Source organism: Cydia strobilella, chromosome 12, assembly GCF_947568885.1.
Source record: "Cydia strobilella chromosome 12, ilCydStro3.1, whole genome shotgun sequence".
NCBI lineage: Eukaryota > Metazoa > Arthropoda > Insecta > Lepidoptera > Tortricidae > Cydia > Cydia strobilella.
The window spans coordinates 34231-152692 of record NC_086052.1 but is presented as its reverse complement, the minus strand read 5'-3'; the positions used below and the strand labels follow the sequence as shown (position 1 = coordinate 152692).

General features: G+C 40.1%; 5 protein-coding genes and 1 non-coding gene across 6 annotated transcripts; 4 read left to right on the top strand and 2 right to left on the bottom strand.

Moving 5' to 3' along the window:
• The first annotated feature begins 8708 nt into the window (after positions 1-8708).
• Positions 8709-28485, top strand: LOC134745885 (probable ATP-dependent RNA helicase DDX56). The gene is made up of 10 exons (XM_063679982.1): positions 8709-8785; positions 8893-9117; positions 17382-17644; positions 23489-23749; positions 24196-24391; positions 25457-25606; positions 26150-26247; positions 26666-26807; positions 27292-27543; positions 28338-28485. Exons 1-10 carry the CDS (start codon positions 8726-8728, stop codon positions 28416-28418), a joined length of 1728 nt encoding a protein of 575 aa, XP_063536052.1. The 5' UTR covers positions 8709-8725; the 3' UTR covers positions 28419-28485.
• Positions 28486-30671: 2186 nt separating this feature from the next.
• LOC134745826 (uncharacterized) lies at positions 30672-34744 on the bottom strand. Its single transcript, XM_063679915.1, has 5 exons — positions 34581-34744; positions 33392-33547; positions 32779-32874; positions 32076-32227; positions 30672-30849 (listed from the first exon to the last, which is right to left on the bottom strand). Exons 1-5 carry the CDS (start codon positions 34593-34595, stop codon positions 30672-30674), a joined length of 597 nt encoding a protein of 198 aa, XP_063535985.1. The 5' UTR covers positions 34596-34744.
• Positions 34745-35133: 389 nt separating this feature from the next.
• LOC134746334 (U1 spliceosomal RNA) lies at positions 35134-35295 on the top strand. Its single transcript, XR_010128229.1, has one exon. It is a non-coding gene; the product is annotated as a U1 spliceosomal RNA (small nuclear RNA).
• Positions 35296-36545: 1250 nt separating this feature from the next.
• LOC134745744 (uncharacterized) lies at positions 36546-42722 on the top strand. The gene is made up of 7 exons (XM_063679821.1): positions 36546-36678; positions 37161-37346; positions 37804-37899; positions 38088-38293; positions 40069-40200; positions 41887-42043; positions 42417-42722. The coding sequence occupies exons 1-7, from the start codon at positions 36646-36648 to the stop codon at positions 42594-42596; spliced, it is 990 nt and encodes a 329-aa protein (XP_063535891.1). The 5' UTR covers positions 36546-36645; the 3' UTR covers positions 42597-42722.
• Positions 42723-46596: 3874 nt separating this feature from the next.
• LOC134745884 (sodium-dependent serotonin transporter) lies at positions 46597-100350 on the bottom strand. The gene is made up of 13 exons (XM_063679981.1): positions 100226-100350; positions 79854-79955; positions 79410-79569; positions 78936-79070; positions 65570-65789; positions 64850-64988; positions 64465-64599; positions 64170-64348; positions 63731-63900; positions 63111-63235; positions 48062-48246; positions 47295-47478; positions 46597-46708 (listed from the first exon to the last, which is right to left on the bottom strand). The coding sequence occupies exons 2-13, from the start codon at positions 79902-79904 to the stop codon at positions 46637-46639; spliced, it is 1755 nt and encodes a 584-aa protein (XP_063536051.1). The 5' UTR covers positions 79905-79955; positions 100226-100350; the 3' UTR covers positions 46597-46636.
• A 7977-nt stretch (positions 100351-108327) lies between these two features.
• Positions 108328-112624, top strand: LOC134745883 (odorant receptor 46a-like). Its single transcript, XM_063679978.1, has 8 exons — positions 108328-108493; positions 108968-109181; positions 110329-110439; positions 110768-110966; positions 111063-111242; positions 111517-111621; positions 111979-112134; positions 112565-112624. Exons 1-8 carry the CDS (start codon positions 108343-108345, stop codon positions 112622-112624), a joined length of 1176 nt encoding a protein of 391 aa, XP_063536048.1. The 5' UTR covers positions 108328-108342.
• Positions 112625-118462: the final 5838 nt, after the last annotated feature.

Here is a 118462-nt window from a genome sequence, read left to right as displayed (position 1 = left end):
ATATTGGAATCGTATTTAGCTACAGTTAAGGCTGATATTGCTTTGATACAAACAAACGGGACGAGCGAGTAGTATAGTGAAACGTCTTTGATTATAATAAATCCTATTGAAGTAAAGCGTGAATTTGAGATTGTTTTTATTGTCCTCTTCAAAACAATACCATTTTATATTTTTAGGGTTCCGTACCTCAAAAGGAAAAAACGGAACCCTTATAGGATCACTCGTGCGTCTGTCTGTCTGTCCGTCTGTCACAAGTGTCACAACCTATTTTCTCCGAAACTACTGGACCAATTAAGTTAAAATTTGGTATACATATGTAAGTTTGAAACCCAAAGATGGACATGTAACGTAAACAAATGAATTTTAAACACGGGGGCCACTTTTGGGGGGTAAATGTGAACATTAAAAAATAAAGTTTTTCAAACTATATCGTGTTACATATCAAATGAAAGAGCTCATTATGAGAATCTCAAATATATTTTTTTTTATAATTTTAGGTGAAACAGTTTAGAAGTTATTCAAGAAAATAGGCAAAAATTACCATTTCCCCCCCCCCTTTATCTCTGAAACTACTGGGTCTACAATTTTGAAAAAAATACGCAAAATAGATCTTTACCTATAGATTACAAGAAAACATATCAGAAATTTGCAGTCAAGCGTGAGTCGGACTTAATTACTTAGTTTTTGATCCGACCCCTACGGGTTTTTTAAAGACATTTCACTCACGTTTCACATAAAAATACATTGTTTAAATTGTGTAATGTACGGAACCCTTGGAACGCGAGTCCGACTCGCACTTGGCAGGTTTTTTCACTTAATTTATTAAGAATCAAAGAATTATGGACGGTATAGAAAGGACGACAACCTCTTATGGCAGAACTATTGCAAAAGTGACCAGCTTTCAGCCGTAAATAATAGTTTAAAATCTCTCTGGTGGCGCTAGTTAGGCTCTGAGACATGAGTATAACATGAACCATATCAGGCAACAAATAACCCGACCAAATTACGTAGGTTGTTTTTGGTAGTATTTCGGTGTATGGTGGCGCCGCCTAATTAATGTTTTTTGATGGACACTTTTCATACATAGAGATTTGGCTCCTTTATATAGTCTCCATGCAAAGAATATTATTTCAATTATGGATGGTATAGAAAGGATCGCAATCTCTTATGGCAGAATTGTTAGACCTGTACCAATAACTTCTGAGGTTATAAGAATATTAATGTTGCTTATTTTTTATATATAGTTTCCAGACCATATATTAAACCTAAAAATAATATTTTGTGTCATCCTAGGTATTTGCTTAGGTAGAAATTTAGGTATTTCTTTTTTCAATCAGCATTCTGTAAAAAAAATATTCGAGACGAAATTATTTGTTTCCCTGTAAAGGCAAAGTGGCTTCCGACGTACACACGCATTTTGTGTCATTTTCATCCACGGGTATAATGGCATTTAATAAATACCTAATATTGATCCTAAAACGCCTAAAAAAATATTAGAGTCGGTAAGTGAAGTGTTGTACTTTACAGAACATTGTTATATGTTATTCAAACAAATCTGTGTCAAATTCATCCACCGCTTTTATTTAAAAAAAATGTTTTTCTAATTAACACGTATCTGTATCTGCCACAAAAAAAAAATCATATTATTAAGTTTACGTCTACAATATTATAATACCACATTGAGACATCATTCATAGTTTGGGTCATTTTGATCCACGGTTTTTTTACTATCTGGCAAAATAAAACTCAATTGAGCAAGAAGGGCGTGCGCGGGGAAGGGTACCTACGCGGGTGGGGTGCTTATTATACTTGCCGCAATATCAGCTGGCGACTGAGATCTTAATACTATCTATCTCCTTTACCCTTGTTAAGACCAACCAAGAGATGGCATTATGAGCTGTCTCGCCACTTAGTTTTGCGATACAGTGTATTTATTTCATTCGGAGGCATAATTACATTGTCTTATCAATCTTACCGTAGTAGGTATATAAATATAATTAAAAATAAACTGTAGGCTGCACTCCTCATACTGACCAACATTTGTGACGTTCCTAATCAAAAGGTACCACTTTCTCTGACAGGTTATTTGTATAAAGATATAATCAAATTTCGTCTTTATGGTAAACGACAAAGTGGTACCTACCTTTTGATTGAGAATGTCACAACAGCGACTTAAAAATTACTTTTGTTTCGATTTTTAGTAGACTTTTTAAGTTTATTTTAAGACGCAATTTATTGTGATTTTTGTTATGTTTAAGCGTGGCAAGCAACATTAATTACATTGATGATGATGTTCATTAAATGTTCATATAATTTTTTCATACTATACTGAACTGTCACCCTATACATGAGAATGAACAGCGCCCTCTTGACAATGATCATATATTACTGGTCAGGCTTTAATATGTGTCATAATTTAGTAAAGTCCCCTTTGTGGATTCTAAGTTTCCGAGTTACAGCAGTTTAGTGAAAGCGTTTTTTTTTTTAATATAAATTAAGGGTTGAATAAAGAGGAAAGAAAATTTGAATATTTTTGCGCTACGACGCACGGTTTAGGAGATACAGCCCTATAAAGTTTTTTTTATTGTTTTTTTTTTTTTCTTTTTTACATTGTGTTTTTTGTATATTACTTTGGGGTTTCATAAAGGGGAACGAAAATTTAATTATTTTTGCGCTACGACGCATGGTTTAGGAGATCAAGCCCTATAAAAAAAAACTTTTTTTTTGCGTTTTTTTTTGTATAAATTAATGGTTACATAAAGGGGACCGAAAAGTTGATTATTTTTGCGCTACGACGCACGGTTTAGGAGATACAGCCCTATATAGATTTTTTTCTTTTTCTTTTTTACGTTTCTAAATCTTAATTAAGGGCTTCTTAAGGGGAACGAAAATTTGATTATTTTTCGCTACCATGCACGGTTTAGGAGATACATCCCTAAAGTTTTTTTTGTTGTTTTCTTTTCTTTTTTTTGTCATTGCGTTTTTTGTTATTACTTTGGGGTTTCATAAAAGGGAACGAAAATTTTATTATTTTTGCGCTACGACGCACGGTTTAGGAGATACAGCCCTAAAATGATTTTTTTCTCTTTTTCTTTTTTGCGTTTTTAAATCTTAATTAGGGGCTTCTTAAAGGGGAACGGATATTGATTATTTTTGCGCTACGATGCACGGTTTAGGAGATACAGCCCTATAAAGTTTTTTTGTTATTATTTTTTTCTTTCTTTTTCTTGTGTTTTTGTATATTATTTTGGGGCTTCATAAAGGGGAACGAACATTTTATTACTTTTGCGCTACGACGCATGGTTTAGGAGATACAGCCCTATAAAGATTTTTTTTTAAATTTTGCGTTTTTTTAAATATAAATTATGGGTTGCATAAAGGGGAACGAAAATTTTATTGTTTTTGCGGTACCACGCACGGTTTAGGAGATACAGCTCTATAAAGTTTTTTTTCCTGTTTTTTTTTGTTTTTTTTGTTTTTTTTTTAAGTATTAATTACGGGTTTCTTAAAGGGGGTTTTTTTAATTATTTTTGCGCTACGACGCATGGTTTAAGAGATACAGCCCTATAATGATTTTTTTTTTAAATTTTGCGTTTTTTTTTTAAATATAAATTATGGGTTGCATAAAGGGGAACGAAAATTTTATTATTTTTGCGCCACCACGCACGGTTTAGGAGATATTATATCTATATATATAGCTATAATAGCTCTATAAAGTTTTTTTCCTGGTTTTTTTTAAGTTTTAATTAAGGGTTTCTTAAAGGGGAACGAAAATTTTATTATTTTTGCGCTACGACGCATGGTTTAGGAGATACAGTCCTATATATTTTTTTACAATGCATGTGCTCGAAAAGTGCGTTTCCTACGGAGCCATATCGTGCGGAAAGTACTGCTTTTCCGCACAAGTGCTTTTTGTTTTCAATTTTTTTTTACAGTACATATGGTGCTACTTTCTCGCACTAGTGCGGAAAAGAGCACTTACCGTGCATATGTCGAAAGTTTAAAGGGCCATATGTACTGTAAAACGTACGATACACGTGCGAATAGGTAATTCGCAACTCGTGTCGATTTAAAACACTCCTTTTAATAATTAAACTTATTTGCCATGACATGTTTTTTTATTTACTCGCACAATGCATAGTAAAACATTGTATGATACACGTGCGTAAAGATGATTTCCGCACTTGTTGCATAAATAGCAATTTTTTTTATCAAAGAATGAAAGAAAGTCACGGTATTAATAACCAAATTTTACTTTATTGGTACCTTTTCCCTATCACTGTCACAAATGTATGTGGCGTTCACGTAAACGCGATATTTTTAAGATTTCCCTGCGCATTGTTGCCAGCTCGCTCGCAAATCAAACATGTACTTACAGTTCTTTTGCATAATGGTGACATTGTACAATATCTATGAGTTTTAAATAGGTAAAAGATAATTCGACGCATTCTTTGCTTGCTTGTTGCTTGTTGTTGTGTTGTTTGCGTAACTTCTTTGAATAAGTTGCGTTAATTTGGCGCACAGGCGAAGTAAACATGCGTTGCGTACGGCAAGGTCACGCCGCGGCCCCACCCTGCACGGCCTCCGTTGCCCATTCAGACCGCCCGCTAGCTTCGTTTGAACGCAAATAATATTTTTGTAATATTTGTTTATGCAGTGGATGCAAGTGACACAAATTCATACATCTTATTTATCCCGCATTTCAAATTAATAAGATGTAAACTCTAATATCTTTAATATTCTTTTGTAACGGTGACAGCCTGTTACAACAAAATCATCAAATATCTTATGAAGCTATGCCTTAATAAGACACAAAATCATTTAATGGAACTATTTAAACGATTAAATTCGACCTAAGTAATTTTTTTTAACTCTAATTTTTTTTTGTGTCATTTAGAATATTATGACATAGTATCAGATTGCAGTGGACGTAATTGACACAAACTATGTTTTCACACTAAAAACACTATCCTAAATGCAACACAGTTACATGTTTTCTCTCGAATATTTTTTTCTCCAAGATAATTCAAAATAAAAAATAATTACCACAAAATAACAAATTACTAGAAAAGCAAATTATATATATGACACAAAACAAAATGTAAGATTTACATCTTAACAAAGTATTCATAAGCGAAAACAGAATTGACTTTAATATTTTTATAACCTAGGGGTCAAAATATAGCCAGCGGTACAGGTCTATGTTGTAAAAGTGACCGCGTAAAGCTTTAAATAATAGTTCCTAATCTCTCCGGTGGCGCTAGTTAGGCTCTGGGACATGAGTAAAACATGAACCATATAAGGCAACAAATAACCCGACCAAATTACGTAGGTTGTTTTTGGTAGTATTTCGGTGTATGGTGGCGCCGCCTAATTACTGTTTTTTGATGGACACTTTTCATACATAGAGATTTGGCTCCTTTATACAGTCTCCATGATTTCAATGCTGTCACCATGCTGTCACTTGTCACTTTGACAGCAGTAAAGTAAGCATAAAGTAGGTATGGCGGTTATATTCTCTTTGGTACATTGGTACTATTGTATTCTGTGGCAGTGGCAAATCCAATCGCGATGAGACGCCCTCTGCTAGCACGGTGCCAGAACTAAATATTTGGGATCGTTCCAAACAATGAGGAGAACATAGGTTGCCTCGTACGTACAAACAGTTGCAAAAGTAAAAGACTACTTTATGATGATTGAATATGGGGTATTCCTGAGTATTACAGCAATGTTCTGCCACCAGAGTGCAGCACTAGCCCCTTTAGTAAACCACAGAATAACTTATATATACATACTGTGCCTTTAACAGTTTTTTGACAAGCTTTCAGAGAAAATAAAATATGACATTAATTTCACGCTTGTTTACAGAGGACCAACAGAGGACCCACCGGGAAACCCGAATCCGATATTTTGCTATGTGCCTCTTGATCGCTCGAATATGCAAGTGACAGAGATGTTACATAACGAATTTTTTTTTTCTTGTTTCTTAATATAGTGGAGAGGCCAAGTTGAAGAAGAGCAACTTTCGTAGGACTGAAAAGGTTTATACCGACAAGTGCATGCGATAGACCCTCAGTGGTAGTGGCGCCCCCTAAGCAGTTTAGCGTAATATTCCCTATTCCACTCATTATGTTTCCTTGTTGAAGGAAAATATCATATTTTGGACAGAAACAGAAATGACAAATATAATATACTACAACTAATATTAGAAGGAAAAATTGATGGCAAGAGGGGAAGGGGAAGAAGGAGGGTCACTTGGCTTGACAACATAAAAAAATGGACGAACGTCGATAACGCAGCCATGCTGGCAGAAATGGCTAAGAACAGGAGAGAGATGGCAAAGGTGGTCGCCGACGTCCGTTAGGGTATGGCAAACAAAGAAGAAGATGTTTCCTTGCAGTTTTGCAGCTGACAATTATATATAATGAAGCTTTATAACATGGAGACTATATAAAGGAGCCAAATCTCTATGTATGAAAAGTGTCCATCAAAAAACAGTAATTAGGCGGCGGCGCCACCATACACCGAAATACTACCAAAAACAACCTACGTAATTTGGTCGGGTTATTCGTTGGTTCATGTTATACTCATGTCCCAGAGCCTAACTAGCGCCGCCGGAGAGATTAGGAACTATTATTTAAAGCTGAAAGTGGTCACTTTTGCAACAATTCTGCCATAAGAGATTGGCATCCTTTCTATACCATCCATACTTTATAAACGTTGTCGCTTTCAAAAGAAATCAGAAATGAGTTTGAGTAAGGCCTCATTAGCACGAGCGCTTTTTCAACGCACGTTAAAATAGCGCTTAAATCTGCCCGCACGCTAAATTCGATTTAAAGACCAAGGCTTCAAGTTGAAAATCCAACAGCGCTTGATAAAAAGCGGTACCGCCATCGTGTGAATAAATAATAAATACACATGTTTCCATTTGTGTCATTCGAACACTTTTTTAACGCGCGTTGAAAAAGCGCTCTTGATTATGAGGCCTAAACATCTACATCATATCGTTTTGGAACGGATTCTTACTTTATCTGTGGTCGTGACACGGAGGGGGAGGGCGCGAACATGGCGCGAACCACGCGAACGCGTTGCCAATTGCCATGTGTCTGTGCCGTCCAGTGTTGCCAACTTGGCATAAAATATGCCAGATCTGGCATTATTTCACTCGCTTTGACATCAAAATTTTCCATTTAGCATCTGGCATATTTTTTTGCATATTAATTTGGTCTAAGCTAAGTTTGCACCAAATTGGCAGCAACAATATGCGCCATCGCCTTATGTGGTTCATATTTTCATATGAATTTTGACTTGTGGTGGTGGATGGGATGGGCGGATGGACGTCGACGGACTATAATAGTTTTAAAATGGCAACTAAATCCAGTTTAATTGACTAGTGATTTTTTCGTGGATTGATATACCTGAGTTCCGTTTTGAATCTTTCATGTGTAGTGTAGCCAACCTGCTGTTTAGTTTGTGCTGGATTATCTACCATTTTTATCCTGCTACAGGCAATGGCAATTCATTTCGTACTGGTTTGCGTAGTGTGTAATATCCTGACCATCAGTAGATCCTATGTATTTCTTCTTCTTATCGTGTGAAGGGATCATAACTTAATAATATTTTGCCAATATCTTGCCACCTCTAACCCCCTATGTATTTGTAATAACTTAATAAGGTTTAATATCAGTCAAATAACAATGTGTACGATGTAGAACGCGGTTTGGTTTTGTTACAGCATAGTGTCTTTGACCCCTGCGCTTGACCCACATGGCTTACACGGCCGCGCGGACTGACACGGATAGGCGCAGCATCCGCGGTTGACCATTTGACGAAAAGGCCGTTGGGTGGTGTAGCGAAGGCTTGAAGGTGTTAGTTTAGGGCGCTTTTACACTAGTTACTGGCGTATTCGACAGTCCATGCTAGTCTCTACTCTCTTTGCTAGTTTCTCTTTTTTATTTTTAATACCTACATGTAAAGCCTGACCAGAAATATATTATCATTGTCAAGAGGGCGCTGTTATTCTCATGTATAGGGTGACAGTTCAGTATTTTATGAAAAAATTAGTTCCAGTGAAATTCCGCAACATGGCGCGTGATCATATATTCCTGGTCAGGCTTTATGTAAGTATATAAAAGAATATTATTTTGCAGGGCACCACCAAAATCGCATCGTCCGACAAAATCGATACTCATTCACGAATAGTAATTTCCCGGCCTCTGCAATAATGCATTATTAAATCAAATATTTTGCAAACAACAGCAGACTCGTAACAGTCGTAACTAAATAACGGTGTATTACTACATATTTTTAGACACCATAATATTTTTAAGTGCCCTTTTTCAAGTGAAATTTTAGCATTTTTCATAGCATATTTCAAAAAACTTATTTTTGGCATATTCGAGACATTAGTCTAGCATTTTTACAAAATCCGAGTTGGCGACACTGGTGCCGTCATTCTATGCTATTCCATGCGCATGTGCTTTTATTCAATCAATGACGTTTCCATTCCACGTTCCACGTTCTTTTTGTTCTCGTGCTCGTGGCGTGGCCAGGCGTGGTTCGCTCATTTTAATGGCGGAGCTTGATTTTACAGTGTTGGTAGATTAAAATTTAGCATTACTCAATCAATCAGTGGTTTATTGTTGTTATCGAGTTATTATTTGCCATATTTTTACAAGTTTAGCTATTATTTAGTCCATTTTAACGCGTTTTCTCGAAAATTAACATGGGTGAAGAAAAGAAGGTTATGTTTCATGAAATGGAGCTGGACGACAGGATAATTAAGGTAAAACCATCAGCTTATTTGTTTAAGGTTACAAAGAAACGATAAGTTGTATATTTTAGTAATTAGAGTAGCAAAGATTGTTGAAAATATGCAAAATTATTTTTTAGGCTATAGCGCAGTTAGCGTGGTCCGAACCAACCTTGATTCAAGAAACTGCGATCCCCCTGTTGTTGGAAGGGAAAGACGTCCTAATGCGTGCTCGGACGGGCTCTGGAAAGACAGCCGCTTTCACCATTCCCGTTATACAGAAGATCTTGCATCTTAACAATACCAGTAAACACCAGTGCATCCGAGCTTTAATTTTGTCACCAAGCAAGGAGCTTTGTGGGCAGGTGAGTTATTTAACAATAAAAAAAAAAAATAGCTATACATGTTTCGTGCATGTGCAATATAATCAGCGATTTACTTACATAACCACTAATATTGATAAGGAAGATATGAACAACTAGCTACTGCTCGCGACTTCGTCTGCGTGGGATGATGATGATAATCAAAACTATTCTATGACCTTCCTCAGGTTTCGATCTATCTCCATAGAAAATTTCATCTAAATTGGTTCAGGGGTTTAAGCATGAAGGGGTAACAGACAGACTGACAGTTACTTTCGTATATATATTAGTAGGCCTAGTAGGGATTGTCACTTGTAAAGTGTGATATACAGTGTAAACTCCATATAACGTCACTAGATATAATGATTAACTCACTATAATGTCGACATTTGTTGGCTATAGTTAATTATATTATAATGAAAACTATAGCGTCAAAAAACATCCGGTCCCTTGAGTGTCTCTATCACTATGGTACAGTCGCCATCAGATATATCGTAGCGGCCGAGGTGCTCAAAAATATCTGAGCACGCACCTAGCGCCTTGACAATAGAGGCATATTCAGATATTTGTGAGCACCTTGGCCGCTCCGATATATCTGATGGCGACTGTACAGTTGGTACACTGTAGTTGTAATTTTTAAAGCTGACTGACTAGGACTTGAGACCTTGAGAGTTTGAAACTACTGCAAATAGTAAATAATAGCAAATAACAAAAAATGCATACAATTAACTACCATCTTCTCTAAGTCATAAGGTTGACATTACAATAGCTCGACTCATTACCAAAGGCGTATTGTCATTAAAAGTGGTATGCAGGTAGCAACACACAACACGAGCATCTACCTACCTGCATACCAACCTGACAAAATGCCTTTCGTAATGAGTCAAGCTATTGTAATGTCAACCTTATGACTAAGAGATGGTAGTTGTTTGTATGCATTATTTGCTACTAGCTTTTGCCCGCGACTTCGTCTGCGTGGACTTAGTAACAGCAGTTAAAGTAAGTATAGCGCCTGGAAAATTTCTCATAGCAATTAAATTTGAGCATATTATGCACACAAATTAGCAGGCACTTCATTAATTATCTCAATTCCACCCCGCTTTTTACTTTCTTAAGGGATGATTTTCGGGATAAAAACTATCCTATGTCCTTCTCAGGGACTCAACCTATCTCTATGCCAAATTTCATCAAAATCGATTCAACGGTTTAAGCGTGAAGAGGGAACACACAGACAGAAAGACAGACAGACAGACTTTCGCATTTGTGGTGGTTTCAAACAAAATGAGCTCAAGTCATTTACAACTATACTTTCTAAGGCTGATTTTAGTGTGTGCGGACTGTCCGCGCGGATTGCTCCGCACCGGACCAATATGTATTAAGCGTATTAAGGGAGTGTTTTAGAGTTGTCAGGTACAGCTTTCTCATACAATTTGGCGGTGCGGAGCGATCCGCGCGGACGGTCCGCGTGACATAGCTGACAATCAGCCATAAAATTGGTCACTTGCAAATTTATTATCTCCAAGAAATTAGGTAAACGTTTTGTTCTGGATACAATAAATGGATTGAAGTGGTATTGTTTAGTTATCTATTGTTCTGTAACCAACTCAACAGGTAGGAAGTCAGGTCAGATCCTTCAAAAATACCACAGTGTAAAGTTTCCTAAGTACTTCTAGCAGGATACAGGCTATACTACTAATTTGATCTGTGTGTATTATGTTTTATAATCAACAATACATATTTAAACCAAATCTTGTTTATCTATAACATTACACTTCAGTGGACGCAAATAAAATATAGAAAATGTCTGGGCATTTGTATTTGAGCATTTGTTAATTTCATTATTTGGTTATTGGCTTAAAACATTACTAACGAATTCATTTACAGAACTCCATGATCAGTGCCGGCCCGAGTCCTTGGTCAGGGTAGAGCGAAATCGGGTTTTGGCGCCCTTCGTTGAAGCTTTTTACCCAAAAGCAAAACGAACCGTATTTTTTTTTCATTTACCATTTTGGCGCCCCCCTTGCTATTCGGCGCCTAGAGCGGTCGCTCCATTCGCTCTACCCTAGATTATTGCCCTGTCCATGATGATTCAAACATAAATAATGAAAAAAAAAAAACATTGTGGTTCAAAAATGCTAAAAAATATAATGAATATTTTTTTCTGGCTTGTGGGAAAGGTTTATATTTTGTACCTGTTCAATTATCAATGTCACCCCCCACCCTTTCTGTGAATTATTTCATTTGTAGCCACACAGGCTCAGTATTGATTTATGTGTGGGAGAGCTGGGTGGCCCATTTGTAAAACATCGGTGTGTTAGTGATCTCTGCTTTTAACAATCTTTTAACTCCATGGTGGTCACCCGTTGACCACGAACGCTGTAAAGGGTTCGAAACGTCGGGATGTATTATAAATTCAATATACGCGATATAATCAGTTTTCATAGTTTTATTTCATGAGTAACTATCGCGGTAACCGAAGACAATTCCATGGTGATTATTAATGTATTTAATAAAGCTGATTTTTAATTTCAGCTTACTTAACATCATGCACAGTGGGGATTTTAGAAACACGGGTGAGTCTGAACCTTGACATTTATTTTATTAATGAGTTTTTTATCTTTTATTTGCGTTCATTGTACATAATGTTATCTTAAAAGACTAAAATAACCATAATTTAGTTATAGATTTCTCCAGTTTTACAAAAAAATAAAAATGTTTACAAGTTTGTAACTAGAACAATAATTTTTATTTGGCTACTATTTAACCAACCAGGATGTAGACGACGCAATAAACTGGACCTGAAATGAATAACCTGAAACATAAAACTTAGTAATTAATATACATTCTAGATTCTAGTTTAATATTATAAAAATAATGTAGGTACACCTTACTTACCCCTGTTGTTTTCTATTCTATGTATGTGTGAATAAAGTGTGCGCGAGAGCATGCATATGTGTGCAACGAGCCTCGGCTATCGACCAATCATGGGTCAGTTTCCGATACGCCGCCGAGCGATACACGCATGTCCATGCGCTCTAACACTTACCTCAAAAAGTATCCCTAGTGTTCTTATTTAGCTCCTCTCCACCTGTGGCTGCAATCGTCGGCTACACATGGTCCTTCGAACCGGATTCTGAGGAGCACAGATGACAGGACGCAAAGGAATGTTCCACACACCTCCGCACACTACAGTTAAAACGCGGGGTGCTCTCGAAAGAGAAAAGTTGAAACCTGCCACGGATGCTCAGAGTGAAGTGCATTCGCATAAATCGTGCCCACGGAACTCCAAAGAAGACAAAATTATGGATCACGCAAGCCAGTTCAACGCGAAGGCGCTCAGTTTGCAGGTTAAGCCCACCGCAAAAGAGGGTAGCATCAAAACTGAAACCGAACATGGATATCACCGATCCAACTCTTCGAATAAAACTTCGATGTCTTCACTACAAGCAAAAAGAAAACAATTAGAGTTAGAGGCCGCCGAAGCTAAAGCTAGGATCGAGAAGGAGTTAATAGATAAAAAGCTAGACGCTGCACTCGCTAAGCTGGACGAAGAATATTCTCAGAAGTCCCGTTGCAGTGGAGAACAACGATCTATTTTGTCCGAAACATCTCAAAAAGTGGAACAGTGGCTCGAGAAAAGTCGCCAAGACGATCAAGACGAACGCGTTCTCGCGACCCCTTGGCAGGAATCGAACCCCGGACCGAGCTCACTTCAAAACCTAGCACAAGCAATGGAAAAACTAGCTACTACAACTCAAAGTGCTAATACTCGCCTTTTATCTCGATTAGCCACGTCTAAGGACTTACCGTTATTTTCTGGTGAATCGCTCGAGTGGATACAATTTAAAAAATCATACGAGCAATCCACGAAGTTATGCAAATATAGTGATACTGAAAATATCGCGAGATTAGAGAAATGTCTACGTGGTGAAGCTAAAGAAACTGTCTCATCTTTATTTACGACAGATACCTCACCACGCGCCATCCTAGAAGCACTAGAGCTACGATTCGGAAGACCCGACCTAATCATAAATAAAATCTTAACACAATATAAGAAATTGCAACCTTTACCGCAAGCGTATCATATCGAGTTGGTGAACTTCGCCGTCAGAGTAAAGAATTACGTGGCAGCTGCCGAGTCTATTAAACAGACCGATCATCTTCGAAGTCCTGAGTTACTAAGCACCGTTATATCAAAGTGTCCCAGTGCGCTTATCAACAAGTGGGCAGACTATATATACGAACATAGCGATACAAATAAAGCTAAACTGCAGTTATTTTCTGAGTTCCTGCACAAAGAAGCTACGAAGATCGCCGCCGCTGGTGTAACTCATATCCATTCTCAAAATGAACATAAGTTTCCAAAAAAGATGGAAGACCGAAAACTTCAGGCTCACCCCATTTTAAATACCGATAATGATACAAACGCGAAGTGCAAGTTTTGTAAAGTGTCTTATCATCCGCTGACTAATTGCAATAAATTTAAACGCGCGCTACGCAGGGATAAATGGCGCTTTGTTAAAATAAACAGAATATGTCATAAATGCCTGTTGCTAGGCCACGGGAATGAAACCTGCCCGGCCGCATCGTGCGACGTGGACAGCTGCGGGCTGCCCCACCACCGCCTCCTTCACTGGCCGAATAAACCTAACGCAGACAGCGCAGCGCCCCGCAATAGCAGCAACAACGAAGACCTAAACAATACGCCAATATTAAGTGCGACAGATGAATCTGCCAACAATAATCCCACGACCGCAATCGTAACCAATACTTTCGTGGAACCTAGTGATAGTGTTTACCTAAAGTCTGTACGAGTGAACCTTCATGGACCTAACGGCACTATTGCTACATACGCCCTTTTAGACGATGGGGCCGCAGTGAGTTTGATATCAGCTGATCTTGCTAACTGTGTCAACCTTCAAGGTCAGCCAAAGACAATAAGTATGAAATGTGCATGGAAATCTAAATTCGAGTGTAAAATCGAAACTGTGAACTTTAAAATCTCGAACTCAAATGGTGAAATGTACGATTTACGTGCGCGAAAAATGAGTGAGCTAGACTTACCAACATTGGACCTATCTAACGTGAACTTAGACTCTTACGATTATTTACGCGACCTAACAAGTGTTTTACCCCGCTGTAATATGGAACCGAAGTTATTAATCGGACAGGATTATTACCATTTAATAATGCCGCTAAAAACTGTTTATCGAGGCGATTTTGAACCTTGTGCCACATTAACAAAACTCGGTTGGTGTTTACATGGAACCTTACCTCACTTACCTGCAGCTGCACTCGGCCGACCTTTGACCGCCGATCACGCCTTGACAACCGTGCTGTATGAGCGCCCTAAGCCGGCCGCCGAAATCTGCAACGCATGCACTCCGCCCTCCATCGCCACCCCCGCGGACGTACTTACCGCGCGGCGGGAGACCCACACATGCACAGACGCAGACACACACTCATCGCCACAATGGTCAAGCGATGTACTTAGCGACAGCGCAGATAAACAACTTCATGAACTGGTTCGCCGATCGTTTGCGCTCGAATCAATAGGAGTGAACTCTAAGCCACGCGTAAATAAGGACGACATTCGTGCCGTCAACATCATTGATAACTCTGCAAAATTAATCAACGGGAGTTATGAAGTTTGTTTACCATGGAAAAACGATGCTAAACTACCTGATTCTTACCCAAATGCCTATAAGAGACTTCTCGCTGTGGAAAGAAGAATGCTGTCAGATGAAGGATACGCCTCTAGGTATACGGAGCGTATTAATCATTTACTTGAAAACAATTACGCCCGATTGTTATCCGACGACGAATTGTTAGCGCCACATGAGCGCGTATTTTATTTAGCCCATTTCGGAGTGGATAACAAAAACAAGAAAAAATTGAGACTTGTGCATGACGCTTCAGCCACCACTGCCGGTCGCTCCCTGAACGACTACCTACTTCAGGGCCCTGACCTACTTCAGTCTTTACAGGGCATCATGCTACGCTTTCGAGAAAAACCAATTGCAATTATGGGCGATATAAAAGAATTCTTCCTTCGCATCAAGATAACGAGAGAAGATCAGCACGCATTACGATTTTTATGGCGCGAAAACGTAAACAGCGAACTAAAAACCTACGTTATGACGTCATTGTTATTTGGAACTAATTGTTCTCCATTCATTGCACAACATATTAAAAATAAAAATGCAATGCGATTCCAAAACGAAATGCCTCAAGCCGTCGAGGCCATCCTGAAATCACATTATATGGATGACTACATCGAGAGTGTGGACAATGAGCAGTTGGCTATCAAGATGATAAAAGAAGTTTCCGAAATTCACAAACAAGGTGGTTTCGAAATAAGAAATTGGATATCTAACAAACCAGAAGTCTTAGAATGCACGCCAAAAGAAACCTTAAGTGATAAGGCAATAAGGTTCAAAACCGGATGCGACGACTTACCTGAAAGAACGCTCGGGTTGCTATGGTACCCGACCAGCGACACATTCGGCTTCGATTTATCACTTAAACGCATTCCGACGGAGATAATTAACCTGCAAAGAAAACCCACAAAGCGGGAACTCCTGCGCATCTATATGTCAATATTTGACATTTTTGCCTTTCTTGCACCATTTACTGTCAAAGCAAAAATAATGCTACGAAATATCTGGAGAACGGATACTAAATGGGACGATGAGATTCCTACGAATGAATATACAGTATTTCGCAACTGGATAACGGAATTACAAACATTGAAAGATTTGCGCATTCCGAGATTTTATTTTCACGGCGAACAAGCTACGAGCGAGCGCGATAATACTAATAACGCTCACTGCAACACCTTGCGCCAGAATGAGACGACTATAGAACTCGAACTTCACATTTTTTGCGATGCAGCTCCTACTGCATACGCTGCCGTCGCTTATTGGCGTAAAATATGTAACATCAATGAAGTACAAGTTTCATTCATCGCGAGTAAGTGTCGTTCGACCCCCGTGAAGATATACATAACTATACCTAAACTTGAGATGGAATCAGCCGTTATCGCCTGCAGACTCGCCGACACAATAGCGCGCGAACACAGGTTGACCGCCTGCACTCGGTATTTCTGGACCGATTCTTTAATCGTTTTGCATCAAATAAAAAACGATACGCGCGACTATAAAGTTTATGTCGCTAATAGACTTGGCGAAATTGATGAATCATCTCAATCCTGTGAATGGAATTATATACTTACCGACTTGAATATAGCTGACAAAGCCACAAAATTAAATACCTACGAGTTTAATAACGACTGCGACTGGCTCCGTGGCCCTGAATTCCTGTACTCGCCGCGGGACACCTGGCCAAAGTATGACGCTGCAAAACAAAAAATAAACAAAGATCAGCTGTTACAAGTAAACACGCTATATGAGATAAAGGATGAAGACTTACCTGTTGTTCCTGATTTGAATAAATTCTCTTCGTGGACCAGACTATGGAGATGTATGGCAAACGTTTTATTGTTTATTACGAGGTGCAGAAGACCTGGTAATGCGCAGATTGATGCCGACACGATGCAACGCGCTGAAACTGAATTATTGCGTTACTCACAAATGAAATCGTTTCCAGAAGAGATTTATGCACTGAAAAATAATAAGGCAATCGAACCGAGCAGCCGATTACGCAAGTTAACGCCAATAGGTACTAGATGATTCAGAACGCTTACCAGACCAGTGGCGCGTTTAGCGTTGCCCCCCACAGATGATGATGATTGTCCTTGACGGACAATGGGGCCGAGAATGTAGACGACGCAATAAACTGGACCTGAAATGAATAACCTGAAACATAAAACTTAGTAATTAATATACATTCTAGATTCTAGTTTAATATTATAAAAATAATGTAGGTACACCTTACTTACCCCTGTTGTTTTCTATTCTATGTATGTGTGAATAAAGTGTGCGCGAGAGCATGCATATGTGTGCAACGAGCCTCGGCTATCGACCAATCATGGGTCAGTTTCCGATACGCCGCCGAGCGATACACGCATGTCCATGCGCTCTAACACTTACCTCAAAAAGTATCCCTAGTGTTCTTATTTAGCTCCTCTCCACCTGTGGCTGCAATCGTCGGCTACACAGGAAAAAGATACTTACTTAACCTATAAAGGAACCTAACCTAAAAAATTATTGCACAGCAAAAATTACATTCTGTTGTGAAAAAAATCATAATTTTTGAAGTAGGGTTTTTTTTGAGGGATGATTAAAATATATTTCTTTTAATTTCAGATTACATCAGTGATAGCCGACTTGACCCTCAAATGTGCGCGAGAAGTGCGCTGTATAGACATCTCAGCCAACGGAGACATGCAGACACAGAAAGCGCTGCTCTCCGACAAGCCCGACATCGTTGTGGCGACCCCATCAAAAGCGTTGGCGCACCTGAAGGCCGGCAACATGCGGTTGAAGGAGGACCTGGCGATGCTGGTGGTGGACGAGGCGGATTTGGTGTTCTCCTTTGGTTATGAAGACGAAATCAAGGAGTTGTTGGGGTAAATATGGTACACATCTTTTTTACACATATTTTTTTTGACCTCGTGTTCCTAAAATGTTTACTTTTTTAGCAAGTGTATTCCGATGTTTCTTAATATTTCACAGTTTTGTGTATTAATCATTATGGTGTTCTATGTTATTTCTTTTCAATTTTACAGGTTTCTTCTGTAGTATTTCTGTATACATGTGATATAATAATGTATTAACCTAATGTGTTGTTTATGTTTATATAATGGTTATATTTAGGAGGAATATATTATGTAAAGGGTGGGTCATGTACTAACAACTTATACCTCTCGTTCAAATGATGGTCGCTATGACAGTTCATTTTTATATGGATTAGTTGTCACATAAAATGTTTGTAGACATTTTTTGCACATTAATGTTTAGAAATGTACCTAACATTTGAGTAATATAAATATGGTATAAACATATTTTTTCAATTGTTTTTTAAAATAAACTCAACCTTAAGAGGCTTAAAGGAACTGTTTTAGGGAGTATCATTAGTGTAGAGGTTTAGTGTTCTATTTACATATATATTCGAGTAGTGTAGGCGCCACATGAAGCACAAGAGAGAAGAACAGCCTTTCATGTGGGGCCACCTTATACTTGCAGTTGCAGTTTGCAACTATAAGGTATCTCCTAACATGCGAGGTCTCCTAGCTGCTCTGCAAAGGTATGCTGATAAGTTATTTAAGAACATGTGGATGCCTTGCCTTTTTTTACTTATTAATAACTTGTTTTCCTTAAATCAGTGTCAATGGCACCATGGACAAATAAAACATATTGTCAGATTTTGTTTTAATTGTCCATAATCACAAACAGTTTAAATGTTAACTTTTAATATTGGTTCCATTTTTCAGTGCTGGCAACTTAAGTAGTTTAATTCCATGGAATACTTATACTTGAGCGGTCAGAACTGCCATGTGGTATTTCACTGGGAGACACCATATACATGCGATTGTAATTTTCCCATGAATATGGTTTTTCCCCCAGTGCGACACCCGTAAGCATCCACCAGGAGAAATGACCAGAGAGCATGAGCTTTTATGCAAAAAGTTCAGTTAAATTTCCCTATTATGACATCTACTTCATGTACTTGTACATCAAAAGTTCGAAAAGTGGATTTCTCGGCGCGGGACACCTTTTAAATGAGAGTGCAGTTTTCCCACTTAAAAGGCTTCTCGCTACAGTGCAATCCCCATAACTCTATGATGGCGGTACCCAGTCTACATGCATCTTGACAATTTTGAGATGCAAATAGGGTTAGCCGGTCAAAGTTTTATAGATGGCACCAGCATAGGTCTCTCCTGTCAATTCAAATAGAGTCAAATCGCTTTTGTTTTAGGAATTTTATGGCCTGGATGCATAGAAACAAGGGAAACCTATACTTGCGCCATCTATAAAAACTTGACAGTTGCATTCCCGATTGATTGCATATCTGTATTTCCTCACACTGGTCATGAAGTCTGCAGTTGGACCTTTTGAATGAGACTGTGCTTGGTTCCTATTCAAAAGGTTTTGCCATTGCGATTTCCCAAAATGTTACGCTGTGACCAGTTTGTTTTAATTCTTCAATCGCAATATGTTTTTTTTTTTTCATTTCAGCTACAAATAGGGTTGTCATATGAAAAAATGGATTACCTACCCTGGCAAAAGTCCTGACATCACCCTAAAAATACCGACTTTTCCTTGGACGGTCAGCTTCAAAAATTACCCAGTATCACCCTCCCACGGCTCCCACCTCTGCCCAACTCCAAACTTTTAGCTAGCTTCTAGTGGTTTGTTGAGGTTTATAAAAAACCCTGACAATCGCTAAGTCCCCCCCCTCGCAATCCTGACAAAGGACAAAAAATCCTGACATGTCAAGGGAAAGCTTGACGTAGACAACCCTAGATATATTTTTTTATTGGCAGCTAATCTACAATGTTTGCTGGCGTCCTTGAAGCAACGAATTCTTTCTTCGTAGCACTTTAAGAGCGCTTTCTGCGTCATCAGATCTGAAGAAGCAGCATACCCATTTTGAAAATGTGGATTTTCATTGCGGGAAATCTTTTAACTGAGAATTCTATTTTTCCCAATTAAAAGGCTTCTCGACAGTGCGATTTCCTATCCTGTCACGTTGATTGCTGTCGCCTTCATCGGAAAAACATGGATTTTTCATCGCGGGAAATCTTTTAAATGAGAGTTGTATATTTCCCATGTAAAAGACTTCTCGCCACTGCGATTTCCTCTGCCACGTTGGTTGCAGTCACCTTCAACGGAGGAACATGGATTTTTCGTTGCGGGAATCCTTATAACTGAGATTTCTCTTTTCCCATTTATAAGGCTTCTCACCAATGCGATATCCAAAATGCTACGTCGGTGTTCTTCATCGGAAAAGGGATTTTTCAATGCGGGAATCCTTTTAACTGAGACTTGAATTTTCCCATCTAAAAGGCTTCTCGCCATTGCGGATATCCTATAGCACACTGCATTGGTCAAAAATACATTGAAAAGCAGTTTTATTAAAAATTTTGTTCGCGTCATCCTAGCAGCGCAGGTACCTAGAGATGCAAGAATGGATATTTCAGTGGGGGAACCTTTTAATTGAGAATATACATATATCCTAACATCCCACTTAAAAGGCTTCTCACCACTGCAATATCCCGAACACCGCACCTTTAAAATAATCTTCAATTTCCCCATTTTTGTTTGCGTTATCCTAGCAGCGCAGGTAGAGATGAAAGAATGGATATTTCACTGGGAGTCTTTTAATTGAGAATCTATCTATATCTCACTTAAAAGACTTTCCAGCAATGCGATATCCCGAACGCCGCTGCTAAGAGCCTAAATTGAAGAATAAAGCTGCTGGGATACATTTCAAATTCTACTATTTCCAAATTTTTGCTTGCGTCATCCTAATAGCGCAGGACTGCAGGTACAGATGGAATGGATATTTCAGTGGAGGAACCTTTTAATTGAGAATATACATATATCCCAACATCCCACTTAAAAGGCTTCTCACCACTGCGATATCCCGAACACCGCACTTTTAAAATAATCTTCTATTTCCCCATTTTTGTTTGCGTTATCCTAGCAGCGCAGGTAGAGATGAAAGAATGGATATTTCACTGGGGGAGTCTATTAATTGAGAATCTATCTATATCTCACTTAATAGACTTTCCAGCAATGCGAAATCCCGAACGCCGCTGCTAAGTGCCTAAATTGAAGAATAAAGCTGCTGGGATACATTTCAAATTCTTCTATTTCCAAATTTTTGTTTAATAGTGCAGGACTGCAGTTACAGATGGAATGGATATTTCACTGGGGGAACCTTTTAATTGAGAATCTATCTATATCTCACTTAAAAGACTTTCCAGCAATGCGATATCCCGAACGCCGCTGCTAAGAGCCTAAATTGAAGAAAAAAGCTGCTGGGATACATTTCAAATTCTTCTATTTCCAAATTTTTGTTTGCGTCATCCTAATAGTGCAGGACTGCAGGTACAGATGGAATGGACATTTCACTGGGGGAACCTTTTAATTGAGAGTAAATCTATATCCCACTTAAAAGGCTTTTCACCACTGCGATGTCCCTAACACCGCTGCTATAAGTGTTTAATATGTTGAAATTAAAGAATAAAGCTTCTGGGACACCTGGGTCAAACATATTTTCGTTGTCTTGTTTTTTGTCCCCAGAAAATGTGACGGAGTGGAGCTTTTTGTGCGAGATGAAATTGAGTTTTTAATTTTTCTCATTAAAAAATAAAATCTACAGCTAGAAAAGACATGCGATAGCACTCGACTTTTTTATTTATTTGATAGAAGACGGATTTCCGGAATAAAAAAGTAGGTACAAGCGTGACAGAGTGGTCAGAAACAAGACAACGAAAAGAATTTTGACCCAACTTTCAACTTATATTTTGCCATTTTTGTTTGCGTCATTCTAGAGTGCAGGTAGAGATTGAATGGATATTTCACTGGGGGAACCTTTTAATTGAGAGTAAATCTATATCCCACTTAAAAGGCTTCTCACCACTGCGATATCCCGAACGCCGCTGCTAAGTGCATCGTAATATGCCCAAATTAAAAAGTAAAGCTTCTGGGGACACCTTTCAAATAAACTTATATTTCCCCATTTTTGTTTGCCTCATCCTGAAGTGGAGGTAGAGATGGAATGGATATTTCACTGAGGGAACCTTTTAATTGAGAGTAAATCTATATCCCACTTAAAAGGCTTCTCACCACTGCGGTGTCCGGAACGCCGCTGCTAAGTGCATCTTAATATGCCTAAATTGAAGAAACGCTGCTGGGGCAACGGGAGCGTTGGACTCGTACTGGGGGATACCTTTCAATTGCGACGTCCTTCTCTCCCATTTGAAAGGTTTCTCGCCACAGAGCGAGTCCTTTGACAGCGGAAGAAGCCAGGTCTTCGTCTTTTGGTGGGCGATATTTACGTAAGAACTGTAAATATGTTATCAAAATGTTTTTTTCCTTTGATTTATCCTTTAATAATTGTTGTGATTTAATATGCTGTTCAGATGTCGCCTCTAGTCAATGTAGTTTACGAAGGACTGGTTTCTTCCTGCGAAATGTAACCAATATGTTATTTATAATCTTTTTAGGTGATAAAACGAACGTGTAACAAATTCCGGAACGCTTGAACACAGAACAAAATGCTGGGCGTCACTGTAAGAATATTGTAGTTTCGAAGCTGGTAACGCCAATATGAGTCCTGCACTGGGAGGCACCATGGTCCTGCGGTTGTCTATATCCACGCAGGAGTATGGTTTCTCCCCCTGTGCGGAGGCTCGAAAGAAGAAAAAAGGCTTTAGGAGCGGTTCTGGGGCAACAACGGTCAAGCAAAAATTCGCAGGAGGAATGAGTCTTGCGACACTTGCTGTTCTAATAGTGAAACGATGAGTAATTTTCTGATGCTAAAGCGTTCCGTAACGATTTCTAATAAGAGCAAGAATTGTGACTGATAAATGCAGTGGGATGAAGCAAAGCATGGCTCCTGTGTTCGCCACTCGCCAGTAGCGCATGAGCATAGATGTCATCCAGAGCTTTTATATCGAAAGAAGTGTCCTCCTTCTTGTCGTCTATTGTTGTTATTTTTACCTTATTACATATTGTTATGTAAATATTCAGGTTTGTGATGGTTTTTACTAAAATCCTGTAATTTAATTCGTATTACTTATCTTGTGTCAGATTATTTTTTATTACTTGTACCCTTTCCTTGTCCCCGGTGTATTGGTGTTGGTGTACTCAGTGTTGTAGATTAGCCCTTTATTCCGTACAGGGAGTGTTGCTGTTTGTACTGTATGACTTGATTTATTATTATTATGAGTATTATGACTTATTCATGTGAATATTTTTTTACTTGATTATTTTTTTCTTCATATTTTTAACCTAATTTTGTGTTTGTCAATTATTTAGGTTTATTTTAAGATGTATCGAATTTTTTGATTATATTTAATGTGTGCCCTTTATTTGTTTTATTTTTTTTGTGTTTGCTGTACATATTACTTGAATTTATGTTGTCTTAATTTGTTATTAATGTACTTTTTTACTTTATATTTGTTGTATTTTGTTTAGTTTTATTTGTAAATATTATCTTTCCATTTTGTTTATATTTCACAATGACTTGTTTACAGAATTTGATATATTATTTACAGCATATATAACACATATGAACTGTTTTATTTTAATTCCAAGGTAACTAACAAATTATAACGTTATTATTGCCCTCCGCTTAAAGGCAATTGTAATACACTTTTAAATGGCGGGCAACAGTAAAGTGCAAGACTTATTGTTTCGCGAATATGTACATTGTCAAGAAGTAGCTCATCCATCCACAGATACCTGCCAAAGATCTACCAAGCGGTCCTGGCCTCGGCCACGCTGTCGGACGACGTGCTGAGCCTCAAGAAGATCGTGCTCCGCAACCCCGTCACCCTCAAGCTGGAGGAGCCGGAGCTGGCCGCCGGGGCTAAGCTGCAGCACTACCACGTCCACGCCGAGGAGGATGACAAGGCGGCCATATTGTATGCGCTGCTCAAGCTCAATTTGATTAGGGGGAAGAGTATCATCTTTGTGAGGACTGTCGATAGGTGTTATAAGTAAGTGTATTTGTGACGTTTTCAATCAAAAGGTACCACATTGTCGCTTGTTGATAAGGTTGATTTCTAATTGAAGCTATATGGAAATAGCGCCTTACTGACAAGCAACAATAAATACCCTTTTGGTTGAAAATGGCACATTTAATGTTTTTACCACTATTAAGCTCTTGTATTAATAATAATGTAAAAATATTTGTTAGGCCCCCTCCTTCTCCGTCTCTTTAAGTTCTCGCCTGCTATTTAACACCTTTTAGGGAACCAATTCCGGCATAACAATTGTCCTATTCCATAATTTAGGTTATAAACTACCTAAATATCAGTTATCAGTTAAATCTTCAGCAATTTTTTGCGTGATTTAGGAACAAACATAGGTTTTAACATTTGTAGTACTAGGAGGATTTATCTATCATAAAAGTATGTTGCCTAACAATATATTACCCCCCTAGGCTCAAACTGTACCTAGAGCAGTTCAAGATCGGCTCGTGCGTGCTGAACTCCGAGCTGCCGGCCGCCGTGCGCTGTCTGTCCGTCGACCAGTTCAACCGCGGCCGCTACCAGATCATCGTGGCCTCGGACGAGAAGGCCTTGGAGAAGCCCGACGGAGGCATTCTGCCACTAGAAGAGAGGAAAACCAACAAAAAGGTACATTAGTACTCTGATTTAGGGGTGGAGGGGGGTCGAACATATCTCATTTTTTCTTACAAGGGGGAGGGAGTAGTTTTTCATAGTTCTTACGTAAGATCATAAAGATGCGTTTTTTTTTAAATCCCTATGAAATTATGACGTTTAAAATTATACTTCCACACTATGCTATGAGGTGCAGAGTTAGCTTAAACGGGCTCCAGTATCTTTGTAGATACAAATAAACGTTCCAAATTTTTTTTTAATATACTCAAACCAATCGTGTATTCATTTTTTCTTTAGATTCTTACGTAATATAGGGTTGGGGGGGGGGGGGAGGGTCAGCCTATTCTTATTTTTCTTACATGGAGTGGGAGAGGGTCAAAAACTGGCAAAAATCGTCTTACGTAATGAATGAATGGCGCCTTGTTACTTTCGCAGTCACAAGTTAGTAGTGTGTTTCATAAAAGAAAGTGCATGCTCTGTACCGCCTGTACGGTCGCTGCGCATGCATAGTTAATATAACACCCGGTTGGGGATATTAGTTGAGGAGAGTGATAAAACAGTAAAATTACTATAGTGTTGGCAGAGTTGGACAAAAATTATCTATTTACGAATAACCGGGAAGATAACTAAATCATCTATTATTTGAAATAACTAAATAATCCGTCATTTGTTATTTTGAATTTATCTAGATCAGTTTAATTTTTATCTAGATATATTAGTTGGGATTTTAAATAAAAGATGAATGTCATTAGTACAGTCATGTAGAAGACGAAATTGCAGCGTTTATGAAATTGCAACAATAATTTTCTGTTTTTATGAGCAATGTCAGTGTGACGATTTGACCCGACGTGACATTCTATATAAATTTATTATTATAATAAGCTTACTTTAATAAAAAACGAGGGCAGTTATCTTCATCTAGATAATTTATCTAAATAAAAAAGTTGTCAACGCACTATCTGTGATTGAATTTATCTTCGAATAAATTTATTTGAAATAATTATCTAGATAAGAAATTATCTAAATAACGTCCAACTCTTGAGTGTTGACGACTGTTGACTAGATATTTTTTGATTACAGCAAGCATCAAAGCGTCGTCGTGATAAGGAATCCGGCGTGTCGCGCGGCATCGACTTCCAGCACGTGGCTAATGTCATCAACTTCGACTTCCCGCTCGATGTCGACTCCTACGTGCACCGAGCCGGCCGGACCGCGCGCGGCAACGAATCGGTCAATATCAATACCATGTGTAACATGTCTCCCCCCTCTCCCCCCTCTCCCCCCCTCACCACATGTAGCACATGCTCTAATGTATTATTCACATCTACCGAGCTGGGCGAAATAGACTGCCATTTTTCCCCATTTCTCTAGATCACTTTATATTTGGCTCTGGAAATCGGAAATTATTATGATATATGTATGGTTTTGTCACGATTTATTTTACTTCATTCAAGAGCGGCTGGTAAATGTTAAGGGGCCCACTGATTACCAGTCCGCCGGACGATATGGGCCTGTCAGTTGTTCGGAACTGTCAATATTTTGTTCTAACTGAGAGGCTGATATCGTCCGGCGGACTGATAATCAGGGGCCCCCCGATTATCAGTCTTTAGAATTTAGATGATGTTTCTTCTACAAGAAACTCATAGACTCGTACGAGCCGTTTAAACTCTCGACCACCGATCTTTGTTACTATACATTATATGTATTGTTAATAATAGTTTTTCGTCTAGTATTCAAACATAAAACAATGATTTATGGATTGTGTGATTGCAGGGCTCGGTGCTGTCGTTCGTGTCCATCCGCGAGAAGCCACTAATGGAGGCGGTCGAGGAACACCTCTCCGCCGGTGTCGAAGGGAAGAAAGTTCTACAGTGAGTCAACTCTCACATATTGTTTCATAAGGCACATCAACGTGAATGCTGAAATAGAGCTATGCGACGTTACGCATTTTTCTGGTTCTTGGATTTTAGATCTTTGATTTTTTGACTACTGAATTATCGTATGACATACCGGACGAGGCCCTAAAACGTTAATTATCTCAATCGTTAATACGGCTACTGTATTTTTCATTATTTGTGATATTTTCAATCAAAAGGTACCACATTGTCGCTTACCATAAAGACGAAAATTGCTTGTATCTTTATACGAAAAACCTGTCAGCGTCCTTATGGCAAGCGACAATGTGGTACCTTTTGTTTGAAAATGACACATTTCATGGTGTATGAACTTAAAAGTAGTATAAAATGGAAACGGTGAAAGCTAACCGGGGGCGGGGGCGTGTGTGAACAGGAAGTACGAGTTCGCGCTGGAGGAGGTGGAGGGGTTCCGGTACCGGTCCCGCGACGCGTGGCGCGCCGTCACGCGCATCGCCGTGCGCGAGGCGCGCCTCAAGGAGATCAAGCAGGAGCTCATCAACTGCAAGAAGCTGCAGGTGACGTACGACGTACTGACAGAAGGGGGAAGTTGGGCTGGCCCGACGTTAATGTTCGCCTGTTCATTTAGCTTCATGGTTAATTTGATGCCAAAGCTCGGGAGGTGCCAGGGTGGGGCCAGCTTTAATGTAGGAGTCCCCGTCGATGTTGAACAAAGAAAAAACAACATGAACTTTTGATAGATAACATAAACTGTCGATAAATAGCGGGACGGGTTTTCTCCTATCGAATAAGTAATCTTAATCGGCAGTTTGGGATCTATATTTTTAACGCGTCAGTCGGACGTTTTATTTTATATCTTTTTAATTTTATACAAATACAACGTATTTCTCCCACGATCACGATTCACAGGATGACACTCGTAGCGTCATAATCAATTTGATGAATGACTAATCTTCTCTCTGACTCCCCCACCCCTCTAGGGGGCCCCACGCCCGCGAGCGGTACACGTTGAGTAACGTCCCCCCCCCTACTGCACCGCAGGGCTACTTCTCAGACAATCCGGGCGAGCTGGCGGCGCTGCGGCGCGACCGCGCGCTGCACACGGCGCGCGCGCAGCCGCACCTCGCGCACGTGCCCGACTACCTGCTGCCCGCCGCGCTGCGCGCGCACACCGACACCGAGGCCGAGGCCGACGCCGACGCCGAGGACGAGCCCCGGGAGGCCGCCCCGCCCGCCCCGCCCGCCAAGAAGAAGAGGGGCAACTTCGGGAGCGCCAGGGGGCTGAAGCACCAGGTAACTTATCGGACTAATCGTCGCTCAGTCCGGCTTTTTCATTATAAAGAAAACGAGCCGAGCGAAATCTTAACTCCGTTTTCTTTCATTATGTAAACCGGTGTGAGTAGGCCGAGCGCGGCCCGAACATTCCTACATATTTTTTTTATATACAAATCTGACTTTAGAAAACATCTTCTTTAGACAAAATGAATTGTTCCCAATTTTACAGATTTCTTTTACAGATTCCCATTTCTACAGATTCTCAATACTACAGATTCCCAATACTACAAATTTTCATTTTTACAGATTTCCAATCCTACAGATTCCCAACTCTACTGATTGGTAATTCTACGGATTCCCAATTCAACAGAATCCCAATTTTACATACTCTTTATCGTTCTTTTCAAAAATCATTTCCTTCACGACTTAACTAGACGGAGCCCCGCTTCGCGGGCTCCTATTTCTGAGTGGTTTGCCCTTCAGGCATTTGAAGCTACCTAACCAACCTAACCTAGCTACCTATTGATTTAGTGTGATATCCGTGAAAATTAAAATTTGTTAAATTGGGAATCTGTAGAAATGAAAATTTGTAGTATTGGGAATCTGTAGTATTGAGAATCTGTAGAAATAAAATTCTGTAGTATTGGGAATCTGTAGACGTGGGAACAATCCGACAAAATTATAAAACGGTACTCATACTCATATATTTATTCATAATAGTTCGTATTACATGTCACAATATTACGTTTCACGTGGGTTTTACCATACCCCTCGATTTATTTCACATTTGACCTCTTCCGTTTTGTCAACAGGCGCGCCGAAACAACCCCCTCCGCAGTTTCGCCGTCCATAATACAAAGAAGACCCCCGCCGCCGCCGTCGGCGACCCGTAGTACCTCTCTCCTACGACACTATTGTAATGTTTAAGACTAGACTACTTTTAGTATACATAACATAAGTGTACCGCCATACGGGACTCTGTTTTAGTGTTCCTTTAAGGTATGATTGTGAACTTTGATGATTAAAACGCGTTATGTTCCATTATATGGTTTCATTCCTCATTTTATAAATATTATAAAAAAATTAGATAATTATAATATTGTCTTCGGTTACCGCGATAGTTACTCATGAAATAAAACTATGAAAACGGATTATATCGCGTATATTGAATTTATAATACATCCCGACGTTTCGAACTCTTTACAGCGTTCGTGGTCAACGGGTGACTGAGGAAAAATTACAAAATGCAAAAATACCCACATACTAAAATAATGAACAATCATAGACTACAAACTTTAAGGCTGGTTGTACATGCAAAATCGGTTCATAAGGCTAGTTATACACTATAATTATTTTTCAAGTAAAGATATATATATATATATACGCGATAAAAAACTATGCCGGCTCCAACCCTACACCACGGACCCGAGAAGATTTAATTCCCTCCTAAATTGTAGGAGGGTATCCCAATATGGGACCGGCAACAAACTCGGCGGGACACATCTTTTCAAAACATCAGAATGTCCAGCATCATCCAACACTACGGTCTCACAGTCTATGTCTCGCTTGCTCCTTTATCAGGTGGACTACAGGATCCCAAGCTGGTGGTAGAGAAAAGCCATCTTCCCTATTAAAGTTTGGATATTTCTTAATCTCAATGGCCTCGCGCAGCATTCTGGGTATGTAACGCTTCTCCTTGGCAAGAACCAGAGGCTTATCAAACTCAGGCTTGTCATGGATAAAGCCAATCACTCAATCAAGTTTGATAAGCCTCTGGTTCTTGCCAAGGAGAAGCGTTACATACCCAGAATGCTGCGCGAGGCCATTGAGATTAAGAAATATCCAAACTTTAATAGGGAAGATGGCTTTTCTCTACCACCAGCTTGGGATCCTGTAGTCCACCTGATAAAGGAGCAAGCGAGACATAGACTGTGAGACCGTAGTGTTGGATGATGCTGGACATTCTGATGTTTTGAAAAGATGTGTCCCGCCGAGTTTGTTGCCGGTCCCATATTGGGATACCCTCCTACAATTTAGGAGGGAATTAAATCTTCTCGGGTCCGTGGTGTAGGGTTGGAGCCGGCATAGTTTTTATCGCGTATATATATATATCTTTACTTGAAAAATAATTATAGTGTATAACTAGCCTTATGAACCGATTTTGCATGTATAACCAGCCTTAAAGTTTGTAGTCTATGATTGTTCATTATTTTAGTATGTGGGTATTTTTGCATTTTGTAATTTTTCCTCAGTCACCCGTTGACCACGAACGCTGTAAAGAGTTCGAAACGTCGGGATGTATTATAAATTCAATATACGCGATATAATCCGTTTTCATAGTTTTATTTCATAGATAATTATATATTATCCTTTTCGGCAGTAAGCTTGAAGATATGGATCTTAGAACCCACTACGAACCCACACAGAACAAAACATTCACATCCAGCTATGGTACGGCGACTTTGAGCTTTAGGATCAACTACAACTACAACGTGTGCTTACAACTAATTTATATTCACATCTAGATATGGTACAGCCACTGAGCTTTAGAATCCATTTGAATCCAGATAATTATGCCAGAATTAGAATAGAACAGAAAATATTTTATTCGTCAGCACAGACACGGAAAATAAACTTATACAAAAATAAAAAAATGTATAAGAAGGCGTGCTACAAAGGAGTCACATCTCAGCGTGATCCTGGCGACTCCGAACACTGATCTTCCGATGCAAATAAAATTATTTCTGTGTGCTTAGTACTTGGAACCCATTTACATTCACATCCAAATCCAGGTAGGTACCTACAAAAGGTGTGACCTTAGCCCCTTAGTGCATACAGGAATTAAAGTTTAAAATAAAACAAATAATTTTATATGATACGCAGCATATGGTACCTATGGTACGGTACGAAAGCGTCGAGCTTAGAATCAATTTAGGTAGCCGTGTTTAAAGATAGCAATCTTTAAATTAAACACAGGACATTCTGGGAAAATCATAGAAGAATATTTGGCGTGGGGAAATAAAGAGAGAAGCAGTAATACAAAGCATACAAAGGTATATTCAGACGAACTTTGAGTGATCGCGCCAGGCAGTTACAATGAAAGCAAGCCTCGGTTGGTATATTCAGAGATAGAGAGGTAGATATATTCAGATGGACTTGGAGTGTTTGCGAGTGTTGTGGTGCTGGTGCTGGGCGAGCTGCGGCGCGGAGTGGGCGCGGCGCGGGGTGGGGAGCGGCGCGGCGGCGGGGGGGGCGGGGGGCGGCCGCTGCAGGTAGTACCCGTGCGGGCCCAGCTCACGCCGCTGCCAGGGGGCCGTCGTTATCCTGATAGGGATACCAATCACAATTAGATACATCCTTACTATATAGGTAACTACTTACCATGAGATAGATAGATAGATAAATGATTTATTTGTGCAGCTGCAATTACACACAATATAAATTTACACACATCAGAAAAAAAAAACAAAATAATTACTACTTACACTAACAAAGAAATAAAATTATAACAAAATACTATAATAAAAATGAGACAGATATGGTGTAATTAATAGTACATTATGATACAAGTGTGCTAAGTTGGCCATTACACACGAGGCGATATTGTGCGCGCGAGCTGTAAGCGAGCGCGCAATAAGAAAGCCGATGTGTGTAATGACCAATGCACACGCGTTTCATACGACGTTTTTCAACACACTTGCGAGAAAAAAAAGAAACTTTCATATTAATCAAATTTTAATAGTTGAAACAGTTAGTATTGTGTGTTTCATCTGTCACGCCCCGGCCGCGCCGGTGCCCGCCAGTCCGACCAATTAAAGAAGGCTCCCTTTCCATGCATATTATTAGCAATCAGTTACCTTCTTAACTCAGTCGGATAATATAATGAAAAAGCACGAGTGGAATAATACACTGAAAGAGCACGCGTGTTTAATATCTAGGGTTATGAGCCAAAAATCGGTGGAATAAAAACGTCGTTTTGAGCAAGTGTGTTGAAAAATTATGTACAAACTGTGTGCGTTGCAGCAGGACAAAAGGGTCACGCGGCTTCGCTCTTTGGAGCAAAGCACTGATTTACTGCCGGAACCCAGGTCACAACAGATAATATCCATGAAGGATGTTTCTGTTGTTGTTATCGAAAGACTTGATTGAACGCATGCGTTGCATGTACCATGCGCATGCAGTGCGTGAGTGATTTATGAAATTGCGCGCTAGGGGTGCATTTGCCATTTGACACTGTGGCAAGCCCGAAAGAACGTCAATCGACATTTGGATAGTTTGGACACCACACTTTTTTAGGATATCTAGGCCACTATACTGCCTCTACCTACTCTAGCCTCTTATCCATCAGGATCAACTTTCGCAGTTTCTGTCCCTAAAACTTTGTGCTCGCAGGAGTAAGTAATTCTGTTCGTTAACCTTGGAAAAAAAAAGCTTGCCCTCTTTGGAGTCACCTCCAAGGCTTGGATGCAACTGAGGTCATCAGTGTCGTTTAAGTTACGAGTTACAAGGCAGTTTTAAGACTTAAGTAATCATTGTGATTGCTGACGTACCAGATCATGAGCGGCGCCGGGCGCGGGCGCCGTCGGGCGCGCACGCAGGCCGCGAGGGGCACCGCGCTGACGCACCACACGGCGCACTGCTCCAGCACGTACTTGTTGCGAGGGCTCCGGAAGTGTTCCGGCTCGTATAGTGCTGCCACGGTCTGGAGACAAAACATCTCATCATTACATCGTGTAAGTATACGATCCAGATAGCAGGTTCAAATCAGATGGGAGAACCACCGGTATGTAAAAATAATTCTTAACCCTCATATACAAACTCATGCGTGGATGGGTTGGCACACGAATGTGCCAGGAAGGCAGCCAACAGAGAAGAATGGCGTGTTACTTATTAAATAATTGTTTTGTATGTAGCTATATGTACAAATGCGAGCAGTAGTAAGACTGCGTAGTGTCCTATCCGATGGATGGATCAGAGTCTACTGCTCTTTTAGGTATGATATAATCGCACCGCAAGTAACATACTTCAAGACGGACACGACCTTAGGCGATGAAGACAACGACATGGATAATTGGTTTGACCAGACATCGTATTCTTGGGAACAAAATTATATGAACTTTGAGCGATGACTATTACATGGAAAAATCACCGATAAGTAAGTTTGTCAATATAAAAACTCCCCTGCCATTAAATTTTGCCCCTGGAACCGATGTCTGGGTATGATATATGTATGTACAAACGTGGACAACTCACTTCGTCGTAAGCGACGTCGACCAGCAGCTTCACCAGCCGCACCAGCACCACCCAGAAGTGCACGCTGTAGATCACCATCCACACGAACAGTAAGTGCTGCAACAATACGACATTTACTTAAACCGACCGTGACTTAAATATCAGGGACCGTAGCTAAGATGACAATCGTATAATTGACAAACGCTAATCAAAAGTAAAAATGTATCGGGACGACACATGCGAGGAAAAGTCACGTGATCATTTTATACATTGGCGCATCGACCATTGGGTTCCAATACTTCCAATTATCAAAAATTAGGCACCGGAATGTTTGTGGTTACGGAATATTGTATTTGTATCGATCGACACTTGGCTAGGCCCCAAGCTAGGTATTGTTGGGTTTGCGAGGCCCGAGGGCTTGGGCTACGTGTGTAGAGCCTTGATTCGCAGGTGATGCTCCGTGCCTTCGACCCTACGTGGAGCTCGGCCTTCGGGCGCCTCGAGTGCTGTTAGCAATATACTCTGACTACCACTACCTAACTACTATCGTTACCGTTGGTCATCGTTGGACTTTTATGTCTTTACAGGAAGGTTCACGGATTGTCAGTTGACAGTGTGGACCATGGTAACATACCTGCAGCGCCAACTCCCAGTAAGGCGCACGCCGGAACATGCTGCGCCTAAACAATATGAGTAGAAGGCGCCGGGCAAGAGCCGCAGCGCCCGCCGCCCATAGTACAGTGGGTAGCGCCGACAGCGCGCCGGAGCCGCATTTGCACCACTCCAACACCTGCTCAGATAAACGTCGTTATCACTACATAGTATAAAACAAAGTCGCTTTCCGCTGTCTGTCCGTCCGTCTGTCCCTAATGTATGCTTAATGCTTAGATCTTTAAAATTACGCAACGGATTTTGATGCGGGTTTTTTTAATAGATAGAGTGATTCAAGAGTAAGGTTTATATGTATATAATTTGTAAAGGTTTTGTGTAAATTAGTTGAACTACCCGTGCGAAGCCGGGGGGGGGGTCGCTAGTAATCTATATAATACAACTAGATGCAGAAAAAAGGAGTGTACAGGTTTTTAAAGGGTCGGCAACTCCGGTGTTGCAGGCGTCCATAGGCTACGGTAACTGCTTACCATCAGGCGGGCCGTATGCTTGATTGCCACCGACGTGGTATAAAAAAAAAGATGCAATGTCATGTAGACTTAATTGCAATTTGTGTTGGATGTAGCCGATGTAGGTAAGTCACAGGTAAGTATAAGTATGTATATAGCTAACTTTTGATGTTTAACTTTTGAGAACAGAAAAGAAGTTTGGTTTTCCAAAATCTTGGAAGGTTTTGTGGAGACGTTTGAGGAACAGATTTTATACTAGGCACGAAACCTTTCAGGTTTTGGAAAAACGGGAAAAATGCTACTGAATACAGAATAATAGTTAGTATAAAGTCGAAAAATTCAACTTTGAAGGTTTAGTTCTAGATAAGTTATGGACGCAGAAAGACTAGCTATAGTATATTGCGTAAGCATAAATTTTAGGTCTGTGGTATATTACATACTTACTTAACTTAGGGCGGGCGGTAAAGTAAGAAATGTCTAAGCTTTACGCAATTGGCGGCCGACGGAGGCGTAGCCGAGGTCGACAAACAAGGGATCTAAGGCTCTCTTATTTGCTGGCCGAGGAATGTATATTATTTTTCTGCTGGCTGCTGGAGAAGTAGCAGTACTTTTAGCCTTAGGTAAAACCTCGAGACTTTAATTCACAACTTGCAAGAGGTACACATGAGGTACACAAGCATTTGAGAGGTGTGGTTGAATACTTGCCTCGTCAACAATCATTTTGGACGCACTCACACGGGGTTTTAAGAAACTTTACAGGGTTTGAGAGAGACCATACTTGTTTATCATCTTTTATCATTTATGTTTATTATCATTAATTTTGGTAAACAATTACTTAATTGAAACATAAAAATGTTTCCGTTTATGTCACCATGTTAGATGGCGACATTTGAGTGACATCCCGAAGACGAATGGTTGACTCACGACATGGTAAGTAAGTATTTCGTAGGTTTCATGAAAAAAGTTTTTACTATACCTACCAACAAAACCCAATACTTCCGGATCGTTGACATACTCTTTAATTTCCTTAAAGTTCAATGATTACAACGAATTGTAGTTTACAACCCAATTACGATAGAACCATCGTTACAATATTTATAAGACAAGTTCTTATTATAAGAAACCCAATTTTCAAAAGCTTTAAAAAACTAAAAACTCACTCCCCAATTGCCCGTTAGATGTCGCTGTACCGAAAAGTAAATGGCGCTATTAAGATTTTTCCGCGGCCGCATATAAGGGCTGGCGGAGCTTTCTCGTCATACTAACCTTGCGCAGGGTGTACCGTGATCATGAAGGCGGTTGCTCCAGGCCGGGGCCGGCCATTGCACTGCGGCTGGATGAGCTCGGCCTGTGACTATCCCTCGTGGATATGTCGTGCGTGTAATTTTTGGTAGTTGGACTCGCGCGTCGCGCAGTCCTTGATAAGTTTAAGAATCAACGTAGCGACTAGTCGCGACTGTCGCGAGGATTTAACTAACTGACCCATGCGTGACTTGAATCTTGATGTAGGAAATATAGGGATAGGGTATTCCCTATCACGGGAGCACCGTATCAGGAATAGCTGGACAAAAAAGGGACAATATCGGGTAAAAATTGGTGACACAGTCAACCCAGTGATAGTGATGATGCTTATTATGATCATGTACAGTCGGCACCAAATAATGACGGCCAAAGTAACCATGCAAATATATCGTATCACACATTTGTTACCATAGCACAATCGGATTAGGACTAACCTCGATATCTCTAGAACAGTCCTGATATTTGGTATGTGTTAATTAAAGGTCTCTTTTTCATGTCCACACTATTTGACATTTGGGGACCTCGAGGAATCGCAGCCGTCTTGGAAAATGTGTACCATCCTGGAGAAATTTGCGTTTTACCCTAAATATACGTCCTCTATGAAAATATGGTGTAAGGCAACATTAAAGCTAATTAAATTCCAAACAACAAAGTCTTAGATATCTTTGCGAAAAAAATACATCTTGTTCTTGTTATAGAAAATAATTGCTGAATCCAGATTTAGTGCTTATACCCTTTCAGGGGATATTCTAATAACAGAAAACTTGGAGGAATATGAATTCCACTTTTGTCTATACAATTGTACACGTTCTACCCCAATATCAACATTTTACTCTACTACGACTTAAACAGAAAGTAGGGTCATGGGTTTAAATACTGATAATCAGTAGCTATTAGTTTTTACACCCTGTAGCTCAGGATACTGGACGGATTTTTCCTCTTGCCCTCCACTCCACAGCCTAAATGTCAAATAGTGTGGACATGAAAAAGAGACCTTTAATTAACAATTATGTACTAAATTTACGATACGATATCGATAGGTAAAAAAATGTGTAAACTTGGTATGTTATGGCAATAACGTCACCTATTTATGCATATTTTATCCTAAAATGAATGTATCAATGACTTGGAAATCGATGGTAGTGACAACAAAAATAATTACAGCAACGCTCATATGATACCCCCAGAATTACAAGCGAAAGCAACCATAGGCTACGGTAACCGCCAGTATGATGATCTGATAATATTGTAAAAAACCATAAACACATCTTATTACTAACCTACATAAACAACAAACCAACTAGATCTACGTTATTGACACAACCACGACAATCTGTCACCTAGAGCTAGAGTCACAATTCACATAAAAAACTGTCAAAGAAATTGTAAAAACATGGAAACATTGGGAAATGGTAAATTGTGAGTGATGTCGATATTACTGCAGCGCCGGCTCCGCGGCCGCTGACGCATGGCGAAGACTGTCAGCTTCAATGCCAACTGTGTGAGTATCTTTTGGTGTCTGTACACTTTATCTTGGTGATCATTTGATCAACCCGGATGCGAGAACAGAACTCGTATGAGTTACATTGCCGACTACTAAGATACAACCTATTCACCCGATCGAATCAATACCGAAATGTAGTGAAATGCGAGTTCTTCAACCGTCTAACGTCTAAATGAGTCTAAAGGCACTTCCCTGGACGTTCAGGCTTGTGAAAGTGATATCACATCCTTGGGCTACCAATATTATAGAATCGATAGAATTATAGATTTTATTTCCAATTTACAGAATAAAATTTAGATTTTTTTTATAATGCTCTTGTTCGCTACTGGTAAATTAAATAGTGCCTGCCAGGCCTGCGGTGGAGATAACGCAGACGCAATGGCTAACACAGCCGCATGAAAGATGTTCTCTTTTACACTATCTTCTCTCCCTACCCGACTCTTGTATAGTCTGTAATATAATGATGATGGTTGTCACAGAACCTGAGTGACTCGTACTTGGAGGACGCTGCCAAATGGCTGAGCTGCAACGGCGAGGTGTGGGGCGTGGGGCCCACGGCCCTGTTCGCGGCCGCGGCCGCGCTGTTCTTGCACCACGAGCTGCAGGCGTCGCTATTTGGCCCTGGGGACCACCCGAATGTGACAATGCTGGAGCACATTCTCGTGGTGAGCTGTCTCTTTCTTTCGCTCCCGTTCGTAGCGGCTGCAAGAGGAAGGGATCCAGTATAAGTTCCACGGCCGCTCTGACCCGATCTTAGTAACAGAAAATTGACTAAACTTAGTATTGGTGGACATTTGTAATAAGCTTTATGAAATAATTTTCGGTGTACAGTGAGAACGATGGTATCTAGGACTGCTTGAGCGGCGTGGCTCTGAGTTTACCCGAGTGCCGAAGGGACGATCGATCGAAATGATTCATATTTGTATTTTGCGTGAAGTCAAAATTGTGTGACCTATTTACAGAAAAGTTATACGAGTATAATATGTAGGTATTTAACACGAAAATATTTGAGTGTTAGAACTGACTGTGGGTAGGTTAGGTTATGTTATGTTTTGTATGTTTAATTTCATGCTCTTGTCTGACAATCACCTTTATCCACTAACCTGCTTGCTCTGTCGATAGACCGCGATGGTGGTGGGAACGCTAGCGCTGATGGTGCACATCTGGGTGTGTCTGATGCGGTTCTTCCAGTACTACCTCGACACCCTCATTAGAGATGTGAGTATTCAAATTCCTGAATATTTAAATGCGCAAAGAATGCAATCCTACAACGTAACACAAGCATATATTGATTTAAAGTAACACGATCTTAATTCACTCTAGCTGCCCAGGGCTCGCTGACCCAGCTCGTCCGGTAGCAGCAGTCACAGACCCACATCTACCGATACCGGTGTCATATGTTTCAGAGCCCCAACGTCCTACTGGAGATGACGACCGCGGGCCTGCTGGGGTCCTCGCAAGAACTGGCTGCCCTCGGCCCGCTGACCCGGTTCCTCCGCCAGCAGCAGCCTCAGATCCACATCACGCTCTGCTGGCTGATGGCGTTGTGCTACGCCGACTACATCAGGAAGCATTACTGCACGAGATTCAATATGCCGTATTTGGAACAGTGGTTGGTGTGCATCTAGTCTTGATTTATATTCAGTATAATATAAAAGTAGTACCGTATCTTTGATGTCTTTGTAACTCTTCTTGTTTTTAGGGTTTCCGTACCTCAAAATCAAAACCTGCGTCTCTGTCTGTTTGTCTGTCCGTCTGTCCGTTTGTCCGTCTGTCACAGCCTATTTTCTCCGAAACAGGTCTAAAATTACGAAAGAAATACGCAAAATTGTACCTATACATGACAGGAAACCTATTATTCTCACATCAACTGGAAATCACATCTAAATAAAATAAAAAACAAAATGTCCAGCTTTATATATGTAATTAGAGAATTAAAAAAATCTACCAACTTTCAATGCGCTTTGACTGCCTACTACGCCTATGCTTCCTCATGGCTCAGCTACGGGATAATTCTATGGGGAAACAGTACTGACATAAATGATCTATTTGTCCTTCAAAAAAAATGCATACGAATACTCGCCAACACTACAGACTCCGACGAATGTAGACCCTACTTTATTAAATACAAAATTTTGACGTTAACATCAATGTACATTTTAGAAATCTGCAAATTTGTCAGGAAACACCCGGAATTCTTTCCAAAAATTGCCGACCGTCCTCGACGTTTTGAAAGTAGATTTAAGAATAACCTGGCGCCACCGACAAGTTCTGTACTAAAGCTACATAAATCAAGCCCAAACATGATGGCCATCAAAATTTATAATAAAATCAGCGACGACATTAAATTGCAGACATCAGAAACGCTATTCAATAAGCAGTTAAAGGACTTTTTAATTAATAAGTGTTATTATAGGCTTAAAGATTTTTTGGAAGATGAAATGTAATTCTTTTGTAGTTTAGTGTATTTATTGGACATGTCTCATTTTACAATTTTTAATTTAAGCTTGAAATTGACATTATATAGGTATCGATATTTTTGACATCAACTTACAATCGTTTTAAGCATGTATATTATTATTGTATATTTAATTTTAATTTTATAAATTTTGGTAAAATAAAATCAGTTATGGACTTTAGAAATAACTATATATTATATAATACAACTATGAAATTATTAAAAGTTAAATAAGACACTGTCAAATATATTGTACATATATAAATTAATCTTTAGATTTAAGATAATTGCCTTGCCCTACCAGGGCCCATGTGAAACTATTATATGTGTAACACCTGTGTACCATGGATGCAATAAATAAATATGAATATGAATATGAATATTACTTATTAGAAATGTGCAGTTAAGCGTGAGTCGGACTTAATTACTTAGTTTTAGATCCTACCCCTACGGGTTTTTTAAAGAAATTTCACTCACGTTTCACATAAAAAAATACATTGTTAAATGCAATGCAAAAGATGCAATGTTTTATTATATATCCTAGTGTTGGAAAACTAATTGATTCCTTATTGATTACTGTCAATGTTATTAGACAACTCTTAAAACTATAATTATAGTTACAAAAATATACTGTAGGTACACCGATTGTTAGTTGAGTGCATAATTAAAAATGTAGATGAAATTGCATACCCATTAATACCCAAAGTAACTATTTGTAGACCTGCAAAGTGGCTTGGTGACATTTTACCCTGCAGGGGCCATTTCTCTAACGGTATATATTGGACTTAAAATGAGTAGGTATGCTGTCATGGAAGCATACGAATTCTTACCTTGTCATCGGCAGGAATTAATTTTAATCTAGTACACAGTCCAACTCAAGTCCAAGAAATGGACCCCGATCGTAAATGTAACTTTTCAATGGTTTGAAGGCAAGGGGAACTGCACGCGATGGCGGGACGGCGCGCTCGCGTCGCTCTGTCGGCAGCGCACAGTTTCGCAGCGGGAGTACGTTTGCGGCTCCGGGGCCTTGCACCGCCGCCGCCGACTAACGAGGCCCATACGTAAGACTCACTATAGGCCTCTTAGTGAACAGTCTGCACGCGATGGCGGGTCGGCGCGCTCGCGTCGCTCTGTCGGCAGCGCACAGTTTCGCAGCGGGAGTGCGCTTGCGGCTCCGTGGCCTTGCACCGCCGCCGCCGACTAACGAGGCCCATACGTAAGACTCACTATAGGCCTCTTAGAGAACAGTCTGCACGCGATGGCGGGACGGCGCGCTCGCGTCGCTCTGTCGACAGCGCACAGTTTCGCATTGGGAGTGCGCTTGCGGCTCCGGGGCCTTGCACCGCCGCCGCCGACTAACGAGGCCCATGTAAGACTCACTAATATAGGCCTCTTAGTGAACAGTCTGCACGCGATGGCGGGACGGCGCGCTCGCGGCGCTCTATCGGCAGCGCACAGTTTCCCAGCGGGAGTGCACTTGCGTCTCCGGGGCCTTGCACCACCGCCGCCGACTAACGAAGCCCGTACGTAAGACTCACTATAGGTCTATTCGTAAACGGTCTAAAGGGCAGCAGCGCAGCGGGATTTTGCTACGTATGTATGATTTACTATTTACTATCATTTAGTATATATAAATCGCATTTTTTTCCATATATGAGGGCGTTCAAATATTACGTAACGCAATTTTCGAAGATTTTTGACCGCCTCTCCCCCCGTGTAACGTGCCGTAACGTTTTCGTGTACCCCCCTCCCCTACCTAAAACTTACGTAACACCCAAGTGAACATTTTTACCTAAAAGTCACAATTATGTCCAGCAAAGTGTAATCATAAAATTGAAGAAAAGAGCGAGCGTGTATGAGGAATCTTATGCGAAAGAGGTATGTCAGGATCGTAACAAGTGGAAATCCGTGGTCTCTGCCTACCCATCCGGGAAATAGGCGTGATTATGTATGTACCTATATTGTATTTAATAAAAAAAACATTGTTCGCCCCTGTAACGCATCGTAACTTTTTACAAGACCCACCTCCCCCTCCAAATTGCGTAATGTAATATTTGAACGCCCCCTTAATAATAATAAAAATAGTCTGTATACGCAATTATAATCGATCACAACGTCCAAGCCCGAATAAGCGCTGCTTGGGCAAAATGGCGAGAAGTAACCGGTGTCCTCTGCGACCCCAGGATACCGGTGAAGCTAAAGGGCCTTGTGTACAAGAGCATCATCCGCCCAGTCTTACTATATGGTAGCGAGACCTGGCCTGTTTTCGGAAGATATGTCCAGCAGCTTCACGTCACGGAGATGAAGATGTTGCGATGGATGTGTGGCGTTACGCGACTACCTATAGATTGCATACGTAGCGAACACATCCGTGGCAGCCTCGGAATCCGTGACGTAGAGGATAAGCTGCAGGAAAGTCGCCTCCGATGGTATGGCCATATAAGCTGCAGACTGGTAGACTACGTCGGAAATAGATGCCTCAACCTCACTGTCCAAGGCCCTAAGGTCACGCAGCCGTAAGAGATAATAAACCCTTTTGCCAGCATTTTGCCCTTATTTAAAGTTTAAAATCAAAATTTAAAGAATGTTCGCAATTCGTGTCAATGTTTATAAATAAAATAATGGGATATCTCTTCGCTTTTTAACTTTGGTGAAGAAGGCAACGAATATTATGTTACACAAGAACATAGTATTCAGACTCGAATTTCTAATATGCTCTGCTATAGGCATTATGTTGTCCACTAGAGTGTCACGTCGGACAAGGACTCGCGGACTGCCCTTAGCAGATGTGGCAGCTCGGCGCTGGGAGGCCACTGCCGAGCCAGCGAGGCCGAGGTCTGCGTGCACAACGCACGTACAGCCATTGACGCCGAGGACTTGCAGAAGCTTAGAGCGTATATCAAGGTACGTGACGTTGGGAGGCCGCTGCAAGGCCGAGGTCTATCTTTGAGATGTCTTTAACTTTCAGACTAGTACATTTTAAATTTGACCGGCGCTTGCTTGTTTTGCACCAGAATCTGGCCCTAAAAATGATTAATCAATCACGTAGTAATCATAATCTATTTGTTCGCTTGTCTTGTTGGTATAAAGGTCTGGAGCGTGTGGTATTTAGATTTAAATTTCTTAACTTATTTTTTTGTTCTAATCGTTTATCTTTAATACGGTCAGCATTTGCGATGTGGACATGCTCAACTTAGCGTTTGTTTCATAAACAACAAATTATTAAATAAAATTTGGATTTTGGATTTAAAACGTAAAATTGGCCTTCTGTTTGCAGGCTACGCGGTGCGCATGCGGCGGCGGGACGAGCAGTACACGAACATGTTCAGTCACACCGATACCCACGCCACCTGATGCGTCTGAAGTTCAGTCAGTCAGTCAGTCGTGTGGCGTCCGATCCAACACTACAGTGTCCTTCGCACAATCTCTCGAGCGGAGACGGAGCAGCACATGGTAACAAGGTCACCAGGTGGCGGTAGCAGCATACGAACCTGTCCGACCACGCTATATGACGCTACCTACGCCCTCGTCTGAAGTTCAGTCGTGTGGAGGTGTATCTGGCGCGAGATTTGTACTGAACTGTCAATATTTCATAGAAGAGCCACGCATCTTTCGGCACTCGACCTTTGAGAGCGGGTGTAGATCTGGCCTGCTTAGCGGTTTCTGGTTTTGATTGTATGTACATGTAAGATGGATTATTGCAGAATGGGAAGATTTAATCTTATTGGATCAGGTGCTTTCCTTTCTTTGATGACCTTTGTATGTAATAATTTTGACAAGCTTTTTAGGATATTTTTATCCTTTTGCCATCATATTTAAAATCGTCACGTCACTGTCACAACAAGATGATGTGCGTTGAATAAGTATATAAGTCTATACAAAGCTACTTACTTGAAGGCACTAAGCTCATCAAAATTGTAAGACTTCATAGAGTTCTTGACGTGGCCCGTGGCGACTATTCAATATGATTTTAAACGTTCTTGGTGTCCAAAGATACTTGAATCTAAATGTGATTTGGTTGGTTGATGAGGATCTGCGGTGTTTATTTAGGCACATTTGTATTTAGGAATAACTATTAAATTAATAAATGATGTACATGATGTGACCAAAACATGTTTATTTTTAGTGTAACTATAATATAAGTACCTACGAGTATTACAGGAAGTGTCAAGTACACTTGCCTGGCTTTTGTTCTGATATTACAGTATACTAAGTTGTAATTCTTATTCCCCTGGCGACTTATTCCTGATCTGTTATTGGGGATAATGACTGCGAGGGGTGAATAATAAATGAATTCTAAATTGTGACGGTCGCCTTACCTGACTGTGATTGATCGGACATAGATACTGATACCAATAGTATGATCACTACATTTTGTCTAGCTGTCATAATAAAAACTGAGTAACTAACATTGTCTTCGGTTACCGCGATAGTTACTCATGAAATAAAACTATGAAAACGGTTTATATCGCGTATATTGAATTTATAATACATCCCGACGTTTCGAACCCTTTACATCCTAAATTGTAGGAGGGAATTAAATCTTCTCGGGTCCGTGGTGTAGGGTTGGAGCCGGCGTAGTTTTTATCGCGTATATATAATAATATATATGTTTACTTGAAAATAATTGTAGTGTATAACTAGCCTTATGAACCGATTTTGCATGTACAACCAGCCTTAAAGTTTATAGTCTATGATTGTTCATTATTTTAGTATGTGGGTATTTTTGCACTTTGTAATTTTTCCTCAGTCACCCGTTGACCACGAACGCTGTAAAGGGTTCGAAACGACGGGATGTATTATAAATTCAATATACGCGATATAATCCGTTTTCATAGTTTTATTTCATTGGAGGTAATTTGTACCAGTATTAGGACATTGAACCCCAACAGGTTATGAATCTGCATAGGATAATCCAGATTCAGGATATAATCTGTCAGTGTCAAAAGTGGTATTTCTGGCTGAAGAACCACCATCGCCTTTGAACCATGTTTGTCCTGTTTTTCTCTACTAATGTTATCGCTACGCGTTACAATGTGCTACGTCGTAGAACTGCTACGCGCTAAGCGACCGCTAGACCGCTACGGTTACCACGAGGGGGGGGGGGGGGGGGATTATTGGCATCCAAGAACCAGTCATTGGCACATTTATTGTCTATTGCCTCACTGTATAATATTGAATGTATGTATCAATAATTAGAAGGGTGCCAATAATACCTAAGTGATGAAACTAATGAAATAAAACACGATAGTTTAAAACAAATGTCAGACTAGCTTGCAATGGCTGATGCAAGACGAGTCTACGCATTTGCGTGTATTGTCTACCACGACACGACACGACAACGACACGACCACGACACGAATTATGAATACACCACTATATCCGAACACTTAAGACAGAACTTACAAATAATCTTCAAAATATACTCTGTGGGTATATGAACATTTTCATATTTTTTTATAAAAACACTTAGACATATAGCTACTAGTTATCTAAGCTACAAGCTATGTATATTTGTTATTACTTGTGAACACGCTACGTCGTCGATATTATATATAATATTTATATATGAAATCACAACTCTACCGATATTAAGAAGTACCTACTTGAAATGTAAGAGAAAATGCTATGTTTACATTATATATTAAAATGGAACGATTCACCTCACAAGAGAGAGGTTCCATTAAGTTCAAATATGTTAACTATTCATTAGGCTACTTATCTACGTTATCAAGTTTCTAGTATTTTGTAAGTATGTATTTTTCGTGATATATCTTAATGTAAAATTAATTAGATGTTTTCATAAGAAGCTCTTGAGCGCTACATTGTAATTTTAAATTATATAATGCCTATTAAAAGGTAAAGTTATAATTTAATGTCGCTATAGTCCTATTTATTTATTCTAGGTTATTAAAGTTATTAATTATATAATTAAAATGTTACACGTTGTCCGGCACACGACTATGTTGACTAGACTTTACTAAGCTATGTATGTGATCCCATTACACTTGTCATCATTATTACACATATACCATAATATATATTATACTATACAACTTATACAAGTATACACATACATCCTAAACTTGTAATAACGCTACAGCATCTCAGTATTCATTGCCCGAGAATACAGAAATGCACGTAGAATATTTGAAATTATATCTTACATAATATGTACAAGGGGTTTGCTTATTATATTTCGCGTAAAGCATACCTACTTCGAATTTCGTATTGCACAATTCAGTTATAGTCTTCCCAGCATAATATCATATTTACACAACATACACTTTATTATACTACGCCTAGATATCTCTATATCAAATGTCATAAATTTTTGTTGCATATAACTTTTGAGAAAGATTATTACATGTTTATGACATATTTCTCGAGTATTTTTTAAAAACACGTACTATTTACAGGCATCGCGTAAGATGAGTAAAATGCATATAAAATAATAATTCCCTATCTTATTCCCTTGTGTCAATAAGTATCCAGAAGCGGAGGTAAACAACATCAAATCTCAGATTACCTTACAGCTACAATAAATGTTTGGCTTTCCTTAAATTCGACTTTCTCTAAAGGAAGCAATTCATTTTTACAAAGTTATTTTAGTTACTATTTAAATATTATCTTTTATTCGTTACAATGAGTTGCTAAAAATCGTTAACATTATATTTTAAATCTAGAGATTAAGTGCCAGTTGCACCATCCGCACTTGACAGACTGATCAACGTCACCCGGCGCGCCGCGGCGGTTTACACACAATAAAATTTTCCATACAATAAAAATTAGCGAACTCTTTAACGATGACAAACAGTTGGTGCAACCGACCCTAAGTATCTTAAAACTGGTTAAAATTAGAAGATCTGAATTAAAGAAATCGTTAAATAAATTATTAATTTTAAGCTTAGAAACACAACGCTATAACATCGCTTTGTAAGTAGGTCAATAATTAACCAAATCAGTGTCCCCCAAAAAGATCTCTTTCGTCGTCTCGTTGGTCTACTGTATATTTAGTTGAATTAAATTGAAATAAGACTAATAAAATGTTGACTTAGTGCTAGTAATGGCTTGTTGTAAATAGAGTATAAATTAAGTATAAAATTATAGGGGAAAACGAATGTAAGAACACATCGCCAGCTATTAGATAAGCCTAATGGATTCCAGATCGTGACAATAAGCGGTGTCCTACCAGCCCTCATACGAGGACTAAAAAATAAATTGAAGTCAATGCAGCGATAGCAGAAGGGAATATTATAGGTCTGGAATCTATCGAGGTCTGGTCAATAAATCGTGGCAGCAGTACCTACTTTCATTCGTCCTGCACATATTTATTTTTTAATTGATGGGAAATTTGTTGCATAACAAGATAGGTGGATAATATCATCAGCTACCAACTGCCACGGTTATCTAACCAGAAGATGTTGTTTGTGAGGCTCACACCAGCCACTCAGTGGGCGGCTTGGCGTAAAGCGGCGGTGCCGGGGCCGGGTCCCGTCACAGGCTGCAGAGCGTCGCGTCCGCTGGAGGTATCGTCGTCACCTCCGGATTCATGATAGTCTTGACGCGCTGCCAACAAACCACGTTGTTAGGACACTTTCAGTAAGTCCCAGAAATATCAAGGAGATGAGGCCATCATGTGAAAACTCAATACGTACGGCGATGACAATTGTTTTGGTTAGGCACGTACAGAGTGCAGTCGACTATAATTATGTTCGGGTCACTGGCTTTAAATACTGTCGTATGTCTGTGGAGGTCAAAAATCGTAGGTTCAAACCTCAGTGGTGCCGGCTCATGCCGGCAGTCGAGCAGAAAATTCGTTCTTGAAATGAAATGCATAAAAATTACTTAAAATTCGGTCAGGATCCTCATCATATACAGACAAGAGGTTAAATCCGACCGACTACTTTATTTTCTGCCGTAGTCTGAGGGCATTCACTACTAAAAACCTTTGTGAAGGACCCAAACAGATACACTGACACGTACTTAGCGTCTGATTAAGTTTATCTGCCCAAGGCAGTGTTCCGTGAGACGATAAATTTGTAGGCGGTACAAAGAGCAGTAACTAACATTTCACGCTGAAATGGTGCTCGATATAGACAACGACTGACAGAGAGACTACGCAAGTTCGATGTAATGGAATGGAATCACTCACGTTATAGAAGTTCCCTGGTGTGATGAGGAACTTGTAGATGATGTAGAGCGGGATGGCGGAGACGGTGGTCCCAGTTAGCAGCCAGCCGACCTGGATGGACCAGGCAGGGTACGTGTACTCGCCGCCCAGCATCTCCTCGTGCGCCAGCAGCGAGAACACGAACAGCACCAGCAGGAACACGGGACTGTGGGGAAATACATTAGAAATACATTAGATTTATTTTGCTTAAAATGTGGTACATTAGATACTGCAAAGCTTGATAGAGTTTCACACCAAGAACTATCAGCATCTGATATATATGAGTTATTATGAGCGACATGTGGCTACACGACATTTTGTTATGTTATACCCCATTGTTTGTATTTAGTTAACTATAAATACAAATAATGGGTGGTGGGTTTCACTATTAAAAAGGTTCAGTTAAGAACGCATGGCAAAAAATAATTATCGGTATCATGGTTTCGTTTATCGGTATCGGCATCTTTGACTGAGTTTCATTTTACGGCGAACGTGCATTTTAAGTTTCGTAACTGGATGTAAATTTATTCCTCTTGGGCTCCCGACCATATTAATTGAGCTGAATGCAGAAAAAAAGTCGAAACTGTTCACGAGCACACGGCCGCCCTCGATACCCACTTGATGTAGGACCAGCATCACAGCAGGCGCTCCAGAATCAGCCCGGCTCTTGCCCTAGCATGCTCTTGACGTCCTGTGAGAAGCGGCCCACGCCGTACACCCAGCAGACGCCGGCCGCCTCCGACACGCACCTGATGTACGACCAGCAGGCGCGCCAGAACCAGCCCGGTTCATGCCCCAACATGGTCTTGACGTCCTGCGAGAAGCGGCCCACGCCGTACACCCAGCAGACGCCGGCCGCCTCCGCGAACACCACGAACAGGATGGCCAGCCCCGGCCCGTACACGTTCAGCAGGTCCACTAGGTACACGCCGCCCTGCATCACACCCAAACATAACATAAATACAAGGATATCCCCGTAAAAGGCGAATTTTGGCAGCCACTCATAACTTAAGGCTTAGAGCGGTGTAGGGAGGGTCTCTATTGTTTGACATAATTATTGAAAGTCATAATGTAATGATTGTCATATTATCATTAGTCATAATTTGGTTTTTGTCAGAAACGCGTAACTTTTCAGGATTGCCAGGATTATCGCGCGAATGTCTATTAGAACACTTATTCGGGTTCAATATGTTTGATCGTACGTTCTTCGAACTTGCGATAATCGCGTAGTTACGTTGTATCTATAAGGTATAATAAAATAAAAACCAGCCACGTCCGGATCGCTCGCGTTCCAAGTTGGTGTATACTGGGAAATGCTTTCGAAGGACGGCGAATGAAACACACGTAATTCGAGACTGACATTTATTTGTCTCTGCCGGTAGGCGGCAGAAAACTAAAGTACCTACATGTATGCACAGTATACAGCATTCTCCCCCCACAGTTTTTTATAATTCTACAAACTGCTGAGAGAGAGAGAACACAATAAAAAATGATACCTATATCTATATATCTTAGCACATTTTATATATTTAATATATCTACTGACACACCGTGGTATATTTATACACACAAACCAATTTATAACTATGCAATGTACTATACTACAAATTGATTAATAACTAATAACACATACTTCTCGATACAAAATTAAACCTTATGACGTATAGTAACTAAGCACTTATTTGGTATTACAAAGTCAACCAAATTCATGAAAGTATTAATTCAATATTACATTCTTAAGACACTAGAAATACAAATATGTATAGTATAAGTGTCCAAAAGTGAAACCGAATGGTTTAGTCTATGTCAAAACCAAATCTTTTAGGTGGAACGCGAGTCCTTTTAGGTCCCGACCTGCGGGTGTCGTCTGGTGACGGTACATGCGGTGACCGTGTCGGGGTGTGCGCGCCCCCGGCCGCCGCCGCGGGGCTCGCGGGCGCAGACGCGGACGCGGGTGACCCGCTTTGCTCCTCCTGCGCCGGCGTTGCATAGCTATCGATAGCGACATCGTTAGCTTCATCTGGCACGATCGAGTAATCGCGGTGCAACTGGTCTACATGTTTTTTATATACCTTACCGCCACTGCGAATGTAATAAGTTAATGGACCGACCCGTTCGCATACGGTACCGGATTCCCACGCAAAATTGTTATTTTTATATAGCTTAAAATATACTCGATCTCCCACGGCGAATTCCCTCAAAGAACCTTTTTTATGACTCATTTGCGCAATTTGCTTACGTCGCACCGTCTCGTTGACACTAGGCCGCAGGAGGTCAAAGGTCGTACGCACCTCCCTCTTTAACATTAGACTCGCCGGTGTTTTTCCCGTTATCGTGTGTGGGGTTGCTCTGTAAATAGATAAAAAATCTTCCAAGGCAGCATCCAGATCGACCTTATCCCGCATGGCTTTTTTTAATGCCGTTTTAACAATTTTCACGCAATTCTCGCCGCATCCATTGCTACTAGGTTTGTAAGGTGTCACTGTTGTATGATGAATGCCCTTGTTTTGCAAGTAACACACAAATTCATTGCTATTGAACGGTGGCCCGTTTTCAGACACGAGTTCGAGCGGAAAGCCGAACTGACTAAAAACATGACGTAATTTCGCGATTGTGGATTTGGCGGAGGTACCCGAAACGCGATACGCTTCGATCCATTTCGAATGAGCATCTACAATAACGAAATAATATAGCGTATTGTTTGTCAATGAAAAAAAATCGCAATGCAAACGGTACTGTAACGGCTGGGAGTCAAAACATAAGTGAAAAGTCCGAAATTATGCACAAAACTATATTATTTGAATTTAAAATCGAAAGTAGGTACACACACAAAAAAAATGAGCGCAAGAGACGTGCGGCTGGCGCGGAATCTAGTTCGGAACCAAAATCGGGTTTGTTCGGAAATGCATAGATGCACCCCGGCTCCCCGCACCTCTCTCAGCTCTTACACATTCATTGACGCGGTTAATGAAATAGTATTTTGCGTCGCGAACATACCCCCCCCTAGTGCTGCACTAGCAGCACTCATCCCCTATCGGAAGGTGAGCGACGCGTGTGGCAGATCTGGTAAGAATTCCCGTTCTGGTCTTAATCCTCACCATTCGGACCCGCCCATCTCTGCCTGGTATGACTTCTTGTACTAGGCCTCTGGGCCACACATTGCGAGGCCCGTCTGGGTCCACTATGAGTACGAGGTCTCCAACTTGCAATGGCCTCTGCTCTGCTTGCCATTTCTTTCTCGGCACCAGGTCAGGTAGAACCTCTCTCACCCAACGCTTCCAGTATTGGTCAGCAAGGAGCTGAGCTATGCGCCATTGTTTTCTTAGAAATAACTCTGATCCGTCAAATGCTCCCATGTGTGGTAGGTTGGATGATGTACCCACAAGAAAGTGGTTAGGTGTCAGCGTTTCCTGACTATTTGGCTCGACAGAAACATGGGTTAGTGGTCGGCTGTTAACAATACTTTCAACTTCCGCGAGCAGAGAGTTCAGGGTCTCCTCTCTAGGAGCTCGCTCTTTTAGTATGGTTTTCAGGGATACCTTCACACTTCGTATTAAGCGCTCCCATGCACCTCCCCAGTGTGGGCTAGCAGGGGGAATAAATGTCCATTTTGCCCCGTGGTTCATCGCTCCGTCTTTGAGCTTCTCCTCGTCCAGTTCCTGAATCGACCTTCTAAGTTCAGTATCGGCACCTCGGAGATTCGTCCCATTGTCCGAAAACAATTGTTGAGGCCAGCCTCGTCTTGCTGCCATGCGGCGCAGGGCCATGATGAAGGAATCGGAGGTAAGTGATGCGACGGTCTCCAGGTGTATAGCTCTCACCGTTAAGCAGGTAAACAGAACGCCATACCTTTTTTCTCGTCGTCGCCCAATAGTTACCTCCATAGGACCGAACAGATCTACACCACAGAAGGTAAAGGGACGTTGATGGTGAGCCAATCTAGCACTAGGTAGGTCCCCCATTCTGGGTATCTCTGGTTTACATTTTTTAAGCCGGCAGGTCATGCACTTAGATACAACGTTCTTAACGGTCGGTCTTAATTTTGTAATCCAGTATTTTTGTTTTATATTATTTACAACCAATTCCTGATATCCATGCGCGGCGCTAGTATGGTAATGTTTTACAATCAGGCGCGCCGTATAATTCTGACCATCTAAGATTGCAGGTCTTCTCATTGCCGGCGAAACATCTGCAGCCTCATCGATGCAGCCCGCCGCGCGCAAGACTCCATATTCGTCGAGGAACGGTGACAGGGTAAGTATTTTACTGTTTTTATTAATGTGTTTTCCTTGTTTCAGGTCACTTACTTCTTGTCCGAAACTTTCAGCTTGTGAAGTTCTCAAAATTAAACTTTCAGCTCTCTCCATGGTAACATCTTTCTCAACGGTATGTTTTCTACATTTGTTTATAAAGGTAAGTACCATATTAGTAGACCTAAGTAGGCGCAACCACGAAGAAAACCTTGTTGGGTCCGGCACTGGTAAGTCAATTTCATTATTTTGTATAATATTTACACATTCTAAATCAGCTGTATTTTTTATTTCAGGGTTCAGTACATCGGTTGGCCAGTCACACTCATCACGTCGGAGGAAGGTAGGTCCGTGAAGCCATTCGTTTTCCAAAATGCAGCAGTCATAGTTTTTTCGCGTGCCCAAGTCCGCTATGTTTAATTTTGTAGGCACGTACCTCCATTCACTAATGAGCGTCATCTCGTCAATCTCGCCTAAACGATGCGCTATGTACGGTTTATAAGTACGAGCGGCATTCCTTATCCAATGCAAAGTACAACTTGAATCACTCCAAAAGGTTCGTCGCTCGGCCTTTATCTTATGTTCCTTTGTTATCGTATCTGCTAAGCGAGCAGATAATACAGCAGCTTGTAATTCCGCCCTAGGAATTGATAAGGTTTTATTAGGCATCACACGACTTCGGCTAGCTATAAATGCAACGTGTATTAATCCATTGCATTCCCATCTCCAGTAAGCCACCGCGCACATAGCTATAGATGAACTGTCGCAAAACAGATGCAACTGCAGGTTTGTATATTTATTATTTTCATTCAATTGCAGCGGCGGCGCAGGTGCAGATAACGATAAAGCCGGGCCGGGCGCGTCGCCTCCTAGCAACTGTTCGGTGTGCGTTACGCTGGCGGGGCTCGTTGCGGCGGCGTCGTTATAGTACCGGGGCAGTCTCACATTTTCTAATGATTTAAGTAGGTTCGTCCACTTGCACCATTCGTCGTATATATCGTCAGGTACACCTTGATCCCAAGATATATTTAATCGCCAGGTATCACGAATAATCAGTTTTCCTATGATAGTAATAGGCGATAAAAATCCGTAAACATCGAAAATCGACATCACAACGCGCAGCATAGCACGCTTTGTTGGCCTTTGTTGTCCATTTATAATACTTTCCGGTATTTTTTTAAACGATACGTCAAACCCCAAGGTATCATCATCTGGACGCCACAATAGGCCGAGAGTTCGCTCGCCGTCGTAATGCTCGCCGGTTTTGAACTTTACGGCCGTCTCACCTAGGGCTTCTTTTGGTAGGCTATCGAGTACCGCTGGGCTGTTGCACATAAAGTTGCGTATTTCAAAGTTTCCCTGTTTATGGATCATTTTTACTTCACGTATCAACTTGATAGCTGTTTCTTCATCTGGCACGCTGTCAATCCAGTCATCCATATAATGTTGCTTATATATAGCTTCCGTCGCTGATGGATATGATGACTCGAAGCGTTGAGCATTCTTGTTTTTGATAAATTGGGCAATAAATGGCGAGCAGCAGGCTCCAAATACTAAGGACGACATCACATACGTTCTCACGGGTTCTTCGGGTTCTTTTCTGTATAAGAATCGGAAAGCATTCTGATCTTCGGGTCTTATTTTTATTCGCAGAAACATGTCCTTTATGTCCCCAGATATGGCGATAGGGTGCTCGCGGAATCTGAGCATTATGCCGAAGAGAGACATGAGTAGGTCGGGGCCTTTTAGTAAATAGTCGTTTAGCGAAAAACCGTTCGTGGTAGCTGCGCCATCGAATACTAGCCGGAGTTTTGACTTATTTGGATTATCTACTCCAAAATGTCCTAAGTACCACGTCTTTGGCGTAACTTGAGTGTCGAGTAGTTCGTGCGCATAATTATTTTCGAATAAGTGTTCGAAACGTTCCATATATCTCTGTTTGAATGCGCTATTCTTTGACATCTTGTGCTCGACATTTTTTAAGCGTGACATCGCAAGGGGAAATGAGTCGGGCATGACACAGTTCACGTCCTTCCAGGGCAAGCCGACGTGCCACTTGCCGTCAACGAGAGTAGAAGTTTGCTCCAGCAGTTCACGAGCGCGTTCATCTTCGCTATTCAGCCGCGGTTTAGTAGAAATTCCCATAGAATCCACTGCAAAGTTACGGCGAACCTTCTCGTGTAGTTCATTAAGCAACCGGTTGTTCTCGGTGACGTCAGCATCGTCGTCATAAGTAGTTAAATGCAGGGTTGTAAACAGTGCGCGGTGTGATGACGTCACACCAGAGGGTACCCTGCCGTGTAAACAGTAGCCCAGCGGAGTACGAGTCACATATGGTTCGTCGTATGTACTCCCACCTATGATTTCTAACGGTAAAATCAAATGGTAATTATCTTGACCGATTAGTATTTCCGGTTTTTTATACTGTCCGTTACTTAAATATTTTTTATACTTTTGCACATGCGCGAACTTTTCACAATTAACTAAGTTCATATTTTGTGTAGGTAAATCAAGTTCATTCACACTGCGCGCGCTCAACGTAAACAGTTTTTTGTCACAATTAGACACCGTAATGTTATCTATCAGCTGCGTTTCACACGATAACTCGGCATTGTTCCATGCACCACGCGCATGCATGTACTTGCGTCGTCCCTGCAGCCCGGCCCGCGCGGCCAGACCCGCTGTTATCATCGACACACTAGTACCGTCGTCAAGGACCGCGGTCGTGTTTATAATTGTTCCATTAGGTCCGTGTACACTTATTGGCACGACTTTTACTAACACAACACTCTCGGAGGTACAGTCAATACGAGTAACGACTTGAGTTTCGGTATTTTCCGTCTCGGGCGGTTCTTCTACCACGGGGTTGTCGCTTGATGTACCACGATTATTCGGAGCGAAATGCAATAAGCGGTGATGCGTTTCGCCGCAGTTATCAATATCACACGCCGGCGCCGGGCACATCTGTTTATCGTGATGACGTAATAGGCACTTGTAACAAAGTCCAGACCGTTTTACGTAGCTCCAGCGATCTTTTCGTAATGATTTTTTAAATTTCTTACAGTCTGTGAGATTGTGATTAGATCCGTGACAATAACGACACTTAGTATAACTTTGTTCACTTTGTAGTAGTATAGTCTTAGCGTTGATATTATTGTCCGTGTATTTACGCTTAAAATTGTCTCTTGGAGCATTAATTAACATAACACTGCACTGTGATATTTTAATAGCTTCTTCGTTGAGGAAATCCGATAGTTGATCGAGTCTAGTCGTGGTGCTCGCCGTGTTGTGTGAGTACCGGTAGTCCGCCCATTTAGACAAAAGAATAGTAGGCAGTTTAGATAACACAACTGTGATTACACTCGAGTCTTCTAGGTGATTTTCACGGTTAAGTGCGAGTACGGCGGCAACGTAATTTTTAATTTTATTTGAAAACATAACAATGTCTTTATGGTACTCTGGAGCCACTGAACTTAATTTTTTTATTTCTTGTTTTATACGGTGCAATATAATATCTGGGTTGCCAAACTGTAGCTCGAGCGTAGACATAAGTACTTCGGGAGAAGTAGCCGTGATGAGTAACGCCTGGACTGCATCTTTAGCTGCGCCACGGAGACATTTTCGTAGCCGCCACAAGTTCTCGGAATCACTAAATTGGCACAATCGAGTTGATTCTTCGTATGCCATTTTGAACTGTAGCCATTCCATTGCGTCACCAGTGAACAGTGGTAGGTCCTTGGGTGTACTGATACGGCTTAGGAGCTTGGAGTTTTGTTTTTCAGAGATGCTAGTTGTGAGGAAATCTTTGAGTACATTAGCGAGCTGGTGAATTGGACCGTCGGTGCTAGCGTCGTTCTGTAACGCTAGCGGGCACGGCAAGCCTGGCCCCTCGAGACCCTCGTTCCGTTCAGTGACTGGCCGTGACTCCAATTCTTGCTGACTTCGCTCCACCCATTTAGCAACCTCACTGCGTTTGGAAACTATACTGGCGGCCTCCGATGAATGTGGACTGTAATCGTTATTTAATTCCGCTATCTCGGCTTCCAATCGCTTGTCGATCAACTCCATTCTAATTCGTGCTTTCTGTTCCGCGGCTTCTAGTTCCAGCTTCTTTCTGCGCGCTTCTACAGAAGATACCGAAGATTTCTTTGTTTTCGACATACTAACCGCGCGCTCAGATTTGCGAGTCTTTTCTGTCTTGACGGTACTCGCGATCACTGATGTCGTATCCAAAATCCGCTTTGGTGAAGTCGAAGGTTCATTTTTTTCTTCTTTAGCTTCAGTATCCTGCGGCTTATCGGTACCGGTCGCTTCTTTGTTAGAGGTACCCTCCAATTCCAACAGTTCTCGCTTAGCAACACGGCGTGTTTTAACATTTGACATCTTAGGCGTATGGAACATTAACGATCCGGCTCGAAGACCAGCTTTTGTAACGGCTGGGAGTCAAAACATAAGTGAAAAGTCCGAAATTATGCACAAAACTATATTATTTGAATTTAAAATCGAAAGTAGGTACACACACAAAAAAAATGAGCGCAAGAGACGTGCGGCTGGCGCGGAATCTAGTTCGGAACCAAAATCGGGTTTGTTCGGAAATGCATAGATGCACCCCGGCTCCCCGCACCTCTCTCAGCTCTTACACATTCATTGACGCGGTTAATGAAATAGTATTTTGCGTCGCGAACAGGTACCACGTTTCTTGCGGCCATACCCACGGATGCAGGGGTGCCGGCGCAGGCGCCGCGCGCTCCCGCGCGCACGTGTCGCACGCGCGACACACGCGCTCGATGTCGGCGTCGATGCTAGGCCAGTACACATAGTTGCGCGCTAAACTCTTACATTTCACCATGCCTTGGTGAGTTTCGTGCAATTGATTTAATATTTGTGCACGTAAACTAGTCGGGATAATTACACGATGTCCGTATAAAATACAACCTTGTTCGACGCTCAAATATTGTCTTATATTAAAATACGGCTTGAGGTCTTCGCTGTTACAGTACAACCAATTTGTTTAAATCGCGTTGGTAAGCTGTTGTAAAATTTTATCCGACGTCGTACTCTTCGCGATGCTTTTGTAGTTTATCGGCGCCGAGTCTTCTACAAAATGCAAGTACGTATCGACACGTGATCGAACATTATCATCTGGAACCGGTATTCTGGACAAACTATCTGCCAAGCAGTTATGTTGTGTACCAATGCATTTCACTTCATAATTATATGCGCCTAATATTACTGCCCATCTTTGAAGTCGGCTCGCTGCCATGAGCGGTATCCCTTTTTTTTCGCTAAATATTGATGCCAACGGTTTACAATCCGTGACAAGAGTGAATTTCCTGCCAAAAATATAGTCGTGAAATTTGGTTACCCCAAAAATAACCGCTAATCCTTCTCGACAAATCTGCGCGTAATTCTTTTCAGCGGCGTTGAGCGTGCGCGATGCGTGCAGCACGGCGTGCTCGCGGCCGTCGGGCCCGCGCTGCGCTAGAACAGCGGCGACGCCGCCCGGCGCCGCGTCGCATATCACTGACATCGGCCGTGCGTCGTCGAAGTGCGCGAGCACAGGGGCCTTTGCTAGTAACCGTTTCACTTTTTTGAATGCCGCGTCGCACGCCGAGCTCCACACAAACTCGTTTTCAGTTCTTAAGAGTTCGTATAGCGGACTCAATACGTCACTCAGGTTTCTCAAAAATTTGCCATAATAATTGACTAAGCCTAGGAAGGCTTTTAACTCTTTTACGTTGGTAGGCACAGGTGTATTATTAACTGCGTCTACCTTATTTACTTCTGTATGTAACCCGTCGGCGTCAATAATATAGCCGAGATATGACACCGACGTTTGAAAAAAAACTACACTTATTTGGGGCAACACGCAAACCGCAATCTGACAAAATACTGAAAACTTTTAACAATCGTTGCCAGTGGTCTTCGAAGTCTACACCCGTCACGTTCAAATCATCTAAATAACAAGTAACATACCGCATTCTAAATAATTTATCCATTATTCTTTGAAACTTGTTTGGGGCACACTTGATACCGAACGGTAATCTATTATAACAAAACATCCCGTGTAAAGTGACTATAGTACATAATTTCCTAGAATCTTCATCTAATTCAATTTGCAGATAGGCTTGACTCAGATCAATTTTACTGAAATATTTCCCGCCCTGGAGTGACGAAAATATGTCATCGATCCGCGGAATAGGGTACTTATCATCGACTAAAACCGGGTTAACCGTTGTTTTAAAGTCTCCACACAGCCGAACGTCCCCATTTTTCTTGATGACCGGCACCACGGGTGTCCCCCAGTCACTCCACTCCACGGGCGAAATGATGCCCTCGCGCTGCAGTCGCTCCAGCTCGGCCTCCACGGCGGGCCGCAGCGCGATCGGCACGGGCCGGGGCCGCCGCCACACGGGCGTTACGTCACTATTTATATCTAATCTTAATTTTGTTTTGTTAAAAGTACCAATACCGTCCGCAAAAACATTTGGAAACAGCTTTATTAGTTTCGTACAGATATTTTCACTACTAACTTTTACGTTCACAGAGTTCACATTATTGTTATCATTTATGCGCGGAAATTCAATACCGAAAGCCCTCAACCAATTACGGCCTAGCAACGGTGGACTAGAATTATTATCGTAGACAACCAATTTTAAGCCATGTACAGTTTGGTTACCGAGTTGTACCGTACAAATAATTATACCTTTTGGTTTCACCTTTTGACCACTGTACATTGTTAAATTCGACTCGTATGGGTATAGTTTACAATTACCAAAATGTTCCTTATATATACTAAAGGATATAACGCTAATTGCGGAACCAGTGTCCCCTTCCATCTGGTTCCGCGTCGGCGTCGCTCAGCTGATAGACTTGTAGGGGCCCGTCCTCGGACTCGGACTCGTCAGATTGCAGTCCATCGATCCCCTCAGTGATGACGCGATGTACTTGTTTGGGATTTTTTCTAAAACGACACATTTTGGCGATATGACCTACATCACCGCACACATAGCACTCACTATTTTTAAATGAACACTGTTGCTCCGGATGTCGTCCATCACAACGATAGCACTGTCCTCCTGACGATGTCGACCCTCCTCGGCCGTAGTCGCCGTAGCCTCGACGCTGAGGCCTGTGGCGCGAGCCTCGAGCCCGCGCGCCACTGCCGCCGCCGCCTCGCTGGCGCGGCGCGCCGCCGCCGCTGACCGCGAACACGGGCTCCGCTTCGCTGCGGTTGCCCGACGCGGCTGCCGGCTGCTGAGCCAGCCCCGCTGACTTGGAGTCTCGAACGGCCGCCTCCAGCGACAACGCCAATTCCGTGGCGCGTTTCAACGTGAGGTCGTCGTCCTCTGTGAGCATTCGCTGACGAATGCGCTCGCTTAGTAAGCCGTAAACAAATTGGTCCCGTATGTTTTCCTTCAAAATGTTGTTATCCGAAAACTTACAATGCTTACTCAGTTTCTTCAATTGCACGAGGTACTCGCTTATGGTTTGACCTTCGACTTGTTTACATGCCCTAAAGATCATTCGTTCCGCGATTATTGACCTTTTTGGTGAAAGATGTTCTTCGACTAAGGTTACAATTTTATCGAAACCAACCTTTTCGGGTGTCTCCGGGTAGCACAGGTCTATGATCAAATCTAAAGGCTCGGTGCCCACTACCGCAACTAGGTATTTCGAAAAATCAACAACTTTTACATCTTGTATAGTGAACCACGCCTTCAATCTGCTGACGTAGGTCGACCATACGTCGACATTCATTTTAAACTCTTTGAGGGCACTAAGGTCGGGTTTTTGATTTTCATTCATGATTTTAACACTTAAACACTTGCTGAACACCAAATTTATTAACCGGACTCGTCGCCAAATGGTGTATACTGGGAAATGCTTTCGAAGGACGGCGAATGAAACACACGTAATTCGAGACTGACATTTATTTGTCTCTGCCGGTAGGCGGCAGAAAACTAAAGTACCTACATGTATGCACAGTATACAGCACAAGTGTTCCGTACATTAAACAATTATTAACAATGTAGTTTTTTTTAAATGTGAAACGTGAGTGAAATGTCTTTAAAAACCCGTAGGGGTTGGATCAAAAACTAATGAGTAATTAAGTCCGACTCACGCTTGACTGTACATTTTTAGTAGGTTTTCCTGTCATCCGGTAAAGAACTATTTTGTGTATTTATTTTTTAAATTGTAGACCAAGTAGTTTCGGAGATAATGGGGGGGGGGGGGAGTTATTTTTTTGTTTATTTTCTTAAATAACTTCTAAAATATTTATTTTAAAATTACAAAAAAATATATTTGGAATTCTCAAAATGAGATCTTTTATTTGATATGTAACACGATATAGTTTGAAAAAGTTTATTTTTAATTTTCTCATTTACCCCCCAAAAGTGGCCCCCGCGTTGAAATTCGTTTGTTTACGTTACATATCCGTCCGTCTTTGGGTCACAAATTTACATATGTATACCAAATTTCAACTAATTGGTCCAGTAGTTTTGGAGAAAGTGGGCTGCGACAGACGGACAGCCAGACACGCTTGAGTTATCCTATAAGAGTTCGGTTTTTTTCCTTTTGAGGTATGGAACCCTGAACTTTCAATTTGATAAACGATGCAACGATGAAAATGCCTGTTGCAAAACTTTAATTTTAGAATTAAATAGGTAAAAGGCTAGCCGAATATTTGGCTGATCACAAGACTATATTAATTATGTACCTATACTAAACTAAGCGGAAAGATTTCGATACTTAGTGTTGGAATTTTTCTTCTAAATAAACAATTCTTATTCTTATTCTAAACCCCGAGCACAATTAGCTTAACGTATTTGATTGAAAATAGGTTTTTATTACGATTGAATTAAGCACCCTAAACACGAAAGAAACTACGGTAAACATGACCGCATTAATAAACGCCACTCCGCCTAATAGAAAAACCTTGATTTCAGCGGCCGTGGAACAGCGTCTCATCCATCTCACTATATTTACACCTCGTACATTATCCGCTATCAGCGCATTACAATAACTAAATAATTCATTCGCTCTCGCAATGACCGCGATAGTGACCAGACGAACGCGCCGATAAATTGCTGGGGAAGGCCGAATGGGGCACGGTTTCCAAGGCGCCAAAACCGTGTGTATTGGATTGCTAAAGACGTATTGAATGTGCAGAAACGAAAATGTGATCGAGCGTATGAATGTATGGCTAATTCTTTGGCACTTAAGGCGTTTTATGGATTACAATAAATGTTATATCATCAAGGGGCTCAACCAAGATGAGAACGGTACATTTTGGAACTCAAGTTAGCAATCCAATGCAACGATTTGTGGGCGTGTGAAATCAGATCCCGGGATTTACAGGTCAGCTTCCTAACTTCACGTGAGACTGAATGTTACAAATTGTGTGAAATGTGAGAGCCCCTCAAATCTGTCTTGTGGTTCCGCAAAATTGGGTCATTCGCAGAATAACAGATAAAAAAATACAGATGTTTTTGATAGCAAATGCGATAGACGCTTTACACAGTACCTATACACGGTGGCTAAAAAATAAGTGCATTCCCGTTGCCAGGGGGGTTTTGGGATTATACTGAGGAACTTTTACTACGGGACCAACCACAACATCGCGGAAAAAAATTTGCCCTCCCATAGAAAATGGACCAGCCAAAATGTATGAAACAGCCAAATTTTTAATCGCCAAATCCCAAAACCTCCCTGGCAACGGGAATGCACTTATTTTTTAGCTAGCCTGTATATGCAACTAATACCTATACTATCTTTTGTGGTGCGCGAGCCGCGACCGCCGCTACAGGGGACCATCGAGTGTGCCGACCTGCCGACTTCTGGCCGAAGGGTGTCGTGTCGTGTTTCGGAGGTTCTGGAGCAAACTGCCGCAACCGACATAAGAGCACTAAGAGCAGCCGATTCAACGGAGACACGCCGTTTAATTTTAAGTTAAAATGCATTCCTATTTATGTATGCTAGTCTGTAAGGTATTTGGTATTTGTAATATGACCCTTATTCCCTGATTTAAATTATAAATTACTTTTACCTCCATAGTCTAAATGCCTTTGTTGTAAAAAGTATCTTTATAATAATTATAATTGAAACTTATTTTGTTAACCCATTTTTTTATAATTTTTTATTTATTTTTTAATTTATTTTTTTAACCACCATCCATTACAATAATTTTTCAGCTTCGTTTCGATATTACGAAGCGAAAAACGCGTAGTTATTCAAAGTATTCAAACGAGCAAGTTTGCAAGAGCTACTTCTTAAATAAGTATGTAGTTGAAAAATCGGAGAAATAATATTTTGTGCCTATGATGAGACTGATGAGGGGATGCAGAAAACGCAAAATGCGCAAAAAGAAATTGGAAGTCGTTCGGCATGATCCTGTGTTCTCGCGACGTTGCGGGGTGGTCCTGGTACGGACGATGTGGTCTTTAATATATGGATGATAGGGTCTGGTGTTGCTTGACCGAGTATTTTTTTAATGTGGTCCTCTGGTGCCTTCAATAATAAAGGTAAAATAATAATATACATAAATGTCATGCATAATATTTAATCAGCTTTTCATACGAATTTTTTTAGCAGCAGTATAACTATCTATATAAGAATATAATAAGAAAACATTTATTGCCACACAAAAAAGAGAGAATACAGGAATATATTTAATAACATTAACAATTAGCCTGCGCGACAAAAGGAACGGGCTCAGCATATGCTGCGCCAGCCATTTCATTAAAAATTGACTGCACAGCGCTAATTTTCAGTCTGAACCACATTGATAATATGTAAGTATGCGGGATAATATTTTTAACTTATTATATGTGTATGTATAACAAGTATTATTTTTTACGAGTTCATGTAGTAATATACTACATATTTTTTCTTAATGTTGTAAAATAAATTAATTAGATACAATGAAAAAAGCTTCATTGTTAGGAAACATGACATGATGTCAAGTTCACTTCTCGGTTAATTAGCTAATTAAATAAAATTTATATTTTGTTACTCTACAGTTTTTTTTTTTTTTTCAAAATGCCATAATACTTTAATGCTTTAGATTATATGTAATATTAGTTCCAGCATGTAAGGAAAGTAAAATTACCTTACAATACGGGACGTTGTAATTTTCACATCATTCCGGTGGTGTAGGTAAAGCAAGGCAAAGCGGCTCAGACAGTCTGCTCGATAGATTGCACATAGGCTTATGAAATGCGTTTTTAAAATTCACAGGCCAATTCGAACGTACACTGATATCAGAATGACATCATATCGTATCGCTCGTACTTGTCCGTACATGTATTGGAGCGGGCGAGACGCACGATAACTACATAAACATAACACGACACGATAACAAATTGCCTAGAGAAATACCTTATAACAGGTTATTTAGGTATGGGTATGGGTTAGCCATTTGCATGAATTCTTATGGAAATTCTGAGTCCAAATTCGTGAGGGTTATGACGAGAAATACTTATAGAAAAAAATTCGGTTCTTTTATCCCAAACCAGTACCCGAACCCAGAGCATGCAATACTTACAAAGGTGCATGTGGGTAACGCGCAGATGTAGATGAGGCATAATAGTACAGCGACAAATATCTCGCGGTGTCGGCCCAGCGCGCGCGGGTACTCGTCGCAGAGGGCCGTCGTTACCGCCTCCAGACCTGCACGTGGCGCACAAATAATATCGCTTCATTATTGTAAAATACAGATCACCAACCATCACAGTGTATAGGAACCACAGGAACATAAGTTACCCATGCCCTGCCCTGCCCTGCCAGGCTTATCCAAGAATTGTCAAAATGATTTATCGTAAAATTGATGTATGGGTGCGTTTAAACACAGTTAAATTTTATCCTTTCCAGCGTGGTAAAGTGCTCCAGATTGAAGTTATGAAATGTAGATACTAGGAGATTGTGTTTATCAAACATTGGCAACGTAATATATTGGGAGTTTTATCTCGACAGTCAAGTTCAGGCTGCTGTGGTGTCATTTATCAGAGTCAACAGACCGATCCCGCGATTATTACACATGGGGTAAAAGACTATAACAATAATGTCATGGACCTCATGGTGGCGATGGCCTCGGGGTACATGATGAACACCAGCCCCAGGCCCTCAAGGCCCACCTCCTCGATGCTCTCGTTGTTAAAGGGTTACCTCCGAAGGTGCTGTCCAGACCCAGCGTGATGAGCATGAGGAAGAAGATGATGGCCCAGAAGACGGAGCCCGTCATGGTGGCGATGGCCTCAGGGTACACGATGAACACCAGCCCAGGCCCTTCCAGGCCCACCTCCTCGATGCTCTTGTTCTGCACGTGCGCCATGTACCTGCTCACAGAAAAGAAAAAAAATCCGGTAAGCGCTGGAGGTCAGTAGTGTCAGTCACCGTAAAAAATTTGGTAACAATGTTTTCTGGCAATAAATATTTTTGTATTTGTTTTGTAATCTGTCTAATAGTAGGCACTCAAGATGAACTTGGTATTTATATCATCATTAAACAAATTTCAATACATATTTGTAATACATTTTAATGTACTGTTACCTTGTTCTCTTCCCGGTAGCAGTTGCGGATAAACATGTCAAAGGAGAATTCTCACCCCAGCACGGAGAAGATGACAAAACCAGCAAGGAAACTAGTTAGGCAGTTGATGGAGGATGTGACGAGCGCGTCGCGGTAGCAGTTGTTGTTAAACTTGTTATAGGAAGACAGTGCGAGCAGCGTGCCGAACCCCGGACCCAGAGAAAAGAAGATCTGGGATGCCGCGTCGATCCACACCTGGCAACATGATTTATTATAATATACAGTGAAGTGTGTGAAATCAACAAGAATGATACATAACTATCAGATAATAATTATGGCAAGTTGTAAATCTTGTCTCAGGCGTTTTTCACCTTAGAGTTCTTAAGCTTGTGCCATTCGGGAGTGAGGTAGTAGCGGATGCCCTCGGTGGCGCCAGGCAGGGTGACTCCCCGCGCCAGTAGGATCAGTAGCACCACGTACGGAGCCAGCGCTGTCACCCACACCACCTGACACAATAACAACACAGGATACAATATGTATGCTTACCATCATAATATGTGGCACATAAAGGCCAAGTGGAATAGGTACCTAAAATAAAATTCTCGAAGGTTGACGGTTTTTGGAATAGTTTTAATCAGAGAATAACTTTGATCAGAAACAAGTGTTCAGAAAGGTAAATTCAATAAAATTATTTTTCGCGTCAAGACTGGTCCTTGATTTCTCTATGAAAAGATTAGTCGAATTTTGTTGTTATACCTTGCCGGCACTGCGCACGCCTTTCCAAAGCGAGAAGTAGACGAGCACGAAGACCCCAAACACGCAGAGTGCTAGCGATGGCTTGATGGGGCCCATGTCGTCCAGCCCGTTGGACCGCTGCTGTTCCAACACGTTGCGTCTGCGCATATTCATGTATTACAATCATGAATAACTGTAAACATGTCAAAAAGATTGATACGTAATAACTAATAAGGTCTTGCCCACGTGTTTCCTATTCCCGGTAGATCTAGAGAGACTTCCAGCTTATTTTCTTTTAGAATTACCGTATCGTAAACAATTCGCTAACATTTACTACCTTAACAATTAAGATTATTGATTAAAACAATTGATTGTGCCTGATCTATTTATTGGAATATTATGCAGCTCGAAAGGATCCGACAAACAAGCTGCACTAAAAGAAGATTGTTGCTCACTAAGTGGAATCCATCAAGAAAGCGGTTCTATGCCACGGGCAGGAAATACATATATTACATATAGCTCTTGGAAAAAAAGAAAACCTTATTTAATTCCAGGGGTCGTCTCTAGTCCAGGGCAGCTCCGAGTTGATGGAGGCCAGGGAATACCTACTAGAAGAACTCCATCGCAGGGGTGGAGACGTTAGGGTTTGTCTACTACGCAGTGATGGGGGAGCAGAGGAGGGTGTTCCAGGGGCTGTCTCTGATCCAGGGTCCGAGTTCATAGAGCCCAGGGGATACTCACTCAAAGAACTCCTTGGCGGGGGTGGAGGCGTTGGGGTTGGTTTGCTGCGCGGTGACGGGGGAGCAGAGCGGGGTGTTCCAGGGGTTGTCGCAGCTGGTCCAGGGCAGCTCGGAGTTGATGGAGGCGAGGGAGGCCACCAGGTAGTACACCGCCCAGCCGATGATGGTGTTGTAGTACATGCCCATGTATATGTCGATCATGCATATCGCGTAACCGACTCCTGATACCAAAACATTCCATTTTATATTTGTAATTATGAAGTGAATTTATACGTAAATAAAATTAACAACATGTGTCATTGTTATTGATTAGTTTTCTTTTGGAATTTGTTTCATGGTTATTACATGGTTTACAACAAAGCCATAAATAAAAATAGTTTTCTCTTCAATTACTTTTAGGCATTTGCAAGTGGTTAAAAAAAATCGTATAAATGTACCTAGCTGGGGTACATTAGTGTTCCGTGCAAAACTTTGTTTTAAAAAACGGAACACTTATGAGATCACTTATTCGGTCTTGTTATTTAATAGTATCTATTATTCAATTATAATATTTATAGGTATCCCCGGCTGCTTTCACCCTCGGCAGTAAACTAGAGTAGCTGCATTTGTATGCCGCGGCGCCGGCAATCAAACGAGTTAAACCGACAAGGCACTAAATTGTCACAAATCCGATCATCGCGAGCACAAAACGAATCCAGCCAGCATCCCCAGAACTAATAACAAATCTACACCAATTCAATTAGGCGGCGCGTAAACTTGGCGGCGACTTGTGACGTTTCGGCCGCCATCTTGGATCGAATCAGCGCCATCTGTCGGCAATCAAATGATGCTGCGCCGGTAATTAGTTTATGAGTGCGATAACAGATTGGAAAATCTAATAATATCGCTGCGAGTGCTAGACTAGACTACTTATACAGGATGTTTTTCCCCACCCTTCATTTGTCATACACGAATGAATTCTCTGAAAAATTACGAAAAATTATAATTGGCTATTTCATACATTTCGTTTCAACTGATTAAAATAAAAGTCGATATGGAACAGACAAAAAAAATTCGCGATGTCGAGGTTAGTGTCACAGTAAAAAGTTGCACAGTAAGACATACGAAACACATAGGTAATAATGATAACCCTCTGAACCCTTTTGAACTATCTTGTACCAGGGCAACGCCAAGCAGTGTAGAGCTGTAGAGCATGAGAGAATGATAAATATTTAATGACGTTCTTTTCGATTTGATATGGTTTGATTTTGTTTGATATTTTACAGTTAATATTTTCTTCGGGATGGTGTGGTAAAAAAATTTTGTTTAACCATCTCGCTTTGAAACACTCGCAACACTCGAGATTTCGTTTTTCGAACCACTCGCTACGCTCGTGGTCAATTTTAAAAATCTTTCGCTTGCTCGGGTATCAATATTAGCACGAGCGGTTAAACAACAACTTTGCCCTCTTGTAAAACAAATTAACTAAGTATTGAAAATGGAATTATAGCCTATAGAAACTAAAGTATGTTAGCAATGAATTTTCTTTTGAGATAGCGCTATTTGCTTAGTAGGATAGTATTGAAGGTAGTAAATGATATAATGATTTTGCGTAGTTAATTACGAGTAAGTCACTATCTAAAGTATGATACTTTGACTGACCATAAAATAGACATAAATATCGTTTATCAGTTATCACGTTAAATGCAACATATGTTTGTTTTCCTTCCATGGGGAGTTAGGAAAGCATCAGTCAGGGCGGGCGATGTTTGTGCATCGATAGGCAGCATCAGGGACACGCTGATAGCGTTTATGACGCGTTTTTATGAGGGAGACATTCCGATTGCTAGCTGAGCGCAGGCTAACCTGCTGCTGCTTGCTGTACCTACCTACCTATACCTATAGTACCGAGTTACGCGTTCTTGTGGTCGGTGCCGGTGGCGAAAGTACTCTAGAAGAATAAAAAATACACCTGATTATCCCGAACCGCTATAGTATTCGGTTGATTTAATTAAACTGGCGGCCCATTTAAGGGCACCTTTTACAGCTTTCAGTGGTACAAGCCATATAAAAAGAGATAATATTTTATTTTTTCCCGTTTGAAGTCGGTTTTACTTTTTTTAAAGATTAATTTGATTTTTCCACTTTTAGTGTTTCTTCATCTGTCTGGCCAAATTGTCACTAAACATTTTTGCACTTCGGGTAAGTTTCAAGGTCTGGATCTAAGCTATCAAGATTTGAGGAGTTGGACCTCATGGAACTCATCATCAGAACTAGACCTTAACACAAATGTTCCTTCAGAACTTACTTGTGCTTAACATATGTAATGAAGAGGACTTAAAAATCACCAAAATTGAAATATGCGTTGTTAAAGTGTCCCGTTTTGGTCATCATCAGTAGTTCCACTTCACCAAATGGTATTGTTTTGAATGAAAGTGCTTGGTTTGTTGATGAAAATACTAAAACCGATATATGTATGCCTAGGAGATTTGAGGAGTTCCCTGGACTCCTAATGGATCCCTTCATTAAAACTGGGTTTTTACAAAAACGGGACCAACTAGGGACTATATACATTCAAACAAAAAAAAAAACAAATCGGCTCAGAAATGACGGAGTTCTGAGGTAACATACATACAAAAAAAAATACGGTCGAATTGATAACCTCCTCCTTTTTTTGAACTCGGTTAAAAATACTGGGATCCCCGTATTTAAAATTAAATACCGGTATTGAAATCTACCATAAAAAAGGCAGGATCCCGGTATTGGAAGCCCTAACTAGATCTTGAGGTGACATTACATTGGATCGCCCAAGATGACTAGCGTTCGGGCACCAAACGAGAACACGCAGCTTCACAACGGCAGCGCAGGAATTTATGGACTTGACTCAGGAACCGCCGAATATGGACCGGCTAATGTACGGTGATTTGTACTCTGCTCTGCGTAAATGCCTATTTAAAGTGAAATGTGTATACTGACTTATCTAAATATATAGAAATGTAACGATTGTCAAAGATGTTTCGTTCCTTGTAAAAAATAGAGATTTTACTCCAAACGTACGCAGAGATTCAGCTGCCGGACGCCGGACAGCTCGGAATCGAAAAAAGATTGGTTTTGTAAGTGCCAAGTGGTATCATTTTTTCGTGTTAAAATTGAGAAAATTGTTAAGTTGCCTCCGATTGTAGACATCATTATAGCTTAGTTTAGATCATTTTACATAAAAGTTTATTTATACTCTAGGTAACAAAAGTTAAAGAATTGTTTCATATTAAGTAAGACAAGTTTTCTAGATAGAGAAATGAACCTGTGATTGGTCAAATTACGATGTTAGTCGCCGACGGCAGGAGCGACGGCCCGCGCCCCGCGGCGGCGCCCCGGGGCTCCGCTAATAAAGCACGGTGATCTTATTCTTATACTCTCACTTTTCTCAGTTTTCGGAGCGTGTTTTTGAAATAGATACTCGCTTTTAATAGGTATTCTTTAGGATTAACACGTTTTGTCAGAAATGCTGTGTAATTTTTGGTGAAGAGTCGGGAAACATAGGTAGGGAACTTAAACTTATACTTACTGAACTTTTAACTTCTTTAGCTTAATAAGTAACTGAATGTACTTAAACTTACTTGTTTATGTACTTTACCTGGATACTTAAAGGTTTTATTTGTATTTGAAATAATCTTCTATTAATAAAAAGAAATGTACTTATGACCATATAAAATATACGCACAGTACACTGATATTTAGCTGTGTTTTGATTAGTTTGTATCTGTTCTGTTAGGGACAAACAATGCGACGTGCCGAGCTCCGCGATCGCGAATCAATCAATCATGCAATCCTCGAAATCATGGCACTGGCTCGAGGCTGGCGAGAGTGGCGAGGGCGAGCCAGGCCAGGCGCTCGCAAAACATCGTCTCTACTCTATTTTAATCTGAAGTGCCGTATCTATAAAACATAATACATACTTTAGACTTATATTGACCGGGATATAGACCGTGATTACCTTTTGTAATAATTTGTTAGCTCCCGATATTTCGACGCAGTTACATGCATCATGTTCAATAATACAAAAGGTAATCACGAGCTATATCCCGGTCAATATAAGTCTAGTGAAACTAACCGTGAATCATTCAAAACTCTAATAATACATACTTATCAAAAAGCAATTATAGAATTGTTACATTGCAAATTACAAACGATTCTCGATTAAATCTGTAAGAGGCATTATTACTATCGATTTTATTGTGCACGATTTTTATTTTTTGTTATAAGTTCATACCTTCACAATTTGATGCGACTGAAACGTTTAGACACGAGCGAAATCAAGTTATATTTATTAAAAATACCAGCCAAAAGCATGTCGGGCCATGCTCAGTGTAGGGTTCCGTAGTTACCCTTCTGTCACAATAGGCTAAAGTGGAGCTATTAGTAAAGTAGATTGTTAAGCAAGGGATGAAATGGTGACTTACTTTCAATCGGAGACTTTGCATTTCTGGTCATAATAACCCAGAGCGAAAAACATTAAATTGCAATATCTATGAAAAAACACATATTTTAGGAAACTGCTGTTATTTTAAAATGATTTGTTATTTGACGTATGAAAATCAGTGGGATTGCCTCTTACTTTTTAATTTTCCCCTACCCTTCGCGTTTGAAAAAGACTATAAGAGCATGGTCTGGATCTGGAGCGGCCTGCTAATATTTGCGCTCCGGATTCAGGAACGTCGCGTCGGGACCGGGACCGATGGGCACGCGTGCTTACTTGCGTACCCACCACTTTTACAAATGCCTTTTACCAACTCTCATTAACCATCCTTAAATAACCTCATAAACTGGGGATACATTTATAAATCCTCTTCCTCGCGTTGTCCCGGCATTTTTGCCACGGCTCATGGGAGCCTGGGGGGTCCGCTTGACAACTAATCCCAAGAATTGACATAAGCACTAGTTTTTACGAAAGCTACTGCCATCTGACCTTCCAACCCAGAGGGGAAACTAGGCCTTTTTGGGATTAGTCCGGTTTCCTCACCATGTGTTCCTTCACCGAAAAGCGACTGGTAAATATCAAATGATATTTCGTACATAACTTCCGAAAAACTCATTGGTACGAGCCGGGGTTTGAACCCGCGACCTCCTGATTGCAAGTCGCACGCTCTTACCGCTAGGCCATCATACATTTATAAATAAGTAAATAAATATTTGGGGAAAATCTTACAAAGATCGACCTGACCTAGCCCCAAGCTTGTACTTCGGGTACTATTTAGGCAACGATATACCTACATACTTATAGGTATATAGATAAATACATACTTAAATACATAGAAAACATCCATAAATCAATAACAAATATTCATGATAAACACCAAATTAATGCCCTGACCGGGATTCGAACCCGGGACCCTCCTGCATCGTAGGCAGGGTCACTACCCACTGGCATAGGAGAGCGTTTTTTTCTTGTTTTTAAGTTAAAAAAAAGAAAAAAAAACTTAATTTTTTTAACTAATAGTCCTCGTGATTCTGAGTATATATATAATTTTGATACAAGTAAATGTTACAATGTTTTCAAAATAACTCCAAATATGTAATAATATAACGTTGGCAGTCAAGAGCAGTTTTCTAAAATGTTTAAATGTTCCCCTTGCGTCTCAACGGGGATATCCCCGTATATATATATAGCATAGCCATATGCCTAGCACGTTTGTCTAATAGACGCTAGAACAAGAGGAAGCCGATGGCTGGCCGGTGACCGCAGTAAACGGGGCCCTTTATAAATATACAGCAGGCAATGCTTTTAACAGGCTGCTTAAAATGTATGAACGCCAACAGCGGTCACATTTGTTTGGCGAGTGATAGCTTTTAGCCTTTTAAGCACGAGAGGGTCTCGGACCACTAGCGAGGAGATTGGGACTCGCAACTACTTACCCCATGTTAGAGTACTTCATGCCCTTCATGGGTGCTTGATTCAAAAAAGCGCCAAATAATTGAATACCTTTTCATTTTGATAGTGTAGGTACCTACAATTCTTGTGATATTCGCAATCACGAATATTATTAATTTAAATAAGTAACTTCATTTCAGACGATTCGGTATCAATGAAGTTCATCGGAAGCAGGGATCGCACGGAACCGGTTTTTTCCAAAAACTTCGATATAGGCATAATTTTCGAACTATTTTTATTTATTTAATAAATCTTACAGCTATCCTTACAGTTACCCAATGCGATAGTGTCTATTAACATTAAAAATAATAAATTACTACTGTAACTATACAACTACTATAACTAGGTATATACAGCGGGGAAATGCCGCCAGCATCCTTGGTACAATGCCTCAAGGGCCTATTTTAGATTTAAGCTAGTTATTAATTTCGTTTACGTAGTACCACTGTATATATCTTGTATGTAAATAAATGTATTTCATCGGTATATACTTATTTTATTTTTATTTTCTTTATTGGGGAAAAAAACAGATACAGACCAATAAGATTTACAGACAAAGTTAAAACAGTACATATAGCCTACATCCTAAGACAATTCCCACTAGGAGGTTCGACAGTAGTTTTAGGATAGCATTGTGATCGGAACTAAATACACAGACATACACTATATACTTAAACTTAACAATAACGACATTTAACACTTCTAAAGTACATAAGCACAAGCATAGGTTTATCATAAAAATAAATTATGGCTAATGAACACTACAAGATATACAAAAGAAACAAAATTACACAATATAAATAGGCTTAAAATTAAAGTTGTAATATCGAGCTGACTTTGCGCTTAAATTCAACTCGAGTATTATTAAATATGTCAACCGAGACTAGGCGTTTATTGTAGTTATTACATATCCTACGCAGCGGAGCTCGCACCCCAGCGTTAGTGGCAGCTATCGGGACCGCGAATAGGGACAGATTTCGTGTCCTGTAGTTAGGAGCTCGGAAACTAATAGCCTCAAGTAGCTCCGGACAGTTGTACTGACCTGTACATATGTTGTATAATATGGTGGCGTCTTTGGCGTGGCGTCTGCTCGCCAGGGTCTTCAACTTGTATGTGTCGAGTAGTTTGTCATATGACATTGTTGTACGTTCGAGTCTGTAGTGGAGGGCTCTAAGGAAACGCTTCTGTACCGCCTCTACAACATTTATATAGACGGCGTAATGTGGGTTCCATACCTCTGATGCATACTCGAGGTAAGGGCGCACAAGAGCGTTATAAAGTAACATATATGACGAACATTTTCTTAAAGGTTTAGCTGATCTGAGAACAAATCCTAACATTTGAAAAGCCTTTGCCGTTATTCTGTACACATGTTGGTCAAACGTTAACTTCTCGTCGAATGTCACCCCAAGATCTTTTACTTGTGATACTCTTTGGACCGTTTCCCCTCCTATGTTGTATCTAGAGACTATTTTATTTTTATTTTTTGTGAAAGTCATTTGGACGCACTTATCATAGGCCAAGTATAGTTTATTGTCTAGGCAATAATTATGGAACCGATCTAAGTCATCCTGAATGAGAGTGCAGTCATGCTGGTTTCTTACTGTTTTATATATTTTCAGGTCGTCTGCGAACATAGCAAAATTACAATTCAAAAAACAGTTTCCAATGTCGTTAATAAATAAAGAGTACAGAAGCGGTCCCAAAATTGACCCCTGAATTACCCCAGACGCTACGTGGGATGCTTGCGATTCATAACCATTGATAACGATTTTTGGGTACGATTGTCTAGGTAGGAAGCAAACCATCTCAGTAGATTACCTTTGATGCCATTAAAAGCTAATTTACGCAATAGTAGCAGGTGATCCACTTTATCGAAGGCTTTTCGGAAGTCCGTATATACCACATCTACCTGAGCGCGCTTGTCCATGGAAGAAAACAAATAGTTAGAGTACACAAGCAGATTTGTAGTTGTAGACTTATTCTTCATAAAGCCGTGCTGTTGTGGTATTATATTATTTCTGACAAGCGGAAATATTATATCGTGTATAAGCGACTCAAGCAGTTTCGATATACATGATTGTATTGATATCGGTCGATAATTATTGACCTGGGCTTTGGACCCAGATTTATGTATGGGAGTTACGAGAGATATCTTCCAATATTCGGGGTAAGTACCCTCTCGGAGACATTTATTAAATAATATTTTAAGTGGGGTTACTATTGCCGGTGCAGTATGTTTCAAGAATTGCGGGCTAATTTTATCCGGGCCAGGCCCTTTCTTAGTGTCCAGATGGCGGAGCTTGCGTTTGATATCAATGTCGCTTATATAAATGTCAGAAATAATACGAGCCGACTCTGAGCATGGTAAGTTGTCTAAATCGCGCCCAGTGCAACTGCTTTTGGGCTCAAATACGGAACTAAAGAATTTTGAAAAGAGCTCGCTTACGTCCTTGGGGGTATTCGCAGAACTATTTTCCAGGACCATAGTCTGGGGGTAGTTCGACTTTGTTTTTTTTAGCGAAGATATGTAAGCCCAAAATGATTTTATATTTGACCTCATTGCGTTTTCAGTATTTTCTATGTAGTTGCGAAAACAGTTTGTCATTAGCGATTTGCATCGTGTACGTAGCAACGAAAATTCACTGTAATCCCTAAGGGACTTATATGTTTTCCATTTTAGCCATACCTTTTCTTTTCTTTTTAGGGTTTTTATAAGAGCATGCGAAAACCACTTTGGGTAGGCCCCGGTATTTTTTTTGCATAGGGGAACATTGTCATCGATTATTTTATATATAATATTGTAAAATCTTAAAACAGCCTCATTTGTTTCCAAAAAATTTAGCTCATGTGTCCAGTCGATCTTATTTATTTCATTTACAATGTCAGTATAGTTAGCTTTATAAAAATTGTATTTTAGGGTGTCAATTGATGGCAATGGAGCAGTAGGCTGTATATTGATATCGAATTGGAATGGAGGGTGGTGTCTGTCAACATTACTAAGGGTTGTATCAGGAAGGGAGAGCTTACAGTCTATATTTGAAAGTAGTAAGTCTAATGTTTTCATATTTTGATTAGTAAATGAGTTATATTGGTGTAAGTCAAGTAGATTGATAGTGTTAAGCAAGTATTGGCAGGCCTCACTAGGCGTAGAAGTCGTTTGAGCGATCAGTTGACCTTGACCAACAGCCCATGTGAGTTCAGGTAAGTTGTAGTCTCCCGCAACACATATTTTGCAATTAGGAGTTAAGTCTTGTATTTTTTCGATTGATTTAAGGTGGTTAATGTAGGTATCTTTGCTGGCGGCCGGCCATATATACGGTTATACATACTATAACTAAGAATAACACAACACAAACAATGTAACTTTTACAAATTCACTCTCGGAACAGTCAGTCAGTATACGTCAGTTCAATTGGCAACTTGGTTAAGGGGATCCCATGCCCCAATGACCTTCGATTTGAATCCCTTAGTTTTCTAATGTTTTTTGTAGCTTATCATATTAACAGCAACGGATTTTAGCAATATACCTATAGTATCCCATATTTACTTCAAAGTTCATTGTTTTCGAAATATTTGGCATCAAAGTTGAATTTTAGGCCAAAAAACTGGTTTTCTGGCCATAACTTTTGTGTTAATTAGTTTAAAATTAAAACCTTAGACAAATTTTTAGAGACGTCTAAGACGAACCCAAATATGTAGATTTCGTATAAGTAAGATCTTTCACAGCAATCAAGATACGAAAAAAGTGTTTTTTTAGACATTGTTTAAAACAATCATAAATAAATAAGTATTCATTTTTTTCACAATCCGGTAGACAAAAATGGAGATAAAAGATTGAAGAACCGATAGCCGCTTGTCTTATAATTCTATATGTAGTGCAAAAGTAGGAGATACGATTTAAAACTTGTCAAAAATCGATGAAAACCTCAGGTAGCCCCTTAAATGTGCTGGTGGCTCTCGTCCAAGGGGCCGTGCGCATCAACCCGGTGCGCGCGTGCGGCTCGGCCTGCGCCTCCGCCACACGTACCGTGGGGGCGCGTAAACACCTATTGACTTTAGTAACTCTGGGTTACTAACTTTATACTCGAAATGTATTAGGACTCAGTTGTGTTTTTAGGTAACGACTTCGTATTATTAGATTGCCCAATTAGAGATAAAATAATTAACAAAGAACAAAGAAATACCGTTTTCCGATCCCTGATCGGCAGTGGTAGGTACATGTACGAAAGTTCCACATTTATTAGTTTAACAAGACGATTGTTTTGTTGTTATAGCAAGTATATATTCCCCTCTCAGAATTTTTGAAAATTGATAAAGTTATTTTATGTTTACTTGAACTAAGCCTTGAATCGTACCTACTGATAAAATAATAGTAGATTGTTAACCTAGGCACCCATTTCTGTCTCACTAACACTCTATTTTTCATTTCGAATACGAAGAAAATAAAATACATGTGCATTGTGCATTTAAAAAAAACACGACTAATTATAAACTTAGTATTTCTTGAGGGTACTTTCAATTAACAATTTAGGCAAAAATATCTTTATTTGTGGAATGGGGAGTTAATTATCAGCCAAAACCAAATTTTAATTTCTTATCGTAAAAAATAAGAAAAAAAACGAGCCTTTCTTAGAACACCAACGAGTTATTTTCAGAGCATGAGAAATGAAATAGTTATTTGTTATACAAGGGTGCAAAGTTGTATTTTACCCGCGAGTGTAGAATTGAAACACGAGCAAGCGAAAGGATTCTATAGGTGAACCACGAGCGAAGCGAGTGGTTCTAAAATAGAATCCTGAGCGTAGCGAGTGTTTCAACACACGAGAAGTAAAATACATTTGCGCCCGTGTGTAACACAAAACTTTTCACCTCACTATAGCGAGGAAAGTGCAACATCCACAGGCGTTAGATCATCTTTATCACTGTAATCTCTCATTTCTTTACGATATTATAACAGAAAACTCTGGAAGTTGTGTATTTTTACGCGAGTCGGTGAGAAAAGGTTTTAAGTAAAAAAATTGTTGACAATGTTGACATTTCTGATGTATGAAATGTCAACGATGCGTTTTGAAATTGCATCGACTCACCTTGTGCGTTCAGAATTATATTTCAATTAATTATTATTATTTCAATTATTTATTTGATTCGAATCATTTTGATCCATATAGTGTTAGTAAATACAACAAAACTTAGAATGAAATAAGGTTAGTGACATACAATTACAATTCACAAAACACACACATAAATTATAAAATAAAATACAATAACAGCTAGTATAAAATCTAGGCAATCTAGATGCACCATTTCTCAACATCTGTTGCGGCCACGTGTAGACTGTTCCAGTGTTTGAGTAATGGTGCATCTATCTTACCTGCCAACGTTTTCAGGATACTATTGTTACTGCCACACAGTCTCCGCATAAGTGACGCCGATCTGTTGCTGATTTAACATCATTATAAAAAAACAAACGTTCCTTATGGAATTTTAAGGTTTATGACTTAAAATCATTAAATAAATATCTATCTTTGATAAAGCTAAATTTGGTATTTTTTATTAGATTCTCAAACCATTTATTTAATGATAATTAATATTGAACGAACCATTATCATGAGCGTTTTACGTTTTGTTATCTGTCAAGCTACTTAAACACGCTCCATCCAAGGTCAAATTACTTTCCCCACTAGTGGATAAAACGCGTTTTTCCCCGCTTGTATTGAAGGATAAACGACAACTTTCCGAGCTAGTGAGGGGAAAAATGTATTATTTGCGACTTGTCAGCGTCGATAAACAGTTATGGTCGTATAGTTTTCTTGTGATTATCCTGGATTGGTAATGTTTAAAGTTACTTTGATGTGTGTGTAAAAGCCTGAATGGCGGAGCCCTAGGGGCCCTTTCAACGTGTAAGGATATTATATCTATCGTCTCGGAACCGCTTTCATAAATGAGGTATTGATCAATGGATTTTATTTAATCGTAATTGGTGTTGCTTTACCCACAAAATTGGTAGAGATGTATTGGTAGGACAGTTTTTTTACAATATTATCCGAATTAGGTGTGACTCGCGCACGGAGGGTTCCGTACCATTACGCAAAAAACTGCAAAACAATCACGTTTGTTGTATGGGAGCCCCCTTAAATATTTATTTTATTCTGTTTTTATTCGTATTTTGTTGTTATAGCGACAACAGAAATACGACATCATCTGTGAAAATTTCAACCGCAATCACATAATAGCAATCACGGTCCCGGTTCATGACACGTTCATGAGATACAGCCTGGTGACTGACGGACAGACGGGCAGACGGACAGACGGACGGACCGACAGACAGACAGAATGACGGACGGACAGCGGAGTCTTAGTAATAGGGTCCCGTTTTTACCCTTTGGGTACGGAACCCCAAAAAAGGTACAATTATTTTTGTGCTCTAAAATGAACCTGCTAGGCGGCAGGTAGTTAGCAACATCGAGTACCAAACAACGTAAAAGCAACTCCATCAAAAATAGCACTTGTAGATTTTTTGTCCACATTTATGGAACAACGATCTGCACTGGAACAATGCGTCCCGGCACACGGGCCACACGGCAACCCCTGGCCCGGGGGACTACAATCACTTAGTGCTTCATCTCCGAAGCAAACGGGACAATCGGCAATCGTGCCGAGAATGCCGACAGACGTAAATACGGTAGGTATAATAAACCATGAAAATCGCGCCGAGGGAGTCTTTTGACTTTATACTTCGATCGGTTATAATCTGTAACATGAATGTTGTAGTATTGATGATACCTAATACTCATGAATTTCCTAGCTACCTTTTGGAGGTTCTAGATTGGCGGGGTTAGAACACTTAGCCACATTCGTCAGTTTTTTGAATGGAAATGAGCTCGTATGCGCCTACGCTATCTTACGATACGAGCGTGTCAGGTATGACGCTACGGCATACTACGTCAGGCCTTCGTGCTACGTCATCCCTTCACGTCGGGCTACGTCACACCTCGTCACCGCCAGCTCACGTAGTTAGCCGATGCACCGTTGCATTTAGTGATTGTGAAATCGACGATCTACCAAATACTTGTAATTAATAAAAGCGGATCGCCGCCTTGACTCGTGGCCAATCGTTACTCCTACATAAATCGTTTAGGTTAAGATTTTAATGTAATTTTGCACCAAATAATATCCTATTCATTAGTACAGACCTCTTATCATTTACCTCCTCCGCTGCTGCTACTCCCTACATACCTAATTATATAATTAGCGTTAGTTAAAATTAAAGAAGAACAATCTGTCATGTCATGGCATAAGTACGGGATAAACGATGGACGGACGGACTTTAGGACGGTCCAGCTCGAATCCGCGTATAGTGTGACCACTGCGGGTTAAGGCGACCTGTTGGCCATGGGAACTATTAGGGGAATGACTGAACGGATGTGAATCAATAGGTACGGAATGATTGACTGACCTTTGAGGGCGGGGCAGATGCGCTTCCAGAGCGTGAGGCAGCCGCAGCGGTGGTACTGCCCCAGCGCCAGCTCCATGAAGAAGAGCGGCAGCCCGCCGAACAACAGCATCACGCAGTACGGGATCAGGAACGCACCTGCAACATTACTCATTTCAGAGACACAGTTCTACTTTCTACTCAATGGAATTTGAACTCTCGTGATTCATATTTTTTATGGATTGATGAGGGATCTCCGTTATTATTTAGCAAGGCCATTGTGAAAAGCGGTAGATATAATAAAAAAAACATTGCACAGAGTATCACGTAGGTACGAACACTAGTTTCTTGGGACTTTTCTGAGCATGTTAGGTTTTGGTAAATTTCTAAACCAAGCCACTGAATATGTTTAGATCAAGAATCAGTTTCCTTGTTCGTACGTGTGATTTTCTGCTGGAATACTTAAATCAAAATGAGTTGGTATTTAATAAACTTTACCTCCTCCGTTCTGGTAGCAGATGTAAGGAAAGCGCCAGACGTTGCCAAGGTCGACGGCGAAGCCCACCACGGCGAGCAGGAACTCCGCCTTCTTGGCCCACGTCTCGCGCTGCCGCACCGGCGTCAGCGACACCACCACCGCCCGGGCTTTGGGCGCCGGCTGTAATATACATTGGTTAACAACACAAGGACCGACAGCAGCCTTCTTGGCCCACATTTTGCGCCCCCGCGTCTTGGGCACCGCGGCTATTGGTTATAACAGAAGCTTCTTTATATTTCCAGAAGCGTCTAAAATGATTATTCTTCTTTATTCTATATTTCCCCCCTACTTGCCGTGGTGGTGGCGTCGTTAGGGGTGGTGGCGGGCGGGGGATCCGGCGGCATTTCGTCCGACTCATTGCCGGCGCAGCGCTCTGGTACCGAATGGTCCCGGACTACACTTACCGGGGTGGTGGCATCGTTGGGGGTGGTGGCGGGCGGGGGATCCGGCGGCATGTCGTCCGGCCCGTCGCCGGCGCAGCGCCGCTCCGGTGCCGGACTGTCCCCCTGTGACAACAACCAAACATAACATTAAATCAATAATTAAAACCATCAACCAGTCTCAACGACATAATTAAATCACGATTATTTGCATTTTAATCACAAAAGATTACATCTATAGTCAATCGCTAGTAGCTTTCTATTAGCCACCGATTCGATGGATGAGATACTAAAATATAGCTTCTGTGGAGGTAACGTAGCAGTAGGTATTCTGCGTCGTAGAGCTAGGTAACGTAAATAGCGATGCGTAGTGTAACACTTTCGTAGATTCTTGTGTTTCTGTTACAGTACAAAATACTCGACTTTGAGATTTGAGATTGATTCAGGGGTCTCTGTTTTGTAAAGTCATAAAATTTATATGCTTATGAATATGTTACGTAAGGACTGTAAAAACGTGCTGATATTAGAGAAAAGCTGACGGTTGAGAACCGTTCAGAAAGCCATTACCATTACATTCGTCGGCCCAATCTCCAAGGCCTTCCTGTTTGTGCTCGACTGTCAAGTGTCAACACAGCCGCGAGTACATACTACAGTCCACCCATTCACCGGGCATTTTTACTCCTTTCCCTGTTCCCTTTTATAAAATGACCCCTAAGCCCTTAGTAAATCTACGTACACTTGGTTCAAAAGTATACTGGTGTGATAAATCGCTGGGTGAGCGCCGTGAGTAACCAGGCTACAGTCAACACGTGGTTCTGTTTGACAAACAGACCGACAGATTGCCGGATAAATAAAAATAATGAACAGTGACCCACGCGGCCGCAGGGCACATTTACACAGAGGAACCACTAGATTTACCAGGTTATTTACAATTAACATGTGTATAGATCAACTGTAAATAATATACTAATTAGTAGGCTAATAAGTGCCTGGTGTCCCATAGCAACGAGTTAAGATCTCGCCCAAAGGCAGAAAGATTTTCCATTTATCAAAAACGATATCGCTTGAGGCATGAGGCGTGTGATCAAATACATAATGTATGTTGATCTTGCCCGCTCCTATCTTTTTACCTATCTATGCCTATGGTCGTAGGCAAGTAGGTACAGGCAGAGGGCAGGGCAGGGGAGGGCTGGTCGTAAAATTTCACATACAATGTATGCCCCTCTGCGGCCTCTGCGCCCCCTAGGCCTCCGGCGATATCAACTTGCCCCTCCCTAGTTCACTGGCTGGCTACGCCCTTGTCTATACCTACCTATATGCGACTGCATAAGAAGATAGTACGCGGAAAAATTGAATTCCACACGTTTATCACGACTTTTGTATTTCAAAATCCAGATTTGAAGGAAAATATTAAGCCGCGTAGAATTTGAAAATGGAATTTGGCATTTGATTTAAATTGATTATTTGATTTTACGGTTTTACTAACATGTTTCTAAACAATGTGTGATATATACATTGCGCGGCATGTATGGATGTATGGGGTGCGATGTGGTCTTACATGTCGTGCGTAGTGAATAAAAATACGTGAGTTATGACTCTGTTCATAAGTTTCTTGGCAGTTTAAATGTCTCATATTTAGTGGACAATTTGCTCAATGTAATCTGTTACAGGTTTAGTGGGGTTTGCTTGTTGCTTCGAGGAAATGGCGGGGAACGGCCAGATGTTGCTGACTGTACCGTGACCGAGTGAACGGCCAGAGATGGCGTCGCCGACTGTACGTGGTGGAACGAAGGCGAAGTTTGTATTCAGTAAATTCATGGTCTATGATGACTGTGATGCTTGGCGTTGGCCAAATCTTTAGATGTACGATATCTTTATTTTGTTTTCAGTTTAAAAATTGCATTTTAACTTCAACTGACGCATTCAAATAGGAGTAATGATTAGACATACATTTTATAATAATAATAAAGCATTTTATTACTTATGTAGATACCTTTTTTGTATTTCGTTTTTTTTTAAAGTAGATATGTAGTACCTATCTATTTTATTTGTTAGTAGCATCAGAATAAAATTAAGTTTAGTTTACGTTTGTTTGTACGCCCATTTACGTACGCCACTATATTTCTTCATATTATTAGGTAGGTACAGGTAGGTAGTAACTGTTGACACGATTTAATGTCGACCAATACAACAAAGGTTTGACTGATTCAATTCAAGTGATTCATCAGGACCTCCTCCTTCTTCCCTGGTTTTAAAATTGTAGTAATTATGCAGCTCACAGTTTTCGTAACTCGGATGTGAACTTTGATACTCGTAGACTCATTCCGCATAGCGGTGGGCAAAAAACAGTCACCGATCGACACGACGGGAAAGTTCCAATCGAAACTACACATTAACTTGTTTTTGTCCCCAAACACCATTTTAGGTACCTACATGTTTCTACTTATTTGTAAAATTATAAAGTGGGGAATTATTAGAGTGGATTATCCATTGCTATTGCAGCGGATTGTAGGTAGGTATAGGTATTAGGTACTCGTATGTATGTTGTATAGGTACATAGTTGTGAAGATACTTAGAGTTATTCCCTAGCTCACTTGCGTGCCCGTCTTCATTACGTTCTGTGGCCCTAGTGAAAAAGGGTACAAGTCTCGGGCAGCGCAGTTGTAAAGGGCATAAGTTCCACGTAACATGCACTTTTATACTTAAGATTCGCAAGACTTGTACCCTTTTTCACTAGGGCCGTAGGGCCACAGGTTTGTTTCTTGTGTTTATCTTCGCCGGCTCAGTTAATGGCCTAACCGGATCAATTACTGCTAATCCGACACTAAACCTCCTCACGTCTCTGAACGATCACTTAATGAACGTATCAAATAAACGCCTGCAAATCAAAACGTCTAGGCAAAGGATTTAATTAATTCCAAGTCACCTCCGTACACAGCATGATGTTAACTAAATACAAGCAAGTAAGTACTCAAAGTTAACAAACACATGGGATAATTAAAGAAGTAATTTTAATTGATTGTTTCTGAAAAACATGAGCCTGTCAGAATAACAGTATTAATGAATCCTAAAACGTCCACGAAAGCTGGTTGCGAATTAGTAGGTATTGACAATAACTACCTACAATTACTATCTTTACTATCATACCGAAAAAGGTGAGAATAAAAACTAAAGAATCTTTAACGTGCTTTGCATTACTTATATTCCGCAAAATTGTAAAGTAAATTTTCAGTTTTATTGAAATGATTGTATTTTGTTATGAGAACACTTAGGTTTCAAATGATCGGATAACATGGTACAGTTTATGGGCACTCGTCCTAAAGTAGGAATAACAGACCGACCGGCACGCGTCCCGCCGTTAAAGGTAGGGCTGAGCCCGCCACGGGACGCGGGACGCTACAGCGGGAAATAGAGCTTCTGTCTGTGTAGGGGGCCTAGTCAAGATGCCAATCGTACATCGACATACGCCAAACGAAAAGAAAAATGTATCGGGATGACAGAGGCTTGTTAATAGATATTAATGGCCACTATGACAGAACACGCAGGTACCTACAGTAGGTACCTAAACGCAACCATCTGAGGCACTCGGTACCAATTATGTATTTCATATATCATATATATATGTACTTGTTGTTAAGTGTTACTTTTTTGAAAAAATGCACAAAACTACATGTTTAGCTTGTGAGTGCAATTAGAGTAAGGATGTTTCACTTTGCGTTTCTGTACTAACAGACTACTACACACACTACACCACACACACACACACACACACACACACACACACACACACACACACACACACACACACACACACACACACACACACACACACACACACACACACACACACACACACACACACACACACACACACACACACACACACTACTAGAACACTAGTTAAGTCGAACTTTAGGAATACTTGAGTGCAGACATAAAATGGAATATGATTTAAAATTTCTATTAGGGAACCGATATGTTAATAAGGTTGGTCGCATGGTAGAGTAGTGTTGTAATACCTACTGATAATGTAGAACAAACGGCATTTTAACCTACATATAATAACAGCTTTCATGATGTATATTTGTGCTGTTGTTTTATTGTTAATTTTTGTAATAGTTTTTGGGCGTTAAGTATGTTGATTAACACATGTGTAATTATGGTCCCTCATGCCTCTGTGCCCGTCTCGCGTGTCACGTGTGCCGCCCTCGGCTCGCGCCGCGCAACAAAGATCGAGATTAAATGTTAAATGCAAAACATTTAGCGGCCTTTATGCCCTTTACGGCGCGAGCTATAGTCGATAAAATGGCCATTTGTCATTAATGCTAGCCCTGCCCTGAGCTAGCAGATTTAAAGAAAAGTCTAAGAAGGGCCGACAGACGGAATTCAGCAACTTACCACTTGGCAACTATCGAAGTGCAGATGGCATAGAATTGTCATACGGGTACACTACATAATTCCGAAAAATGCATGTTATGCCGAATTTCAGAATGCCGAATTTTATTAGGTACTTATTTCGATTTTTAAATGCTTGACCTATTGAAATTCCGACTGTCGTAATTACGAATGATAAAAATCACGAAGATTTATATTTACGAAAAGCCGGAAAGCCGAATTTTGTAAATTCCGAACCACATTATTCCGATTATAACAATTCCGATGGTGACAAACACCGAATTTAACAATAACGATTTTTGGAATCACGAATTCCGAATTGCCATTATTCCGAAATTTTAAATTCCGAACCACATAATTCCGATTATAACAATTCCGACAGTGAAAAACGCCGAATTTAACATTTACGATTTTTGAAATCTCCGAATTCCGAATTGCAATTATTCCGAATTGACGTTATTCCTATTTTAAATATCCCAATTTTTAAATTTCCGAATAACAATATTCTGAATTTATTGTTAAATACATGAAGGTACCTACGTCGTTAAAGTAAGCAGAAATGCCTTTTAACATTTCCAATTTTACATAATATGGACACTCACAAACACCATTTTTCTACACAATTATGAGCTTTAAACATTAGTAATAAGGTAGCCTTCAAATCCATATCATTTTGTCACACCCATTTTCTGTAAGCTAGTCCCTTCTGTGGAGGGTTGCAGTTCTAACCACACCTAAACCTACTTGTCTAGAAACAATTATTTTCAGTGGGGGTCGTCGTTCTAACCTAACCTACTTTTCTGGCGACAGTTCGTTTTTTTGAGGGTCGCAGTTCTAATCTAACGCACTTTTTAGCAACAATTCGTTATATTGAGGATCGTAGTTCTAACCTGACCTAACCCACTTTTCTGGCAACAGTTCGTTTACTTGGGTCGCAGTTCCAACCTAACGTAACCCACTTTTTTGGCAACAGTTCCTTATCTTGAGTCGCAGTTCTGCTGAATTTATTTATGCCGAATTTTTGTGCCAAAAATATTTTATGCCGAATTTTAGAATGCCGAATTTAACGTGATGCGGCACGACAGGCACCCGTAATAATTACGAAAACGAGTGTGACGTGAGTCTTCATTTGAATATCACGAATTTCAATTATCCGACCTTACAAAAGACCGAATTTCTGAATACCGAATTACTAAAACGAAACGTGTCTTCATTTCAATATCACGAATTTCATTTTTCCGACGTTACAAAAGACCGAATTTCTGAATTCCGAATTATTTTATTTCCGATCGGACAATGGTTTTTCGGAAATTAAGAATTCGGAAAACATTCTTTCGGAAAAGTGTTAAATCGGAACTTTAGCTTTCGGTCAAATGACAAGCGGATTTTAAATTTTCGGAAATAGCACATTCGTGATTTTCTTCCATCGTGTTTTTAAAAATCGTAATTTTGATATTTCGGACTTATAAAAATTCGGAAAAACATATTTCGGAATATTTCAGCATATTATAAGCATTGCAGTGTTATACCTACCAAAGCGCTTACATACTGGTCACAACAGATAACCTTTATTAAGATTAAAAATTAAAAAAAAAACATTATATAAACACATATTTCAATAGCAATATTCTATAATCAATTAATTAAATTCAATAATAATGTCTTATAATAAATAGGTACAAATATAAAATCTAGCATTAATTAATATAATTACCAACAATAATTAAAATCCTTACAAATGGGTCTCTATTGTTTGACATAAATATTGAAAGTCATAATGTAATGATTGTCATATTATCATTAGTCATAATTTGGTTTTTCTCAGAAACGCGTAACTTTTCAGGATTGCCATAAAACAAACTTAACCTAACCTATCTATAGGATAACTCGAGGAAAATCCTGAAAGTTAACGGTTTCAGAATTATGACTAATGATAATATGACAATCATTACATTATGACTTTCAATAATTATGTCAAACAAAAGGACCCCCCTTACAAATATATATTATAAATTACTGTTTAGATTAGGTAATAGGTATGTACGTAGTATATACGTAGTATTTCTAAGTAACCTCTGTTTACTCAGTAACAGAGAACAGTCTATTTCGCTCGAGATTTTGTTCAAAATATTTATTGCAGTGACCGTGACGTGAGTGACGTAAGTGACCAACGGTGCTCCAGCTAGTACGTTGGTACCTTATCTTGTATTACGGGTGAACGGGTTTGGAAGCGCATAGATAGGCTACCTATTGTTGCCTAACCTAGCTAAATACGTATACGTAAGCTACCTCTATATGTGTCTGTCTTTTACCTTTTCATGGCTAAAGCATTGCACCGATTTTGATGACATTTTGCGCGTGGAAAGCTGAAGCTGGATATAGGTATTTTTTATAAAACACCCGAGGGAAGGGAACCGAAATGACACAGACCGAATTCCACCTAGAGTTTATAATAAAAATGACACAGACCGAATTCCACCTAGAGTTTATAATAAAAATGACACAGACCGAATTCCACCTAGAGTTTATAATAAAAATGACACAGACCGAATTCCACCTAGAGTTTATAATAAAAATGACACAGACCGAATTCCACCTAGAGTTTATAATAAAAATGACACAGACCGAATTCCACCTAGAGTTTATAATAAAAATGACACAGACCGAATTCCACCTAGAGTTTATAATAAAATTTAGTAGTAGTAGTAAACACTTTATTGCACAAAACAAGTACATAACACAGAGTGAATACAGTCAATGTGTACAAAGGCGAACTTACCCCCTTTTAGATCCCTTAAGGGATCACTTCCAGCTAACCTTTAAGTAACTGAGAGAGGTACATACGAAATGGTGGAAATGGTGGTGAAATGTCTAGCAGGACATAAATACCTTCATTCAAAGCTTTTTATAATGCCTTGTCGAAGGAATGATCATTAAAATATAGCCAAATATTTCTTATTCTGACTTATTACTCAGATATTATATTAAAAATTTAAATCAAGCAACAAGGCCCACATTACAAATACCTTACAGACTAACATAATTATATACCCATCAAATACATTACATGTAAAAAGATGCAAGTCTCGCAACGCAATACTTCTACTACAAAAAAGTTTTGAGATGTAGTGTTATACCAAAGTCGGTTATTTTAGTCAGTGCCAGGGGGTGTTACAATCGCATCAATATTTGATATCTTTAATTTTTTATACGTATAATGACTTTTTTGACGCTTTTGGCTTGGCACCGACTTCAAACGTTTCAGTTACTGGCGCATATAAAACGGGATAATATTTTATTATACCCTTTTTGAAGTTGGTTTTGGTTTTTTTAAAGATTTATTTTATTTTTCCATTTTTGGTTTAAGTTTTTCATATGCATCATTCTGCATGCCTGGCCCAACTTTCATATCACTAAAAATTTCTGCGCTTCAAGTACGTATCAAGTTTCAAGGTCTGGATTTGAAGCTATCTAGATTTGAGGAGTTGGAACCTCATGGAAACATCATCAGAACTAGACCTTATTACAAATATTCCTTCAGAACTTACTTGCTTAAAAACATAACGAAGAGGACAAATTGTTACGGTTCAAAATCGTAACTTGGAACCAATCTCGTTTCGACACTCCTGGCGACATCTAGCGGCGAGATTAGGAATAGTGTTGAGTATATTAAAACGATAGTCGGGTCGAAGGCGTTTAACGCCATCTGTCGGGGTCTGATAACACCTTTGCATAAACCTGGCAACATTTACTGCAAGGCGTGTTCTCAGATGCTTCGATACATTATTTTAGGGTCTTGTTCTGGGAGTATAATTGAAAATAGCGCACACGGATTATTTTCCCATATATTCCATCGTCTTTCTCAAATTATTTTAGACTCATAGTTTGTCAATTGTTTGTTGTTGGTTTTAGTCTGTCTCATTTCAAACATAGACAGAGAGAATCATGCCGTCTTTGTCTTTCACTAGTACCGGCACCCGAAAGAAAGGGATGAATGATTTTTCCAGTTGTCACTGACTGACAGATTGGTTTGACCGACTATAAAGATAATTTCGATGGCCGAGTGTGAATTTTTTTGTCCTCTTGATATGGCAACTTAAATACGTGGGGACGTGGAAGGCGGACGGTGCTTCGTCACTTTTCGATTCGGCATGGCGTGAAGCGCGAGACATCGTCGATGGAGAGTCAATTCTGGTCGAGCGAGCAGCTCTAAAATGCAAATACACTTTGCAGCTTATAACCCGTAGCGAGCATACAACGTGGCAATGGCGTCCTTTCTTTTGAATTCCTTGTGAATGATTTTAACTTGGCTTCGGGTCAACATGTTAGAGGTTGATACCAACAATTTCATCAAGAGTCCGGCTTGAAAGCCGGTCCTTTCCCCGGGTCCTTCCTTTCGCCCCTGCACACCTGGCTTTGTCTTCTGGAACGTGCTGGCGCAGCCTGCCCTTGCAGTATTGTTCTTGTGACTCCGTGCTGTTCATCGCGGCTGTGGCGTACTGGTTAGAACAGCTGGCTGGATACGCAACGACGGTTTCGCTGCGTGTCATCGCGACTCCTGCCGTCTGCTGCGCGCCACTGGAGCGGCATGTAGCCGCAGTTCTGCTGCCTCTGTAGCAACACGTGTCTCAGGTGTGGTCAACTCTAATTTCTTTTAGTGATCTCTTAAGACTTAAATTAACCTAGCAAGGAACATATAATAGTGGCCTCTTAGATTTGATTTCAAGTGCAAAGTGCTAAGCGTGAAAACAGGACTTCATAGACTTTCTAACGTTTAACGTCTCATTATAGCATAGTTCACCCTAGCATAATTACCATAAGTATGTAAATTCTGTATCAGGCCTACTGCCCGTCATCTATTTATTTAAGGATTGTGATTAAATGTGTAACTGAGCTCAAACAATAGTTTATTTTATCTCATATTAATCCTCTTTTCTTTTGCACGCTTTGTGCGTGCTGGCGCCCAATCTTTCTTTAGCTTCATATATTTTATCTACTAGGAGATATCTTGGAAACTGCCAGACGTGTATTGTGATAGCAGCGTCGAGACCCACAACCCTGAGAGAACCTAAATAGAGTCTATAGCTTAATATACTGGTTACAATTGGCTACCCAACTGGTGGAGCGACGCTTTCGCTTCTTATAATGTTATCACAGTCGGTGGTTTCTAAGGAAATCTCTCTTAGCTATTTTTTGAGCTTGCTAATGCATGCACTTCGCACATCTTTACTTTTGAAACGCCACTTGCCCTGTTTGCTCGCCTACAACCTTACTTAATACTTTGACCTTCTACTTGTCTAACATAATATATAGAAAGATGTATTATTTATTACTTTTATTACTTTTACTGAAAACAAGAATCTGTATTTTTTGAAACTGTATAGAAAATTCTCTAAAATTTTGACTACTCTGTACTTAATTTTGTTTAAATTAATTACTTACTGTGTGTAAAATAGTCTTACATATAAATACTTACTGTTGGTTCAAGATGAACTCAATTTTCTATGTCAATGAATGTGAAAGAGACCACTATAATTTAAACAATTTTTTTTTTAAATGCACCAAGCGACTGCACTAAAATTAATTTATTTCTTCTTTCTTCAAATTTGTTGGTCGCTGGTAAAATTTCAGGTCTGCACAGATGTTGTTCGTGGTCCTACTTCACATCGTTGTCTCACCGCCATCTCTGGTTCAATTCGTTCAGGTCTACTCGCTGCTTGAAGGTCAAAGTTAGTTCGCTCCGTCTCATTCTAAATATTCTTATATTTATTCATTCATTGCTTTTATAGGTCTTGCAATTGAAGGCTAAAGCACTCTATTATTATTACTGATACTCATTGAAAGTGAAACTGCTTTTTTAAAATTCTACCATAAGAACTCTGTACTAAGCCGACAGCTGGTACCTATTCTCATTTCTCTAAACACTTCATACTTACATTTAGGAAACTTAATTTTTAAAAGTAACTTAATGCCGCCTTACTCATTCTTTCTTAGTAGTATTAATTTGCAACTACTATAGTTAGGTTTAAGAAACCTAATTTTTCTTTCCTATTAGAAGTGATGTTTATAAAGCAAAATGTCACTCAAGTTTCTCTGTGTTCTAAACGGGAACATAGTGTACTTAAGTCATATAGACAATACCTATTCTTACCCTGTAGGTATTATTTTATCTCATTTTGTTAAGTCTTATAGTTTTAGAATGTTTTTAGATAGCCAGCACACGAAGCATAGTTTTAATTTTCTCACATAGGTTACTAATGCATCAACAAATGCAAATTTATGCAATGTTCAACAAAGGAATATTGTCTAGGTATTTTCTCTGTTCTAAAATGAACGCTGTACTTTTGCCTCTCTGCAAAGTACGAATACCTACTCTTGTAAATACTAATTACTTTAAACACTTAGCTTAGGTCTATTACTTGATAACTTTGCTATCTAAATGTTTAATAAACATGGTTGAAAATAAAACAACAAAGCAAGTTATCTGGTTACTTTAATTGTTAGGATTACACACACAAATAGTTTGGCATAGTGCCCACTGTTTGAAAATACATATCTCGGACTTGACTTTTTAATTCACCATAACCTAATAAAGTGTCTTTGTTATGTTGAACTTCACACTGGATTTTTCTATGGTATATTGCAGGCAATGAAACTGTTGCTTCTTGACGTCGAGTTTTCGTTGTCGAGGAGGCTTGGCTATGATTTTGTCCTCTGGTGTTCAAGACATCAGCTGGTTTTCTGGATTTTGAGGTCGGTCTAGTGCTCATTAATAAAGTGATGATAAAAAGTGCTTTGTGTAGTGAAAATTGTGGTTGAAAAGTGCAGTTATGTGTTAATTCATGCTCCTCTGAGCATTGGATGGAATTTCGAGCCCATCTGGATCGAAATTTTGAATAACATGCTCTCATACAACCTACAATTTTCGATGACATTTGGCGCTTATGACCTTTTGGAATGGGAAGCTCCTACGTAGGACGGGGTGCGTTCCATTTCACGTGAAAAAACTTAATTCAGACTTGAAGTTTTATTTTTTTCTTGTGTTCTTTATTGTGGAAATTTATTTCATGGTGTGTTCTTACACACATTGACACTGGAAAAGGGGAGACTGGGGTAATTAGTGCCCATCTCTATTTAAAACTGACTTTCTCGTATGACTGAATTTTAATCTCTGTGTAGGTATGTTCTGCTTGTTGCACACTGCTCTTCTCCCTCTCTATGGACAGTGTATGGGGAAATTGCTTCCACTTCTGTTGGAACAAAATCCTGAGGGACATATACTCACGTGACTTAATGTCTTGGTAAAATGGTTACTTTGAATGCTTCTCTTTGTATCTCTGGAAGGGGACGGAAGTCTTCGGTGCATTTCTGCACATATGGTACAAAAGGGGAGAAGGGGGTAAAATGTATCACCGGTCTTGACACTTAAAATAAAAGTAAAAATTTGTGGTTTCTTTAACTAGGCGTTTATTTGACTGCTAAGTCGCGGTTTATCTACTTTCATGCATTGGATTTTCTCTCACTTACAATCCGTGCATGGGGAGTTCGTGTCATTCTGCTACACGTCTCCATGGAGTCGACAAGGATCGAAAATTTTGTTTTCTTCCTATCTGTACACCACGCTCTGGTGTTACAATAGTTTATTCTTAGCTTTTAGTGCTTGAGGAGTCGGCAAAGGTTGGACGTGCACCCCGCTCAGGTATCCTGTGCTCGCTGCATCACCAATCTTCATCGCTCACAAACTCACTTAGACTATAGTTTTTGCATGTGAGAGGTAAACATATTAAACTTCATTATTGGTGCTGCATATGCCTCATGGCAAAGCGGAAATAGGCAGTAAGGTATTTAAAAAAAAAATGTCAGTAAAAACATTTTTTTTTATCTAAGTTAGGTGGTAATGTTACGGTTCAAAATCGTAACTTGGAACCAATCTCGTTTCGACACTCCTGGCGACATCTAGCGGCGAGATTAGGAATAGTGTTGAGTATATTAAAACGATAGTCGGGTCGAAGGCGTTTAACGCCATCTGTCGGGGTCTGATAACACCTTTGCATAAACCTGGCAACATTTACTGCAAGGCGTGTTCTCAGATGCTTCGATACATTATTTTAGGGTCTTGTTCTGGGAGTATAATTGAAAATAGCGCACACGGATTATTTTCCCATATATTCCATCGTCTTTCTCAAATTATTTTAGACTCATAGTTTGTCAATTGTTTGTTGTTGGTTTTAGTCTGTCTCATTTCAAACATAGACAGAGAGAATCATGCCGTCTTTGTCTTTCACTAGTACCGGCACCCGAAAGAAAGGGATGAATGATTTTTCCAGTTGTCACTGACTGACAGATTGGTTTGACCGACTATAAAGATAATTTCGATGGCCGAGTGTGAATTTTTTTGTCCTCTTGATATGGCAACTTAAATACGTGGGGACGTGGAAGGCGGACGGTGCTTCGTCACTTTTCGATTCGGCATGGCGTGAAGCGCGAGACATCGTCGATGGAGAGTCAATTCTGGTCGAGCGAGCAGCTCTAAAATGCAAATACACTTTGCAGCTTATAACCCGTAGCGAGCATACAACGTGGCAATGGCGTCCTTTCTTTTGAATTCCTTGTGAATGATTTTAACTTGGCTTCGGGTCAACATGTTAGAGGTTGATACCAACAATTTCATCAAGAGTCCGGCTTGAAAGCCGGTCCTTTCCCCGGGTCCTTCCTTTCGCCCCTGCACACCTGGCTTTGTCTTCTGGAACGTGCTGGCGCAGCCTGCCCTTGCAGTATTGTTCTTGTGACTCCGTGCTGTTCATCGCGGCTGTGGCGTACTGGTTAGAACAGCTGGCTGGATACGCAACGACGGTTTCGCTGCGTGTCATCGCGACTCCTGCCGTCTGCTGCGCGCCACTGGAGCGGCATGTAGCCGCAGTTCTGCTGCCTCTGTAGCAACACGTGTCTCAGGTGTGGTCAACTCTAATTTCTTTTAGTGATCTCTTAAGACTTAAATTAACCTAGCAAGGAACATATAATAGTGGCCTCTTAGATTTGATTTCAAGTGCAAAGTGCTAAGCGTGAAAACAGGACTTCATAGACTTTCTAACGTTTAACGTCTCATTATAGCATAGTTCACCCTAGCATAATTACCATAAGTATGTAAATTCTGTATCAGGCCTACTGCCCGTCATCTATTTATTTAAGGATTGTGATTAAATGTGTAACTGAGCTCAAACAATAGTTTATTTTATCTCATATTAATCCTCTTTTCTTTTGCACGCTTTATGCGTGCTGGCGCCCAATCTTTCTTTAGCTTCATATATTTTATCTACTAGGAGATATCTTGGAAACTGCCAGACGTGTATTGTGATAGCAGCGTCGAGACCCACAACCCTGAGAGAACCTAAATAGAGTCTATAGCTTAATATACTGGTAACAAAATAGCCAAATGTGAAATATGCGTTGTTAGAGTTCCATTCTGGTCATACCTTATCAGCAGTTCCACTTCATCAAATGACACTGTTCCACACCAGTTGACACAAATAGGTAAAGAAATCAATCAGTTCAATATCTTAAGTGTAATTAAGACGGATTGGGAGAACTCTTTAAATTAATCGAATTAAATTAATCAAACAGAATATCGATGACTTGTTAATTTAAGAGAGTTGTTTAACTTTTGCAATCGATGTAAAAATAAATTAATTCGTGTTTGACTTCTAAAGATTGTGTAATGTTTCTAATATTCACTCAATATTTTATACCATTTCTAAAAAGAAGTAACTTATATAGTCGCCATCAGATATATCTGAGCGGACAACGTGTTCACAATATCTGAACACGCACTCTAACGCCCTGACAATAGAGGCGTGTTCAGATATTGTGAGCGCCTCGGCCGCTCCAATATATCTGATGGCGACTGTACATAACTAGAATGAACATTTTGAATTTTCAGTTTTAAAATTAATCTTAAATGTTAATATATTTTTTCCTTTTTTATTGTGGGACGTACCACACGTGGTCAAGATTATGAACCTCTATATGCAGATGTCGCTACGTCGCTAGTGACGTCGTCACAGTTGCAATGACTAAATTCGCGATCATTGACGGATGGTCAGCTGGAGCAATTGGTAACGCATTGGACCGGCAATCCAAGGATGTGGGTTCGAGTCCCACGTTGACCAGTTGATTGATCATCGTTGATTTTTTCATTGTTATTGACATCTGTATATACAGTTTATAGATTTTGAAATTCATAGTGAGATTTTCATATAAATGTTTCTTTAGTCATTTTTTACACTCATTCCCTGCTACGGTCGTAGCCGATAATTCAAAACATGTAAGTAATCTAATAAGACTTCATCTTTTTGCTCAAGTTTAGCTGTAACGCTTAAGACTTGTGTGTGAAATGCCCCAGTCAGCGGTCGAGATTGCCCGCGTGCCGCGTGCCGGCGCCGGCGCCGCGCCGGCCCGCCGCCCGGCTGCCGAGCGTGCCTCCGCTCCGGCGCGTACCGTACACCGTACACGAACATGTCAATGCTGTTAACTGGCAATTTGGAAACCTTAATATAATGACATAAGATCCATCGAAGGTCAGTTAAGAGTGTTGCTGTTAGTACCTTGCACATACACATCAGGCGGACCGTATGATTGTTTGCCACCAGCGTGGTACACAATATGCTCGTACAATCCAAGATGTTGCGCAAATGACTAGACATTCTCAAGATTACAGCATGTTTGAGCGTATTATATTGAGAATACTTGGTGCACTATTTTCTTTACGAGTATAGCCTCTTTCTGCATACTTATTATACCTACTAATTTATCGTTTTTCAAAGCTTAAGATCTAACGATTTGTCACCAACAACATACAACGATACTTGACGATGAAATATTTAAATTTTTATCTGTAATATTCTGTTAATGTGAAGTAAGAGTATATAATCGGATGCGGACAACACGGCTCTCCGGTCGGAAAGAAGTGTCCTTTGCTCACAATAAGAACTCCGGCCTTTTCGCGGACGAGCGCCGAAATATTCGAAACATTACATTAATCCCGCCTTGATTTGATATTTATTTGACTATACTCACAGTACGTCTCGTTCGTACATAAAGCATCTCTCTTGTTACCACGTTGTGACAATTACTTTGACTATTTAATTAAGAACAACTTATCTTGACCCACTTATTTATTTATTGTGCAAATCCTTCACTGAGATATTATGGAAATTGAAAGTATGGTAACATAGATCCATTTGAATTTTTAGAAATTTTAGGCGAATCTCGATGTTCGCCAAATTATTCGTAGCGACTCGTCGCATAATATGCCATCTCGCAGCAAGATTCCGTGCAGGGATTAAACATACGTAGGCACGTCGCTAGCGCTAGCGCTAGCGCTACCTGTGGCAGGTGTGGCAGTCTGGGGCATGCGAGCTTCGATTATCGCCGTCGCCCTGTTTGTCCGGCCGGACCTTGTTATCGAAGTTGGTTGGCGAGCACATCTAACTTGCACGTCTGCTATATTACCATGCAGCTGACCGAACACAAGCAGGCTATTACCTATAGCAGCACGCACCTTCGGATTGTACACTCATTTCATTTCGGGTATATTATATTTACCGCCACAGAATATTTTTGATAATTTTGCATTTAATAAAGTTAAAGAATATATAGGTTATTTAAAAAACTCTGTCTTTCATTGCCAGCGCTACGGTTGTTACGAGTAGGCATGCCGTAGGTATCTCAACTATATTTTCTCGCTGTGTGAAAAATTATTGGTACAAAATATGACTGGATTAATACAGAATGGCCCACAAATACGTCGATAAAAGTGTTTACTGTGCGGCATATTGTTGATAAACACGAACTTCTGAATTAATATAAGTAGTACAATCACCAATTACAGTCCACTGGCTTTACGCCACATTTTCATTTTCTTTATCCGCGTTGTGTATCAAACCTAAAGGAGAATATTTTGAAAATAATGCGTTTTGTTTTAGTTAAATGATTGTAGTTTTATTTTTTAATATAATTTTCTTAAAGACGTGTAAGTATGTAAGTCATAAAAGTATTCCTGACTAAAAATGTGATAACATATTTTTGGGCCAGCCTGTAAAGTTTTCCATGAAATTTTGAAATAGTAGGTACATTACGAAACAAGTGCGAAAAGTAGGGAATTCGCAACAAGTGGCAATGAATTAAAACACGACCGAAGGAAGTAGATACTCCTTACTGAGCGATATTAGTTATACTCAGAATTTGAATGAATAATATGACGTTTACAAGCGTGTACCTATATATGTAAATATTGTACCTTTCTAATTATTTTTGATGGTTTATAATGCTAATTTGTTAATACTTTCGATACATTCGCAATTTTCACGATGTTTAAGAGTTCTTTTAGTTATGAATATCACTGCAGTAAATAACTGTACCTGTTCACAGCTGATTTTTAGTGATAAACCTAATATCTTCTTACATCTTACACCCAATTTAGTCGGTTGTCTCTGTTTTCACAGCCGATGCATAAGAAAAATTAATTTGCATACTTTTTCTTACATTTCTAGGCCCAAACTTCTAGATAATCTTTAATTCCTGATTACGATTAAACAAAAAACTATCGGCCGAGTGCGGGTTCCGTACCATTACGCAAAAAAGGGCAAAAAAAACACGTTTGTTGTATGGGAGCCCCACTTTAATATTTATTTTATTCTGTTTTTAGTATTTGTTGTTATAGCGGCAAAAGAAATACATCATCTGTGAAAATTTTAACTGTCTAGCTATCACGGTTCATGAGATATAGCCTGGTGACAGACAGACAGACGGACAGAGGAAAGCGGAGTCTTTAGTAATAGGGTCCCGTTTTTACCCTTTGGATACGGAACCCAAAAAACAAATTTAATTTGTGGTTTTAAACTAAAGCAAGAGAATGGTTGCAATTAATGGTGGTAACAATTAAAACGGGTAACAAAAAACAGGAAAGGTCCCTTTGAGCTCGGCGAGCGGCGAGGGTAGAGGGGAAGGGGGGCAGGGTCACATGCCACGCATACTTGCTAAGTTCACTCACTAGTTGTTTCCTTTACCAAATGAAATGGCGAGACTTCAATTCAAACATATGTTTTGGTTTGTTGTTGAATTAAAGTTTTTTAGGGTTCCAGCGGCGGAACGTTGGAAACTGAAAACATTCGCGCCACAGTTCATTTGATATAGCCAAGAAAATTAGGAATTTTAATGTATTACAGTGTTACTGGATATTGAATTAGGCCTAACTTCTAGTTTTGACATATTGCCAAAAGCGGTCCTGAGGTTTTGAGTTGTACTACATATACCTAAGATTGGTAGGCAAATTGCCAATGCTCTAGACCTTAAGTAACAAAAAATAAGACTTTGACAAATTAGAGCATAAATCTCGGTATGACCTAACTAATTAGGTACTGTACGGGGAAATACCATTTCCGTTAAAGAATAGAATAGAATAACATTTATTTGTATAACACAAGTCAAGATTTAATAAATAAATAAATATTAGAGGACATCATACACAAATCATAGTTGATTTGTGTAAGATGTCCTCTAATATTTAGAATATAATCAAATCAATCAATCAATCAAATTTGTACACACATTTTGAAAAGCATTAAAGATGCAATTAAGTTCAGGCCCTGTTCCGAACGCAGCTGAGCACTGAGCGGACGGCGCGGCGCGGGCGCGGCGCGGCGGCCGTGCGCCGTGCGTGCCCGGGATCCGGGATGGCGGCTATCATTATTATTAAATTGTAATTTTTAACAAAAAAAGTAGGTAATCGATGAGTTCCATCAAAAATAAAATTACGCATTTTTAGAAGTAATTTTTATTTTTGTCAAAAATTGTTACAAAACACTGATTTAAACTTTCACGATTTTTACTCATTATTACGAAACGTCGGAGGTAAATTTAAAACTATTTTACGCGATTAAGTCCCGTGGAGATAAATAATAATTGTTACAAATTTTTAATGATGCGTTTAAGACCTATGTTCTTGAATCATCTTTAGAATCGATAAAGTTACAAGATAAAGGTATCAAGATTGCTGTTCATATTTTTGGCAATCGTAGTATATGATTTAGAAAATTGGCCAAGCCCGAGGTCACGACCCCGTGATAAGTGTTCCGTCCGTACCATCGTGCGCATCGTTATGATCGGTTAAATTTTAGGCATTTGCCTGACTAGAGGTAGCCGCTAAAAAAATCAAACACAATGCAAGGCCTTATTATAGGCCTCTGGCCTATATGTAGAAGCTTTAAAGCTCTACTATCATTTACAGCATTATTCGATCTAGACACGATCTAGATTATGATTATAACTTTCCACTGCCGTTCACTCATTGAATCCCCTACCTTGGATAGGTTCGTTTGTTATCCCGTGTTACTTTGGGCTTTGTAGACTGGTTGCCAAATTCTTCACCCTCATTGACACCACCAACTCACATTAATAAAAATTGTTGTTAACGGTCTATTTGGTTTATGAAAGCATAAAGTAGTCCATCGATCGGTTCAATTTTTTGCAAGCTTTCTAATGGTACCCCACACGTTTCTTACAAATAAGATTTATAAATTCAGCTTACCCCTCTCAACGCCTTAAATTTCCCCCTAAATAAAAAATAAATAAATAATGGTGGTAATTGCTATAACTTTTCCAAATTTTAGCTAACTACTACGTCAAACAGTCCCTGAGAAAAACGCATTTAACCGATTTGCAAGACCTAAGTGAATCCCATAAGTGTTCAAAACAAAGTTTTCTACGGAACACTAAAAAGCACTATTTTTTTAAACAACCTACTGCACCTTAAAGCACACCGAGCACTTGTAACATGTGTCTGTCAGTGTTTGAGGTGTGGTGTGACCAGGGCCGGATCTAGGGTAGAGCGAGTGGAGCGGCCGCTCTATAGGCGCCGAATGGCAAGGGGGGCGCCAAAATGGCAAATGAGAAAAAAAAGGGTAAAAAGCTTTAACGAAGGACGCCAAAACCCCATTTCGCTTTACCCTGATCAAGGACTCGGGCCGGCACTGGGTATGACCACCTCCATCAGCGGGTGCTCATCCAGCCGCTCGCTCGCCGTCGCCGAGCACAGGCGAGGGCGGGGCCAATGCTAAACTAAACCAGTTTGTGTTACGAGTAGGTATCATGTCATACCTAAATAATCATAACTAAAAATATTCATAATAACTATTTATTACTATGTACTTACATTAAACTTGAAGTTAAAACATTTTTATTTGAACTTTTGTGTTTGTTTTAAGTTTGGATCTAGTTCCTTACTTATGATTTGATTTAGTGAGAGATCTAGATTTGACTGATCCTTTTCTATAAAAACAATAAATAGAAAATAAAATTAACATCGACAACCTTTTATCTTTTACATCATGGTAAGGCGTTGAGACTTTAGTATAACAGACGCTGCTACGGATGACGGGCTACGGGCTACGGCGTAGCAACCGCAGCAAAAAAAATTGCGTAGCGTAGCGTATTGAAAATTTTGAAAGTTTTAACTAAGTATACCGTTCAGAAATTTGTGAGCTCCTTGAAACTATGCTATATCTGATAGAGATTTTACAAATCCTAATGAAATGAAGTAAGGCAGGTTCCACTAAATCTCGGCTAAGACTTAACTAGTCGCGTTGAAAGTTTCACACAACCAGTCTGTCATGAGTTAGTAATTAATTACAGTCTCCATACTTCTCTATCTTAGTCTTGGAGACTTCACACACAACTTCAAATTATTTTAAACTTACCGTTCCTATCTTGCACCAAAAACGTGATACTTAAAATGTGAATTGAAATTTCATAATTATAACACCATTTCATTAAAAATTAACAAAACGTGACGTCGTTTCCTAAAAAAAATATTCTTCCTAACAACAAATTTCAAAAATGTCGAGGAAAAGTTTAACAAGACTTTTAAACTTGTTGCAAACTTTTAGAATAAATTCTTTAACAACTTTTTTTCCTAATCTCAAATACGGTAAAGTTAGTGTAGTCACCTTCGCCTTGAGCAGCCGTCAGCGCTCCGGCGACAGCAGTCGCATGTCGAACCTCAGCAGCTGCGACATGGCGGCAGCGGCGGCGGCGGCGGCGGCGGCGTGGCGTGCGTGCGGCTGGCGGCGCGTCCGCGGCGGAACTGCAGCCCGCGGCGGCGGCGGCGGCGGCGGCGGCGGCGCCCGCGCGCGCGGTGGGCCTGGGCGGCGCTCTCACGGCCACGCCTCCGACAACTAGTTGAAAGCTTTTGTTTTTCAGCCTAAAGGAGGGTGCAGATGAGGAATTTTTTTGAGCGGAGTTTGAACGAATAGAGGGAATTTTGGTGTTGATAAGGAGAATGCGACAATGATTTGTTATCAGATGTAAGTTTGCAACTTACGAGGAGGTAGATACGTTTGTTTAACTTACTTTAAAGGGGCCCACTGACTATCAGTCCGCCGGATGATATCGGCCTGTCAGTTAGAACAAAAATTTGACAGTTCCGAACAACTGACAGGCCGGTGTCGTTCGGTGGACTGATAGTCAGTGGGCCCCTTTAGACGGAGTCGGTCATTTTCTTAGAAGGTCACTTTCGAGTTCCGTTCTGAGGACGTTACTTTCTTAGCACGTCACTTTTTGAGTACGTCTTTTTCTATGTACCTAAGTGATATTTATTACATGTTGAATGTTGAGTTGTATTGCAATAGCTTATGAGCTTTTACATCTTTAGCATTTATGTGCCACATTTATTATTACTCACAACGACGGGATTTAATCGCGTAAAATAAGTTTTAAATTTACCCCCGACGTTTCGAGGACGGCGTTGTCCCCGTGGTCTCGGAGAAGACTGGCTCAAGTTGACATCAACATCTTCTAGGCGCGTGAGTTTTTCGAACTACCCGCACTTGGTCTTGATGTTTATTAACTTGAACGTTTTGCGCACTAGGGATGCTACCGGGTCGACACACAACACTCAAAATATTCTATTTTTCAACTTTCGATATTTGTTTTCGCTTACACTTACTAATGACTGGGTTCCATGTGGATGAGATCTTAAAACCTTCGTCTCGATTGAAATTTCTATGTTTTTTGATTTCAATGGCTTCATGGATTTTCTGCTATAAAACCCACGATCTATAGAAAGTATTCTAGGGTTGTGAAGCTCAATCCAGTGGTTTGGCCCTGACTCTAGTAGATGCCAACGGCAGACTTGTTCACCTGACGATTCTTGACAGCTGCGATATGCTCCTTTACTCGCTCCGCAATTGAATGGTACGTTTCGTTTCCCCGATGTAGGAGCTACCACACAACTGCAATCGATCTTATAAACGCCAGATGACTGGAACGGGATAACGTCCTTCGGCGACCTCAGGTTTCCTGTAATTTTGGATAAAGGAGCTGTCGTTGTGAATAATAATGAGTAAAAATCGTGAAAGTTTAAATCAGTGCCATGGTGCAGTGGTTTTATGCTAATAACACTCATACCTGATATATTACTGTATAATTTAACGAGTTGAATTTATTGATTTTTAGTTTAAAATACGTTAATAAATTACGACCAGCACACTGTTTGACACACATTAATCATACAACTGTCAAGAACAGTGACTGTTGCTACACAATAATTATACAATATAAAAGGCACCCATTGCATTGCTCTCTATTAAATGTTATTTTTTGTGCAAATAAACGAATAGTTCCGTAGTCGTGCACCTCGCGCTAGTCGGAGCGTCGCGGGTCACGCGCGCGGCGCGGCGGCACGCCCGGCCCGGCCCGCCCGCTGTGCTCTCGCCAGATTTGACCAATCACCCCCTCCATCCCCACCTGTTGCCTGAACTGCTAACTATGCATGATCGAGGCAGTAATCATGCTACCATTGCAATGTAATACTATACTTGTAGTAGCATACCTCTCGACACCCCTGAGCCGCTCACGCCGGTGTTGCGTCTGGCCGTCTGTACGATGGCGCATCGGGTGCCCATTTAACGAGTGGCGAGTCACCGCCTGCCTCGATAACCTGTGCATGCAATGTTATGGCAGGGGTCCGGACTTCTTTGCAATAGCCCGGTCTTTTTTCTACCCAAACTTAAACCATAGACCAGTACTCTGTCCATATTCTCTACAATAGCTTCCAATGCCTGCTGAAACCGGTTCACGGATATCTAATATGATGTACCCGTGAATGGGTTCCAGCAGGCGTTCTACATTAGGGTTATTCTAGTATAGATGCCCCAGTGGGATAGCCTCTATTTTAACTAGCAGAACTGTGGGAATAAAACTTTACTACATAATAGCAAGCACTCCCCCTGCAAGGCTCAGGGCCGCTGTTAACATGACCGCGAGCGCACGCGTTTCCTCAGTGAATGCCAAAACATTCCGCGCCTAGGCTTCGAAGTGCGTCAGAATAATATTCATAAGTATTTGTTTTCCAATAACTTAATATTGACTCGCTTTATGATTCCTGTTTTTAGGGTTCCGTAGCCAAATGGCAAAAACCGGAACCCTTATAGATTCGTCATGTCTGTCTGTCTGTCTGTCCGTCCGTCCGTATGTCACAGCCACTTTTAGAAGATTTACAAGTCCACTATTGAAAAAAATATTCGCTCCCGAAACTATTAATACAAACTTTTCAAAAACGGTGTAAGTAATCAACCACCACTTTTTACCAAGTTTCAAGTTCCTAGTTTAAAAGAAAATTTGTACCATATATAAACTTACATCCCCTTTTTAACCCCTTTAGGGGTTGAATTTTTAAGAACGTTGAAATAACTTTTTTGGAATCTTATACAATGCCCTTCTAAGAAGTTTCAAAGCATTTGTAATAGATTCACTTTGAACCCCTTTTTAACCCTTTTAGGGGATGAATATTTAAAAACGCTTAAATTACTTTTCTTGTATTCTAATAATATATGCCTTTATACAAAGATTCAATTCCCGCACTCAAAAAAATATTTGATCTCCATACAAACTTTCAACCCCATTTTTACCACCTTGGGGGATAAATTTTCAATAATGCTGAAATAAGTTTTTTTCTCTTTTAATTATATATATTTCTATGAAGTTTCAAGTACATAGCTTAAAATAAAATTAGGACCACGACAAAATTTCAACCCCTTTTTAACCACTTTAGGGGATGAATTTTTAAACACGCTGAAATCACTTTTCTTGTATTCTAATAACATGCCTTTATGCAGATTCAAGTCGCGCACTTAAAAAAATGTTTGACCTCCATACAAACTTTCTACCCCTTTTTCACCACCTTAAGGGATGAATTTTCAAAAACGCTGAAATAACTTTTCTAGTATTTTAATAATATGCCTTTATACAAAGTTTCAAGTCCCGCACTCAGAAAAATGTATGATCTCCATACAAACTTTCAACCCCTTTTTCACCACCTTAGGGGATGAATTTTGAAAAACCCCTTCTTAGTGGATACTAACGTCATAAAAGCTATCTATTGTGAAAAATTCAGCTCTCTAGGTGCAACGGTTTGGGCTGGGCGTTGATTTAAGTGAGTCAGTCAGTCAGTTAGTCAGGACTTTCTATTAAGTACTTTTTTAATACGTCATAAATCGTAAACCGCAATTTACCTTTCACTCACGTTTCACATAAAAAATACATTGTTAAAATTATGTAATGTACGGAACCCTCGGTGCGCGAGTCCGACTCGCTCTTGGCCGGTTTTTTATCAATTGGTTTGGGTGCACTGAAGCGTAAGCTGCATGTATAAATATATTAACGGCGCGGGCGGAGGATCGGCTCCGGAGCGAGGCACTTCTGGACCTCCTGCAGGCTGGTGTTCACCATCCTTCCGATGGAGGCAAACATTTTCTTCACTAACTTCTCCCTGAAGGAGTCGAGAAGCGTCGCCACCTTGGCCCTTAGGCGGTCGCCTGACCCATAAGGGTCCATCGCGAGGGGTGCCTGAGGGGCCGCCATTCCCCCTCTCGGGGAAGGCTTTCCGGAGCGTTTTTGTCTCCGGTCGCATCATGGCGAGTTCCTCCCGCATCCTATTGTTATCTGCCCGAGGGAGCGGATTTCCTCGCTTTCATGCCTTGACTGCAGCTGCTCCATTGCAGTCTTATAACGCTGCAAGCGTCGTTGATGGCACCCTCACGCACCCACCAATATCGGAGGACTTCGCCGTCTGCTCCAATACCGTCTGGCAGCCCGGCGTGCCGCCTCAATGGGGTCCTTATTCCTAACGGGGACGCCCGGCCCTCGCTCCAGCGGTCACCGTCCGTCGTTCAAGTATATTTTAAAATACTCATATTTTAAAAACTAGTAATTAATTAAAGTTGCAACTTCACACAGTTGATCAGAGTATTAGAGGCTATATTTTCACAAAAATTTTAGCCAAATCGAGCGTACGGCTTTTACCGATCATTTTGTGCGGGGTTCTTTTTTAAGGCATATGATTTTCACATACGCTTTTAAAGAAATAGTAGTTATATCACAAGCGTACGGAATAACATACATACGTAATACTTATTTTATACCTACATCTAGCCTACTAAAGTCATAACCCTCTCCGGAGTCGAATAAAGCACATATACCTAGGTATAGTATGTCACAACACATTCGGTTTTCTAGTTTAAATAATAATACAAATATGCAGCCATGCGGGCTGCGGGCCTGTCTCCGTCACCCGTGGGCGGAAGGCCAAGGGCACGCGGAACTTGCTATTAGCAGTGTCCGTTGGGACACTGTTTGCTTTTTAATTCATTTTGAGTGATACGCAAAGCATTTGCTACCTGACGAATTTATAAATATATGGTTTTTACATTCAGTTGCTACCCGGGGGCACATGGGAGAGTAATAAGGGTAAGAAGATAGATCAGCGTCATAAAACGCCCGAAACATCTTTATGACTTTAAAATTCCTTTATAAATAAGTCTTTTACGTTACGTGAAACAGTTCTTAGTTAAGTAAGTCTAATCCAAATCCAATTACATCTAATTCCCATTCCAGTGCGTTTATATCCATATACAGGGTGTAACAAAAAAATAGTGGGGATCCGTTTAAGGGCATATTCGGCATCGTGTTCTGGTTAGGAAAAAGTAGAAAAATAATGTTACGCGAAAATTTTTTGGCCTTTGTATCCATACAAATCCTCCAGGGTCGGCTGATTAGAACGACCTTCCCCATAGTAAACATTTTTTTTTCGCGTCAAACGGATCCCCACTATTTTTGTTACACCTGTCTATTGTAGGTTTGATTTCACGTACGCGAAAAAATGTGCAAGAATCTCCTATGTACATAATATCCGTTATCCATGTGGTATGCTGGCGACACATTGGGCAACGTGCTGCTTACGATAGCGCCCGCATGGTCGGCTTATCTCCACCGCCGCGAGTGACACCACCACCCCACTATCCTAGGCACTTTTGTACTAGACATAATTTAACTTAATGTTAGATGTCACTATTTATCATACATTGACGGGGATTTCCGCTGCATTTTTCTCCTCCATTTTACAGCAGTCGGTTAAAAACGATAGAAATATCTCTATTGTTTTAGTATAAAAAAATTGGCCAAGCCCGAGGTCACGACCCCGTGATAAGTGTTCCGTCCGTACCATCGTGCGTATCGTTATGATCGGTTAAATTTTAGGCATTTGCCTGACTAGAGGTAGCCGCTAAAAAAATCAAACACAATGCAAGGCCTTATTATAGGCCTCTGGCCTATATGTAGAAGCTTTAAAGCTCTACTATCATTTACAGCATTATTCGATCTAGACACGATCTAGATTATGATTATAACTTTCCACTGCCGTTAACTCATAGAATCCCCTACCTTGGATTGTAGGTTTAGGCAATGACCTTTTATTATTTTAGGTTCGTTTGTTATCCCGTGTTGCTTTGGGCTTTGTAGACTGGTTGCCATATTCTTCACCCTCATTCATACCACCAACTCACATTCATAAAAATCGTTGTTAACGGTCCATTTGGTGCATAAAGACACGAAACTTCTTTAAAATGTAATTCCACTAAATTTACTTTGTTTGTTACCATGTTAAATGACAACAATCGAATATACGTACGTAAAAGTTGACAAGCAACATGACAACTTCGTACGTGAAAAACTAAAGGGGCCCACTGACTATCAGTCCGCCGGACGATATCGGTCTGTCGGTTGTTCGGACCTGTCAAATTTTTGTTCTAACTGACAGGCCGATATCGTCCGGCGGACTGATAGTCAGTGGGCCCCTTAAATCCTTCAAAAACAGTAGGTATAGAATTGGTATAGAATGTATGTATAATCTATGACAACATTGACAACAGAGTCGCAATTGTTGTATTTAAAACATGCAGACTGGACACGACTCAAAATGCAAAATCGGTTTTTGTCAGTTAGGCTCGTTTCTTACATAAACTGTTTTAACATAAAGGTTTCTTTTAACATATTGTTAAAGTTATGACATTGTATGAGGAACCCTAAAACAGTAGTAATTAAATCAATCACCAGTAAACACTGGGCTGCGTTGCGTGGACCGTGTTTAGTGGGCCCAAAAGCAAAGCGGTGGTTAGACTATTTCATAATGACATGTGTGTGTTCATAATTGCGCGCTCTGCTATTACCACCTATTACCGCACACGGATCGCGAGTCGACAACCATTGCACCCCTTGACTTATCATTAATAAAATCCATTTAAGGTTCTGTTGAAGATGCCTTTATTCCTCGCGTAAGGGTCACGCGTGAATCATGTGTCCAAATATAAGAACAAGGCCTCATAATGATAATGGTGACACGTACTGTACGTTCGCCTTAGTATGAGAGGAATTTAATAATGATGTCTTACAATTACAATGGCAAAGAAGATCCTACCAATGCACCCCTTTGCATATTTGTGGGCACGGTAGTGCCCCCGCCAAGACGAGCAAAGCAAAGTGCAAGGGCACTACCTTTTCTCGTCTTCTCGAAGTGCTTCGTCTTTTTTGAACCCTCATAACTTGGGGTTGGATTATGCCAGATAAACAAAATTCTCGGGATGATGTCAATAGTGGATTTATTTAGCATAAAACATTTCAATTGCATAGTTTAGATGTTGTTCAGATCTAAAAAACCCCGATTTCGTCACTGACTCACTCACTGATGAGCATCAAAACCTTTAGGGTACTTCTTGAAGTCTTAGGAAGCTGAAATTTGGTATGTAAGATAGTCTTAGTACACAAACAACAAAAATATTCAAAAAGTTGAAATTTTTAGCCCCTAAGGGGGTGAAATGAGGGGAAGAATTTTGTATGGAGAATCAATAAATAAACGCTGAACCGATTTAGTTGAAATTTGGTATGTACATAGTTTTTGTCATGGGGAAGTATATAGAATAGCTTTCAACCCCAAAACCCCCGTAAGGATGAAAAGGGGTGGAAAAGGGCGTTAGGGGGAAAAAGGGGGTTGAAGTTTGTATGGGGTATCGTAAAAAGCAGATTGTTTTAAAGATACGCATTTTTAGGATTTTTAATAGTAAATCACCCCCAAAAAGCTGAAAATTAGGAGATGAAAGATTGTCATAAGCAACTTACAAAAAGAAGTGAAATCCCACCAAAAACATTTTCATGTAAAATGTTACCAAGACGAAACTATAAGGCTCGCACTGTCAAAGTTTGTGAAGTTAAGGCTTGTAGAGTTAGAAGCTTGGCTCTACAAGATATCTGATAACTTTTTTTACAGTGCGGGCCTTATTTTTTCGTCTTGGCAACATTTTACATGAAAATGTTTTTGGTGGGATAAGTTTATATGGATAGTAGTAATACGGGTAAAAACAAAACACAATATTATTATATACTAAAGCTTAGGTACTTACTTTAATCTTTGTTAAAAAACCCTTGTACCTAATTCTAACATTTCATCAAAAGTTTCACGCGCCTGTAAAAATAACGTAAAACATGATATTAAGGTTGACCTTGAAATGTTGTGACCTCATTTCAAAGATGTCTGAGGTGTACAATCTTACAATGTATTTATGGCTCATTAAAAGCGACTGAAAATATTCCTGAATAGGCGGCAAAATGTTGTGCTCCCCTGAAATCTGTCGCGTAAGCACTTATTATAAAGACACACAACATTTCATTTTCGTTTTGAATCAGTTCAAGTCCAACCTGCGACTTAGGACAACCTTCGTTAGAAAAATAGCAGAACATGGGGATTATTGAGGAAAACGTGAATTTTTCGGTGAGCGTGTCTCTCACGGCGCTGAAGCTGTTCGGGTTCTGGGAACCGGAGGGCCTCACTACAGAACAGAAGATCTTGTATAACTGCTATGGCTTTCTCTCCTTTATGTTTTTGTTAGGTAATATGATTTACAATTTTAAAAGGCTGGTATTTAACTGATCACCAGATATAAGAAAATTTAACATCAAAAAATCTGTTGATCAGAAAATGTGTGAACTTAACTTACCCTTTGCGGATCAGCAGATTTTTAAATAAATAAAAATATTGGCCATCATTTGATTATTTCCTTTTCATTTGGTCCTTCAAAAACTTACTGCCCAATAATTTTGTTTTCTAGTAGCAGTTGGTTTCTGTAAAGTTGTTTTCTGTCTGTGTGTATATTAGAACCTTATAATACACTCTGACTACGCTAACTTTGCACAAACTTAGCAGTAAAAATGAATACATATATCTAAAGCTTCATTCTTGACGTAGCACTTAGCCTGAAACTTAGCATGGTCCGAGTCTAATATCAGTCTGTGTAGACTGTGTAGTGTAGGTAGGTACTGATGAATGAATCTTTCAGCAAACTCTCATAAGCTATATTTGGCAGGGACATACCTGATCATCCAGGTGGTGGACCTGTTCCTTATCTGGGGTGACGTGGCGCTGATGACGGGCACGGCCTTCGTGCTGTTCACCAACCTGGCACAGACCACCAAGATCGTAGCTGTGGCGGCGCGCGCGGGGACTCTGCGTCCCCTAGTGAGCAGCGCGGATACATTGTTGGCGGCAGAGACAGGGCCGGGCAAGGAGATCGTTGACAGGTGATTACAACATCTTGCTCGTGGTGCCTAATGCCTGCTGCTCGGTAATTGCAGGTGATGCTGATGATGATAGCAGGGGCAGGACCTTGCATGGATATGATGAGTCTGATTGCTGAAAGGTTACCAAAATCACTACCTTTTTTGATGATATCGATAATATGTTCCTGTCCTACTTACAAAACCAGCCAAGTGCGAGTCGGACTCGCATTCCAAGGGTTCCGTACATTACACAATTTTTAGCAATGTATTTTTTATGTGAAACGTGAGTGAAATATGTTTAAAAAATTCGTAGTCGTCGGATCTAAAACTAAGTTATTAAGACCGACTCACGCTTAACTGCACATTTCTAATAGGTTTTCCTGTGATCTGTAGGTAAAAAACGATTTGTGTATTTTATTAAAAATTTTAGACGATGTAATTTTAGATGGTGTACGTGCGAAAGATTACGGCGTATAAATTTAGCTGTAGAAGGAAAGAAATGGATTAATGAGATGGAGATTATGGACGATAATGGCTGTTTCAACGGGTGATAGGTACCTAAATTTATTGCCGAATATTAGTTTCGCCTGACAATTAGGGGCAATCGGTTTCGTTCTATTTAAGGTAATTGTGGGGAAGAATTTATTGCCAGGAAGACCGTCACAGGGCAACGAACTCTCGTATATGTACGTCGCTCAGACACAGATTGAAAGGAAGAGCTTTAATCCTTCAGCTCTACCGACCAAGCAAAGCAAAGCAAAGCAAGAGTTAAAAGCGACAAAAGAGCTTAATATAGACGTTCTTGCCTTATAGATTAGATTAGATTAAATTAAATATATTTATTTCACAACATTTGATTACAGTACAAATTATATTAATTTCAATTTCATTTAAGCTACATTGTGATCGTCAGAAATAAATTTAAATAATAGCAAAATAATCCAAATAAATGAATTTCATTAATTATATATTATGTGAAAAATTTCCCCTGAGAAGGATCGTCAAATAATATCAATAATAAGCAAAGAAAATGTCAAAAATGGTATGCGATTATAAATTATACATTTATGTCAAAAAAGGTATGTAAATGTATGTATGTTGTTATGTATCTTCTCCATATATACCTTATAATATCCTTTATGTTCTTGCGAACTGAAATGTGTTGTAGTTGCAACCGAGAGACGCGGCATCAGCAACTGCTCTACTTCTGCTTGACGACGGTGACGGTGGCGGGCTGGGCCGGCAGCGCCGAGAACAACCAGCTGCCGTTGCGAGCCTGGTTAGCATTTACATCTACTGCGAAAACTGCGAGTAATAGAGTCATAGAATCAGTAGCAAATACTGAAAATATCATCATGTATTCTGACGAACAACGAAAAAGAAAGTAGTCTATCGGTCTGGATGTACATTGTTCTTGGTCAACAACAAACTGAATAAGAAAAGCCAGCTTCGTTAACTGTCAGGATAAGATGATATACACCGATACGCAAGCGTTAGGTTAGGACAGGAAAAGAAGATGGCGTCAATTAATAGAGTCATCTAGAAATCTATTAGAAATCCTTTAATTAGTAATATATACATTAGCTGTGCCTATCGACATGTAACAGGTACCCGTACGACACGTCGGTGTCGCCGGCGTACGAGCTGACGTACCTGCACCAGGTGGGCGCGCTGTTCGCCGCCGCCTACCTCAACGTCGCCAAGGACACGCTCGTAGCCTCCCTCATCGCGCAGGCGCGCTGCCGACTGCGCCTCGCCGCGCTGCGCCTGGCCAGCCTCACGGACGACCTCACACCGAACGCTCAGGTTGCTAAACTGCCTAATTGTTCATGTATCCTTGACCGTCACATTGTAACCTTGCCCTTGATTGAAATCGCATTTGCAAAAAAATTGATCGGTCAGGGCACGCTGACAGCGGAGCAAGAAGCAGAGGCGTGGTCGCGGCTAGAAGCAGCGGCGCGACGGCACCAGGAGGCGCTCCATGCGGCCGCGCAGCTGCAGGCCTGCTTCTCCGCGCCCGTGTTCGCGCAGTTCGGCGTGTCGATGCTCATCATCTGCGTGACGGCCTTCCAGCTGACCGCAGTACGAGGTTTACATGTGGACGATGCAATTGCATGAAGCTGCCCTCAGTCTCAAGTACACACACACGTACAGATGTGCAAGTTGCGGAAAGTTTAACAAACTTGGACAGGTTCTCAAGGAAAATTTCATAGAAAATTAAGTAAACTTCCAATTTGGAAACTTTCCGACGGCACAATTAAAAGTGTGTGAATAAAACTAAGGAAAGGATGTAGGTATAATATACAGTCGTTCATGCAGTGTAAGGTGTTTAATGAAAAAGATATTTGTCTTGCAGCAAACTGGAAACTTGGTCCGTCTGGCGTCAATGGGCACGTATCTGTTGAACATGATGTTCCAAGTCTTCATATACTGTTATCAAGGCAATCAGCTTTCAGAAGAGGTAATAAACTATTGTAACTTTTACAAAACAAGGTTAATAATTAGACCACAGAATTTGGTTTAAATAGATACCATTAACATCGAAAAATCGATGTTAGTGGTAGGCCCCCGGCGGGCCCAGTGGCAACTTGACAAACATAGGCTATGACATTTTTACATTTTTTATCCATAAGACAAGACGCTCAATTAGGTAAGCCAGGTAGGACCACCCGCCACTGTTTGGTAAATAAGTAAAAATACGGCTAGTTTTCGGATGAAAAAAATTAGGGAGGTATCTTACGAGTTCATGATGGTTTTGATTTGACAGTATTGTAGCTATAACTACTGTTAATACTTGTGTATTGTAACTATTTGTTAGAGCATGGACATCGCGACGGCGGCGTACTCGTGCGGGTGGACTTCGTGCGGAGTGCGGCTGCGGCGCGGCTTGCTGCTGGTCATGGTGCGCGCGCGCAGAGCGGCTAGGCTGTCCGCCGGAGGATTCGCGACCTTATCTCTTGCGTCTTTTATGGCAGTTAGTATAAAGAAACACATACACAAACACATCTTCCGCGTGTGTCGTCGCTATCACCTACAACACTCTTAACGACATCGGCACTGCATTTATCTCGGTCACTGTGAAATGAAAATGATTGATCATTGTGGGGTTAACAACATATATAGGTACACAGGGTTTAGGCTGAGTATGTCACATTCTTAGGAGGTCACTTTCGAGTTAGGCTAGATCGATTTTTCACCCCCGAAAACCCCCATATAGCAAATTTAATCGAAATATATAAATATACATACATTACTCGTTTAAAGGTATAAGATATTATATTTTGCTATTTCAAAACACTCTCTTATTGAATATGTATTTACATGTTTAGTATGCGGTAGGTATATACATGGTTTCAAAGATATTCTGCCTGTAAGTAATGTGAGATTGCGACATTTTGTTCCAGATAGTGAAGACTTCGTACTCGTTGTTCACCGTGCTGCAGCAGGCCGACGACCACAAATAAATAAACAGCTATATACGTACACTATGCTATGACAGATTCTACCTAAAATATATTAATAAAGCTTAGATACGAACAATTATTTTTAAGTGGTCCCGTTTTCCCGTCATTCTTTAGAATTAAATGAGGAAACGAAGTGATTATTAAGCACTTAATCTAATTTACTAATAATGGATTAGCACTATCGGCTGCTATCGCAACCGGGTGTCGGCCGAGAGCGTTTCGTTTTCACATGGTCCGATCCGATATCGGTGTAATACAAGTGTTTTTTCGTAAGTATGTTTTTGTTAAATAAACGACAATCTTTGGGTTTGGGTTTGCACACAGCAAATACTCTCACACAGCACTCTTTACCAGCTGTCTTTCTCATAAGGGCTATCCGACATCCGATATCGGATTGGCACTTCCGATAATTTAGGCATTGTCAGACCCCGTCAGCGGTCGCACCAATAAATTTTATGTTTGCTCTGTAGACTCTGTAGTTGTATTGCGCGGGTTTGGGACACGTGAATGACACAACGAAGGGTTACACAAATGAGTATACATTAAAATAACCTATATGTACCTAGATGAATAATTATCTAGGTACATATAGTTTATTTTAATGTAACTGTAACTTACCACTACAATTTCCATCAAATAGAAAAGAAATGAGAACGCAATTTGTAACAAAAACTCTAGCTCAGCATTTCCTAAACTACTAGGGAATCTGAGCGTTACTAATCAGATTATTAGTTGCTTAATCACATTTTGACACTGCCTTTACTGTTCTGAGCTGTCTTCTTGCCAGTTCTTGCCCTGGGCTCCACTCCACGGGAAGACCAGCGCTGTAGCATATACCTATAGGTATATGTTATATGTGTATATGTTAGAGCATATGCTGAGTGGTGTCCATTTGTAGCCTCTATAGCAGCATCAATACTGTCATTATAGCATGTTAGTATAAGCTACAAGTAACTTTTACGTGTTTAGTGTATAAGATCTTCTTCTTTTTTAAACTTGTATGGTGCTCTATGTAGTTGGTTTTTACGTACAATAAACGTTTTCTATTCTAATCTATAAAACGCTCTTACGGTTTTAGCCATCGTGCACCACGCATCAAAATCACACAAAAATGGAGATAATTGGGCGTACAGTCAGCAGCAGAAGTTGCTAAGCGGGCGAGGTGTTTAAAATTACCTCGACACGCTCTTATTATTCTTAACAATAAAGTCGCGTCATGCAAGATCATTTTGAACACCTCGCCCGCTTATCAACTTCTGCTGCTGACTGCTGACTATACTGCTGACTGTACTGCTGACTGTACTGCTGAACGATTGCATTTTACTATACGAATATAATAAAATGAAGGGAAACAAAATATCAATTATCATGACATGATGCACATAAGTGCCCTTACCAGGATTAGACCCCAGACCCACTCCAACTTCGTAGGGTCACAAACATAGGAGACCAGTACATATACTTAAACTTGCAATTGGCAAAATATCCATTGAAACAAATAGTAGGTACATTATATGGAATGATCTGTTCTTTGGTTACGGGTACTTATTTTATAGTACGCTACAATAACATTATGTATGACGCACCCATTAATAACATAATCACTAGAAAATTCAGGAGTCCGGTACCTACCTATTATAAGTTAATGCGAATTTGATTAAAATGTTACAATTACATTACGTTTCTATGTAGCCATGCTATTTTTAGGCGTAAATTAAATGATAGCGATCAAATGTTAATGCAATTGTTGTGTCATTCCAGTCGCTCATTGAACACGGGCAAGAAGAAGGCTCACGTGAGCTAGCTAGTATAGATGCGCTTATCGGCTACAGGTAGTCGTAACCGATATCGAGGTCTCTTTATATTGGTTTTGTCGAGAACTCCACTCGGCGATCACGCAGCGAGGACGGCCAGCACCGCGCGGCAGGCCAGAGCCAGGGAGTCAGGGCCGGACAGCGTAAGCCACTCTTGTCGTCGGAGCCTCGGAGGGATGTCGCGCACACGCATCATACGTTACAGTTTTGCGGCTCCGTCAGTCGCCATCTTCTTGGTGGTGGTCATGATGCGACTGGGTGTTCACGGACAGGTAAATTCGACATACATTTTTCTTGGGTTCAGTTTTATCTTGGTTGTGTTAATTGGACAAATTTGCAAACCCTTAAACTTTACGTACCTATATTTAAGAAACGGAAATAATAACAGAATGATATAACGAACCTATAAAATTTAAAACCTAAATCTAAGGATAAAATTAATGACTACTTAAATATTATCTCCCTGCGGCGTGGTGCCGTAGATGCTGGCAGCATCTCCTCGCTGTATCGCAATACTAATTTACAATTTCTTTTAAATAAGTAATTTATTTATTCATATAAGGAATTTAAAACTTTCGCGTTTTGAACACATATTAAATCACATATTTACAATCGGATCTATCGCCCCGAACTAGTAGCTCAGTTGCTGCGTCTATATGTTCCCTCACCGACTAGAGTTCTGTTTCGACCGCGTTGTCGCCATTTGTTAGCGCTGCCACCAGTACAAACTGTGTCCCGCCGTAAATCACCGCTTGTTCAAGCCTTGCACCTGCTAAACTCGCTCCTCGAATCAGCACCAAACTGTGATGTGTTTGCGAGTGGATGGTTGGACGTGTGTTATGAATGCTTGAGGTTCTGCGAGACGAGGAATGAACGGCCTTCTTCTGTTATATGTTAATTTAGATTTGTGTACTATGTGTATGAAATGTCTATTGGTTTGTGACATAGTCATGTCACCAGCGCGCCACATCACCGCAGCGACGCGCCCGGAGCGGAATCGACCCCACCGAGTCGACGGCGCACCGCGGGCGCGATGGAGGGGAGCGCCGACCGACACTATAAAACCGCGCGCAGCGCTCAGTCGATCCTCTTTCCGTCCCCGCCGCTTCACGGCAACACTCCTCTCCATACGTGGGCCCGGAGCGGACACCGCCGGCCAGCGTATATCCCTATCTAGACCTGTACCGCTGGCTATATTTTGACCCCTAGGTTATAAAAATATTAAAGTCAATTCTGTTTTCGCTTATGAATACTTTGTTAAGATGTAAATCTTACATTTTGTTTTGTGTCATATATATAATTTGCTTTTTTAGTAATTTGTTAATTTGTGGTAATTATTTTTTATTTTGAATTATTTGGAGAAAAAAATATTCGAGAGAAAACATGTAACTGTGTTGCATTTAGGATAGTGTTTTTAGTGTGAAAACATAGTTTGTGTCAATTACGTCCAATGCAACCTGATACTATGTCAAAATATTCTAAATGACACAAAAAAAATTTAAAGTTAAAAAAAAATACTTAGGTCGAATTTAATCGTTTAAATAGGTCCACTAAATGATTTTGTGTCTTATTAAGGCATAGCTTCATAAGATATTTGATGATTTTGTTGTAACAGGCTGTCACCGTTACAAAAGAATATTAAAGATATTAGAGTTTACATCTTATTAATTTGAAATGCAGGATAAATAAGATATATGAATTTGTGTCACTTGCATCCACTGCATAAACAAATATTACAAAAATATTATTTGCGTTCAAACGAAGCTCGTGGGCGGTCTGAATGGGCAACGGAGGCCGTGCAGGGTGGGGCCGCGGCGTGACCTTGCCGTATACAACGCATATTTACTTCGCCTGTGCGCCAAATTAACGCAACTTATTCAAAGAAGTTATACTACTACAAGCAAAGAATGCTTCGAATTATCTTTTAGCTATTTAAAACTTATAGATATTGTACAGTGTCGCCATTTTGCAAAAGAACTGTAAGTACATGTTTGATTTGCGAGCGAGCTGGCAACATTGCGCAGGGAAAGCTTAAAAATTGCGCGTTTACGTGAACGCCACATACATTTGTGACAGTGATAGGGAAAAGGTACCACTAATGTAAAATTTGGTTATTAATACCGTGACTTTCTTTCATTCTTTGATAAAATTCTACTTTGATAAAAAAATAGCTATTTATGCAACAAGTGCGGAAATCATCTTTACGCACGTGTATCATACAATGTTTTACTATGCATTGTGCGAGTAAATAAAAAACATATCATGGCAAATAAGTATAATTATTAAAAGGAGTTTTAAATCGACACGAGTTTCGAATTACCTATTCGTACGTGTATCGTACAACGTTTCACAGTACATATGGCCCTTTAAACTTTCGACATATGCACGAAAAGTGCTTTTTTCCGCACTAGTGCAAGAAAGTAGCACCATATGTACTGTAAAAAAAAAAAAATTGAAAACAAAAAGCACTAGTGCGGAAAAGTACTACTTTCCGCATGATATGGCTCCGTAGGAAACGCACTTTTCGAGCACATGCATTGTAAAAAAAAATATAGGACTGTTTCTCGTAAACCATGCGTCGTAGCGCAAAAATAATAAAATTTTCGTTCCCCTTTAAGAAGCCCCTAATTAAGATTTAAAAATGCAAAAAAGAAAAAAAAGAGGAAAAATCTTTATAGGGCCGTATCTCCTTAACCGTGCGTCGTAGCGCAAAAATAATCAATTTTTCGCTCCCCTTTAAGAAGCCCCTAATTAAGATTTAAAAATGCAAAAAAGAAAAAAAGAGGAAAAATCTTTATAGGGCCGTATCTCCTAAACCGTGCGTCGTAGCTCAAAAATAATCAACGTTTCGGTTCCCGTTATGTAACCATTAATTTATATTTAAAAAAAAACGCAAAAAAAAAAGAAAAAAAATCTTTATAGGGCTATATCTCCTAAACCGTTGTAGCGCAAAAATAATCAAATTTTCGTTCCCCTCTATGGAACCCCAAAGTAATATACAAAAAACACAATAAAAAAAAAACAAAAAAAAATCTTTATAGGGCTGCATCTCCTAAACCGTGCATCGTAGCGCAAAAATAATCAATTTTTCGCTCCCCTTTAAGAAGCCCCTAATTAAGATTTAAAAATGCAAAAAAGAAAAAAAAGAGGAAAAATCTTTATAGGGCCGTATCTCCTAAACCGTGCGTCGTAGCGGCGCAAAAATAATCAACGTTTCGGTTCCCGTTATGTAACCATTAATTTATATTTAAAAAAAAACGCAAAAAAAAGAAAAAAAATCTTTATAGGGCTATATCTCCTAAACCGTTGTAGCGCAAAAATAATAAAATTTTCGTTCCCCTCTATGGAACCCCAAAGTAATATACAAAAAACACAATAAAAAAAAAAAAAAATCTTTATAGGGCTGCATCTCCTAAACCGTGCATCGTAGCGCAAAAATAATCAAATTTTCGTTCCCCTTTAAGAAACCCTTAATTAATGCTTAAAAAAAAAACTCAAAAAAACAGGAAAGAAATCTTTATAGAGCCATATCTCCTAAACCGTGCGTGATAGCACAAAAATAATAAAATTTTCGTTCCCCTTCATGGAACCCCAAAGTAATATACAAAAAACACATGACAAATAAAAACAAAAAAAACTTTATAGGGCTGTATCTCCTAAACCATGCGTCGTAGCGCAAAAATAATAAAAGTTTCGTTCCCCTTTATGAAGCCCCAAAGTAATATATAAAAAACACAATAAAAAAAATAAAAAAAAATAACAAAAAGAACTTTATAGGGCTGTATCTCCTACACCGTGCATCGTAGCGCTAAAATAATAAAAGTTTCGTTCCCCTTTATGAAGCCCCAAAGTAATATATAAAAAACACAATGAAAAAAAGAAAAAAAATAACAAGAAGAACTTTATAGGGCTGTATCTCCTACACCGTGCATCGTAGCGAAAAAATTAACAATTTTTTCGTTCCCCTATAAGAAACCCTTAATTAATACTTAAAAAAAAAAACCAACAAAAAAACAGGTTTTTT

What these genes read in the sequence shown, in the direction of transcription:
- LOC134745744 (XM_063679821.1), top strand. Translation starts at nt 36,646, where the DNA reads ATGGCGAAGACTGTCAGCTTCAATGCCAACTGT. An exon ending in TCGACACCCTCATTAGAGAT is followed by an intron (nt 37,900 to 38,087) that starts GTGAGTATTCAA and finishes CATATGTTTCAG; the next exon opens with AGCCCCAACGTCCTACTGGA. An exon ending in ATGCCGTATTTGGAACAGTG is followed by an intron (nt 38,294 to 40,068) that starts GTTGGTGTGCAT and finishes AATGGTTTGAAG; the next exon opens with GCAAGGGGAACTGCACGCGA.
- LOC134745884 (XM_063679981.1), bottom strand. Translation starts at nt 79,904, where the DNA reads ATGCCGCCGGATCCCCCGCCCGCCACCACCCCCAACGATGCCACCACC. An exon ending in CTGCTACCAGAACGGAGGAG is followed by an intron (nt 79,071 to 79,409) that starts GTAAAGTTTATT and finishes GTAATGTTGCAG; the next exon opens with GTGCGTTCCTGATCCCGTAC. An exon ending in CGTTACCCACATGCACCTTT is followed by an intron (nt 48,247 to 63,110) that starts GTAAGTATTGCA and finishes GGTGTGATGCAG; the next exon opens with GGCGGCGTGTACCTAGTGGA.
- LOC134745883 (XM_063679978.1), top strand. Translation starts at nt 108,343, where the DNA reads ATGGGGATTATTGAGGAAAACGTGAATTTTTCGGTGAGCGTGTCTCTC. An exon ending in CAGCTGCCGTTGCGAGCCTG is followed by an intron (nt 110,440 to 110,767) that starts GTTAGCATTTAC and finishes GACATGTAACAG; the next exon opens with GTACCCGTACGACACGTCGG. An exon ending in ACCTCACACCGAACGCTCAG is followed by an intron (nt 110,967 to 111,062) that starts GTTGCTAAACTG and finishes TTGATCGGTCAG; the next exon opens with GGCACGCTGACAGCGGAGCA.
- LOC134745826 (XM_063679915.1), bottom strand. An exon ending in TCGACGTCGCTTACGACGAA is followed by an intron (nt 32,228 to 32,778) that starts GTGAGTTGTCCA and finishes TTTTGTCTCCAG; the next exon opens with ACCGTGGCAGCACTATACGA. An exon ending in CCGGCGCCGCTCATGATCTG is followed by an intron (nt 30,850 to 32,075) that starts GTACGTCAGCAA and finishes TATCCCTATCAG; the next exon opens with GATAACGACGGCCCCCTGGC.
- LOC134745885 (XM_063679982.1), top strand. Translation starts at nt 8,726, where the DNA reads ATGGGTGAAGAAAAGAAGGTTATGTTTCATGAAATGGAGCTGGACGAC. An exon ending in TGGACGACAGGATAATTAAG is followed by an intron (nt 8,786 to 8,892) that starts GTAAAACCATCA and finishes ATTATTTTTTAG; the next exon opens with GCTATAGCGCAGTTAGCGTG. An exon ending in AGAGGAAAACCAACAAAAAG is followed by an intron (nt 24,392 to 25,456) that starts GTACATTAGTAC and finishes TTTTGATTACAG; the next exon opens with CAAGCATCAAAGCGTCGTCG.